Genomic DNA, 144,179 nt, shown 5'->3' with positions numbered 1-144,179 from the left:
CCATCCGTGATTGGCCCGATTTGAAGAATGTCCATGAAGTTAGAATTTTCTTGGAATTGTGTTCGTACTACAAGCGGTTCATTAGAAAGTTTGCAGAGGTTGCTTCCTCTTTGCATATTTTGACACAGAAAGGAGTCCCTCTCTTGTGGGGACCCACAGAGGTGACTGCCTTTCAGACTTTGAAAGAGAAATTGACTACGGGACCAATTTTGACTTTACCGGACTTCCAGAAGTCATTTGAAGTATATTGTGATACTTGTGGACGTAGTCTGGGTGCGGTCTTAATGCAAGAAGGCCATGTCATTGCTTACGAGAGCCAATTGTTCTCAAGGCCAGAATTGACATCATAGATTTATGAGAAAGAGCTTTTGGCCGTTATCCATGCTCTTACTCAATGACGGCACTACCTACTCGGAGCGGATTTTACTGTCTTTACAGACCATCAGAGTTTACGCTCCTTGTCACAGAAGCAGCTATCGGAAAAGCAGATGCGGTGGGCAAACATCTTGTCACAGTTTCACTTTTAGACGGCAACCCCGAAACGGGAAAATGCTTATAAATGTGCCAAGTGGCACATTCTGGTGCAGTTTCTAATGCAAAAGAGAGTTGGCGCTGAATTTTAAGCTGGGAGAGGCTCATTTGCAGCTTTTGTCACATGTTAAGAGCTATGGAGTGCTTGTTTTCCCTCTTATGCACAGTGCGGTGCCAGGAGTGATGCCCTGCACGCTACGCACTGCCCTCTCTCTCCCCTTTGGCAGTATGTTATGCCCCTCTAGTGGGCTCTTCATTTGACCAATGTACAGTTGTGTGGGTTCATGCGCGATTGCCGAGGCAAGAGCCTCTTGCACAGGTACTAGATTAGCTAGCGGCTAATCCCCCCGCAGGTACAGGTGAATTCGGAGAGGTTTCACGCCAGAAATCTCGTCCGATTCAAAGGGCAAGTAGCCCTACAGGTGCGGGAGCTCGAGGACTTGCTACGGATGCGACCGGCACGCGAAATGGAGCCCGAAACAGTAAATTACAGCCTGCTGTGTATTTTTGCAGGTTTAGGGTTTTGGCCCTAAACGGACCCTAATACCCCCAGGAGGTTTGGGGACGCAAGGGGACCGCTGTACAGGTGATCTTGCGCATTTTCAAGGCTGAAAACAGAGAATTCAGCGTGCTGCAGATTCTCGCCAGGTTTTGCAAAGTGCCCATATGCATCGGGAAAGTCAGCCAATGCGTGGGAATACTCACTGTGAAGGGTTCTAGTACAGTTATGCTGCCGAAATCGGGCTGGAATAGTGGAAATTCAGCCGAGTTTGTGCGGGGCAGCTTGTAGGGAACCACAACGTTTATTCCCTCTTTTGAACAATAAAGAAATACCGAAAGGGGCGCCTAAGTTAGGGGCCAATCTGGTGTCCGTCTACTCATACAGGTGCAATCTAGCAGCCTGTATCCCTCTCCCCTTTGTTGTGTCTTGAAAGTACAGGTAAAATAGACGACTAATAATGGGTGAAAGCTAAATCAATGTTTAAAGTAAAGTCTACCGCCCTTTTTGGATTGAACAGGCCGGTTTCACTTACATACCTACCCACTTTGGCACCCTCATTTATTTTTATTTTTATGTTCCCCAGACATTGTACTAGAGTCACACATGGATGTAACCTTTTGGTCTCATAGGTCATTTTGAATATAACATTTCATTTCATCTCATCTCATCTCATCTCATCTCATCTCATCTCTCTCTCTCTCTCTCTCTCTCTCTCTCTCTCTCTCTCTCTCTCTCTCTCTCAAAAAATACATGCTACAAGAGAAGGTAACGTGTTGTGCCCACCCCCCCCCTCGCCCTGTTGTGCTGCTCGCGCTGTGCTGCTGCTCGCCTCGCGCCCCGCCCCTGCTCGCTGCCCTGGTCTTGCTCGCTGCCCTCCCGCTCCCGCTCTCTCTTCTCCTGCGTTGCCGCCTCCCCTTGCGTTGCCTCTGCAACCCCGCCCCCCCTCGCTCCGCCTGCAGCCCCGCCACGTGCCGCTCCCCCGCTCCCCGCGTAAGGTGTCCCCCCCCCCCCCCCCCCCCCCCCCCCCCCCCTTGTTTTACACATAGGATGTCCCCCCCCTTCTCCTACGCGCAGGAAGTCAATTTTTTTTTCTTTTTTTTCCGAGACATTGTATTAGATTCGCTATGTTGTAGCAGCTTGGTCTCGTAGGTCAATTTGGCCTTTTGTAAACGTTAATATATCATTTTATTTCTATTATTTATTTATTTATTTCTTTTTGATACTCCCCCCCCCCCCCCCTCTCTCTCTCTCTCTCTCTCTCTCTCTCTCTCTCTCTCTCTCTCTCTCTCTCTCGTCTGCACTCTATCGCTCCCCCTCCGTCGCCATACCGCCCCATGCTCCCCCATTCGCCCAGCTACCGCGCCCGCTGCTAGTGTGGGTACACACATACGTTTAGTGACTCCTTGGCGGACGGCGATCAAGCGTGAGGAAGCTGAACGATAAAGCCGACCCCCTAGAGGATGCCATTCAAAAGTGCAAAGAGGAAATGACGGAGATCATTACCAAGATGAACCGCAATCTCTTGGGCACAATAAACATGCTCGAAGGACGCGTGCTGATCCAAGAGAGCAAGATAGGTACGCTGGAAGACCCAGTGATGACTCAAGAGGAAGAGATTGCGTCGCTCAAGAAAGATCTTGCCGAAGCACGATCAAGAAACACACTCGAAGAGGGCGAACTGCAACCCTCAGTAATTGATGAAATCAACACAATCAAGGAGCAAGTACGGGCCATCAAAGAGGGAGAAGAGCAACACAGAAATGATGACTTCTTGGGTGGATGTTCTTACCAAAACTCAACAGAAGGCAGATGAAGCCGAGAAATGGATCAAGGTGGCCAAGAAAGGAAAAGGCAAGGAGATAACGCCCACGTCCACACCCACTATCATTAATCAGACAATAGAGGAGGAGCAAAGGAGACGGGTGCGCGCTTTACATGTGAGAATTTGCGGTCTTAAAGACAAAGGCAATGTGGACGAAGAAGTAAAAGAACTCACAGCCTTGGTGGGGGTTCATGAGCCGACGCACACAAGGGCATGGAGAGTGGGCAACATAAAGAAAAATGGAAGCAGTGGAGAAACCTCAAAAGAAAGAGCACTCATCCTCTGTTTTCCCTCCATGGAAGTGAAGAAGTCCTTGAAGAAGAAAAGACCAACTCTTAAAGAGACTGGCATCTATCTCGGGGATGATCTCACCCTCTCGCAGATCGCTCATATGCAGGAAGTAATGCTAGAGATTAGAGCGGCAAGGGGAAAAGGCAAGATTGCCTTTTACCGCCTTTTACCGAGATGGAAAAGTGGTAATACTAGAGCGACGCTCCACATGGCGGTGCGAGACCTATGGGACCACACTCAAAGTAGCTGCCTGGAACTGTAATGGATCTATGCGTCTTGATGTAGGTGCTTTTGAGGATAGCTTTACTGGAAGAGACATCATCTTTTGCTCTGAGACACACCAAGCCCCTGGGCAATCCATGCCTCACATCAGTGGATATAGGTGAGAGAGAGCTTACAGACATGAGACACGCTCAGAGCACAGAGGGCGGGGCTCGGGGGGAGTGGCAGTATTATTTAGAGAGGATCTGCAACCACTGATACATATAGCCCGCAGGGATGAGCAGGCTAGGTACATGTGGGTGAGATTGAAAGCAGAGACAGGCAGATATCTCTACCTAGCTATTTGCTACTTTTCCCCGAGTACATCAGTTTATGCATCACCCAGAGGACAGTCCCCTTTCTCTATTTTGGATGATGACATATGGGAGTTCTCTAGGGATGGTGACATTATCATCCTAGGGGACTTCAATGCTAGGACTGCCCATCACCAGGCAGTGTTTTATGATACTTCAAAGGAGATGCTAAGAGAGCTAGATGTGGTGGAGATGGGCCTGTCCAGACTATCACACGATGTGGAATATACTGAGTATGGGCGACACCTGATAGACATGGGCACTGCCCATGGATTGGCCATCTTGAACGGCCTACAGAGATTTCCTGCTGCGGGAGGTTTTACATGCTTCCCACACAGGCATGGAGCCAGCACAGTGGACTATGTCATGGCACAGCCGAATCTCGTCTCTAGTATCCACGATCTCACAATTGGGCCCAGACTGGTCGGGGTAGCAGTAGATCATGCTCTGGTGTCGATGACCATCTCTTTCCAGTTCAGCGTAGCACATAGGCCACGGGTAGCAGCCCCTACTCGCTACACATTCACACGGGAGACGGATTCTGTATACATGGACGGGATCTACAGACGCCTATGCACTGAGGACCCGGGGCGACCTCTGGAGGAGCTAACTACTATACTGACACAGACATTACATGAGGCAGCAGCAGAAGCATACCCACACACCCAACCTGAGCAGAGCCGCCGATCAGGAATCATGCCTCAGAACAGCTGGTACGATGAGGAGTGCCGCCAGACTAGAGCCAGACTTCAGAGGGAGGTGCTTTTGGGGGACGTCACTCACAGACAGTCACAGATTGACTTCCGACGCCTGGTACGACGGAAGAAGAGGGCTTTTTTGGCTCGACTCGAGCAGGATCTATATCAGCTATTCTTGGCGGCTCTTTCATGAGCAGTCCCCCCCCCCCCCCCCTGCTATTTCCTCCACAGAGACTTGGGGTCAGTACGCATCATCTTTGTACACGGTACCTGGACAGCCGCCCCTCCCCAACCCCCCCGACCCATGCCCACATACATGTGCTTTTTTCACCGCAGAGATGGTGAAGAAAGCTATTGACAGGATGAGGACTGGGAGAGCATATGATCATGATGGCTTAGTCGCTGAGCATTTCATGCATGCCAAAGACCTACTAGCAAAGCTTCTAGCAGTTATGTTTAACCGTGCCATGTGTGAGGGCCTACCGGACACTTGGAGCCTATCTACGATCGTACCTATATTCAAGTCAAGAGACCCCATGGAGCATGGGAATTATCGCACTATTATGATTGGGCACAAACTGGCACGGTTGTATGCATCCATTCTTGAGCAACAGCTGAGTAGATGGGCAAAGAGGGAAGGAAAAAGGAATGCGTGCAACTGGGCAGGCAGGGTTAAGGAGATGCTTCTCTACTCTTGACCATATCTTGACACTCAGGGCCATCATCGAGGAAGGCAGATCTCATGGGAGACGGATCTATTGTAGCTTTGTAGACTTCCGCAAAGCTTTTCACACAGTACCCAGAGCTAGATTGATGCGCAGATTACAAGAAATGGGAGTACCCACAGAGCTCATTCGGGGGATCATGGCATTGTACAGATCAGTAGTAGGGCATGTACGTACTACGCACTGTCACAAAGTGATGACGTGGCGGACAGCAAAAACCCTAATTTCTGCCAGAAACCCTAAAATTCCTGCAAACCCTAATTTTTGCCAAAAACCCTAAATTCCGGAAATCGCGGAGGTGGATTATTAAAAAAAATGATGAGCGACGCGAATTTTGCTTTTGCTTTTTTTTTAAAAAGAAAAGAGAAAAGACTCTCTAAGAGAGAGAGAGAACTGATGCTTTTGATTTTAAAAGCTTTTGGGGCTCTGCTTTTGGGCATCCCTTGTAACCTTTAAATTAGTGGTGAGGGCCTCACTTCTTAGAGCATCTGGACGCAGAGTCTGAGAGTGAAACCCTAACCGCTCTCTTGTACTTTGATGATTGATTAGTATAAAAAGAAATACCGAAAGGGGCGCCAGTCTTTGGGGCCAATATCTCTAGGCACGGAACTCCGCCGGGCCAGTGCAAATCTATTGTGATCTGTGAATTGTTTTGAAGTGGTTATTTGGTGCTGTCGCGGTTGATTCTTGACTTGGAGTGTCCAAGTTTGTTACAGTGGAGGATTCACAATGCATTGCATGTGAGTCTCTTGAAACCTTTTAAAGGTGATGTGCCTGATGATGGGGAGCCTGATGAGCAACCCGGAGTGGAAGAAAACGAGGAGATCCTTGTTCCTGAACAGATTTTGGCACATAAGGATACGAAGAATAAGGGTAAAGTCCGAAGGCGGTTCTTGGTTAAGTTCAAGAATTATCCTGCACTTGATGCGAAGTGGATGGAGGAGGAGGACCTAGCAGATACTCCTCATATTGTGAAACTTTACCTCGATGTTTTGTTTTAGCATAGTCTACTCCAAATGGAACCCAGAAACTCAGCTTGGCCGAAGATCTGGTGCAGTGGGATGCACAAGAGGGGAGTCACTCCACTCCTTTGTCAACAGATGCCTCGATTTTGATACTAAAGTCACTGATGTCTCTTTGAGCTTCAGGGATACTGAGAGCTGACAGTATTCTGCTGGATGACTTTATGAAATGGAATTCCTGATTATGATACTAATTTGTTCTTGACTTCTTGTGAGTGCAGGAACTGATAGCCAAAATGACTGCAGCATTTTGGTCTGATTGATCTCGAATAGACATGGTTGCAATAGGGGTTAGTCAATCGGACATCGATGAGGTCCCGATTGGACCTAGATGTGATTGCTAGCTACATTGCCGATAAATCATGGTCTAAGATCCGAATGAATGTTGAATGTCATGTGATGTCTTGTGATGTCTGGTGATGTCCTGTGATGTCGTGTGATGTGACTGTCGATTTTGTACATGTGCTAGATGTGCGTTCCTAGTACGTAGGTACTAACAGTCAGTGTCTGCTAAGATGGTTTATGGCTTTTGTCGGTTTTGCAGGCGTAATCGCGGTCAATTACAATGCTTTCAAGAGGGGGGTATGTCACAAAGTGATGACGTGGCGGACAACAAAAACAATAATTTCTGCCAGAAACCTTAAAATTCCTGCAAACCCTAATTTTTGCCAAAAATCCTAAATTCCGGAAATCGCGGAGGCGGATTATTAAAAAAAATTTATTTTTTATTTTTTATTTTTTTTTGGAAAATGATGAGCGACGCGAATTTTGCTTTTGCTTTTTTTTTTAAAAGAAAAGAGAAAAGACTCTCTAAGAGAGAGAGAGAACTGATGCTTTTGATTTTAAAAGCTTTTGGGGCTCTGCTTTTGGGCATCCCTTGTAACCTTTAAATTAGTGGTGAGGGCCTCACTTCTCAGAGCATCTAGACGAAGAGTCTGAGAGTGAAACCCTAACCGCTCTCTTGTACTTTGATGATTGATTAGTATAAAAAGAAATACCGAAAGGGGCGCCAGTCTTTGGGGCCAATATCTCTAGGCACGGAACTCCGCCGGGCCAGTGCAAATCTATTGTGATCAGTGAATTGTTTTGAAGTGGTTATTTGGTGCTGTCGCGGTTGATTCTTGACTTGGAGTGTCCAAGTTTGTTACACGCACCCCGGAGGGACTCTCTACACCGGTTCACTCCACTATTGGGGTGAAGCAGGACTGCCCGCTCTCTCCTTCTCTTTTCGGTATGTATGTGGATGAGGTTTCTGACTACATTGACAGCGATGGGGATAAAGGTGCACAGCTGGCAGGGACATGGATTCCACTTTTGTTATATGCTGATGATATTGTGTTGATCTCTGAATCCCCGGAGGGAATGCAACGTCAATTGGATGCTTTGCATACGTTTGCCCACGAAAGTGGTTTGTCTGTCAACCTTGGTAAAACCAAGGTTATGGTGTTTAATACCACCCCACAATGGATCAGGAGGTCAGCACCTACATTCACATACGGCCAGGAGACTGTGGAGTACACAGACGCTTACACTTACCTTGGAGTGGTTTTTAGCGGACCTACATGCTCACTCAGAAGAGCAGCAGAGACCAGACTGACTAGAGCCCACGCAGCATTGGGCAAATTGGAGAGGATGTGTTCGCAGGTTCAGTTTCAGGAGCCCCGGACGAAGCTCTGGCTCTTTGACACCTTGGTGGCTTCAGCATTGCTCTATGGGGCTGAGATATGGGGACCTTCATTGGATCACCACGGGAGGCCGGGTCACACAGACGGATGGGGCAACATGGAGAAACCTCTCGTCTCTATGATCTCGCGGCTCATTAGAGCCAAGGCATCAGTACCACGGGCCATTATCCGAGCAGAGCTAGCGGCCCCCCACTAGTGGTGGAGGCGCTCACCAGATCAGTCTCCTTCATAAACCGCACATGGGAACTTCCCAGAGACAGATATGCTCGCATAGCACTTGAGTCCTCTTGACAGTTAGCCATACAAGGAGATACAACATGCTGGTATGGGGAGATGACATCATGGTTTCAGACGCATGGGTTCAGCATAGACAGGCTGCCACCATTCCAGTACTCATTGGATGCACCATCTCTCATTCTTACACAGTCGGAGATCACTAAGCTCATCCGCCAAGACCTGACCCAGCTAGACACCAGGAGGACATGGATACAACCAGCACAAGAATTGGGCACGAAGATGGCTTTCTACAGAGACCACCTTCTTCAGCTCACGGAAGATGGTTTTGTGACGAGACCAAGATACATGGATACCCACTTGTCTCATGGGATACGATGTGCTATTGGCCAGTTACGCACATCGTCTCACCAGCTACGGATTGAAACTGGGAGATACAGCGGAGTACCGGCAGAGGCCAGGACATGCCCCTTGTGTGACATGGAACCTCAGACAGAGCTGCATTATACATGCTGCTACCCCGTCTACTACGAGATACGAGGCTGCTTCCATTGCTTGTTCAGAGAGGGTTTTGGACCACTCTCAAGAGTAATGGGATACGAAAATCAGAGATGCTTGGGTTTGTTCTTGCTCGAGCTGCGCAGACACAGAGAGAGCCTGATGAATGGCGAGGCTAGCCAATCTCAAAGACGGATCACAGACTTCTTCAGAGCAGACACGGGACAGCCGCAAGAGCCACTCCCACAGCAGAGCTCCCCCTCGTCTCACACCAGAGGCACACTGATCGACCGAGCGATTGAACTGGGGAAATCCAAGCGCCCACAACTGCGAAGGACTACACAGCATCGACGGAGGCTACGACAAAAGATTCGGAGCACGCTGGCCATGCATGCACGACGCCCGATCAGACTACTAACCATGGAGGAAATTGATGAGATTCGCCAACAACCGATGTTAGATCTTTTGTGATTCAGCTATCCCAACAAGCCGCCCATTTTTGCTTGATTTTTTGCTTAGCTCACATCGACCAATCTAGGATCCCATAGTGTATATCTTTGTTTTGTACTGTTGTTAGGTTATTTTGTTACTCTTGACTTTTTATCAGATCCACCACCTTGTAACTTTCTGGTCTCATAGGTCACTATGGCCTTTTGAAGATGTTAATATAACATTTCATTTCATTTCTCTCTCTCTCTCTCTCTCTCTCTCTCTCTCTCTCTCTCTCTCTCTCTCTCTCTCTCTCTCTCTCTCTCTCTCTCTCTCTCTCTCTCTCTCTCTCTCTCTCTCTCTCTCTCTCTCTCTCTCTGTGTGTGTGTGTGTGTGTGTGTGCGCGCGCGCGCGCACGTGCACACACACGCCAAAACACAACACAACACAAGAAATTCATGACACGAATGTAATAGAACCTCTTTGTTACTTTGTACAGCAATGAATCAAGTGAAATTTATGGGTTTCCTCCATTTGTTCCCCAAATCAATCAAATGGCTATGTAATAATCAAAGATCTCTATTTATAAAGCAAAATGAGAATGATGAGTGCTTGAACAAAAGATGTACAGTATGCCCGCTCATTGCAGGAGCAGAGCAACACAAGCAATCAACGCAAGTAGAGGGATGAAAGCCAAAGAGATACCATCACAAATTCATTGGCAACCACAGCAGGTGATCCAATACCCAAGACAGGCACTAGGTCCACTCGCAACCAGGATTCAACGGCCCCACCAACGACTGACCCCGTTATCAGGCCAATGACTGTTAGCACAACTGCTTTCCCTGAAAAACCAAATAACAATGACCTGCTGAACATGAAGTAAGTAGAGTGAACTTCCATGTGTGTAGGAAAGTCGTGTGTTTGCAAAACGTTCCAGTTGAAAGACTTTCCTTCGAACACTTTGGTCTCATCCCCTTTACCTAATCACAAGCTAACATTGAAGTGCCCAACTATTGTAGAAGCACCTCTTCTAATAAGCAGCACATAATTTTTCTCGTATATCTTCTTCACATGCAGACTTACCTGTCAAGAACGCCCCACCTTCCTCTGTCTAAAGCCATGACAAGAGCCATCAGCAAGTTTGGGCAATCAACAAGTTTTCATTAAAAGGCAATGTAGGCCACAATTGTGCATTGCTTCGTCATTCAAGACGCTACCGGCGGCAGTAACACCCTGAGTTAGGGCATTTCAGCATTTTATTCCAAAACATTAAGAACACAACATTTTTGTTTTATAAGCAGATACTAAACAAAAGCCAATGGCATGGAAAAATAACACAGTATCTCTTCTAAGCATGCAAGCTAAAACTCTCCCACCAAGCAGGTTGGATTCCAGGCAACCTAAAACTAGTCAGCAGGCAGTAGAGGATATTAAACGAAGTAACAAAATGCATGAATTGCAAAACACTACAACCACCAGATCAGTAAAAAGCCAGAATTCTTACCTAAATTTACATTTTGCTTTCTTAGAAAATAGATAGAGGCACCAACTCCAACTGCCAAAATCACACCAGGGACATCTGATTTTGCATGCAATGATGGCTGAGATGAAACCTCACTCGCAAAGGTCCAAACAGCTAATCCAGCAAACACTGCAGTCTGGGTTGCGAAATCAGAGGAACTTGGAGTCTTTATGCCAATAGGAACTTTGCTCAAAGCTTCACTAAACCGCTGCAGTTCCCCTACATGAGAAAAGGCCTTTGCCTTCTTCACATCCGCATAACGAACACTGTTGTCCGCCACCTTTCCCAACCTTCGCTGCATCAAGCTTTGCATAAGTAGCACATCATATGCAGCTTCTACCTGAAATCCGGAGAATCAATTATATGTGCTCTCTTCACAAAATGCAAGGATTAAATATGATTCCATGTTTGCCTTACAATACATTTGACAAACAAAGCCAGCTCAATGGGACAAATGAACCAACTGCTGTGTGAAAGCCTTTCTCAACCAGATATGACTAAGAACAGGGGGCAGTGCCACATAATATTAGCAGGCGAACGGAGTACATTCCTAACCCTTAATGATAAATAGAAGCATTCAACTAGAAATTGGGAAATGAGCAATACATGCAACTAAGAGGGGAAAAAACTCAATCCAAGTGATCATGGGCCCTCTTGGAACAGGAGCCTCATTACATCACACTACTGGAAAGGCCCAGAGAACTGTACAAGCAGCTCCTTCAACCACACATGATAACAACAAACAAGGAATCACACAATGCAACAAAATGAGTTATTAATAAACCCTTATTGATCAAGGTTGGAAACATTAAAATATGCACGCATATGAAAACAAGTGAAGTAAAAAGTTAAAACTCAGCCAAAATGAGCATGAGTCAAGCTTAATGACTTGACGAGTGCCTCTGCCAAGCATAAACATACTTTATTCCTTTTCACAAATAAAGGTTGCATAAAGAGTTGCATTATTACTGTCAAAATTGTACCACCTTTAGGCACGCTGACAACAATCCTGGGCAATCCTTGTTCTGAATAGTTCAAAAACACAGAAAAGAGTCCAATGTTCTCAAGTGAATGAAAACCTATCAAACTTAGGTAAAGGGGAATAAACGCAACCCAACTCAAGAAGACCTACATGAATCATACCAACCTATCATCACAGAAGGAAACTAAACATGCTTCAGCCACCGAACTGGGCTATCTGCAGCCAGATGCTTGCGTGACTAACTTTATCACCAAGTAGATACGCTTGATTTTGACAAGTTTATATGATTGATTGAAGTATCGTCTTCAGCCACCAGGAAGCAGTTCTCTCTTACTAATCCACTCACGTCTGCAAAAACACTCAATGTGTCCTGCACTTCAAAACTATAAGTTTGTGGCCTTTTGACTCTTCCAGGAAATTGGAGTTTCATGTTCTCTCCTTCAACAATCGACTGGACTAAAACAAGCAAGCTCGCTTTATGCAAATCAGAACTACTTTTCAGCCAATGAGAAACTTCTTAGCATCCAGATGTCATCTCCTTCTAAAGTCCTATACTACCCACATCTCCTTGCTCCCCTTTGCCGTTTCTTTTACCTGCTTGAAAAGGAAATCATATTTGAATGTACCGGGAGTGCAAAATCACCATCTCCACCATGCTTGCTGAGCCAGCTGCTCTATGCAATGAGAACTACTTATCAGCCAACAAGAAACTCCTTAGCATCCAGATCAGGTCTCCTTCTAAAGTCCTATACTCCCCACATCCCCTTGCTCCCCTTTGCTGTTTCTTTACCTGATTGAAAAGCAAAGAAAGTTTTAATGTACCTGTAGTGCAAAATCAGCATCTCCACCATGCTTGCTGAGCAAGCTGCTCTTCGCTCTTATGACATCCTCAAAAGCAGCTCCCTCAGCAACTCCTAATATTTGCAAAGCGCTTTCCATAGACATCTCTGGAGGACGTGGTTCTTCTGCTTTAAAATTCGCTGAGACTCGTACAAGACCTGGCTCTCTGCGTACGACAGGTCCCCGCCAAGACAACCATTTTATGCTTGTTAGAAATTCCACATATTCGTGCGGCAGCCTTTTGGTCCCAAGAGCTCCGAAACTCATGTGTGTGGAGGAAGAGAAAGGCAGCCCACTTACACGAAGTTTTGCACCCACCAAAGCAGACGAAGAACTGTGTGGCAGTATTTGAGCCATTCACAGATACCCTTAATCTCGTAGGCGTAGTGGTGGTGGTGGTGGTGAGCTTCACTGGAAATCTGCTGCTTCATGAATGCACTGGCGAACGACGGGTAGATTTCAGAGGAATTTTAAAAGAAGAGCTCCTTAAGCACCTTTAGGCTTTCACACTTGCGCAGCACGATTCGCAAATTTGGACCCCCCTCGGCTGGCCTCAGGAATATGTGGCACGGGCATGGGAGGGTGGGATCTACGACGGGGACATTGTGGGCTGTAGATCCTAGTGGCGACACCGAAAGCAATCTAAGGTACCATAGATTACAAAATGTAATGTAGAGTAACGTAGATTACTTTCGGCGCTCGCCGCTTTGCATAGATGTTTTAAGTAAATTAAGGCCCTCACATTTCAGAACGCGCGCATGACGAAGTGGTTAGGGCATACGCCTCTCAGTGTGAGGTCACGGGTTCAAACCCCACACCCGCAAAATGGGGTACCTTATATTACTTTTGAAATGCGGGTACCCTAGATTACTTTTTACCCTATATTATAAAAGTAATCTAGGGTACCCGCATTCCATATCTACGGCTCACAATGCCCCCATCATAGATCCCACCCTCCCATGCCCATGCCACTTAGTGATGAGGGCTGGCCAAGTGGCCAATAATGTAGGAGTACAACACTAAGTGGCTCAGGGTATTTAATGAAGCCCAATCCATGGGATCGATGACGGGTAGAGATTTGCATGGATCTCGAGGGGCGTGGACAGTCCACACAAATCATGCATGTTGACTTTTTTATCTCACGGTTGGGGTTTGGACCCGTGACCTCCCCTTTGGCAGACTCATGAGCTAACTATACGCCCGTGTGGGTTTGGTTGTCAAACCCTCCACTTCTTAGCCTCATAAAGTGAACGGGCATAGGCGAAAGTAAACTCGGCCGTAAAAAATAAACTTGACCACCATCCAATGGACGCCCATTGCCATGAAATTTGTCACCATGTTGCGTGTTGTCGATCCCATGGCTTGGGCTTCATTCAAGACCCCGTGGTCTTTAGTGTTGAGGGTGTGTGATACACTCCTAGAGGACAAAAACCACATTTCCAAAAGTACTCCCATTTTGGGCAACTCCCCTCCCCCACAAAAGGAAACTGCTGCTCGCTTTTTAATCAAATTTGCAAGCTGTTGAGATTGAGCACGGATCTGCGATGTAGAGTCACCACTAGGCTACTAACCATTGGGTGTTAGTACAGTGCAAAAAAGTCATGTCGGCTCTCATGAACAAGAGTGATGGAGGCACCTTGAAAAGCAAAGAATAGTTATCGGGCTCTTCTGAACCCCCAGCCAAAGAAGTAGTGCATCGTGACCAATGGCCTCATACACCTGATACCAGATGGTTGTGCTATTATAGAGGTGCTTTTATGCGAGTAATGCAACACCATGCCATATCTCCAATGTAAGGGGTAGATGTAGTTTGTCGTGCTTTAGAAGGGCCCTCCTTTTCACGAAGACCCTCTAAAAAGGTTCGATACCCAACGTCATTTCTTAAGTTTCGATTGCACCTCAAAAAAATCATAGGAGACTCAAGCTATTGGGTATTAGAAAATGAAGCTAGAAAGAGGGGCATTCACTCTTTAAAGGTCCTGCAAGTCTAGGATGTACGGCTCTCTCTCTCTCTCTCTCTCTCTGTGTGTGTGTGTGTGTGTGTGTGTGTGTGTGTGTGTGTGTGTGTCTCTCTCTCTCTGCCTGCGTACACGTGTGCTTATCTGCACCACATGCCCATTTACAGGACAGATCATCCTCTTCTCTTGAGTTGCCTCGGTTCCTCTCCTAATGCTTGTTTCCTTATAACATGTCTCTATGTGAATTTGACCCGCCCATTCTTTTTCCTTTCTAGAGACTCACGATGCTTAGAAGGAGCCCACTTATATTGCTTTCAACTTCTCTCTTGCGCCTAACCTTTTGGTTTAAGGATTCTTGATTCGTTGCAATTGTGAAATTGATAGGTCTAAGCGGGTGAAACCCATTAGGCTTCGTGTGTCAAAGGATGAAGAAGATCTAGGGGGCAAGGGTGGGTCGAAGCAAGAGGAGAAGAGGATTGCATGGATTTGCACAAGGGAATTGGAGGGAGGGGGGGGGGGGGGAGTAATGGAGCGAGCTTTTTTTTTCCATACCCCACCACTACCTCCCATTGCTGCCCCTTAACATCCATGGCCACTACCACCTTAGTCCATGTGGTTGGTGGTGCTAGTTTACCACCACCATGTGTCGTCCCTTCTCCTACCACCACCGCCCATTGTTGCCCCTCCCTCTAGTGGAATAGCCAAGGACCTCTCTCTCTCTCTCTCTCTCTCTCTCTCTCTATATATATATATATATATATATATATATATATATATATATATATATATATATATATATATATATATATATATATATATATATAATATATATATATATATATATATATATATATATATATATCATATTTGACCTCTAAGGACGATCATAAAATCTCTTAATATCTCTCTCTCTCTCTCTCTCTCTCTCTCTCTGTCTCTATATATATATATATATATATATATATATATATATATATATATATATATTACACCACCTATATTGCCCCCAACTACAAAACCATGTTCTTCGCTGAGAGAGGAAACCGTACTCACACTTACATGCTTGAGCCTATTCCCTTGTCTGCGATACGCACTATCGCAGCAATTCGGCTTAGCTCCCATTTCCTTCGATGCGAGATAGGGCGTTGGGGCAATGGAGAAGAGTCAAATCGATTGTGCACATTATGCTCACTGCAAGTTCGAGAGTCTGAGTACCACACACTACTAGAGTGCTCAGCTTTTGATCACATCCGAACTTGCTTCTCTCACATTTTCAGCCATAACTTAGACCTACACACTTTCCTCTCCCAGCCAAAGTGTGGGCTCTCCATTGCGACTCTCATCACTACAATTTTGGAGCATCGAGAGTCACTCATCAGCCATACACATACTACATCACATGTAACTTTGGTCCCATAGGTCATATTTGACCTCCGAGGACGATAATAAAATCTATCTATCTATCTATCTCTCTCTCTCTCTCTTCCTTTCCTTTTTTTTTACAACTTGTTTATACCTATTGAAGAACATTCCGATGTTGGCTCAAGGAGAACCACACAAGACATACGACACAACATTAAAAAACCACTAGGGATAGGAGGCTTCATTTTTTGCCTTTTTGTTTTGAAAACCATGCCGGAGCAGTGCATCGACTATCACTTTAGAAGTACTAGTACGTGACCCGTCGTTGCAAAGGCCTAAGAAACATCACCTATATTTTCATTGTGATATCTTCTCTTCCAAGGAGAACACTTTCAATTCTCACTTCCTACATGTATAGTCTATTGCATTTCTAAATGTGATGCATGACACAACCTGTAATATGCTATACATAATTCTTTGATGCCAAGCTTGAGAGATTCTCATAGACATTTATTTTCAAGAGGTTCTAGCCCTCCTTCAACAAACTTAGGAGTGCTCTACTTCTATTGTGTGTGTGTGTGTGTGTGTGTGTGTGAGAGAGAGAGAGAGAGAGAGAGAGTCCTCCTTTTGGTCTATCTTGGTCTAGCAATGCTACCAAGCTTGATTGTACGGATTAGATAAGTTAACATGGTGTGAAGAGATGAAAGCTAAGAGAAGTCAATGTAATATAAAGTTTGTTTTGAAAATGGAGTGGGTTCTAAAATTGGTTTTAACAATAGGAATATAATTGGATTCAATGTCTTTGCTCCACTATGTTACTTGCTTCTATCCTTAGTCTTTCTTATGAGCAAGACATAGTAAAGGTGTGCATCATAACCTCCTATATAGCAAGAAGGACATCTTTCCCTTGGTCTACCTAGGGTTGACAAAAGTGCTACCAACTTGAGAAGTACAAACTGGGTAAGCGAGAAAGTTTTTAAAGATGAAGACCCATAATTGCTACACTGTGTAATTATAAAGCTTTTCATGTCTAAGAGTAGTGTTGTGAAAAGATTAGGGTTCATTTATATACATGTGTGTGTGTGTGTATACACACACACACACACACACACACACATATACATATACATACATACATACATATGTATAGAAGATAGCAGCGGCACGTGGAAGAAAGAGAAAGAGAAGGGAGTTTCATACTGTAAAGTTGGCTTGGCACGAGTCAACATATGGGAGCCCCATGCTCGGAGAGCATGAGAATTAAACTGCATGCAGGAGACTAAGGCGATGGTGTAGGGGAGAGAGAAAGAGAGGGAATTGAAGATTCTACTAAGCAATAGGCAAGGACGAGTCCATCGGTTCACCACCCAACACACTCGGGAGGAGGACCAACAATAAAGGATGTGTACGCGACCGTGGCAGGGTTATCAACCCTTTGAAGAAATGCCTTAAAGATTTGTTCACACACCATTCCTGGGGGAGAATAGCCTAGGTGTGATTAGAGGTGGGCTTCACTAGTAGTTGTGCCAAAGCAAGGGTGGTACCAGCTGAGGTTCTAAGAAACTACCAGGGGAGTTATAGGCATACATGCCATGTCTCTAAAATTCTTTTTAAAGAAAAAACTTAATGTTAGGGTGTTTAAGGGTGAGATCAACCCCAAAGTATAAACAAAGGTTTAAAAGTCCACAAAGGAATGTTTGACAACCTCATTACTATATTCAAGCCTAAATGGTATAGAAAGAGAGTTACCCCCAAAGGGGGGCTATAGTGTTCCAGCCATTATTGGGAGGTCTTTCAATGAATAGGTTTATGTCTAATTTATTATAGTACTTAACCAAAGTTTCAAAATGTGGGATAAGCCAAAATAGTAAATCAACTAATAGCTAGTGATATATGTGTCAAATTTCCTAGATCATTTAGGGTTGAGTTACACCAAAGACTTGTCCAAAGGTTTATGCCAAAGCCACCAGGGTTTTATAGTCATTAAGTGAAGGAAGATTCTAAGATATTTCAAGAAGAAAGTTAGGTTAAAACATGAGTGTTAAGGGGTGAGCTCAACCCCAATAATATTTATGTCACATAGTAGTGTTTGATGGTTAATACCACCCAAAGTAAGCTAAACTCATCATTCCATTTAGCCAAGATTAGGCCCTACGGGGGTTATAGTTTTAAAGCCTCCAATGGAGGGCTTTTTGATTGACTAGGGTCAGGCCTGATAAGTTACCTTTTACTTGGAATCAGGCCTGACCCTGGTCATTCAAAAAGCCCTCCATCGAAGGCTTTAAAACTATAACCCCTGTAGGGCCTAATCTTGGCTTAAATGGAATGATGAGGTTAGCTTACTTTGGGTGGTACTAACCAATAGAAACTACACCACCACCACTACTGCCATTGCCACCCCTTAACACCCATGGCCACCACCACCTTATTCCACGTGGTTGATGGTGTTAGCTTACCACCACCATGTGTCGTCCCTTCTCCTACCATCACCGCTATTGTCGCCCCTCCCTCTAGTGGAATAGCCAAGGACTCTCTCTCTCTCTCTCTCTCTCTCTCTCTCTCTCTCTCTCTCTCTCTCTATATATATATATATATATATATATATATATATATATATATATCATATTTGACCTCTAAGGACGATCATAAAATCTCTTAATCTCTCTCTCTCTCTCTCTCTCTCTCTCTCTCTCTCTCCCTTTCCTTTTTTTTAAACAACTTGTTTATACCTATTGAAGAACATTCCGATGTTGGTTTGAGGAGAACCACACAAGACATACAACACAATATTAAAAAACCACTAGGGATAGGAGGCTTCATGTTTTGCCTTTTTGTTTTGAAAACCATGCCGGACCAGTGCATCGACTATCACTTTAGAAGTAGTAGTACGTGACCCGTCGTTGCAAAGGCCTAAGAAACATCACGTATATTCTCATTGTGATATCTTCTCTTCCAAGGGAAACACTTTCAATTCTCACTTCCTACATGTATAGTCTATTGCATTTCTAAATGTGATGCATGACACAACCTGTAATATCCTATACATAATTCTTTGATACCAAGCTTGAGAGATTCTCATAGACATTTATTTTCAGGAGGTTCTAGCCCTCCTTCAATAAACTTAGGAGTGCTCTACTTCTATTGTGTGTGTGTTGGCGGATACGCCGCGACAGACGTCAGCACAGTGAGAACTTACCTAACAAGATTTTTCAGCTAAGGACGAAGCTCGACTCGTAGGCGCGTGGAAGCAAGCATAGGGTGTCAACCTACACTCGACCGACTATTGACTACTTCCTACAGAGGTCTCTACCCAATGTCTAAGTTACAGCCTTCAAGAGTACACAAGAGGAGATTTCCTACAACGCTTTCAAGAGCCAAATACCCATCAAACGTTCTCGAAACGCTACGGAACTTGAGGAAAATCCTATTAACACCAATAGGTCACTCTCCCTGAGGTCCATGAACCAAAACTCCAACCCTAAACACACGGTACAAAATCACGTAGGATGTCTAGTCGAAATTTACAGGTCGACGTTTCTGAAAACTCATTGCGAACGCATGGATATGCTAAAATGCAAAAACGGACAACGTATGCTCACCGAATCACCAGATATAGCTCGTGGGTCGATATCGCAAAGCCAGGTCATACACTTGCAATGTAGGTGTTAGCGTGTAGCTCTCTTCGGGGGCAACACGCTGCACTTCTCCGCGCTTGATTCTGACCAGCAGTGCGCACGTAGCGTCAAGATAAAACTCTCACTCTCTCTCGTACACAGAGTACGCTCAACTCACACAAACAAAAACTTATAGAAATGACAAAGGTCCTTTGCATTAAGGTCAAAAGTGGTATAAATACCTTACAATCTCAAACCCTAATGTTCCAATTTAACCATTTACTCAGTCTAAATGTCAAAAATGGGATATAATTTGGAAGCTTCTGCAAGCCTCACTATTTACAAAGGTGAAATGATGGTTTCTTCTCAATTAAGGAATAATTACAAAAGGAAATTAGTATCCCGCCGGGCAATCATCCTCCGTTGGGTGTATCCAGCCGCTAACACTCCCCCCCCTCCTAGATCATGTCGTCCCCGACATGACAGTAGAGTTGCTTCAGCAGTGGAGGCTTTCTCGCATCTTCAAAAGAGACTCATACCGTGCATGCTGGGCCAGTAATGTAGGGCCGAATATATCTGTATCAATGGTGAAGAAACCGGTGTAGAAGGCTTCTTCAAAGGCCTGGAGATGGTACGAGGGCAAAAACATTATTCGTTGATAGAGGGCATGTATCACCTCATGGGAAGGTTGAGCAGACAGTTCATACGCACATCTATATGTGTCTTGGAAGAAGAATATGCTGTCTGTTGCCTATCCCGGTTTAAAGATCTCAAAAACTGCTAGAAGGGTTTTACATATTTTCCTGAGCATGATGCAAGAGAGTTCAAGTGAGCCAGTGAACAATTTCATGGCGCTCGTTAGGGTTTTCACCATGTATTGCTCACTCATTCTCTCGCCTGCCTTCAAGCCTGGCAGCTTTGGGTAGTTGAGCCACGTGGGGTGGCTTTTCTTCAGCAGCTCTTGTTCTTTCCAGGTCCGCATCCTTAGTAGAGGGCAAAAACTAAGGTTGTCTCTGATTATTTTAGGCGCCTCTACCAGATGTACTAAATATTGTGGGTATTTAGTTAGCCATGCCTTTCTCGATTTTGGCTGAGAGTCCACAATAAGCTTGACACCTTCTGGTTTGGTAATATCTTCTTCGTATAGTGGCACTATCGGCTCCTCTTTAATCCTCTTGTTTATTGTAGCAGCTTCATACTTTAGAAGAGGATATGGGAGAGAGGGTTCTAGCCATTCATGTCGAACAACATTTACATCTAGCTTCTGAATGGTCATAGACTTCAATACCCTCTGCTCCCACTCCATTGCTTCTTTGGCGGTGTCTTTTATGGCTGCTTCTATCGCCTTTTGTAGATTGTCTTCTTCTTCTTGTGTCAGATCCCGGGGCTCTTGGGATGGTCCCACAAGGATGTCCTCTTGCAATATTGTGTCCACTGGATCTGACACATTGTTTATGGCAATTCCTTCCATTGCTGCTGGCCCTATACTCAAGTGTGGCTCTTCAGTCTGTTGTTGGCCTTTTAGCTCATGAATCTGCTTTTGATATGCTTTCTTTTCTTGTTCAGCTTGATCCCCCATGGTCACTAACAGGTCGTTCAATTCAGCATTGGATTTCTCAGCCTCTTCTAGCTTCGTCTTGGTGTCTTCATTTTCAACTTGCATCTTCTTGAGAGATCCTCGTCCATCTTCTTTTTCAAGGCTGCTAGCTCATCTTTCATGGCCTTGTTCTCATCCTCCAAACGGCTTTGCATCACTAGGGAGCCCTCGGCCAACATCAATCTTTGTCTCTTCTCTAGTGTCAACTCCTTTCGGAGTTCCTTCATCTGTTCTTCATACATATCCGTCTCTGAAGCAGTGCTAGTTGAGGTAGCAGCTCTGACTCTGCCCGGAGATGCCCTTAGCCTCTGGATTGTCTGATCTTTCACTTTTATTTGATCTTTCAGCTCTATAACTTCATCCTGGCCGGCCTCATGTTCTAGCTCAGCTTTTTCCTTATCATTCCTCAAAGTCTCCACTTCTTTGGACTCATCAGCAAGCTAGAGTGTCAAGTTGTCCCTTTCTTTCTCCGCATCCGTCACTGATTTGCTAATTTTCTTGTACTCCTCCTCTGCTCTTTGAAGCTCTTGGTCTGCTGCCTGACTCTGACTTTCCAGCTCTTGGCATCTTTTTAATGCCACGTCCAGATCAACTTGCAGTTTGGCTTGCTTTTGTGTGTTCTCTTGGTTGTGCTTTTGTAGCGGTTCCACCTCGGCTTTGATTTGAACTTCATTTGCTTTGAGATTATCAATTTCAATCTCAGTGGCCATAGACCTTGCTCTGAGCCTAGTGAGTCTTTGCATCACTTCATCCCAATCATTGGCTTGTGGTTGTAAATCCACTGTATCTGTGGCCGTTTCCTTCAACTCTACCAATCGAGGGCTCAACATATGTTCTTTGGGTCTAGTGCTCGACAACTCAAAAGCTGCATTAGCTGCCTCTTCTCGAGAGTATCCAGCAGCTAGTAGATCAAGAAATATTCTATAGTTTTTTTCTTCTGGATCTGGCTTCTCATCTTTTGGTTCAACTTCTGCCTTCTGCTCTTCCTCTCTGTTCTTCTCTTCCTTGGAGTCTTGTTGCCCATCAGATTTGTTCAACTCCTTAGTTTGTCGGGTTTGAGGAGGACTATGAGGAGGTGGTGATGGTGGAGGGCTGGATTCTCGGCTTGATGGTGGGGTCGGTTGCTTCTTCTTTAAGTCCCTATCGGCCATTGTTTTCCTCTCTCTTTCTTGGCCTTCCTGCTCTTCTAGCAGCTGCCGTCTCACATCATCAACTTCTTCTTTGGTAAAAGGTATGTTTAGGATATTCTCAGTTGTAGCATCTAAGATCTTGAAATTCTTTGTATAATCTTCAAAGCGATCTCTTTGAGTTCTTTGGGAAGATCCAGACATAGCCTCAAATGAGGGCTTCCATAATTCACTCAGATCCCCTTTTAGCATCCTCTCAGCTCTGAAACTTTCCATTAGTTTTTCCAGCCTTGCTGCTTTCTGTGACTTTGTTTTTTTACGGGCACCTACAGAGTTTCTTTCTTTCCTTTCTTGGGCTGAAGCGGCTCTTCTAGCACTGTCTCTAAACGGCACTTCAACCTTGTGGCTACCCTTGGAGCCTTAGGAGGCTCTTCTTCTTTGTCTTCCTTCAGCTTGAGCCAATCATTTTGGGAGGGAGGTAGAGGCCAATTTCCCTTGGCATGCAATGCTCCATAGATGACTTTGGTTATCAACTCATTAGGTACAATATAAGTGGGATTGTTGGTCCCCATTTTCACAAGGTTGTCGTGAATGTAAGCAGCATAGTTTATCTCCCTCGGGCGGCTCTTCTGCATCGCCCAAGTGAAAGTGGTGGCAATAGCTCCAGGTGGCATCTTGTATTTCTGTGGCCGCTTGGTACACATGTGGAAGTACTCATTGTATAATTGGCTCATGATGGCCACCTTCGGGTTTGCAATATCTTCAAATGTATAGTTATTTTTCTTCTCTGAGTAGACCTTAATGTCATCCCGCCTCTTAGTCACACTGTCTCCTTTGTTAGAGAGGTCAAGTGCTACTGCCACCACCTTCTCTGTGATGACAATCATTGTATTAGGCTTGCCTTGCAGATTTGTAACTCTGGCTATGCCGTCCTCTTTGATTGTGGTGACAAATTCCCACACTCTTTTAACATCAATCCTTGTTGGCAAGGCTTCAAAGTAATTGTGGAGATCCAGTTTCTCCAAGTAGTCCCCCATCTTGATCCTGACAAATTCATTGAACTCTTGAGGGATCATGGGTACCTCCACTGCATTTCCCTCCGGATCTTTAAACACTCCTTGGTAGATTCTCAGATCATTGGTTTCTAGTAGGTCATCTTGAATCCATGTGCTTGTGGGTTTCAGGGTTCCCTCTGGGATAACAAAAGGCTCCACTTCTTCTAAGTAGTCCTTGATAGTCATCCTCTTCTTCTTTGCAGGTGACTTTGTGGTGGCTGCCATGGATCCTATTGCACTCAGTAGTCCAAAGTTAGCATTTTTCAGATTAGCTGATAAACTGAGTTCTGACTACCCAAATAACTTGAAAATTGAAATAAGAACTCAAAAGGGACTAGGGAAGCCATGCATGTGCCCACAATAGATTTTTGGCTGAAAAATAAGCATGTAGACATCCTACGCATAGGATGTCTACCTTCTCTGATTTTGATGAAACTTGACATGCTTGTGGTCCTTGACCTGTGCAACATGGCTATGCACTTGGAATTTGGTTTGGACATCAAAAAGTGCAATTTTGAGCAGATTTAGGCTTTTGGCTCACAAAATGGGTTGGATGTCCTATATGGATGGGCAAATGATATCCAATTGGTTTGAAATTTGATATATAGGCTTTTTATATCATGTAAAAGACTCCCATGATGTCAATTCCTGCACAGAAGGTCAATATGACCCTAGAGACATCTTACACGTAGGATGTCTCTTTTCTTAGAATGACTTGATTTTGGTTCTGTGGGTAGCCCTTAGCATGTAAAACATGGCCCTGTTCTTAGATTTTGATTTGGATAAGCATTGGTGTTGTTAGGAGCATGTGTAGTGTTTTTAGGCTCACAAAGGTGTATCTTTGATGTTTTGGGGGCCAAATATGATGGTTCTGGCTTGAAATTTGATATATGAGCTTGTGAAGATGTTATAAAGATATGTGGAACTCAAAGACAGCAGCTGGAGGTCAAATAGGTCATTTAGACATCCTATGCGTAGGATGTTTATTTCACTATTTTTCATATCTGACTCCACAATTAGCTTGGCAATGTGATTATGAGTATATTGTGCAAGTTTTATGTGATTTGGACTAGTTTTGGTAGGTCTATGACCCTTTATTGCCTCTTTGCTCTGACTTTCTGTTTTTTGATGCATATGAGGTCAACTCTTGTCCAAATGTGATGAAACTTGATGGCTAGCATGTATAAGCTATGTAGAAGCTGTGTATGAGGTGAGATATTGAGTTCGGTGCCCAAACATGGCCTTGAGACATCCTACGCGTAGGATGTCTCTTGATGATTTATTTTGGAGAAGTGCTACTAGTATATGCCCTTAGCCCCCCTGAGTCCCCTTCAAGCCTTATTTCAATAGAAAAGTCAAAAAGATAGATATAAACTCTCTGTTTGGCTTTCAAAGCTTCTGAGTTGTTTTCTCATTTTTGGAGTGCTTTTAGGCAATGAAATTTCTTGATGTTAGTCTCCATAGCTTCATAGTTCCTTGGGGAACCTTGCCATATGGTTTTTGTTGGCTTTGGCTTCACCGGAGCTCTGTTTGGCGATTTGTCGCTCTGGAAGCGCCCATGGTTGCATTTGCATGCCATCGATGACTTGTGGTGGTCTACCACCATAGGACTTGGTTGTTGATGGTCTAGCAAAGCCGCTCGTGAAGTTTGGTGGCAAACGGCCATCCGGTTTGGCCGTGAGAGCCAGTTGACGCTTTGTGTGTCCGATGCCGTTTCTGAAGCTTAGTCCTGCTTCGGGTCGCCTTATGGCCATGTGGGCTATATAGCTTTGTAGAGCATGTCAAGATGCTCCTACCCATGAGTTTTGGTAGCATTTGGGCGACTTTCCACCGATTTACCACTTGGTGGCCTCTGTAGGGCTCTAGAAGTTAGGGTTTTTCCCAATGGTTTTTTGCCGCCTTTGTGTATTCAAGAGTGGTCTCCTATGCTAGGGTAAATCCCCTATGAAGCCTTATTGCTTTTGGGTTAGCCGTTAGGTGGCTACCTCTACATGTAGGTATCTACTGCTCGTTCCCCGTGTGAACCCTACACTAGATTTCGCGATAAAACATCAAACATACGCGAAAAGCTCAAGGTGTTGAACCTACCTCTCATATCTGGAGCCTATCGGGTGGTCGTGTGCGTCGTAGAAGCAGCTGGAAGTCCGGTTCGTTCTAGGTGGCAAGAGCTCTCTCTCAAGAAGGAAATAGTAGAAATGAGCTCTAAGTGAAGTGAAAAAATCTTATAATGGGGGTCCCGGGACCACTTTCTATGAAATTTGACACGTGCTCCCAACTTCTTGTGAGATGCGGTATAGGCTTGAAAAGTTCTTGATTTGGACTCAGTTTGCCCAGTTTCTGAGAAATTTGACGTTTCGATCAAAATCTGGCCAAAACACGCCTTCCGCTCCATTCACATAATTGCACCCCCATTGTACCATAGGTTGTCCTATAGTCACTGATTATCCCCATATTTTTTGTTTTTCATTACGATTGTATTTCACCTGCTTTTTGTATTTTTGAAGTTTTTATGCCGATAATTAGTAAAATTAAAAAGAAAATAGCAAAATAAACCAAGAAAATCTCCAAAAATCAGAATAACTCAAAACCATCACCACAAAACATTATGTTCACTCACATGCAATTTTTATGGCCGGATTTCTCCGTTTTATCAATATTTCGCCAGAAAAATGGTTGTTTTTATATATATACACACACCTAGAGGCCTAATTTGGCGTTTGGTCCCATATACTTGTAGATTTGTGTTGTAAGGGCATATGTACTTAGGTTCGTCCAGAAAATTTCGCAATCAAACGAAAACCCTTCAAAATAGTCAAAAAACATGCCCTTTTTTTTGCTCTTTTCATCTTCATTGGGTCCACATTGAGAATGCCTCCCCCCCTCCTAATCGGAGTCCTCCCGGACGACAAGGTATCGCCTCAGGGTATGTGTAGTGCATGGGTTAAAAAATATGCTAATGTGCGGCCTTGTAATGTGGCCCTATTTTATGCATACTCAGTCAATGCATGGAAAAATTAATGATGTGCGAGAAGAGGGAATAAGCAAGATGTTTATTAGCATTCGACGTCGAGGTTTCCTGTTTGTTGTTGATTTGGTTGGTAGTTTTTCTTTGCAAGTCAAATTTGTAACTCTACAGCTCTTTGTTTGATCGTCTTTTTTGTTGCCGCTACTGTCGATATGGCCGTGGTTGTCTCCGTGGAGAGAATTGTCGTGGCTGAAAGTGCCATAATCTTTCTCTCTTTTGCTTGCCATTTGTAACTTTGTTTTGTATGCATTTGTAGGTTTATTGCCTTTTTTTTGGTCTTGGTGGCTTTTCTGTTGATCGGCATTTGCACAGATTGATTTGCCGATGTCGTTTGTCCTACTACTGGTTTTGCTTGTACTGAAGGGAGTTCCTGTAGCATCGCCTTGGGGATCCAAATGCGTGTCGCATTTAAGTGGTTACTGAGCTTTCTCTTCGTGATCCATATCTTTTCTATTCCCTTGGTTGTTGGTTTAACTATGTTCTTCTATTGACTTCTGCTGTTGTATTGTGGTTTGTGTGCCAGGTTGCCTCTATCCTTCCGTACCCATACTTGTTTCTCGCGTGTTGCTAACCTTGATCTATTCACTGTGGTCTGTGTTGTCATATTTTTGTAGTGAACATGGTTGGCAGTTCCCTGGTTGTTCTCCATGGGTATCTTGTTGTGCTTTATTGGCACCCATCCTTTTTGTTCTTTATCCAGTGATGGTGATGCTAGCATCTGGTTCTGTCAAGTTGGCTGAGCAAAGGCTACCACCTGTTGTTCTTGTGCATGCTGAATTATGATTGTATCCGAATTCCAATCTATTTGCACATTATACTCTTTCTGCCAAGGTTGTCCCAACAACATGGGGTGTAGGGTGCTCACATCCTCAACCACATAAAACTTGTGTGGGTAAACATATTGATGTATTTGTACATGCAATATCGTCCAGCCCAATGTTTCTAGCGAATGTGATGTACTACTTTCTAGCACTTGTTGAGTAGTATGTAGTCGATCTTCGAGCTTGAGCTGTTTATGTAATTTGTAAGAGATCAGATTTGCTTGAGCTCCGGAATCAAGCGATGCCGTCGATTCAACTTGATTGCTACCCACTTTGACTGCAATTATTGGTTCCTCTGTGTTTTTATCAACATTCGTTAATCGAATAGCATTTATTCGCAACAGTGATCCATTTTGTTGTTGTTGTTGGAGAAGCCTACTCTTTGCAATGCATTCTTTTGCTTTTGCTTGTGCTTCTTCTCGTACCCTCTATTTCTCCTTCATCCGTTGTTTTTCTTTATGGATTTGTTGAAGCATATCCTGTGTTAGTGGTAAATGATACTTTTTTAACCGACACCCACTAATCCAATTTGGCATTTCTTCTCCTGCCAATGTAGCAAGTTTGACAGCTCCACTTTGTGATAAGTCACTAATCACAAAGGGTCCCATCCCTCACTTTTTAAGTTTCTTGGCATGTTGCTTCAAAGTATAAATAAGTACATAATCACCTGTTTTGAACTCTTTCATACGCACATGCTTGTCAAAAAACTCTTTTTGTCTTCTCTTTTTAGCAGAGATCGAAGCTACAGCCCTCAGTCAAAGTCCATCTAGCTTTTCAAGATCATCTATTCTTGAAGAGAGCTCATGGCCTGTCCATTCTAAGCGTTTCGCTACATGTAGAGTTGGAACTAAAAACTCTATGGGTAATATAGCGTTTAGACTAAACACCATGTTGTACGGTGTTGTTCCGATTGATGTTTTGTAAGCTACCTTGTATGCCCATAGTGTTGAGTGTAATTGCTGATCCCAGTCTGTCCTTGACTCTGATACAATTTTAGTCAAAATAGTACATAGTGTTTTATTTGTGGCCTCAGCTTGTCCATTCTAAGCGTTTCGCTACTCGTAGAGTTGGAACTAAAAACTCTATGGGTAATATAGCGTTTAGACCAAACACCATGTTGTACGGTGTTGTTCCGATTGATGTTTTGTAAGCTACCCTGTATGCCCATAGTGTTGAGTGTAATTGTTGATCCCAGTCTGTCCTTGACTCTGATACAATTTTAGTCAAAACAGTGCATAGTGTTTTATTTGTGGCCTCAGCTTATCCATTTTTCTGTGGATGATATGGAGCAGATTTTCTATGTATGACCATGAATTCCTCTTAACAGATATTCAATGACTTCATTAAGATAATGTGTTCCTCGATCACTGAAAATTTCTCTTGGTAATCCGTATCGTACAAAGATATTCTCATACAAAAATTGTGCAGTGGTTCTTGCGTCTGCTTTTTGTGTTGCTTTGGCTTCCGCCCATTTTGTGAGATAGTCCGTAGCCACAATGATATATTGGGTTTGGGTGCGATATGCAGGGGTGAAATAGGCCCCACAAAATCAATTCCCCATTTTGCAAATGCTCGTGCTCCCATCATTGACCGTAATGGCATCTCATCTCTCTTTATCGGCACCTTAGTGCGCTAACATGCGTCACAACGCTTTACAAACTTCTCGGCATCCATGTGCAATGTAGGCCACCATATTCCTGCTGTTAAGACAATTTTTGCCGTCTTATCGCCTGAAAAATGGCCTCCACTTATTCCTCCATGTGCGTGTTCTAGAATCAGTAGGTATTCACTTTCACTTGCATAGATTCTAAGTTGATTGTCCTTTCCTCTCTTATAGAGTTGATTTCCAATTAAATTAAAGTCTCGAGCCTCCAACTCTATAGCCCTTTTTCGCGCTTTTGTTATGTTTTCAAGAAATGTCCTTGTTGTTAAGAAATCAATGATATATTGACTCCATGCAGGTGCAATGGTTACCTGAAACAATGTCGTATGATCCACTGGTCGTTTGGCATCACATATAGTACAATTGTTAACATAAGCATGTGTGGCAGCATACATAGTTGGCCAATAAACTCCTAAGTGTTTCAATCTTTGGTGCGTTTTCATTGTTGAACAATGAAATGCACAATCCTGGATGTGTGCTTCTTCAAGATAACACTCGAATTCCTCTGGATTTATACATAATCATAGAATTTTGTCCGAGCCTAGATGGTACAGTCGTCCTGCAATCAACTAATTTTTTTTTGCTTATCGAAATGTTTGTTGTTTGGATCTGTCCTCCTTATTATCAAATCTAGCTCCAAAGGAAAGAATGCTAACAATTTCCTGAGACCATTTGGGTATCATTTTAATATTGAAAAGATAAGCATCAGGTATGTCATCATCTACTCCTTTAGGAGCTCTCCCAATATTGCATGGTTTATTTACTAGATACAAAAGAGCTTGATGATCTGTGAAGAACACAAATTTGTTTGCAAGCAAGTAATGCCGAAATTTTTTTACAGCATAAATCATTCCTAATCCCTCTCTTTCAGTGGTGGTGTAGTTCTTCTGCACTATTTAGCTGTCGGCTCGCATAACAAACTGGGAAATCCATTGTTCCTTCTCCCGATTGCCAGAATACTCCCAATTGCATATGCAGATGCATCAATGTGAACATGGAATATCTTTTTCCAATCTGGTGCTTTAAGTACAGGTGCTGATACAAGGTTTTCCTTAAGCTTTTGGAATGAAGTTTCACACTCCTCAATCCAGTCGAAACTGACTAATAAGCGATATAGAGGTTGTGCAATGACCGCATACATATATATGAATCTTTGATAGTATCCACAGTGTCCCATGAAGGATTGTACTTGTTTGGCATTAGTAGGAATGGGCAAGTCTACTATGACTCTAATTTTGTCTAGGTCAGTGGTTATGCCATTTCTTGAGACAACATGTCCTAAGATGCGGCCTTGCCTTACCATAAAAATGCACTTTTTCGGGTTGAGACAGATTCAATATGTTATGCACTTCTCAAATACCTTTTGTAAATGGTCAATATGTTCTTCTCGTATAAGAGAGTGGACACAGAGATCATCCATATATATTTCAAAGAATATTCTCAGGTATTCTTTGAACGCATGAGTCATTAGCCTTTGGAAGGTAGCTGGGGCATTGGTTAGGCCAAAAGGCATAACTCTATACGCATATATTCTCCATTCCATGGCAAATGTTGTTTTGTGTTGATTCTCTATTGCAATTGCCAATTGGTTATACCCCGAGAACCCATCTAAAAAGGAATAAGCCTGTTTTCCAACCACCCTCTCAAGCACATGTTCTATGATCGGCAAGGGATAATTGTCCCTTATTGTAGCTGCGTTCACTTTTTTGAGGTTCACACACACACACACACACACACACACACAACTTTCCGTTCTTTTTGGGGACAACCACAATGGGTGACACCCAATCTGTACGCTCGATTTCATAGATGAATTCAACATCCATCAGCTTGTCAATCTCCTCTTTGATTCGTTTAGCAAATGTGTCATTATATGTGTAAGGACGCTGTTTGCTAGGTTTGGCATCTGATTTCAAAGGAATTGTATGTTGGCATATCAATGGATCAACTCCTTTAAGGTCTTTGTAGGACCATGCAAACACATCTTTATACTTCTTGAGAAGTTGTGTTAGCCGTTCTTCTTCTTCAGGCTCTAAATCAATTGCTATATAGACAGGCTGAGGCTCTTCGCCTGGCGCAGCGAGGTCTATCCGTTTTGCATTTTTCGGCCCATCGTAAGATTCTTGGTTTATTCTTTCCCTTATTGGTGGTGTCATTATGATTTTTTTGTCTTGGATGGTGAATTTTCGATAGTGGGATGGTACATTTATGTTTCCTTTTTCTGAATCCTTCTTACCATCACTTACTCCCTCAGTAGTCCATACCTCTCGTAACGGCCGTTTTAGCTCTTGGTATTTCTTTTTACGCTCCATTTTAGTCCACGTTGGATCTTTTATCGTTTCCTGTTTTGATTGTTGAGATTTTCTTGATTTTCTTTCTATTTTAGTCTTCCGTGCTTGTTTTATTTCCTCATGTGTCCTTTCTCTTCGAACTCTTGAGAATCTTCCTGATATTTGGTCTTTTACACAATCCTCTGCCTTGACAAGCATTAGATAGTGAGTTTTATCTTTTATCTTGGGCATCAGGTTCTCTCTAATTTTGTTTTTTGCTCTTTTTTTCTATAGTGTTCCTGGCGTCCAGGGTGTTGATTTGCAAAATCATAAAATCTGATATCTGCAATTGTTTCCCCATGCTTGCTTGAGCTGTCTGAACACTCGTTATCTGCATCGTTACTTAACACTCGTTCATGAACACTCGTTATCTCAGAGGAGTCATAAAACTCTTCTTGTTCTGGTGAGTCTACATTCTCATCTCCTGCTGGTATAAGGCTTACCATGTAATAGGATAGCACATCATAGCCATCCTTATCGCAAAATTTTGTTGTTGGGCTATCTGTAATGGTACAAACATCCAATGTTGCTAGTATGTGTTCCCATTCTAGAGGTTCTAAGGCATCTTCAAAAAAAGGTTCCGGAATGTAATCCTTGTCCTCAATAGCCCTTTCTAAGACGCATTCCTCTCTTTTTAAGCTCCCACAATGTGAAGCTCCGCACATCCATAGCTCTTTTTTCTGCCCTAACCATGCTGGGAGTTCGGACCCGGCCAATGTAGCTGAATCAAACTCTTCCACTGGTGTTTGGTTCACATCCTTGTAACTATGGTCTTTGAGGTATATTTTGGTTGTAGTCTCCCCACGTCTGAGGTATATGTGGTCATAACCCCAATCCTGGACCATCTTCAATTGTCTCATGAATGGTCTTCCCAAGATGATCTCGTAATTGTTCTTTTTGTCGAAATCAACTATTGCAAATGTATGCTCATACTTGATTGAGCTCCTCTCTGCTGGTACGCATGCCTTTGCCCGTCCATGCCTCCGTTGGCTATGAACAACAATGTTCGTTCATCCAAGCTGTATCTTCCTTCTCCTGCTACCTGTGCAGCTGTTGGTGGTCCTATACTTCCAATCATGCTCCAAGGTTCTGGCGTTGGGGTTTCTTCCGGTGGATAATAGATAGGATTTGCTGCATATCCCATTGGAATCTTCGTAATATGCATGCATAGGTACCAAAGCCTTCTCTTCTGGTTCGTTTACCGTTGGTGTGTATCTTATGTCGACAGGTCGTAATCCTAGTAGGGGTAGTTGTTGCCCAATATTGGTTGTGGTCTCTCAACACCTACAGGTCCTGGTAGGTTGCCTGCTTGATACCTAGCATCGGTGGAAGCTGAGGAGATGCTACCTGAGCTTGGGGAGCATAAGGTCGCTCTCTCACATATCCCTTGTTATAATAACATTCCTCCTTCACATGGTTTGTCCATTTTTGTTCAATAGCACACCACTTTGGTTGCTTAGCCTGAGGCTTGGCATATATATTAATTTTTTTTAGCACTTCTTCCACAAGCTGCTCCTGGCTTACAACTACTTCTTCTTTCAGTGTTGTCTTAGCGGACTTGCTTCCACTTTGTTGTGAGGATGAATCGTCATCAAGATCCTTGAATTCACCCTCCTTGTAGACCGCACAATTGTCTACAAGGTAAAGAGCCTCCTTAGTTAACTCATTTAATGTCGTGCTCCTCTTCATATGTAAATCCTTCTGGAGATCTGCGTTCCTTAGTCCTTGAATAAATATAAGCATAAGTCTGGACTGAGTTGGCAGTTCTTTCACAGGGTAGAACTTCACATATCTTTTTAGTCATAGGGCTGTCTTTCACACAGATTCCCTTCTTTCTGTTTTAATGGCTTTGTGAGACTGTATTATGAGCTATCCCCCTTTGTAAGAATTCCTCAATAAACTCGTCAAACACCTCCTCCATAGACTCAAAATCTCTCCGCTCCACAGAGTCAAACCAAGTATCGGCATCCTCTTCTAGGGTAAGTCCAAACCCTGCAAATTGAGTAGGGAAGTCCAACACTTCTTCAGCTCTAATTACACGTACAAAGGTTGCTACATGATCCCTAGGATCTCTGTTTCCCGTGTATTTCTTGTTTACCCATTTTTGCACCTGAGAATGTCTAATTCTACGATGGTCTACAAATCTCGTCATTGGTTCTCCTCGTCCTACTCGATATACCTCCTCTGGCCTTTGGTAGTGGGAGGGTTCCTCTCCCAGAGGTGTCTCTAAGCCATAATTTCTAATGGTTCTTGCAAGAGGTGGTTCATCTCTTCGAACTCGTTCTATGGGTTATCTTCCAGGCTCTGTCGACTCTTGAGTTTTTGGCTTACTCTCACCTTGATATCGTGAATAGAGTGGTGGTTCTTGTAAATCTCTTAGCCCTTGTGCGGTTGGATAGCCATCTCTGTTTCGATCTTGTTCTAACATCACACTTTGTTGAAGCCATGCCTGCAATGATGGTTGGGTTGCTTGTTGGTTCTGGTAGTTGAACGTCTGTTGTCGGCGGTTAGAATGTGATGTTGCGTCGTACTCTTCTGAAAATGGATTTGTTGACTTGCTAGGGGTATAGGTGGACCTTGGTACTTCTTCGGGGGCATATTTTGATGTTTCTGGAACTGTTGCCTTTTCTACCTCCTCTGGGAGAATTCGTTTGTATTCTCGTCCGTACCTGTCAACAAAAATGATATCCTTCCCCATAGCAATTTCATAAGAGAATAAGTAAAGAACCTCGTCTTTGCTTAATTCATTTGGGTAGGGTTCTTTACATCGAAAATAAGAGACTACTCCCTCGCTCTCATGCTTGTAAATTCCCACATTCTCATTATAGGTAGATACCCTAGTTGTTTTTTTATCATACATAAAAAGAGCTCCGGGTTGATCAATTTTTGGACGCGGCTCTTGAGCCTCTGAGACCATTTTTCCTTTTGCCACATTATCTCCATATCTGTTGTAATCCCTAACTATCAGATAGTGGTCCCCTTTTTCGTCTTGGAATCTACTCCATCATCATAGACTTGAATTATCTCCAGTCTCTGAGAAGGTCTTTCTTCTATACAAATACACTTGCATCCTCGATAGTCAGAATAAACTAGGGCTCCCCTAGAGTTTGTTCCTTCTAAGAAGATTATAGTGAACTTGGCATCGTTCAAAGGGTTTTGGGAGGTACTTCCTCCTAGCATTGGTCCTTCACAGGAGAAACCTCCTAGTTGTTGACTACCCATCATGAAGAAGGACTTATCTGATGAAGTGTCAATATCACTACTCTCCTCAATGATCGGTGCTAATGGATCTAGCCTTGCCTGAGTTACACTTTCTTCAGTGGACACTGAGCTACCTTGATCACCTGCCACTTTTTGGTCTCTAGAAATGTGTCTTCCTGATCTTAAATTCATCAAACTTAGCAATGCAATTTATCACAAATCCAACCACTCACTTGGCAAGGGATCAATTTCCACACAACTTCTTGCCTTGCCACTGAATATACCTGTATACAAGCGTTTAATTTTGACAATCGAATCAAAGCATTTAACTGCTAGAGCTGGTCTTAGTAATGATTGGTATAACTGGAGGGTTAACCTCAACCACTACTGTACTCAATACACTTTGGATGTTCTTGATTAGGTCTGCTAATCTGGAACTGTACTTTACCCGAGTGTTTGTCAATGTAGAGTTAAAGTCTTAATTCCATCTTTGCTCCGTCAAAAGGTCAAACAAGGTCCAATTTCACTTCTGAAAGAAGTTATGGAACTCTTAAGTCAATTGGAACATCACTTTATATCCACAATCAGATTTTGACTTCAATAAGTCCCTGTAGACATGCTACGCGTAGTATGTCTAAGTGCTCTATTTTGAATAAAATTTGCACTATAGATTCTCCTTGATGTGCTGAGTCCACAGCTGTTCTCACTTTTTGATTTGGACACCTATAAGCTGGTGAACTGATCAGAAATCTGTTCCAGCAGCCTGATGTTGATCTGGCCACTCAAATCAACTCCAATTTGGACCAAAATTGACTAGGAGGCTTGCCTAAGGCTATACAACACCTTGCTATGCCTACATTCAGATTTTGACTTCAATATCATGCTTTAGACATCCTACGCGTAGGATGTCTAGCTGCTCAAAATTGCTCCAAATTCAAACCACAGACTTCCCTTAAGGTGCTGATCACTCTGGTATGCTCACAATTGGATTTGGAGTGCTAAATCACTGTGAACACATCTTATACGTAGGATGTCTAAGTGCTCTGTTTGACCCCAAACTTGAGCCACAACTTCTCCTTGATGTCAGCAACCCAATGCTATGCTTAGATTTTAGTTTGGATTTCAAAAGACCCCAAATTTAGCTATTTTAGCCTTTTTCAGTCAAAAATGCTAAAGTCTGCTTAAAACCCAATTTTCTCACCCAATTGAGATGAAACCTTTTTCATGCACTCAATAAATCATGTAGATTATGCTCATGAAGACATCCTATGGTTTTGGTCTTATAATAAAGCCTTGGGTCCAATTTGGGTAAGATGTCTGGTAATTTCCTTTCTTTTGGCCTTATTCTGTCAAGATATAGTCAAGTTTCCCCTTCCAAGTGAAAATAGGGCAATTGCTACCTTCTAAACACACTGGTCAACTCAGATTTTCAAAATTCTCACCAAAACACCCTGGAGACATACTACGTGTAGGATGTCTACTGCTCCTTTTCTCAGACTAAATTGCTACTTTGCCTTCCCTATGCTCTCAGAAAGTGCCAATATGCCTTACAAGTGCAAAAATATGAAAATTTCTCTCAATTTAAACCTCCTTTGAACTTTTGCGTTTTCTGAGTCCGCCTTTTAGCTTTTGGGCAATCCAATAAGAGAAAAACACTCAAGTCTATATGTTACTAGGGTGAAACCCACCCTTTGAACACACCGGTGACCTTAGTTTCCCCAAATTCCCTGCTAAAATCCCCCTGGAGACATGCTACACGTAGGATGTCTACTGTCTTAAAATTTAAATTTTTTCTGACAGAAGTACTTCCTATGCTCTGCAGCTCTCTTAGAAATACTCAGAAACTTTTGAACTTCAATTCAGCTTCTAAACACTCCTTTCTGTCTTTTACAGCTCTTTGATGAGACTAACAGCAAATATAACATGCATAAAGTGCTCCAGATCATAAATCATGATGTCCTACTTACCCTACTCCTACTCATCATGTGAGATGGTGATTTTGGTGTTTCGTGCTTTCTGGCCTCTCCGGACTCTCAAGCTATCCTTTCACCGTTTTTACCACTCCAACTCCTACTCTCCTATCTAATACTACCTAAGTCGAAGGATCTAGGCCAGACACACGCTCCCTAGACTCCTCCTAAGACATAGAGAGTCCCCCACCCTCTGATCCTATCTAAATGTAAAATAAGACTCTGGCAAGCCAGAGAATCCCTATCCTCAAGGACTAGTCTCGGTCACCTACCTAGGGTTTTCGTCCCCGGCATTGGCGTCGATGTTGGCGGATACGTCGCGACGGACGTCAGCACAACGAGAACTCACCTAACAAGATTTGTCAGCTAGGACGAAGCTCGACCTGCAGGCGCGTGGAAGCAAGCATAGGGTGTCAACCTACACTTGATCGACTATTGACTACTTCCTACAAAGGTCTCTACCCAATGTCTAAGTTACAACCTTCAAGAGTACACAAGAGGAGATTTCCTACAACGCTTTCAAGAGCCAAATACCCATCAAACATTCTCGAAATGCTACTGAACTTGAGGGAATATCCTATTAACACCGATAGGTCGCTCTCCCTAAGGTCCATGAACTAAAACTCCAACCCTAAAGACATGGTGAAAAATCACATAGGATGTCTAGTCGAAATGTACAGGTCGACGTTTCTGAAAACTAAAGTGCCTAATGTGTAGCTCTACTCATTGCGAATGCGTGGATATGATGAAATGCAAAAACGGACAACGTATGCTCACCGACTCATCAAATATAGCTCGTGGGTCGATCTCGCAAAGCCGGGTCATACACCTGCAATGTAGGTGTTGGCGCGTAGCTCTCTTCGGGGGCAACACGCTGCACTTCTCCGCACTTGATTCCGACCACCAGTGCACGCGTAGCGTCAAGATAAAACTCTCACTCTCTCTCGTACACAGAGTACGCTCAACTCACACAAACAAAAACTTATAGAAATGACAAAGGTCCTTTGCATTAAGGTAAAAAGTGGTTTAAATACCTTACAATCTCAAACCCTAATGTTCCAATTTAACCATTTACTCAGTCTGAATGTCAAAAATGGGATACAATTTGGAAGCTTCTGCAAGCCCCACTATTTACAAAGGTGAAATGATGGTTTCTTCTCAATTAAGGAATAATTACAAAAGAAATTAGTATCCCGCCGGGCAATCATCCTCCGTTGGGTATGTCTAGCCGCTAACAGTGTGTGTGTGTGTGTGTGTTCACGCAAGAGAGAGAGAGAGAGAGAGAGAGAGAGAGAGAGAGAGAGAGAGAGTCCTCCTTTTGGTCTATCTTGGTCTAGCAATGCTACCAAGCTTGATTATACGGATTAAATAAGTTATCATGGTGTGAAGAGATGAAAGCTAAGAGAAGTCAATGTAATATAAAGGTTGTTTTGAAAATGGAATGGGTTCTAAAATTGGTTTTAACAATAGGAATATAATTGGAATTAATGTCTTTGCTCCACTCTGTTACTTGCTTCTATCCTTGAGTCTTTATTATGAGCAAGACATAGTAAAGGTGTGCATCATAACCTCCTATATAGCAAGAAGGACATCTTTCCCTTGGTCTACCTAGGGTTGAGAAAAGCGCTACCAACTTGAGAAGTACAAACTGGGTAAGCGAGAAAGTTTTTAAAGATGAAGACCCATAATTGCTACACTGTGTAATTATAAAACTTTTCATGTCTAAGAGTAGTGTTGTGAAAAGATTAGGGTTCATTTATATACATGTATATGTATATATATGTGTGTGTGTGTGTATATATATATATATATATATATATATATATATATATATATATATATACACACACACACACACACACACACACACACACACACACACACACACATATATACATATACATACATACATATGTATAGAAGATAGCAGAGGCACGTGGAAGAAAGAGAAAGAGAAGGGAATTTTATACTGTAAAGTTGGCTTGGCACGAGTCAGCATATGGGAGCCCCATGCTCGGAGAGCATGAGAATTAAACTGCATGGAGGAGACTAAGGCGATGGTGTAGGGGAGAGAGAAAGAGAGGGAATTGGAGATTGTGCTGAGCAGTAGGCAAGGACGAGTCCATCGGTTCACCACCCAACACGCTCGGGAGGAGGACCACAATAAAGGATGTGTACGCGACCGTGGCAGGGTTATCAACCCTTTGAAGAAATGCCTTAAAGTTTTGTTCACACACCATTCCTGGGGGAGAATAGCCTAGGTGTGATTAGAGGTGGGTTTCACTAGTAGTTGTGCCAAAGCAAGGGAGGTACCAGTTGAGGTTCTAAGAAACTACCAAGGGAGTTATAGGCATAAATGCCATGTCCCTAAAATTATTTTTAAAGAAAAAACTTAATGTTAGGGTGTTTAAGGGTGGGGTCAACCCCAAAGTATAAACCAAGGTTTAAAAGTCCACAAAGGAATGTTTGACAACCTCATTACTATATTCAAGCCTAAATGGTGTAGAAAGAGAGTTACCCCCCAGAGGGGGGCTATAGTGTTCCAGCCACTATTGGGAGGTATTTCAATGAATAGGTTTATGTCTAATTTATTATAGTACTTAACCAAAGTTTCAAAATGTGGGATAAGCCAAAATAGTCAATCAACTAATAGCTAGTGATATATGTGTCAAATTTCCTAGATCATTTAGGGTTGAGTTACACCAAGGACTTGTCCAAAGGTTTATGCCAAAGCCACGAGGGTTTCATAGTCATTAAGTGAAGGAAGATTCTAAGATATTTCAAGAAGAAAGTTAGGTTAAAACATGAGTGTTAAGGGGTGAGCTCAACCCCAATAATATTTATGTCACATAGTAATGTTTGCTGGTTAATACCACCCAAAGTAAGCTAAACTCATCATTCCATTTAGCCAAGATTAGGCCCTACGGGGGTTATAGTTTTAAAGCCTCCAATGGAGGGCTTTTTGAATGACTAGGGTCAGGCCTGATTCCAAGTAAAGGGCAAACCATAAAAGAAAGTTACCTTTTACTTGGAATCAGGCCTGTCCTTGGTCATTCAAAAAGCCCTCCATTGGAGGCTTTAAAACTATAACCCTTGAAGTGCCTATTCTTGGGTTAAATGGAATGATGAGGTTAGCTTACTTTGGTTGGTACTAGCCAGTAGAAACTACACACAGACACACACTTACATACATATACATATAGGTACATGTATATGGGTGTGTGTGTATATGTGTGTGTGTGTAGAACATATATACATATATATGTACACACACATATGTGTATGTATGTACGTATATATATGTATATGTATATTTGTATGTGTATAAATAAATAAAGAAATAAATATGTATTCTTGAATGGAAGATTTGTCACATACGTCTTAAGGCCTCTTGATGTTGTTACAGTACACTAACTATGACATTAAAATTTTTTATGCTCTCCTCGTGCATGCCCTTTCCTCCCTCCCTCCCCAAAACCTCTCTCTCTCTCTCTCTCTCTCTCTCTCACACACACACACACACACACACACACACACGCACGCACGCACACACACACACAAGCACACACACACACACATGTTGGGTGGATAGGAGTTTGTGTGGAGCTCATGTTTGCCTACACATATGACTTGTCATGGTGGTGTAGTAGTTGACAAATTGGCGTTGTGGTTGAAGTGACGACCCCAAGTCGACACGTCAAAAGGATGAGCAAACTCCTTGTTCTCAATCTCTTTAAAGGAAAATATAAATGGCTATGATTGGTCTCTCTCTCTCTCTCTCTCTCTCTCTCTCTCTCTCTCTCTCTCTCTCTCTCTCTCGCTGACCTTGAGCTTGAGACCATCGCATAGATCTTTGAGATCTTATCTGATCGTTCTTACAACATTTTCAGTTTTTCTTTTATCAAGAGATGTGTGTGTGTGTGTGTGTGTGTGTGAGAGAGAGAGAGAGAGAGAGAGAGAGAGAGAGAGAGAGAGAGAGAGAGAGAGAGAGAGAGAGAGAGAATCAAAGATGAAACAAAAATAACTTTATTCACACCCAAGTTGAAAGTTGTCGGATATATCTTTTGGGATTATTCCTATGTAATTAATTTATTTTTTTTCTTCTTCTTCTTCTTCTTCTCTCTCTCTCTCTCGCTCTTTCTCTCTCTCCTCCTTCCCATAGATATTCAATTGTTGAAGATTCGTTGTGTAACTTTAACATCTCTTTATATGTATCTGTATATGTATACGTGTGTGCGTGTGTGTGTGTGTCTGTGTGTATATGTATATATATATATTCTTGAGTCAAAGATTTGTCACATAGGTTTTGAGGCCTCTTGCTATTGTTGCAGTACAATTACTATGACATAAAACATTTTTATGCTCCTCTTGTGCCTGCCCTCCCCCTCCCCCCCCAAAAAATAAAATAAAATCTCTTTATCTCTCTCTCTCTCTCTCTCTCTCTCTCTCTCTCTCTCACACACACACACACACACACACACACACACACACACACATGTGTTGGGTGGATAGCAATTTGCGTGGAGCTCATGTGTGCATACACATATGACTTTTCATCGTGGTTGGTGATACGGTTGACGTGACGACCCCAAGTCAACGCATGAAAAGGATGAGAAAACTCCTTTCTCTCAATCTCTTTAAAGGAAAGTATAAATGGCTATGATTGGTCTCTCTCTCTCTCTCTCTCTCTGTCTCTCTCTCTCTCTCTCTGGTCTTGAGCTTGAGACCATCGCATAAATCTTTCAGATCTTATCAGATCGTTCCTTCAACATTTTAAATTCTTTTTTTATCAAGACATGTGTGTGTGTGTGTGTGTGTGAGAGAGAGAGAGAGAGAGAGAGAGAGAGAGAGAGAGAGAGAGAGAGAGAATCAGAAGATGAAACAAAAACAACTTTATTCACACCCAAGTTGTTGGATACATCTTTTGTAATTATTCCTATGGGATTAAAAGTTTTCTTCTTCTTCTCCTTCTTCTTTTCTCTCTCTCTCTCCTCCTCCTCCTCCTTCCCATAGATATTCACTTGTTGAAGATTTGTTGTGTAACTTCAACATCTCTTTAGATTGTTTTTTTTTGGGCAAAAATCACAATTCTTCATATTGTAGTATACCCTTAAACATTTTGTTCTCTTTTTCTCTCTCCCCCTTCTCTTTGCCATATCATTTGTTGGGTGCCAAAAAAAATCCTCTCTCTCTCTTTCTCTCTCTCATTCTCATTTTTCATAGCACCTTTGTCTATCAAAATTTAGAGAATTGACACATTTTTAAGCATGCAATACAAGAGGTGCTTAAGCTTAGCGATGCTCATTGTGCGAAGCTCAAAACTAACGATGCCGCTATATATGCGTTGCTATATAGCAACATTGATAGTGTGGGTAAAATTTATCCGACAATTTCAAAACTCAAATCTAGATCTGGTTTTTGGTGCTCTCCGGAAAGCGACGATGATGAAGGTAATGCCTCACCTTCCTCTCTCTCTCTCCCTCTCTCTCTCTCTCTCACACACACACACACACACACACAGCCAAAGGGTGAACAAACAGAGATACAACATTAAGATATCAATTTATAATGATCAAAGATCAAATTTTTGATCTAAAAGATTGTATTATCCATTAGATACCAAATGTTGTATTGGTGTATATGAAATTTAATTGAGTTTATGACATCTTGTTTTAAAATTTTGTTATTTAATATATTATTTAATACAATTGTCTAAGTATGGTTCAAGGTGATTTTCATACTTAAACACACACTCTCTTTCCCTATTAGTCTTTGGTCGGACTAGTGCCATACTTAACAATTGGAATTAGATAATATATTAAATAACAATGTAACTACTCCAATTTATCCTGACTTCAATTAAACGGTTTTTGTCAGGATATGGATATTCATACTCTAAGAATTGGATTGCTTACTCTCTGATTCAATTATTCCTAATTAGATACTCCGATTTATCCAAACTTTTATCAAACAATTTTTGTAAGGATATGGGTTTTAGAACCCTAAAATGGGAGTATAATTTAGGGTTACTTATCCCTTGATTGATAAGAGACCTAAAATAGTGAGCTATTCCCCTTTTGTACAAGAAAAAGGAATGATAATCATGCCGAGATATTCTAACCATACGGATGGGGGTGGTCGTGCAGTTGATCTTTGTCTTGCAGGCTGTTTGACTAGAATGATAATCATTAGATATTGCACCATATGGATGGGGGTGGCTGTGCAGTTGATCTTTATCTTGCAGGATCAGAATATAATACAATATGATTACATATGGTGAACACATCAAGCTGATATATCGGCAAGAAACATGGAAGTCCAGGTATGTATATTTCATGTTACCATATTTTCCTCTAGGCGGTTCTGGTTTTTCGGACAACAATTTGATATTCACATATCAAACCCCTTTCAACACAACACATATGAGTGATGTACAAACATTGAATCTTTACAAGAAGCATTTAGTGCAATTGGTGGGGGATAGGTCCACTCGGTGGACTATCCTCCACCAAATGGATATTTTCTCAAGGATGGGGGAGGGCCACACACGCACACACACACACATTTAAACATGAAAATCCTTCAAAATTTGCCCCACACTACATAAAAATATCTTCTAGGCTGAGGATTTGCTCAACTGCTTGGCAATATACCTTTTTAGATTATTTGGCCTTATCTCAAGCTTAAGGAGATTCCTTTTGTCTATCTCTCTTTACCTTTTTCTGTGCTCATGCCTCGGAGCTAGCTTTTTATCTACTCGTTCGCGCGGTACAATCCCTACCAACCCACCTGGATTTTCCATCTGAGCTCCTCGGATGATCGGGTGCATACGAAGATACTCCCCAGGTGTTTTCACAATCTCTGACTATTGCAAGACAAAAGGTTTTTTTTCCTTAAAGTTGGCTTTGAAAGTCAAGGTCCGAAACATTATCAAAGGGTCACATTTTTTATGGATTGCCAATTCTAAGTGGGTGTAGCTGTGCCCCATGTGATACATTTAAAGTAGACGGGAACATAGATTCACCATAAATGCACCTAACTTGCAGTGGGTGTATCATTGAACTTGGAGCACATGAGTGATGTATAGAGCAGTGGTTAGATAGGAATAACCCAAGCTTCAATAAAATTAGGCAACTAAGAATGGGGTGCTACATGGATCCCTCTGGCTTTTTGTTGCATACTTTGTTGTGGTCATTCTTCTGTCAGGTCAGCCCATCTTCTGCTCATCCTTTCTTTGCCAGCCACCATGGCATCGGTTGGTACACATACCCCTTTGGAACACATCTATGCTTGGTGGCCCATCTAGACCGCCCCTGTACCCGCTCGTCATAAATTCACACACACCCTTGCTATTGCAGTCGGATCTTCTCTGCAGGATATGCTGATGGTCAACCATACTTGGTAGCACATTTGGTGTAGTTTCTTCTCGCTATCTCTATTCATCGGGCATGATATGGTATGCAATACTCTCACACACACACAAACCGATATTGCAGATTGAAGGGATATGCTCCTCTCTCTTCTCTCTTTGCTCGCAGGTCCCTATTGAGGTTTGTCTGTGTGGGTTAATCCCATGCTCATCGGTTTTCGCTACCAAGCTTCCTCAATTGCTCTCTTTCTTTGTGTATTTTGCTTTATGCGTGTGCATGCTCTCTCTCTCTCTCTCTCTCTCTATCACACACACACACACTCCTAGGATGGTAACCACTTCAGAGCAATTTGTTTATGCATCTTGTTCACCTAGTACTTCATTCACAAAATCAAAATGTTGGAGGTTGGGATGACATAATCTTTGCCCTATGAATTCATCATGCAGACACTGGATACTCTACCTACCTTGGCCTATGGTAATGTGGTACACACTAGATATGGGTGAGCATAGCTGAACAACGAGCAGTAACCTCCTCAATCATCTTTGGAATGATGATTCTCAGATGCGTACTCTTCAATACTAATATGATGCAAGTGATATGGATGGCATGGTGACGTACACACTATGACAAAGCTATGGAACAACAGGTAGGTGCTTTAGCACCTACTTAGAAATGGTTGAAAGGAGTATAAAATATCACTTGTTGCTATTGGATGCATAACATCTACTTGATTGTCTTCTCTTGGATAGATATCCCACATGTGGTAGGCCATAAACACACTCTTAAATGATACCCCCCCCTTTTTTGGCATACGAACACATACATAGCTACCTACAAAGAATTTGATCAATTTTTGTATCATGTATGGTAGTAGATACTAGCACTATTTTGAGTATACTTGGTGAATATTGGGATACACACGACTCTACACTCAGAGGTTATATTACTTAAATTCTCAACTTAATAGTCAATCCTAAGGATAAGTTGTAAACTAGGTCTACATATGTGACATGGATGACAACTGGATCCAGTGTTGACACTTGCAAAACGCACAAACATAGCCAGTTCTAACTGAATGCTTTTGTATGGATGCAGGTAACAACTAAATCCTTCTTCATATAGATGTAGTGGAAGCTCATCCCAAACAGTGGACACATAGAGATACAGCATTAAGATAGCAATTTGTAATGGTCAAAGATCAAATTTTTTGATCTAAAAGACTGTATTATCCATTAGATACAAAATGTTGTATTGGTGTATATGAAATGTTAATTGAGTTTTATGACATCTTGTTTAAATTTGTTATTAAATATATTATTTATTACATTCATAAGGGGATCTAAGTATGGTTCAATTATGAGGAGATTTTCATACTTAAACACACATTCATACACACACGCATTATCCTGGCACATATTCACACATATATCACCCAATCGATTACAAGGGATACTATACAGACTCATATTTTTCTCTCAAAAAGTCGTTATTCTCACCACACAATAATTCCCACTTTGTGCGACAAGGATATTGCCCAAGAGTTGGATATTTCAAAGAGGCCATATTGAGGACGCTTATCTGTATCCCTCTCTAGCTCTAGATTTAATAGATCATGAATAGTAATTTAGAGCTCAAAATTTATATGCTATAGCCTCTTTTGCCACAAAAGATGCTCATTATCTTTGTGCCCTTTGAGGATTCTTGAGGCCTACGGGTCTTATCATTTTATCTTCTCAAGAGGCCCAAATTTATGAACTGCCCAGTTGGCTATAATTATCTTTGTACACATTCTACATCGCTACAACAAATCCTATAATCCTCATCCCTACCCCCCCCCCCCCCCCCCCCCCCCACACACACACACAGAGTTTTTCTCTTGTGCACCTCTCTTACATTACCCACACACATATACACGTAGATATCTGCTCATGCGCTCCATCTTTCTCAAGCCCCCCCCCCCCCCCCAACACACACACACACACATAAAGGCTCTCTTGGTGCCTTTTTACCTCACCCACCACACACACACACACACACACACACACACACACACACACATCTGGGCTCATGCGCTACATATTTCTCAACCCCCCCTCCCCCCCCAAAAAACACACACACACACACACACACACACACACACACACACACACAAAAGAAGATGTGAAACACAATAGGTTTGATTCAACACATCCTACGGAGACAAGCAAGAGAAAGGTGCTTTTGTATACTAATATGTCACACCAACAAGAGTTACGTCCTATCCTCACAAAATAAATCTCCGCAATCAAGTTGTATTTACTTTGTTCAAATTAAAACAGGTTTTTGGTAGTTCCTTTTAATCATCAAATTTGATGGTAGGATGTGGAAATAGCTGTATGATTTCAGACAAAAGGATCTTCATCTAACACAATTATACACACACACTTAGTCGCATGGTCAATTCATGAGATTATTCGTATTTATTAGTGCATACATCCCCATTGACATAGTCATATGGCCTTTGGTTTCTTGCTTTTTGCTTATATACTCTCCCTTAAAAGACATACAAAGCTCTTCTACATAATGTGTATCTTGGCATTGACCAATAAAGACGAGATTATAACCCGGTGGTCCTGATCACCATGCACCTCTATACCAAGGTGTGCGGGGGGATTGGGCATGGCTAGAGAATGTGAGGTAGTTTTACAATGTTATTTATGGTTGCTTGATTGCTATATGAGAGAGAGAGAGAGAGAGAGAGAGAGAGAGAGAGAGAGAGAAGAGAAGAAAGAGTAAATTTATGTTTAATTTAGGGTTTAGAGTATTCACAGTCATTATGAGTACTGACAATGATGTGGGGCCATCCAACCGAGACGCCTATCTCGCAACAAGGATCTTATGTCGTTGTAATCAATGCAAACATGCCCTTGCATGATGAAGCACAAGTGTCTAGATTGAAGGCGTTCTTGGTTCTCCTCAACATGCAGGCAAAGTTTGGATGGAGTGAACTAGCGTCACAGAACCATTTAAGTCATCTCTGGCAATGTGTTGACTTCAATAAAAAACTATACATGTAATATATACCAAATTACAAGATATGTTATTGTTTTTCTCTTTGTAGACTGCTAAAGTGAAGAATATGGATGTGTATCTTTGTCCACAGACATAGAAGTGGTTGATAGGAGTTGACATGCAGGTCGACGCAATGCTTTGATCAAAGGCATTCTAATGTGTACGATGCATGACTCTCCTAGGGTAACAGAATGCTCAGGTGAGACTCAAACTCCTGTGTCCAGGTTTTGAGTCATGTGTATGGGTGCAAAGCTTCAATGGGTTTATTGTCATGTGTATGGGTGCAGGGCTTCAGATAAGCGGTTACAACACATGCGTCACATGTGTCCCTAGAATTAATGCACGTCGGGCGCCCTCACTCAAGAAGCATATCTACAAAGGTCATCGAGCACATCTTCTAGAGAATCACAAGTTACAAGAGGGTTTCTTGGGAAGAGAATCGCCAAGGATGTCTGCTCTAGCATGGTTAGTGCAAAAGGAGATGTGTGAAGACAGTTTATCCTCAGGGATGAAGAGATTCTCTCTATGGTGAGTTGCCATACTAGCAAAGACTCAAGATCAATCACTTCCTGGGTCCAATGCACATATTCAAGAATGTGAGTAATTATTTGTGGGACCATCACATTGGCAAGAAAGATAGGTTGGGAGCTAGAAGCAACCTTAGGGATGCTGGTCGTATGGAGCAATACTGGTCATAGATAGTATACGATGGATCAATAAAGCTACATTAAGAACCACGGATCTTGACAGGACAACAAGAACGCAAAGTGAAAGGGATAATTGATCTGTGCATATGCCCACAAGCGTAATGCACTCGTTCCGGACAATATTCACAAAGGAAGGTAAGCTTACTTGTTTAAAGTCACACGACTGGCATAAAATATTTAAGGTATGTTTGAAGTGAGCTAGAATATAGTAGGATGTGCATAGTATTACCTGTGTGTGGACTTTGATCCCAATGCTAAATCTATTTTGCAGTTTATTTTGCCAATGGCCATTGAGGGTCGTTTGTCCCCCAAGCGTCCGCCAAACAATCTACAAACTTGCAAAATTGGTACGATGATCTCCTGGAAGGAGATCGATGCAGTTTCTATACCATCTGCCAAACCATACATTGTGGAGGTTGTTTGCATGTTTGAGACACACTTTCCAACTATCGTATTGACCATTCAAGTGTATCTTCTTGTTCACGTAGTTGACGAGGTGGAAATACGGGCACAATGCATTCCAGGTGGATGTTCTTTTTAGAACATTTCATGAAAACGCTCAAGGGATATGTGCGTCATAAGGCACGTCTAGAGGGTAGCATGGTAGAGGGTTTGCTTGTTTCAGAGTCCCTTGTGTACATTGGAGAGTGGGTCTCCGACAGGAGATACGCTTTGGCGCACCATTGATGATGAGCACATTTTTGGGAATGTGATGTGCAATCTTGGTGTGGAAAAGAACATGATGGAGGATCTAGAGGCTAAGATAAATCAATTTTGCATGCCTCACAACCTAGTGATGCAAAAGTGGATTTCACAGTACGAGGATGCAAAGAAAGAGCGAAAAAGGGCACGACTTGAGTGGAGACGGGGAAGACAATCACCGGTGCATTATCCGACGGGTCTTGAGAGTCTACCAACATTCATGAGCTTAAGATGGTTGCACAATGCCTTGAAAAGTACACAGCAGTGTAGCAAACGGGTGACTTAGGATGAGTGGGAGTACTCACAAGGATGCAGCCCCAAAGTATGCTTCTAATCTTAGACTTGTGGCATGTTTTTTGTATTAACGGCCACACATTATCGTTGTTGGTTGTAGTATAAGTCACACATGGCATCATGGTGCAAAGGTCGGCATTTCAGGGCACAATAGATCGACAAAAAGCATTTTACACAAGATTGTGGAGTCATGGAAAAATTCAAACAATCAAGTCAACGACGGTCCTCCAATGTAGACCTTGTGGTAGCGGAACTCACATACTTTGGCACGCTACAAGAAATTTTGAGGGTAGACTATAAAGGACTTTTTGTGAACTTGCTCGACGTGCAATGGTTCAAGATAAACATGGAGGGCCACGATGCTACTGTGCACCGGGTTTCCTTGCGATGGACTCAACCAAAAAGTGGACCAACCTTCGAGACACTTTCATATTACTTGAGCATCGTGAACAAGTAAGTCGGTAAATTTTCCCTCATCGATCCAACTTTAGAGGACTTGTGTGCCTTGATTACTCATGTAAGATACGTTGCTCTTGCAAGTGATATTCCATCCTACAAAGTTGCAGCCAAATTGGTGGTATGTTATAGAGGTTGGCCCACGCAGTGCACGGGTGTACAAGGGCTACAATTTTTCAGTTACATTGGCATCCATGGAGGAGACCATAGAGGAAAACGTACAAGAAGTCACATATGTGGTACCAGACAAGCCCGAAATTGCTTTTGAAAGAGGGATGCATGCGGAGGACCTCTTGGATGAAACTTCGAACATTTTCCTAGATGGAGAGCTCTATATAGACATAGGGGGTTATGTTGAGTTATGCAAGGATGAGAGAGAGACCTCTTAAAGTCTGGACATTGTATCCGAGCAATTTTGCTCCCTCGTGTCATACACATTGTATTTGAATAGTTTTGCCCCCTTTTGTCTCTGTACTAAACTTGTGAAAGTTCAAATTGTGAATCAAATTGTTTTAACTTTAAATCGTGAATCAAATTGTTATCATTAACATGTTTTAACTCAAAATGTGTTTTTTTAACTGTAGGTATGGATCCAGATGTGTTTTACGCTTCCTTGGACCCTGAGCAGAGGAGGTGGTACGACGTTCAGCACGATGCCGACACACATGCGCGTCATTCCACTCCTTCAGAGCCTTTGTCTACTTTGGAGCGATCAGCACGCTCCGAGAGCTTGGTGTCTACTAGATGGACTACACACTCCTCTAGGCACCAACGCTCTAGTGATGGAGGTGGCGGCTATTGTGGAGGAGACACCAGTGATGCTTCCACACCCCCTCGTAGTCGTCGACGCTCCTTACCTCCCCCTTCTTTGCTCACCCCCACACCAACTATGACATCACCCTATGCTATGGCTTTTGCGTGACTATCAGGCACTCCTGGCTACAAATCACTAGCTACTCCTCCGAGACTCACTCTACTCGACACTCCTCGCTTCAGAGCCTGGAATCCTGTGGAGACACCTACAACTGCGACCCCTCTTGAGACACCACTTGAGACCCCTTCCAAGGTGCCTACAGTGACACCTAGGTTCAGCCGCCCCAGTCAAGAGGGCTTGCCATACTTGATCGATGTCAACGATGGATTGATCTTGGATAAGGATGATAAGAAGATGATTATGTGCGTGCGCGGCCTATGCTCTCATGTTTTTCGGCACTACAAAAGTGCCCAATGAATTGAGAGACAGAGTCATTTGCATGCTGCATGATGAGTTTCTCGTGGAAAATTGGGATGAGCGCTTCAATGAAGATTTAATGAGGATGCAGATGCGCAAGTACTACAAACACAAGAGCTCCAAAGTGCAGAAAGTAATAAAGCATGGGTGGAGTAGGCCAACTTGGATGAGTAAAGAAGATTGGAAGATTGCAAAGCGAGAAGCGTGCGAGAATCCTGACACATGGAAGCAACAAAAGGAGGCAGCCAGAGCGCAAGTAGAGGCAGGAGTTTGCACCACTTGGGGGCGATGGATGGACGTCATTTGAGGCCGACTTTGTAAGTGTTATTGCATTGTTCTTTAGATTTGATAGTTTCAGATTTTTGTAATCTTAAATTTTAACATAACGTTTTCTTTGTATGTCTTGGACAATGGTCGATGACTGGACGTGACCCCACACGGTACGAGCGCGAGTATGCGGGTAGAAAGGGCTTAAACATCCTTATGGACATTATGAGCTCTTGACCCGGCTTGATGATTACTTAATTTTAAGCTCTAAAATTTATTGTATTTTAATAATAAGTTGTTAGATTGTTTTATGTTTGAATGTTTAAACTTATAGAAAATTTTGTTGTTTTTTTGCAGAATCCGATAGATACGTCGTTGGGTCGCGATGAGACGTCAGATTAGCCGCTGTCAAACTAGCCCTAGCTAGGACTAGCTAGTCTTACTTCTATATAGCATATTAGGAGATGACGTGTATACGTCAATATTGTAGATTGTGAACAACAATGTAATTAATTCTACAAATTTTCATTATGAATTTTGGTTTTACAGTTTTTGTAGATTGTGACCAACAATGTAATTTGGTTATGTAATACCTTTTTTGTAGATCGTGAACAATAATGTGATTTAATCTGGTTCTACACTGCTTTTGTCAATTCAATATGTTTTTGTCAAGTCTATGTTTGATCAATTCACACTGCTTTTGTCAATTATATGCTTCTGTATTGTGTACAATATATGTGGTTGATTGGGTAGCAGGGCATTGTGTGCCCTGTCACCAAATTTTTTAATGCTTTGATGTTGCTATCAACATTGCTGTTTAGGGCCCTACAACGTCGCTATTTTGGACATGTAGCATCATTATATGCTCGCTATATAGCAATGCTAATAGCGATGCATATAGCAATGCCTATAGCGCCAGTCTCTTTTTGACGCTAATAGCGACGTTTTTAGCGATGTCGGGGATAAAACTGTCCCCATACATTACCGTCGCTAAGGCCGTCACAAGCCTTAAGCACCTCTTGTAGTGATGGCCCACAATTTAACTCTTAAAAATAAAAAAGACAAAATATCCTAGAACTAGTAAAAGGTCTGTCTGTTCCCATTTTAGGGTGCCAATGTGAGGGTTGGCTTTTGTTGGGAATTTTATCCAATTTCTACAAGTGAAAATGTTAACTACCCTTTGAAAAATACTATATAACTCCAAGAAAACCATAATATCTTGGAAATTTGAAGGGCTTGAAGGGTGCCCTTGGTGACATGGAACCCTATAAGCTCGATGTAATCTCTCTCTCTCTCTCTCTCTCTCTCTCTCTCTCTCTCTCATTATCAATAATGTGGATAATTTATCCCTTCACTCGCATGCATTTTCTCAAATCGAGACAACCCCAAGTCGAGGCCACACAAGATTTTTTGTTTTTTTCAATCTCTTTAAAGAAATACAAACTTCTAGGAGTTTGTTTATTTTTATCAATATTGGTCTTGAGAAAAACCCCTTGAAAAGGTAAAACCAAATATATCTTGAAAAATTAAATTTTCAGTAAATAATAAAATATCCACTAAATTTATTTCTTTTTGTTTTGTGCATTTAAAATGGTACATTTATTCTATGTAGAGTAGAAAGTCAAAAGACTTTCTATTGCTAAACAAGGTGAAAGATCACGGTGGCCTGCTAGTAAGGTATGTTCTGGAGGCAAGTATGATGAAGGGTTTGGGATGGTCACGCATATGAGAAGAGAAGGTATAAGCTAGAATGGTCAAACCAAAATGTGTAGTTAGTCCGTGTGGTTGTGGAAGGTAAATGATGATAGTAGTTCGTGTAGTTTTGTGTAGTTTCGGCTCCTTAAATTGGTGTCGACATTGAAATCACCTAGGATCATTGATTTTTTTTGCTAAAAGGGACAAAACATTAGATAATGTTTGAAGAAAGGAGGGCAATGAGGTAGATGGCTTTTGCTACAATGTCATTATGGTGAGAGGGTGCATTATGGGTACATTGATGGTTGATGTTATTATTTTTGTGTCGAAGGTAAAGGGTCCACTTTGCTGTCAACTAGCGGACCCAAATGAGGAATGCTTTGGCTATGTCCGTCTTGTGATCCCCTCTAAAAGCTCTCTCACTCATTTAAGGACTAGAATGGGACTCCCACTTTGCATCACCCTCTGCTATTTCCTTCTCGAGGTGTCAAAAAAAATCATAGGGCTTTGCGTGATACTGGTACAAGTGAATAAGGTGCTGCATTGGAGGGATCTATCTGAGAAAACTGCTAGAATGCAACAATTGACCATCTGGTTCTATATGTGCAAGACCTGAGCTGCCTTTCTGCATCAAAAAGGATTTTCAAAGCTTGCCGATATTGATCATCTTCTACTTTTCTAACATGCTTAAGTGTGTAAGTTGCGGATCGATTATTGCCTGCAAGGATGTTGGCTATCAGAGTGGCTGGTTGAGAGATTAGAGCTAAGCATCTACTCTAGATTCCATGAAGTCTCTAATTTCCTTCACAGTGTTGGATGTATTTGGTGACAACGCCACCTCAAGAAACTCTATGAGCTTCTTCTCAGGCATCAGCCCATCTAGCTCCTACACAACTGAGAGAGTAGCTCTCTTGCCGAGAAGACTGATCTAATCTAGTGTCATCTCAGCTCCCGCAAAGAACCATCTGATCTGTTAGTAATAAGATGCAAAGAAGCACTCTCTATGTCAATCCTTTCCAACAAAGCAATCTTCAAAAGCCTTGAAACTATGTCAGAGTCTTTGATCTTTGAAAATAGGAACTACTGATTTTGAGGAGGAGCCATGAGAGGCAATTTCTCTACATTTGTTGTAATGAGTATGAAAACCACATGTCTAGGGGGTTCTTCTAAGCTCTTCAAGAAGGAATTCCATGCATCCACAATCAGAGCATGGCACTCATGTATGATGAAGACTTTATACTGGGACAAGGGTGGCAGAGATATGTGCTTGACAAGAAGCTTCATACTCTCTATCCCCCTTTTTTTTGGTAGCATCAACTTCCCTGATGTCAAAATTTTTGCTGTTAGCAAAAGAGGAGCATCCCTTTCATGTTTTGCAAGGCCAGAGCTCTTCTAAAGACATGCAATTCATGCTACAATAAAAATCCTCACTGCCTGCATATGTTTTCCATGTTCCCCTTGGACCTTGGAATAGGTAGATTGGAGCAATTTTACCTCTCAATACAACATTAGAGATTGGGCTACCATGCCTGACAAGGTCCTTAAACATTTTGGGTCGATGTTTCTAGCTCATGCTGCAATGTCAACTAGCACTTGATTGTCACATAGACAACTTGACCTCTTTGACCTTGTTCTCAAAATCACTCTTCATGTAACTATGCTCATTAATGTATCTTTCAAGCTCCTAAAACTTGCTAGGCTTCTTGTGCTTGAGCCCTCTATGGAGGTGCCTATCAAGCTCCACTCAAGAGCCTGCAACATCATCCATTGTATAGTCATGAAAGGGTTCAGCCTTAGCCCATCAAAGAGACGATTTCAAAATCGGAGTCGAATGAGATAAAAGGACCCTCCAAATTATACTTGTCCCATCTCCGAGTAATTAGATAGTAAAAGTATCATAATTATACCTCCAAATTATGATAGTGACACCAATAGCTGTTACCCTTTCCTACGTTTTGATACCGCTAGAAAGCACCCATCACTTGCATAAGAAAACATGGAAGACTCATCCTTGTTGACATGATGAGCATTCAACCACAACCACGATATGCCAAAACTAGGTCTCTGTGCTTTTGACTCTTCATCTCGTCCATCCTTAGAAGGGTAGATAGAGATTGGCTGTTGTGTGCATCATTTTCCAAAGATGTTTCATTGATAGGCTTGATCAACACCCCTTTATGCACCGACCATCGTAGCCTTTTGGTATGCTTCCAGGAGCTGACATAGCTACCAATTGAAAAGTAGACACCATATCCATGGACCATGTATTGTCCTCATCCTGAAGCCTCCTACTAGAAGCTCTTTCTTTCAAGTACTCCTCTAATTTGTGTAGAGAGAAAGATTTGGACGAACATATCGATTCTCCAAGGAGCTGCAAAGTGCTCACTATCTCTCCTTCAGCTTTGCTTCAACGCATATTGGTATCCCTTCTTAGCTGGAATTCTCTCATGAGCTTCCTTCTGTTATACAGATCTAAGACATGGTGGCTTGCTCTTCTCCTACCCCTTGGCCCACTAACCTTCTCCCTCTTTATTCTGGCTAGAGTCTCCACATCATAACCATGTCTCCTCCTCCTCTTTGAGATGCCCTCAAATTCACTTACCGAGCCAGAAGAATGTTGGGAAGTTCATCGTGCAACAAACTTGCATTCATTCACCAGACGGATTGCATCTTGTTGAGGTCAAGAAATTTTTCCAGTTGTGGAATCATTAGCAGAGTTCTCTTGCCGTGCAGGATGAGGAAGCAAATGAAAGCAGGGGTAGTGGCGCACAAGTCCAACGTTGAGCTGAGGAGGAAGAAAAGAGAGAAAAGATCCTCATTCCATCTTGCAAAAGATCCCTGCTGATTAATTGCTGACGAAGGTAAGCGCAAGCCGCCCCATGGGCCTTAGTACTATTCGATATAGTGGAATCAGAATGCAACACATGCGCCAATAGCTGACTCGGCCCATCTGCAGCGTCGTGCAAGACTACCAAAGGAAGCAAAAGCATGGCTTAGAATTTTAGAAAGCAGGCCGAACACGGGCTGAGGGTGTTGCAAGTTGCAACAAACATCGTTGGTGGCGATTCATCATGAATCTAAGCACACGTCACCCAAGTCATCTAACTGCCTCCAACACGATATACATGCTGAGATCACATTTAATGGAAATGACGATAGCACCATAGCAATAACGTTTGTGCTCGTGTGTAGCAGCATCACATGCCCATAAGGAATAAAGCAAAAGCATTCAATCCTCCCTTGATTGCGAGAAAGTGCTTTGGCAGTATTATTTTTGTTCTTTTCCAAGCTTTGTATGCATTCTAGAGAGAGAGAGAGAGAGAGAGAGAGAGAGAGAAGAGGGGTGAATGGGCCATGCCATGATGTCCACCAAAGAGGATGAAGAACCATGGGATGGAAAAGCGAGTACCAAGCATGAACACTGTGATTACCAATTCGCTCTTGGTTACTCATGATAAAGATGTGGAGCTCAAATACACCCCATGACCTAAATCTTATTGCAAAGAAAGTACATAGAGTGTTTATTTAGAAGGTAGATTTTCTCTTGGCAATGTGAATATGGAGAGTAGCTTCCTATGGTTAAACATGATGGGCTATGCATTGCAAGAGCTACTTCTGGATCCATACTCTTCAAGCGAAAGAAGTCGTGTAGCTGGGCAATGGCGTGCGCCTCTTGATCTAGAATCTGGAGCGTTGAGTCATCAAAACTATCATTCTCAAAGCACCTAAACATGACACTGCAAATATAGGACTCCAGTGCATAGCTTGCATGCACTTCACGAGAAAAATGTAATAGGATCCATATCCATGATTCTTTTAACTAGAGTGTATCCAGAAAGAATCTTTTGATGCATTATAATAGACTCTACAAAATGTTGTGACTTTAGATCGGCAAAGGACTCAAAGAGGAGGAGAGCAACAAAAATAAATTTGGGGTCATTGAGATGTTGACACAGTTCATCTCTCTCTCTCTCTCTCTACATATCTATCGTTCTCTCTTTCTCTCCCTCTCTCTCTACCTTTCTCTCTCTAAGAAAAGAGGGCACTAGCGATATCCCTCCTTTTTTTTCCCTTTCTTCATTAGCCCCTCTCCCCCCCCCCCCCCCCCCCCCCCCCCCCCTCTCTCTCTCTCACACACACACACACACACACACACACACACACACACACACACACACACACGTGTATACACGCACATACAATCATGTCGAGACAACACAACCAGGCAATGCACACTGCGCACTCATAGGCAGCCTTGTCAACATAGCCACACTTGGCCCCACACCAAACAATCAATGATACTCAAGCAACATGTGCACCTTCTTCTTCCCCTGTATTTCCACACAAAACTTGAAACTAAGGGCTCATAAATCGTAAACTCTTTCAGCCAGCATAAATTGATACAAACAAACCCCATTTAAAAGCAACCTCCTCCACGTGACTAGCACCCTCCTCCACTTGTCAACAAAACTAAACACTTGCAACTCACAAAGATGACAGATATGGCACATTTCCTTCAAGAGAATTCCAAAAAAGTAGATAATCTCATGTGTTTGTGCACAATACAATGCCACAAGCAATACTCAAGATTTGAGATTAAGCCCACACGACACAAGTAGGGGGGAGGGGCCATGTTTCAAAGGGGACAAGCGAGAGGTAAATACACCTTATTGCCAACCATCACAAAAAGATTTGCAAAGGCATGTGAGAATGCATCCCAAGAGCTGTTGTGGACATCCACATCGGGGTCGTCTTTGGTTAGATTTAGCAGCATCCTTGTCTGTGCTTGCATAGAAGAGCTCATAACGTTGGTCTCCTTTGGGGGGGGGGGGCGAGGGGGAGACAAATGTGACAAGCATATGCCATGCAAATGTTTAGCTAGTCCGTGTCCTTGAACGTCTTGCACCCGATTGGGGGATTTGCGTACATGTAGAAATCTGATCTAGCTTTAATTACTTTGCGTGCAAAAAGATTCTCTGATAGAAGCAAAAGCTTCCATGGTAGAGGGATGCTTAGACTTTATAGCTACTCAAGAGCTCTCTTGCTCTAGGGAATGTCCCAATTATCTCCTAAAAGGGATGAAGGGGCAGGCGGGGGGCATCATAGCAGTCGAGTTGGCCAGAAACCATTTGGTGTGGAGATAAAAAATGGTGGGCCAACCAATCTCTTTTTGGTTGATGGCCTCCCAAAAATACACATATGCCAACCCTAGGGGGGAGAGAGAGAGAGAGAGGTTAGAGAGTGAGAGGGAATCTTTTCACTTTCTCCTCCTCTTCCCCCCTCCCTTCCCCCTTTTTTTTCTCTCTCCCTCTTCTCTTCCATTGTGTTGCCGAAGCAAAGTTCGCTCGCTAAGTTTTTTCTTTTTAAACTTCTCATCATGCAAGCTAAACAGAAACGAATCTATTCGTGAAATTGTATTCCTGGAGATCTTCCCAAGTAAGCTTGTACTGGATCTTCTGTGGGTGCTACTATTTCTTAGTACATACAATGTCATTGGAGAGACATGAGAGGGGCAAGTTGATTTGATGCAGGCTTGCACATATAATGTTGGTACACCTTCGCCTTGAAAACCGTTTTGGGCACTATGAAGCCAGACATAATGATGAACTCCACTTTAGGCATAGGGCATTTAAGAAAACTTGAGGATGGAGGGGGAATCGCCGCCACCTCCATATAAATAGGATGTATCTCCATGCCCCACCCCACTCTTAAAATAATTTGCATAGGTGGTTAGTTGCATTTGCAAGTCTATGCAACATCCAAACCCACTTTGCTGCCCTTAAAAAAGCCTCCATGAACCTATCTCGTTCCCCTGCATTCCTATATACCATTGTCCATCTAAACATGGACAATGGTGTATAGGAATTTCCTATCTCGTTCCCCTGCATTCCTATACACCATTGTCCATCTAAACATGGTCGCAATTTCCTAGCTCTCATTAGCACAAAATTGTTGAAAATTGCAGGATGGGTTATGCATTGCAGGAGCTTCTTCTGGATCCAGACTCTTCAAGCGAAAGAAGTCATGTAGCTGGGCAATGGCATGCACCTCTTCATCTAGAATCTGGAGCGTTGAGTCATCAAAACTATCATTCTCAAAGCCCCTAAATATGACACTGCAAATATAGGACTCTAGTGTGTAGCTTGCATGCACTTCACGAAAAAAATGGTATTAGGCTCCATATCCATGAATCTTTTACTAGAGTGTATCCAGAAAGAATCTTTTGCTGCATATAGACTCTACAAAATGTTGTGACTTCAAATCGGCAAAGGAGAGTCTTGCAAGATGGTGAGCGAGTTTTATCGAGCAAGGAAAAGAACGAGCGAGTTCCTCAATAAAGACTTTTTTGAGTTCTTGTGTCGTCCTAAAGGGTTGTGTCTCGAGTTTGGATGTGGGTCAACTCCCATTTTGTCAGGATGTTTGGCCATTGGCCGTGTGTGTGCCTCTTTGGATGATGCAATTATTTCTACTTACTTGTAGACCTTGCTTTGGTAAAGAACCTTTGGGGGTGACAAGGTGGGATACTGTTACTTGACTGGGAGAGCTAGAAGCACTAGGGGTAGGGGCACTCTTAAAGCAATCTTTGAAATGATTGCAATTGCAGAAGCCGGTACAAATTTCAATCCTCAATGCAATATCTTATTTGATTACAAACATCTTGAAAACTGGCTCAATTTACAGTGCAAGTTTTTAAATTTGGCCCTAGCTTAAAGGAGAGTCCTCGGAGGGTTGCTCTCTTCTCTCTCTAGATGATCTTACTAGAGTTTAGACTAGTGTAGGGTTTGTGAAGGCCTAGGCGCTCACTGCAAGTTCGGGAGTCTAAGTACCACACACTACTAGAGTGCTCAGCTTTTGGTCACATCCAAACTTGCTTCACTCACATATTTAGCCATGACTTAGACTTGCACAATTTCCTCTCTTAGCCACAATGTGGGCTCTCCATTGTGACTCTTATCACCACAACTTTGGAGAATCGAGCGTCACTCATCAGTCACACACATACAACATCACCTGTAACTTCGGTCCCATAGGTCATATTTGACCTCCAAGGACGATATTAAAATCTCTCTCTCTCTCTCTCCCCCCCCCAAGATCATAGGAGTATCCCCCCATTTCCCCATATAGCTTTATGTAATTACAACATCAAGGTTCTCCCAAGGAATTGATAATTGTAGAAAAGAATACTTTATGTATCAACCAATGTAAACATTTGTAGAGAAATTATTATTTTTTCTAATGTTAGCCAGAAAAAGAGAACGCAACTCTAAAATCTTTCCCTTTAAGCAGCAAACCCGTTTTGATAGTTTTTCAGCTTCTCTAACATGCTCTGGAGCTTTTTTTTTTTTTCATAGAAAGGTGATTTTATAAAAAAACAAAAAATTTTCCATGGCACGCCCAAATCCGTCACCAACGGCGGCGATGTTGCCACGTGCTAGAATCGGTCCGCGCCGACGTAGACTGGTTTAGAGTAGTAACCACTGCTCAAAGAAAACCTACCTACAATTTTTTGAGATTCACCTCTAAAATTTCGATTTGAAGGTGAGGAAGCCTACAAATTTTAGTGCAAAAACTTTCAAATTTATTCCATTTACCTGTACTATGTAGGTTTGCCAAGTTAAAAGTTTATTTTGGAGCAATGGACTGGTTGCCATATGGGTGTCGATTTTATTAAACAACAAAAACCAAAAACATGCTAGAACTGTCCGTGCCGGCGTGGACTGGTTTCGACCGGTTTCAACAGGGGAGGTTGGAGTAGTAGACAGCCAGTTTGAAGTCCGATAGGGAGTAGGTAGGAGGGTTAGAATCCACCATCCCGTGCACGGAGTGGCAGCCAAGGATGCCGCCCGAGAGACCAAGGCCTCGCAGCAACAACGACTTCTTCTTGCTCGCTTGAAGACACTTCAAGGCAATGTCGTCGAGGCCTCTGCAGACGATATCTTTTCTGATGCAGAAGCGGAAGACGAGGAGGATGACAACGACGATGCAGGATCTCCTCTTCCGTCTTGACAAAGCCTCGCAACAACATCGGCTTCTTCTTGCTCGCTTGAAGACACTCCAAGGCAATGTCGTCGAGGCCTCTGCAGACGATCTCTTTTTTGATGCAGAAGCGAAAGACGAGGAGGATGATAACAACGATGTAGATGAAGCTTTGAAGAGGTCCCTTATATGTAATTCCTACGAAAAGCACTTGCCTGAATTGAAGACTCTACTGAAGGAAACCTTTGCAAAGGCCAACTTGGTCGCAGAAAAGACCAAGAAGCGTTGTGCAATCTACCCAACACTATAGTGGGATGTAAAGCTCTTCTTGGCTAGCTTATGGAAAGACCTTGAAGAAGAAGAGGATATAGAAACACAGGGGCTATTTGAGTCTATCAAAGAAGTCCAAGCGTTGTGCAATCTACCCAACACTATAGTGGGATGTAAAGCTCTTCTTGGCTAGCTTATGGAAAGACCTTGAAGAAGAAGAGGATATAGAAACACAGGGGCTATTTGAGTCTATCAAAGAAGTCCTACGAGTGCATGGCACATCGACCTCTCACAGCGACTTTCTCATATAGAGACACACACTTCATCATTTAACCTCGAGGCTGCCAGCAACCATTTTGTTGTGTGGTCTCCAATCCTCCTTGTTGAGGCCATGGACAGGAGAATGGACTTGCATGAACAATTGTTAACATCTCTATGCGCAGTTCATGCACGATTGGAGCTAATGAGGCCTATTGATATTCAAAGGTGAGGCAATGGGCTACCTAGAGGCTAAGGGAGTGTAAAAATTGTTTTCTGAGCTCAACAACAAAGAGATTAGAACTCGAGGGTCCATGGATACATCGCCACTCCTAAGGCCATGAAAATCATTGATCCTGAGAGGAAATTGGTGAAGTGGATAGAGAGAAAAGCTACTATTTAAAAGTCCAACTAGCCCAAAACACGTCTCTGTTACTACACTTTTCATTTTTCATGAAGGCTTTCGTGGAGCTTCAGTGCAGCTTTCCTCAAATCAGCACCTGCATGTTATTTGATAAATTGCCAAGGCTTTAATGAGATGCAAACATTGAGCATATAACTTCAAAAAAATGAAAACATTCAAATCATGCCAACATATGCAAAATGCAGCCATATGTGTATTTTTCAGTCACCTAATTTTTGTGCATGAGTTTCTATAGAGTCTCCTCGTATTGAGCTTTCATGTGCTTTGCTCTATGGGTAGGGGAAATGAAGAAGCTTGTGGAGCAAGGAAAGGTGAAATATCTACGGCTATTCGAGGCTTTAACATCAACCATACAACATGCCCACACGGTCCATCTAGAGTGGTCTTTGTGGTTGTGTGATGTGGGGAATGCCAACCATTTCCATACATGCATGTTGCATTTACTATGGTAGTCAACGGGAAAAATGGGCGAACATGAAAGAATAAGAATGTCATTTCACATTGCTCCTTTTCTCTTATTAATTGCAGTGAACTCGGGATTGGCATAGTTGTGTATAGCCCTCTTGGTCAAGGGTTCTCTTACTGGCGTGAAAATTATAAAAAGCCCAACAGAATTTTTTTTTTGCAACGCATGCTGTGTTATTGGATAAGCTTGTCGAATGTTGATAAAATGCTGAATAGACCTTGCAGAATTTATTTCTCAAAATTTATCACAATCACAATTTCTTGCATTGATTGGCATGTATATGGTACTAGAAGTGTAAATTGTGTAGCTAAGGGTGTAAGAGGGAAATCTTGAAATCTTGCCAAGGGTGCTGCTCATATTTCCTCGGAATTTGGCTTCGCTTGGTTTTCTTTGCTCGTTGATTGGAAACCCTCGGCAAAGGAGAAGGTGGACTCAAAGAGGAGGAGAGCAACAAAAATAAATTTAGGGTCATTGAGCTATTGACAGAGTTCATCTCTCTCACTCTCTCTTTCTCTCTCTCTCTCTCTATATATATATATATATACATATATATATATATGTATATATATATATATATATATATATATATATATATATATATATATATGTATACATATATATATATATACATATATATATATATATATATATATATATATATATATATATATATATATATATATATATATATATATATATATATATATATATATATATACCTATCTATCTACATATCTATCGTTCTCTCTTTCTCTCCCTCTCTCTACCTTTCTCTCTCTAAAAAAAGAGGGCACTAGTGATATCCCTCCTTTTTTTCCCTTTCTTCATTAGCCTCCTCTCTCCTTCCCTCCCTCCCTCCCTCTCTTTCACACACACACATGCACGTGCACATACACATATACAATCATGTCGAGACAACACAACCAAGCAATGCACACTGCGCACTCATAGGCAGCCTTATCAACATAGGCACACTTGGCCCCACACCAAACAATCAATGATACTCAAGCAACATTTGCACCTTCGCCCTCCCTTGTATTTCCACACAAAACTTGAAACTAATGGCTCGTAAATTGTAAACTCTTTCAGCCCATTTAAAAGCACCCTCCTCCACTTGTCAACAAAACTAAACGCTTGCAACTCACAAAGATGACAGATATGGCACATTTCCTTCAAGAGAATTCCAAAAAAAAAGATAATCTCATGTGTTTGCGCACAATACAATGCCACAAGCAATGTTAAAGATTTGAGATTAAGCCCACACGACACAATAGGGGGGACGGGCCATGTTTCAAAGGGGACAAGAGAGAGAGAGGTAAATAACACCTTATTGCTAACCATCACAAAAAGATTTGCAAAGGCATGTGAGAATGCATCCCAAGAGCTGCGGTGGGCACCCACATCAGGGTCGTGCATGGTAAGATTTAGCAACATCCTTGTCTGCGCTTGCATAGAAGAGCTCATAACTTTGGTCTCCTTTGGGGGGGGTGGGGGAGACAAATGTGACAAGCAGATGCCATGCAAATGTTTAGCTAGTTCGTGCCTTGAACGTCTTGCACTGTTACCATATACATGTGGTAGTGATGTGTGTGAACACACTAGGACCGCCGGGGCATTTTTTCCCTCTATAGGAGGTTTTTTCCCCCGTGCATTGATATATACGCCCATCACTCTAGGGCTATCTATCTTTCCATTGCACACTAAGTAACACACTCTCTATTGTGTGCCTTGAGCTTCCTTCGTCTTCTCCAAGCTGTGTGTGTTTCTCTGCAACCCTAATTCCAACAATTGGTATCAGAGCAGGTCACGTCCTCCCGGGCTTAGTCGCCAGCTGCTCCAGCACACGCCTGCTCACTTTCTCCGATTTCAGTGAGCTTTGGCAAGCGTTCGCAGGTCGACAAATATTTTGGGTAAGCTCGAAGAGCTTGGTCTGCTCAGAATTTTGATTTGGGCTCATTTCGGCCTCCGTTTCCACTACGGGCAGTACTGCACAGGCTATTTCGTCATTTTGTGCAGATTTTCTGTCAGTGCCGTTTTCTGCATAACAGGTGCCTTATAGTCTTCTACGGTTTGTGCTATATAGCACAAGTTGTTCCCGCTCCATTTCTCCTATTTTCGGGCAGTTTTCACATCAGGTGCAGCATTTACCATGGCTGACAACAACAACACAGATGTGTTCAAGATGTTTGCTGCTGAGGACAGGTTGGATGGGGACAACTACCCTATGTGGGCTTATATGATGCAACACGTTCTTGTGTCAAAAGGTGTCTGGAACATTGTGCAGGGCATTGATGTACGTCCTGGTTCTGAAGATGTAGGCGATATTGAGGATGTTGCAGGTCTTGCTGCAAGGATTGCAGCTGTTAGAGTTGTTTTGCCTACAGCAGAACAAGCTCGTTGGGATGTTAAGGATGCGCAGGCTCATGCATTGATTGCGTTGTCTGTGAAGCGCACCATTATTCCTCACATCCGTTCAGCAAAATCTGCAAAACAGGCTTGGGATATTCTAGCAGGTCTTTATGCAAGCCGCAATGAGGCTAAAATTGCTTTGCTGCGTAAAGAGCTAGAGTCGAAGATTATGCATGAGGAAGATGATATGGACACTTTCCTTGCTAGTGTCAAGGATATCAATGAGCAACTCATTTCTGCAGGTGAAGTCATTTCTGACAGTTCCCTTGTGCAGACTGTTCTTGATGCCTTACCAGATTCCTACCAGACTTTTGCTAGTACTTGGAGACTGATGACCCAAGGAAATCCTGAAGTTGTCAAGTTTGATGCATTATGCACATTGCTGTTGCAAGAGTCACTTTCTAGAAAAAACAGGACTAGGCAGCGTGCAGTTGAACAGGCTTTTATTGCTTCTCAAAGAAAGGGTGGTAACAGTAATGCAGCCACTTCTTATGGTTCTGTTGCGAGTGGCAAAAATTCTGTTCCTAATGCTTCTGCTGGCAGCACTTCGTCTGGCAATTCTGGTGATAAGGGCAAAAAGAAGATGCGTTGCCATTATTGTAAAGCCAATGATCACTTGATCAAGTCGTGTCCTAAGTTGAAGGCCAAAGAGGCTAAGAAGAAAGAGGGTGGTTCCACTGCAAATGCTGGTTCCACTACAAATGCAGCCATTGTTGAGTCTTCTGTGAAAGGAGATTGTGATGCTGATGTTGATGCAGAATGGGCTTTTAGCGCAGAGTGCACTTACAATCCTGCTGTCCATGATGCATGCTTGTCAGTTGCTGCAGATTCACATGTGTGGTATTTCGACAGTGGTGCTACAAAGCACATTACCTCACATCGTGAATTGTTTACCTCTCTCGAGTCTGTCCCTCATGGGAATTCAGTCACTTGTGCCAACAACGCCTCTTATCCAGTTCAGGGAGTTGGAAAGATTGTGCTCACTGCTGCTAATGGCAGTTCCTTCACACTTGTTGATGCACTTTATGTACCTGGGATCAAGAAAAATCTATTGTCTGTATCCGCACTTGCTAGACTTGGACTTGTAGTCAAATTTGTGGATGACAGATGTACAGTTCATGATCTCAGTTTTGGTGATGAAATTGTTGCATCTGGCCTTTTGTGCCGTGGGCTGTATAAGCTCACTTTGTATGACAAGTGTGGACAAAATTTTGCAAATGCTGTTGCAGATTCAAGGGCTATTTCAGATGCAAAACTTTGGCATGCACGTTTTGGTCATCTGAATTTTGCCAGTTTGCTGCGTTTGCAGAAATCTGATATGGTTGCTTCTTTGCCGCCTCTTGAAGCACCTATCAAACATGTTTGTGAAGGCTGTATTCTGGGTAAAATGCAGCGTTCTAAGTTTCCAAAGGATGGTTCAGTTAGGGCCACATGCAGGTTGCAGCTTGTGCATAGTGACGTTTGTGGGCCCATGCAAACTCCGTCCTTGGGCAATTACCTGTACTTCGTGACTTTCATTGATGATTACTCCAGGCATGCGTGGGTATTTCCGCTTAAAGCGAAGTCCGAAGTTTTTATGTGCTTCAAACAATTTTTGGCTATGGCTGAAAATGTCTCAAAATGTACTATGGGCACCCTCCGTTCCGATCGAGGGGGGGAGTATATGTCTCATGAATTTAATGCATTTCTGGCTAGTCGTGGGATAAAACACCAATGTACAGTGCCTTATACACCTCAGCAAAATGGTGTTGCTGAGAGGAAAAACAGGTCACTAACGGAAATGGCACGATGTATGGTCAAAAGTCAAGCTTTGCCGCATTCTTTTTGGCTTGAGGCCATCATGTGTGCCACTTATGTACTTAACAGGTGTCCTACGAAAGCTTTGCAGTCTATTACTCCATATGAAGCATGGCATGATAGAAAACCTTCTATTGAGCACATGCGTGTTTTTGGCTGTTTGGCATATGCTTTGGTGCCACAAGTGCAGCGCAGAAAATTGGATGATAAGGCTGTCAAATGTATTTTTGTTGGTTATAGTGCTGAAAGCAAAGGTTACAGGTTGTATCATCCGCAAACAAAACGTATTTTGGTTTCACGGGATGTAGTGTTTGTGGAAGATTCTGTTCAGCCCTTGCTGTCATGTACTAGAGACAGTAATGTAAGCTCACAGGACATTTATGACACTTTGTTGCCTCTTTTCAGTGGTGGAAATACGAATGTAAGTTCCAATGAGGCAAATGTACAGCCTATGGGGGTTTCTGAAAATGTTTTAGAACAGCCTATTACTGATGTAGATGTACATGATGTACTTGATGAGGAAAGGGCTGAAAATGAGCAGGCTAGAGGTATGCCAAAATGGCTGGTGCACACTTTGCGTGACAGTAAATTGGATGCACCTTTATCTAGTCGTACTCGTTCAGGCTCTCGCCATGCATCTTATGCATCAGATTGTTATGCTTTGGCTGTGTCTAGTTTACATGATGTTGAGGAGCCTCTGTCTTTTGATGAAGCACAGAATTCAGAAAATTGGATTGCTGCCATGAAATCAGAATATGATGCACTTATAGAGAATGACACATGGACTTTATGTGATTTGCCTCCTGGCAAAAAGGCCATTGGTACGAAGTGGGTTTACAAGTTGAAACGCAAGCCGGATGGTGAGATCGATCGCCATAAGGCTCGACTTGTTGCAAAGGGTTATGCACAACAAAAAGGCATAGATTATGAAGAGACTTTTGCTCCCACTTGTCGTATGACTACTGTGCGTTTTCTATGTGCATTGGCAGCTCATTTTGGTTGGGCTGTACATCAATCAGACATTGTTACTGCTTTCTTGAATGGTGACATATTTGAGGAAGTTTATGTAACGCAGCCTCGCGGTTTTGTCATAAAAGGACAAGAGGACAAAGTGTGCAAATGTAAGAAGGCCTTGTATGGGTTGAAGCAATCTCCTCGTGCTTGGTATGAGAAAGCTGACACTCATTTGGTTAAACGAGGCTTTCGTAACAGTCCAACAGAAAGCACATTGTATGTAAAGCGTGAGGATGATGTATTTCTCATTGTGGTTCTTTATGTTGATGATTTGCTGATCACTGGACCAAATGAGAGACATATTGCTGAATTTAAGGCTGATTTGAATGCTACTTTCAAGATGAAAGATTTGGGGCTGTTGCATCATTACTTGGGTATACAGTTTAAGCAGTGTGATGGTGGTATTGCCTTGTGTCAGAAAAGTTACATAGAGACATTGCTATGTAAGTTTGGACTTGAGGATTGCAAACCTATTGCCACTCCCATGGAAACAGGTTTGAAGTTGAGTCTACATGATGCTGGCGATCTTGCTGATGTCACTCTTTACCAAACTGCTGTTGGCTGCCTCATTTATGTATGCAACACGAGGCCAGATATTCAGTTTGCAGTCTCGCAGGTTAGCAGATTTATGCATAGCCCAGGGTCTAAGCATTGGCAGGCTGTCAAGAGGATTTTCCGCTACCTTAGTGGCACTTTACATCTTGGCTTGTTTTATCCCAAGGGGGGATCATTGCCGCCAGACTTACATGCTTTTTCGGACTCAGATTGGGCTGGTTGTTTTGACACGCGAGTGTCCACAAGTGGTTTTTGTTTCATGCTTGGCAGTTCATGTATATCATGGTTGAGCAAGAAGCAACCTACTGTGGCCACTTCGAGTTGTGAGGCTGAGTACAGGGCAGTCTTCACAGCTACGGTTGAGTGTGTATGGCTCAGACGCCTTATGGCTGACTTGGGTGTTGGACAGGACACTGCCAACACTATCTACACTGACAGTCAGAGCGCATTGGCAGTTGCGAGGAACCCAGTTTTTCATGCTCGCACAAAGCACATTGAGGTGCATTACCACTATGTCAGGGAGAGGCTCTCAGCAGGAGAGATCAGCTTGGCTTATGTGCCAACACAGGACAACCTTGCAGATCTTTTCACAAAGGCATTGTCTCGTGAGAAGCTTGAAGCTTTCCGCAAAGCTTTGGGCTTACTCCCCTTTGTGGACTGATCCTGTCCTCAGGGCATGGCACTTCCCTTTACTCATGTGCCAGCTCTCGTTCACCGCATCACTCCAGGGGGGATTTGTTACCATATACATGTGGTAGTGATGTGTGTGAACACACTAGGACCGCCGGGGCATTTTTTCCCTCTATAGGAGGTTTTTTCCCCCGTGCATTGATATATACGCCCATCACTCTAGGGCTATCTATCTTTCCATTGCACACTAAGTAACACACTCTCTATTGTGTGCCTTGAGCTTCCTTCGTCTTCTCCAAGCTGTGTGTGTTTCTCTGCAACCCTAATTCCAACATGCACCTGATTGGAGGATTTGCGTACATGTAGAAAGCTGATCTAGCTTTGATCACTTTGCGTGCAAAAAGATTCTCTGACAGAAGCGAAGGCTTCCATGGCAGAGGGACGCTTAGACTTTATAGCTACTTAGGAGCTCTCTCGCTCAAGCGAATGCCCCAATTCTTTCTTGAACGGGATGAAGGGGGCGGTGTGAAGATAAAAAATGGTGAGCCAACCAATCTCTTTTTGGTCGATGGCCTCCCAAACAAACGCATATGCTAACCCTAGGGGAGGGAGAGAGAGAGAGGGAGAGAGGGAGAAGGGATAGGGGTTAGAGAGTGAGAGGGAATCTTGTCACTTTCTCATCCTCTTCCCCCTCTCCCTTCCCCCTTTTTTTTCTCTCTCCCTCTTCTCTTCCATCGTGTTGCCGAAGCAAAGTTAGCTCGCTAAGTTTTTTTCTTTGTAAACTTCTCATCATGCAAGCTAAACACAAACGAATCTCTTCGTGAAATTGCATTCGTGGGGATCTCCCCAAGTAAGCTTGAACTGGATCTTCTATGGGTGCTACTTTTTCTTAGTACACACTTTGTCATTGGAGAGACATGAGAGGGGCAAGTTGATTTGATGCAAGCTTGCACATATAATGCTGGTACACCTTTGCCTTGAAAACCATTTTGGGCACTATGAAGCCACACATAATGATGAACTCCACCTTAGGCATAGGGCATTTCGGGAAAGTTGAGGATGAAGGGGGAATTGCCACCACCTCCACATAAATAGGATGTATCTCCATGCCCCACCCCATTCTTATAATAATTTGCATAGGTGGGTTAGTTGCATTTGCAAGTCTATGCAACATCCAAACCCAATTTGCAGCCCTTAAAAAAACCTCCATGAACCTATCTCGTTCCCTTGCATTCCTACACACCATTGTCCATCTAAACATGGCCTCAATTTCCTAGCTCTCATTGGCACAAAATTGTTGAAAATTGTAGGATGGGCTATGCATTGCAGGAACTTCTTCTGGATCTAGACTCTTCAAGCGAAAGAAGTCGTGTCGTTGGGCAATGGCATGCGCCTCTTCATCTAGAATCTGTAGCGTTGAGTCATCAAAACTATCATTCTCAAAGCACCTAAACATGACAATGCAAATATAGGATTCCAGTGCGTAGCTTCCATGCACTTCACGAAAAAATGGTATTAGGCTCCATATCCATGAGTATTTTAACCAGAGTGTATCCAGAAAGAAGCTTTTGTTGCATATAGACTCTACAAAATGTTGTGACTTCAGATCGGCAAAGGAGAAGGTGGACTCAAAGAGGAGGACAACAAAAATAAATTCGGGATCATTGAGCTGTTGACAGAGTTCATCTCTCCTCTCTCTCTCTCTCTATCTCTCTCTCTCTATCTACATATCTATCGTTCTCTCTTTCTCTCCCTCTCTCTACCTTTCTCTCTAAAAAAAGAGGGCACTAGCGATATCCCTCCTTTTTTCCCTTTCTTCTGTAGCCTCGTCTCTCCCTCTCTCTCCCTCCCACTAACGGCTCACAAATTGTAAACTCTTTCAGCCAACATAAACTGATACAAACAAACCTCATTTAAAAGCACCCTTCTCCACTTGACTAGCACTCTCCTCCACTTGTCAACAACATTAAACACTTGCAACTCACAAAGATGACAGATATGACACATTTCCTTAACACTAGTTTGGTACCAAAAGGACACTTTCGTGTCCTTTTTTTACAAATTTAAATAAAATAGTACATGAAATCTAGAATACATCTCAAGAAATGCGTTTGCAAACTTATAAAATGTTCTTCAAAGTACTCATAGAAATTATAATCCTTCACTTTTGATCATAACCTCAATAGTAACTACATTCATGAAAAGAACCTACGCAAAACAACATCCAATGTCATAATCAAAACTCGTACTCTATCCTAAGAAAAAAATGAGCAGGGTGCATGCAATAATCCGTGGTAACTACTTATATATGTATTTGATATTTTTACAATTTTCATGTGAGAAAAAAATCCTCTGTGGCTAGAATTAAATATAAAAAGTCATGTGGGTCAAATATGCAACGTCCACAAATTCAATTAATGATCACAAAAAACATTTAGTTCATCTAAATTTACAATGTCATATGATGCATATATACTAGATCTATGACTCCATTACATAAGGTGATAATTTGTAATGGTTATGCAATCCACATTTGGTGATTTATGGCGTATCCAAAAAATTGCGCATGTTGTAATTATGATTTTTTATTTATCAAAGAAAGCCTTAAAATAAAGTTCACTTTTTAATTTTTCCATTCGTCTCACTTATTTGTATACAAATACCTCATATGCACACAATTGGGAGATTTATATACACATTTTCATTAGTTTTTCATAGCAATGTTTTTTTTGCAAGAAATTATGCACTATAATTTTTTTAAAATGGGCTTAAATTACAAGATGCCTATGGGTTTGAACCCTTGAAAAATGCTTAGTTGATGGGTATTGACCTATAGATACATTACACCTTAGGTTTTGTCCCATAACCTCATCATGTTAATGAAAGAGGCCTTGAAAGACCAAAATTTTTCTCTTTGTCAGCATTTTCAAGATTTTGGTCTTCTGATTATAACAAAAATCTAGTCCGATAACTAAGTTATGAAGCTCAATTTCTTGCTATAATAAGTTTTTTCATATCCATACACCTTGAAATCTATGCAGAATCTTATTTTGATGAGAAGTTATATTCAATTTATGAAATTTTTGTTAAAACTGCACTAAATTTCTATGATTTTTCATCTTAAACCTTATCATTATATTTTTTATTTTGGTATTGATTTTGGCAAAAGTAAAATTTAGCTATGTTCTTCACCTCATAGTTGACCTAAGATATGAACGTGACCTCTTAATGTTTTTTCTAGTTTCACCAAATAATTATGACAAGTTGCTAGAAAAACATAACACTTTAGTGTCTCAGGACATTTGAGTGTCCGATTATAGAACTAGTGTTAAGCGAATTCCAGAAAAAAAAAAAATAATCTCACGTGTTTGTGCACAATACAATGCCACAAGCAATGTTCAAGATTTGAGATTAAGCCCACACTGCACAAGTAGGAGGGAGGGGGGGCCATGTTTCAAAGGGGACAAGAGAGAGGTAATGTAACATTTAATGGCCTAAAAACTTGCGTGTAGCGGAAATTAGCATGAACATAGTGGGCATTCCATTAGAATAGATTCCTGATGAGAATTACAAGACTGCTTGGGTGGAGAGAGCAACAAAAAGCATAACACCTAGTTAGATAGCATGAACAATACTTTCAAAAGAGAGAGAAATTAAGCTATTGACAACAGTTGAGGACCGGATTTACATGGAGCCGGTCCCCCCTCCAAAAAGCTTTGTATTATGGTTTCTCCTATCAAGAGAGACATTGTAGAATACAATTCTTTGTGTTCCTTCAAGTCTAGCTAGTGCAATGAAGATGAAAGATTCATGCACTAAGCAAAACACTTATCAAACACAACATCAATTCTCTCCGGTCTCAGACCCAAGACCTCACATACCTTCGAAGATGGTGAGAGCTAGCAGGGCATGAGAGTAGATTGAGAGGAAGAAGGAGTATTCTTACGAGAAAAATGTACATCTCCTCATATAATCACTCATATTAGCATAGCTTAGCTTAGTAATTAGCATGGTAGAGGAGATGAGCATGCATTGAAGCTTGGCTCTTGGTTGGATTTGCATCACAAAGCCAAGAGTTGTTGGTGTAGGCCTCCCTTTTCACAAGCTTGGAGTAGATGGTAAGCTTTCCATTAAAGCTTGAGAAGGAGAGAGAGTCTTCTTTACTTCACACATGAGATTGTGTGAGTGTGTGTGTGATAATGCCTTGCAAAAATCAGCCCCCCCTCTCTCTCTTGGTCGACCCCTCTTGCTATTTGCTCATGCTCCACTCTCATTGGACCTCCCTAGGGCTAGCCAATGATAATTAAGCAGTATAAGTGATAGCCTTCTGACATGTGTCCCCCTTTCCCCTTTTGTGAGAGATTTATGTAATTAATAAATGCAACTAAACTCTCATTGGACCCCTTTGCCTCCTGGCCACTAGGAATCAGGCAAGCCATTGGGCTGCTGAATGCTCATTGGACCCCTTGGGAGATTGTCCAATAGTCTTCTAGAGAGCTTAATTCTCATTGGTTCTTTTATTAAGTGTTTTTAAATTAATTAAACTAGATTTACTCTAGCCTAATTCTCATTGGTCTACCTCCAAGGCCATCCAAGAGGAATTGGGTACACCTTGTGGGCATCTGGGCTAGGGAGCTGACATGTGTCCCTCATTCCCTTTGTGTAAAGGGAGCTTGTGTGTGTGTGTGTGTGTGTGTGTGTGTGTGTGTGTGTGTGAGTTTCTCTCTCATCCCCTACTCCCAAGGCTCGCCCCCTCCTATGTAGGGATTGATAAATACTTTTGGGGACACACACAAAGCATCCAATTCCCCCCATGCTTGACCTTTGGACACAACCTTTGAATTTTGGAACCTTAGCATTTTGGAAGTCTTAATGGGCTGAACCTTAGGGTCTTTTAAGCCCATTGTTGCACATGGCTCTTTTGCAGATGGTCCCACCTTTGGATCCCTATTTTCCCTCCTTTGGATCCCTACTGTGGTCGGTCTGCTAGTTTAACCAATATTCTAGCTTTTTCTCCCCTGGCACTTCCCCATATTAAATGATCAGTTTAACACGAGAAAATCATTTAGGAGAATTAGATATTGATTATTATGACAGGTAAATACACCTTATTACTAACAATCACAAAAAGATTTGCAAAGGCATGTGAGAATGCATCCCAAGGGCTGTCGTGGGCACCCACATCGGGGTCATGCATGGTAAGATTTAGCAGCATCCTTGTCTATGCTTGCATAGAACAGCTCATAACTTTGGTCTCCTTGGGGGGGGGGGGGGGGGGGGGGGGGGGGTGGTGGGGGAGACAAATGTGACAAGCAGATGCCATGCAGATGTTTAGCTAGTCCGTGCCTTGAACATCTTGCACCCGATTGGGGGATTTGCGTACATGTAGAAAGCTGATCTAGGTTTGATCACTTTGCGTGCAAAAAGATTCTCTGAGAGAAGCAAAAGCTTCCATGATAGAGGGACGCTTAGACTTTATAGCTACTCAAGAGCTCTCTCGCTCAAGCGAATGCTGCAATTCTCTCCTGAATGGGATGTAGAGGGGGCTTCATATCAGTCGAGACGGCCACATACCATTTGGTGTGGAGATAAAAAATGGTGGGCCAACCAATCTCTTTTTGGTCTATGGCCTCCCAAGCATATGCCAACCCTAGGGGAGAGAGAGAGAGAGAGAGAGAGAGAGAGAGAGAGAGAGAGAGAGAGAGAGAGAGAGAGAGAGAGAGAGAGAGAGAGAGAGAGAGAGAGAGAGAGAGAGAGAGAGAGAGAGAGGAAAAGAGAGAGGGTGGGAGGAGAAGAGAGGAGTGAGAGAAGAGGAGGACCTTGAGGAAGGTATGGTTGCTAAAGGAGGAGATGGAGGAAGGGAGGGTGGCTAGAGGAGGAGGTGGAGGAGAGGGAGGATGTTGGAGCAAGAGCAAGGGAAGAGGAGGAAGCACATGAGCAATGAGAGGAGGAAGGAGGAGGTAGGGAGGGTCCCCGCTCCCCCTCCCCCCCAAAAAAAAAGCCTCGCTCCAAAGTTCGCTCTGTTCAGATCTCTTGAAGACCTAACTCAATCATGGGTAGTTGAGCAAGAGAACACAAGACCTTAGATCATAGCATTTTGGATTGATTTGTAAAAAGTTGCGTGTGGGTCCATTCTACAAGTTACTCATTAGTTAAACACAAAGATTCCCTTTCATTGCATTTCCAAAAGTATAAACTCTCCTTTTTCCCATGTTCCCGTGCACACAACACCCGTTACCCTATGGCCATATCTTCATCTTCACCCCAAAAAACCTCCCACCCTGCTGTGCACAAGAAAACAGTTTTCACCCTCAAGCTCTGCAGCAAAGATTGGATATAGCCTTGACCCCCTCTCAGCTCAGGCACTCACAGTCTAGCTCCCACTTCTCTTAGCAACTTGGTGGTGAACAAGCAGGGCTCCAAAAGCAACTGCATAAACACAACTTCCCAAGATTTTGGACGCTCCACCAAAAGCTAGTCGCTTGTGTTATGAATGCATGGAGAGCACATCTTCATTTTCCCTTTACAGAACGCACAGGAGGGGAGCAAGGAAGATGACATGGGTGGTGCATGATGCAAAGGACATGGGAGGGCCCTGCTCGATCGCAATCCACAGAGAGAGAGAGAGAGAGAGAGAGAGAGAGAGAGAGAGAGAGAGAGAGAGAGAGAGAGAGAGAGAGAGAGAGAGAGAGAGAGAGAGAGAGAGAGAGAGAGAGAGAGAGAGAGATGGCATTCGTTTGAACCGTTGCCCTGCCTACAACTCTCTCGTCTAGAGATGGCATCCTTGACATCTCTCTTTCTCTCGGCATCTCCCTCTCTCTCTCTCTCTCTCTCTGCCCATGCAGCTGTTGTGACCATCATTGATACCGGTTGCACAACACTGTGCACATGCATCATGACCGTCCCATGCAGAGCAATGATAGAGAGATCGTGACCCTAAACAGAGGGCCTCTCATACAACATCGCAACGCACCTTGGGGTAGTGCACACGCTGCCTATAGCTTAGTTCTCTTTGTCTCAATCATTGAGGCCTACAAGAGGGTGTTCCCACAGCTGTATTCAAAAGCCCTCGAGTCTTGAGGTCCCACCATTTAAAGTGCTTTTCTTTTGGAAAGTAAGCTTAAAGATAGTAAAGAGTGTCTTCACCACGCGGTGAAGAGGAGCTTCACTTTGACGAGTAATTTATTTTTTCTTCCTTTTCTCAAGGTCATCTAACACCCCCAAAATTATCCCAACCAAGTGCAAGTATTTTGATATCTATGAATAATTCTCAAAAAGGGTGAAGTTGAGTCGCACATTATTGTAATCGGAGACTAGACACCGTCCCTTTCAACACAAAAGCCAGTAAGACCTTCTCCTCACACATGAAGGTGTGCACCATGGGAAAAGACGATCTAAGCAAGTTCAATGTCACAATATTTCACTCTTGGCAGGTAAAACTCAAGGGATACCTCATGAAAAGGGGGTTGTGGATTTTGGTGAAGCCAATGAGTGCTAGAGAGACCATTCAAACTAGAGTTAGCACATCACAATTCTAGAGCCATGATGAACAAGCACTTGGCATAATCCTTACAACACTTCATGATAATTATGTGCATTATTTAGATAAAGCCACCACTGCTCTTAATGCATGGCAAACTCTAGAGAGGCTATTTGGAGCAAAAGAAAAGCACTCAAAGATCTCACTAAAAATGCAATTGTACGGGCTCATGATGGGGAGTGATGAAGACCTCTTCAGTCTCATCAATAGGCTTAAAATCATTTGCACACAATTGGTGCACATACAATCGTGAGCTGAAGAATACAACCAAGTAGCTGTGCTATTAAAGGTCCTTCTTGTAGAGTATGACCAAATTGTAACTGTGCTTAAGGAAAAGGAACTAATACCCTCACTTGAAAGCATCATCAATTCTCTACAAGAAGAAGAAAATATGATCAATAAAGGAAACAAGGAATCAACTTCAAATGGAGCGTATGATGTAACATCTTCAAAGAAGAAATGCACACATTGTGGCAGAAACAACCGTCTTTCCAAAGATTGTTATGAAGTAAACCCTTGTAAAACCTGTGGTCAAAAGAATCATGCTACCAGATACTGTAGGCTCAATGACAGACAAGTGAAGTTTCCAGCAACAACACTAGAAGCAACTACAAAGAGCGGCACAAAGATAAAGCCAAAATTAATCTTATTGCTCAAAATTTGAATGAAAAAGATACCGACAATCAAGTTGGCATTGTCTACGATGATATATTGTGAAGCACTATGATTTGTACTTCCCTCATTTGTGTTGTAGGGGAGGATTTGTGTATTGGGCCCAACATGTGCTTGGGGGATTTTGTGTTCCATACCCTACATTGTTCTAGGGGAGGTTTGTGTGCCTACACCCTATGCATCAAGGGGAGGCAAAATTGTGAACCTACTCCCTATTGTGTTTTCAGGGGAGGAGTGTGTGTGATCAGTGCAACAAAACCCACAAGGGGAGGCTTGTTTAGTTGTGGGATTTGTTGCACCACATGAACTCACCCTATCCATGTAGGCTGCCATGTGTATAGCATCATGTGATAGCCCGTGTACCCATGTGTGGGCATGTCCCAAGAGTCATGCCTAGAGCCAAATAGAAGAGTCAAGGGTCAAGACGTATATTGCCCTTTTAAGAAGAGTCAAGTGACCTTTGGGGGAATATGTGTAAGCACTGAGTGCTATGCCTATATAATAATCTTTGTAATCACTTTCTCCAGTTGAATAATCAAGTGTGTGTGTCTACATTCTAATCTCTTGTGCATTGGTTTAACCCTTAACTAATCTCTCTCTCTCTCTCTCTCTCTCTCTCTCTCTCTCTCTCTCTATTCATTATGATTACATAATGAATGCACTATGCTACCCACAATAACCTATCAATACTATGGAATCTTGAAGAACACCATCTTCTTGGTTCAAGGAACTCTCTGCAAGAGCACCAATTGTGTTATAATCAAAGCTCTCTTCGAGAGAGAATTATTATACAAAGACCTTTGGGAGGGGGGACCGGCTCCGAGAAAATCCGGTCCTCATCAAATTATCAATCTTAATTGTGATATTCTATTTGAATTATGTGCATGATTTTAGTATTTTAATGTGTAATTATGTGAAGAAACCAGTTTGACACAACCTATAGTCTCCTCTTTAGTTTCTCTTAAGGAACACTCTTTCTTTTCTTGAGTAAAAATTCCATTGAATCTAAAATTAGCATTAGATTATCTAACATTGGTATTAGAGCTGATGTTTCTCTTTTCTTGCTTAAGAAGAGAGGTCCTTGGGTAATCTTTGAAAGGTAGAGTTGTTAATTGCAATAGGGTAAGTGGGACTAGGATTTATTATCTAGGTTGGCATGCCTGTTTACAAGGTACAGGGAACACCATCAAGAACTATGGTCTTAATAATGGAGCCTTTTGGGACTTGCTTATGAATTAACCATTATTGACCTATTAGTAATCTTGATAGGAACCGATGCCAACTTAGCACTGTTAAACCCACTCCACTGTATGGAAAGCACAGTTCTATGCAGCTTCTTGGTTACAGCGATTCAGATTGGGCTGGTGATTTTGACACACAATTATTATTCCAATACAGAGAGAGAGACTACAGAGATCTCGTACACAAGCTCTGTGTCTTCTCCTTCTCCATCTTCTTTCTACTCTGAGTTGCTGTCTTCCTTCTGTTTCCTGTTTCATCATCTTCAACAATTGGTATCAGAGCGAGGTGATTTCCAGAGCCTCTACTTGCGTTTTCGCGTCCGCGCGCGCAATCGCAGTTTTCAGGCAGTTTTCGGAAAATTTGTTCGTGGGAGCATCCTCGACGTTCCGGGAGTATTCTGAACAGGCGACCTGGAGTTTTACCCCCCTTTCGAAGCCATTCGAGCCCTCAGAATTTCGTTCTGAGCAGCGTAGCAGAAGTTACTTTTCCGAGGCGTTTAGATCAAGAGGGTGTGCTTTTTGACAGATTTTCTTCAGGTAAACAGTTCTTTTGGGAAGCAGCTTGTCTTAGCTTTGTGCTGAGATTTTGTGTAGAGTTTTGCTTGGATTGGAGAGGAGATTTGTGAATCTCTTGGAGGTTCTTTTGCTCTCTTGTGTGCATCTACAGTATGGCTCAATCTACGGAGAAAGAGATTTTTGGTGCGTTTACATCCGAAGACAAATTGGATGGTACCAACTATTCTCTTTGGTCTTTTATGGCCAAAAATGTTTTGGTTGGTAAAGGATTGTGGGATTATGTATCTGGAGATGAAGTTCGTCCAGGTAGCATTGCACCTGCCACGCCTGGTCGTGGTGCAGCTGTTGGTGCAGGACCCTCACAAGTCACTCCAGAGCAAAAGAGATGGGATACTAAAGATGCACAGGCTATGGCTGTGATTGCCTTAACCATAAAGAGGACAATCACACCACATATCAGATCTTGCAGAACTTCTGAGGATGCTTGGAACACTCTGCAAGCTATGTTTGGAGGAAGAAACGCTGCCAGAATAGAGTTTTTGAAGAAACAACTTGACAAAATACAGATGGACGAAGGTGACGATATTGTCGAGCATCTTACAAAAATCAGGGATCTTAAAGAGCAATTGCTTAGCATTGATGAAGTGATTCCAGAGAAGGACTTGGTTTCCAAAACACTCAATTCACTACCACCATCTTATTTGACTTTTCAGACTTCTTTGACTCTATCTTTGCGAGCTAATCCTGACCCTCTTCATTTTGAAGAGTTAGTGGCTTTGCTATTGCAGGAGGATCAATCACGTAAGAACAAGTCTTTACAGGTGGATGGTATGGATCATGCTCTTGTTGTACAGAACAAAAACAGGGGTAAAGAGAGTGCTCATCACTCCAAGTCTGGTGCAGAACAGTCTTCAGAGAAGTCTAAAGGTGATTCCGACAAGTCCAAGAAGAAAGGTAAATGTCACTACTGCAAGAAACCTGGTCACTACATTAGTGAGTGTAAAAAGCGAATTGCTAAAGAAAAGAAGAAAGAGTCAAGTTTGGTTGTTTCAGCTTCTGGTGATTCTTCTACAGCTAAAGAAGAGTCTGCAAACTTTGTGCAGGATTCTTATGCTTTTGTAGTATGTTCAAATTTTTCTGCTTACAGTGTGGACAAGACACAAATGATTTGGTACTTTGATAGTGGTGCATCCAGGCATATTACTTCAAGGAAGGATTTGTTTTGTTCATTGGATGCAGCTCCAGCAGGAAAGAAGGTGACATGTGCAAATAATGCTTCTTATCCAATCAAAGGCGTTGGTAAGATTTTGATTACCATTTCAGATGGTTCAGATTTATGCTTGCCAGATGTCTTATATGTTCCAGGGATCAAGAAGAATTTGTTGTCTGTATCCTCTCTTGCAAAAAATGGTCTTCGGGTCATTTTTGAGGATGACAGATGTGTTGTACGAGATCGAGAGAATGGTTATTCTCTTATCACTACAGGTACGCTGGACAATGGACTATTTGTGCTAGATCGTTATGAAAAGCAGATTCAGGTATGTATTGCAGAAACAAAGACTCAGGCCATGCAGGATGCTGAGTTGTGGCATGCTAGATTTGGGCATGTTGGTTATGGCAGTTTGATGACTTTACAACGTCATAATATGGTGCATGATTTGTCTTTATTGGAGATGCCACCAAGACATGTATGTGAAGGTTGCGTTCTTGGAAAGATGCATAGATTTGCATTTTCGCAGGATGGTTCAGTTAGAGCGACACGAAAGTTGCAGCTTGTACACAGTGATGTATGTGGTCCTATGAGGACGCCATCTATAGGAAACAGCCTTTATTTTGTGACCTTCATTGATGACTTTTCCAGGTTTTGTTGGGTGTATCCACTCAAAGCAAAGTCAGATGTGTTTGCAGTTTTTCAACATTATGTCGCCATGGTTGAAAATGAAACAGGTTGCAAAGTACAGACTCTTCGTACCGATCGAGGAGGTGAATACATGTCAGGTGCATTTAAGGATTTTTTGGGAAAGAAAGGCATTAAACACCAATGCACTATGCCATACACACCACAACAGAATGGTGTTGCAGAAAGGAAGAACAGGTCTTTAATGGAGACAGCTAGATGTATGCTCAAGGCTAAGAGTTTGCCTCATAAGCTATGGATGGAGGCAGTTGCTTGTGCAGCACATGTTTTGAACAGGTGTCCTACTCGTGCCTTGAAGACCATTACTGCATATGAAGCTTGGTATGACAAAAAACCTTCAGTCAGTTATCTTCGTGTTTTTGGTTGTCTTGCTTATGCTCACATCCCTCAGCAGTTACGTGGGAAGATTGATGATAAGGCAATCAAATGTATATTTGTGGGGTACAGTAGTGGAAGTAAAGGTTATAGACTTTACAATCCTGCTACAAACAAGATTTTTGAAAGTCGTGATGTAATTTTTGCAGAAACTACTGCTCAACCTATGGTTGCTTTTGATGTACCTCATATGCAGACACATGATGTATTTGAAGGTTTGCTTCCTTCTTTTGTGGAGAATCAAGAATCACAACAGGTTGATAATCTTGATCAATCTTTTGATCAGCATGTGACACCTCATGATGTAGAGGAAATTGTGCGTGAAGAGCAAGAAGTTCTCGGGGAAGAAAAAACCTTGCCTAAATGGGTTCAGAAAACTTTGCAGGATAGCAAGTTGGATGCACCGTTGCCACGAAAAACACGTGCTGGTACTACTTTTGGCAGAGAGCAAGTAGATTTGGCTTGCTTTAGCACTCTTTGTGATGCAGATGAGCCTGATTCATTTGAACAAGCTTTAGAGTGTGTTCAGTGGAAAGATGCTATGCAGCAAGAAATTGATTCTATTCATAAGAATCATACATGGGATCTAGTGGACTTGCCTACAGGTAAAAAGCCTATTGGTACAAAGTGGGTTTTTAAGGTAAAAAGGAAACAAGATGGTACTGTTGACAGGTACAAAGCAAGGCTTGTGGCAAAAGGCTATGCGCAACAGAAAGGCATAGATTATGATGAAACCTTTGCTCCTACTTCTCGTGCGTCCACAGTTAGATCACTAGTTGCAATTGCTGCTCATCATGGTTGGAAAGTGCATCAGTTGGATATCAAAACTGCTTTTTTGAATGGTGATTTGCAGGAAGAAGTTTATGTAATTCAACCAAGTGGTTTTGTTGTAAAAGGTCAAGAGCAAAAGGTATGTAGATTGCGTAAAGCTTTGTATGGTCTCAAACAGGCTCCAAGAGCATGGTATGAGAAGATACATACTTATTTGATTGGCCAGGGATTTCAGAATAGTCCAACAGAAAGTACTTTGTATGTCAAAAAGAGAGATGGAGTTCTCATTATGCTAACACTTTATGTGGATGATATGCTTCTTACAGGCAATACTGCAGATGAAATTGAAGCGTTTAAAGATGCTTTGAGAAAAACCTTTGAGATGTCTGATCTTGGTTTGCTACATTATTACTTGGGTATTCAGTTTGTGCAATCAGAGGATGGCATATACATGTTGCAGGCAAAATATTTGCATAAAATTTTGGACAAGTTTGGTATGCAAAATTGTAAGCCAATCTCTACACCCGTAGAAACTGGATCAAAGTTGAGCATGCACGATGCTGGAGAACCTTTTGATGTACATACTTATGCAGCAGCCGTTGGTTGCTTGATATATTTGGCAGGCAACACTCGTCCAGACATTCAATTTGGGGTTTCACAAGCAAGCAGATTTATGCACAGCCCAGGTATGCATCATTGGCAGGCTGTGAAGCGCATACTTCGTTACCTTTCAGGTTCCCCTAATCTTGCCATGTTCTTTCCAAGGGGGGATATGTATGGAAAGCACAGTTCTATGCAGCTTCTTGGTTACAGCGATTCAGATTGGGCTGGTGATTTTGACACACAATTATTATTCCAATACAGAGAGAGAGACTACAGAGATCTCGTACACAAGCTCTGTGTCTTCTCCTTCTCCATCTTCTTTCTACTCTGAGTTGCTGTCTTCCTTCTGTTTCCTGTTTCATCATCTTCAACATCCACTACTCTTTGCTATTAGCAATATTCTAAACCACAGGTGTAGTTACTCGAGTGCTAATTTTTGAGGGATAAGAGAAGTAGCAGCCAAAGTTTTGGAAGTACCAAGGAAAGAGCTAGCATACACATACAAGGAAATTTAATCATGACACAACAATCAAGATAATGTAATTAATATTGACAACTTAGATTTGGCTCATGGTATAGCATTTGATGATGGTTGTAGAATTGTCAACTATCTTGTTGAAAATTTACACAAAGCAATGTTAGGAAATACGACGTAGCCCACATTGGGTGAACCACGTATATCGTGTGTACCCTCTCTCTCTCTCTCTCTCTCTCTCTCTCTCTCTCTCTCTCTCTACTCTATAATCTCGTGTATGTAAATCTGTCTCTCTCCATTATATAATCTACTCAATTAACGTCCACGTGAAAGCAGCCACTCAATGGCTTTAGTACTTCAAAACAAGAAGTAGTTTACAAAGGGATTATACCCTTAATGGAGCTCCCGCCTTGCTTCACTCTCACCACCTCAAACTCACCTTGTTGCATCAACTTCACACTATGAAATGTGTGTAGAAATAGCCTCCTTTTATAGGCCAAAAGGGCTGCCCTCTCTCATGAGAGGCAGCCATGTGTAACTGCCTTTGTGTAGATAAAGTCTAAATCGGACCCTTCAATCCGCCCATGTGTGGCCGCCCTTGAGAAGACAAGTCCGCTTTTGAATTCGGCCACCGGTCATTGACTTCCGACCACCGGCCACCGGCCAACCGACGGTTGTTTTCCGACCACTTTCCGGTCGGCGTCCGGCCATAATATTCCGGCGAAAATGAATATTCCGACGAGGGGAAAAAAAAGTATCGGGGGCTTCCGCCCCTGAGGCCCCTAAAGTTGCCCCTGATTTTTGGCCGTGAAAATTTTGGTTTCCCGGTGAGTGATTTTCCTTCATGCACGATGGCTTCTCCTCATAATGGGGGCCTTACAAATGTGCGCTTTTACCACATAAAATTACAAGGGTAAATCAAGCTCCATACTTAACAATCTCCCGCTTGGAGTCTGATCTCCAAACCGAACCTGTGACTGCTTTTCATTCTGGCTTCTTATCCTTGAATGCCGATTGAAGATGAGCAAAAGCTCAACTTCTCCTTGTTGACCACCTTTGTAAACATGTCTGCAGGATTTTCACTTGTAAGCACCTTTCCTAGCTTTAGCTGTCCCTCTTCGAAAAGAGTGCGTATGAAGTGATATCTCACATCAATGTGCTTTGTCCTTGAATGAAAGGCTGAGTTCTTTGCAAGATGGATAGCGCTTTGGCTATCACTGTACACGAAACAATTGTCTTGCTTGAATCCAAGCTCTTCTAAGAATTTGTGAAGCCACATAATTTCTTTGCTTGCCTCCGTCATTGCTACATACTCTGCTTCCGTGGTATATTTAGATCATGAGCAGCCACAAGGCTTCAGACAAGCCTAATTGAGTTCATTTTTGCAACAGGAGAAAATATTTCATTGAAGTCAATACCTTTCCTTTTACCACAAGCCTAGACTTGTACCTTTTCTTCCCACCTTCTTCTTCCTTCATCTTGTACACCCATTTGTTTTGAAGTGCCCACTTACCTTTAGGCAACTCAACCAACTCCCATGTTTGGTTGCGATGTAGTGAGCCCATCTCCACTTGCATGCTCTTCGTCCATTCTTCTTTGGATTCATGTTGCATAGCTTCTTCGTATGATTCCGGCTCTCCAGAATCTGAGATCAAGAGATGGTTGAAGGAAGGAACAAACCTTTCTGGAGGTCTACTTGGTCTTGTAGATCTTCGGGGAATAGGTTGAGGCTCCTCATTTGGTTGACGTTGTTGCACATTGTCACCGTTTGCAGTCCTTGAGTCTTCATCGTCCTCAAGCTCCATGTACTCATCACCTGTTTCTTTTGTTTGTTTTCTTTCCAAGTAATCTTTGTACATATTTTGTTCGTTAAAAATTACATCCCTACTCCTTAAGATTTTACCATCTTCATGATTCCATAGGCGATACCCAAAGTCACCTTCTCCATAGCCAATGAAGAAACACTTCTTGGACTTTGCATCTAGCTTTGATCTTAGGCTTCTATCTATGTGCATGAAAGCCTCACACCCAAGCACTTTGAGAAATACATAATTCACCGGTTTACCTGTCCATGCCTCTTCTAGAACTCCCCCATCTAATGCCGTTGAGGGTGACTGATTGATTAAGTACACAAACGTACTTACAGCCTCCGCCCAAAGCTCAAGCAGTAGGCCTGCATGTAGCCGCATGCTTCGTGCTCGCTCCATGATTGTCCTGTTCATCCTTTCCGAAATCCCATTTTGTTGAGGTGTCCTTGGGGTTGTCCTTTGCCTCCAAATGCCATTGCTAGCACAAAAGCTTTCAAAAGCTTGGCTGCAATATTCGCCTCCATTGTCGGATCTGAGGCATTTAACCTTGGTACCTGTTTCATTCTCCACAAAGGCTTTCCACCTTTGAAATATGGAAAATACATCGGATTTATTCTTCATGACATAAACCCATGTTTTTCTAGTCGCATCGTCTATGAATGTTACATAGTGTAACAATGAGCCACCAAGTGATGGTGTACTTGCAGGACCCCAAACATTAGAATGAACCAACTCAAGTTTTTTATTTTTTCTTTCATTTCCTGATTTTTGAAATTTTACCCTCTTTTGTTTACCATAAACACAATCTTCACAGAACTCTAAGTCCACTTCTTTCAAACCTGGTAGAAGCTTCTTTGTTTGAAGGATTTGCATTCCTTTGGCACTCATATGCCGAAGTCGGTAGTGCCACACCGCACTGTCAACTTCTGTAGTTGCTGCACAAGCTGAAGGTTGCGTGCTAACAGTACACAAATAAAGTGTACCGACCTTTTCTTCCTTGGCAACCACAAAAGATCCCTTTGAGATCTTCCACTGTTTGTTTCCGAATGCAATATTGTGACCTTCATCGTCCAATTGTCCTGTAGAGATCAAATTTTTGCGAAGAGAAGGAACATGCCTAACATCTTTAAGCTTCCATTCATTTCCGTTAGCAGTTTTGACAAAAACTGTACCTTTGCCGACAATCTCACAAGCTTCATCATCTCCCAAGTATACATACCCAAAATTACCTTTGGTGTAGTCTTGGAAATGTTGCTTGTGTGGTGTCGTATGGAATGAAGCCCCGGAATCTCCTATCCAGGAATTAGACACATTGTCTAATGAGAGAATTAGAGCATCTTGCTCTACTTTACCTGCCACATTGGCCTTCGATGTTGGCTTGTTGTCTTGAGACTCTGTCTCCTTCTTCTTCTTGGACCAGCAATCCGTCTTGACGTGGCCCTTCTTGCCGTAGTTCCAACATTCAAGAACTGACTTTGTGCGTGACTTGCTCCACCTTCAGCGATCACGAACCTTTTGGTTTTTGAACCTCTCCTTAGGCCTTCCTCTTGTTTCTACTGACAGTGCATCACTTGATGATTCTCCTGTGCTTCTCCTTCATATTTCCTCGCTTAGGATAACACCCACAACATCATCAAACTTAAGAGTATTTGTGCCAGAAATAGAATTACTTACAACCATCACAAGGCTGTCCCAATTATCCGGTAGAGATGATATCATAAGGAGAGCTCGCACTTCGTCATCGAAATTGATTTTCACCGATCGAAGTTGACTTATGTTTGTGTTAAAGTCATTTAGGTGTTCTGCAACTGAACCATTCTCTGCCATCTTTAGATTGAACAAGCGCTTCATAAGAAATACCTTATTGGATGCCGATGGTTTCTCGTAGAAGTCGTCAAGTGACTTCATCAAGTCCTCCATGGTCTTCATCTCCGAAACATTGAAGGCTACCGTTGACGCCAAGCTTAACCGGATTGTTCCCAGCGCCTTTCGATCAAGGACAATCCATGCTTCATCTGCCATTGTTGCGGGCTTCTTCACAAGACCGCCTAGTGGCAAATAGAGGTCCTTCTGGTAGAGATAGTCTTCAATCTGCATCTTCCAATGTTGGTAGTTTTTGCCGTTGAACTTCTAAATCTTGAGCTTCCCTTCCTCCGCCATAACTCCCACTCAATTCAAGGAATCCTTTCCTTGAGATAATTTAGCTACGAGCAAACCTTGCTCTGATACCAGTTGTTAGGAAATACGACGTAGCTAAATAGATAATTGAGTAGATTATTTACTGGAGAGAGACAGATTTACATACATGAGATTATAGAGTAGAGAGAGAGAGAGAGAGAGAGAGAGAGAGAGAGAGAGAGAGAGAGAGAGAGAGAGAGAGAGAGAGAGAGTACACACGATATACGTGGTTCACCCAATGTGGGCTACGTCCACGGGAAAGCAGCCACTCAATGGCTTTAGTACTTCAAAACAAGAAGTAGTTTACAGAGGGATTATAAGCTTAATGGAGCTCCCGCTTTGCTTCACTCTCACCACCTCACACTCACCTTGTTGCATCAACTTCACACTATGAAATGTGTGTAGAAATGGCCTCCTTTTATAGGCCAAAAGGGCTGCCCTCTCTCATGAGAGGCAGCCATGTGTAACCGCCTTTGTGTAGATATGTCCAAATCGGACCCTTCAATCCGCCCATGTGTGGCTGCCCTTGAGAAGACAAGTCCGCTTTTGAATTCGGCCACCGGCCACCGGCCATTGATTTCCAACCACCGGCCACCGGCCAACCGACGGTTGTTTTCCGACCAGTTTTCGACCACCGTCCGGCCATAATATTCCGGTGAGGGGAAAAAGAAGTATCAGGGGCTTCCGCCCCCGAGGCCCCTAAAGTTGCCCCTGATTTTTGGCCGTGAAAATTTTGGTTTCCCGGTGAGTGATTTTCCTTCACACATGATGGCTTCTCCTCATAATGGGGGCCTTACAAATGTGGGCTTTTACCACAGAAAATTACAAGGGTAAATCAGGCTCCATACTTAACAAGCAATGTAAAACCCTATTTTGCAAGTAGAGGTTCAAAGCCAGATTGAAGCCCTTCAAGTTTCCCCAAGTTACCCTAGAAGAGAGAATTCCCGTGAGGCCTCCTAGTGAGACCTCCTAAAGAGGACTCTTTTTGGGTAATGAAGAGAAGATACGGAAGGACCTATAAGGAAATCTATTCGAGAAGAAGAAGTGTGTCCTGAACTTTCAAGGGAGAGGTATGAAAGTGACACCCCTCCTACCTTTGAAAGTGATGGCAGCTGCCCCAAGAAGACGTTGGGCATGACAGTCAAGCCCTCCCAAAAAGAAGAGGAAATAATCAAGCACTCCCTCCCTCAAAGAAGGGAAAAAGAAATCCAAGTAAGAGAAAGTGAAGAAAGTGGTCACCATCCTCGCCTTCTTCTTCCTCCCCTTCTCATCATCACCGTCTTGGAAGGGGTCACAAAAGTTGAAAAAGTTCAAAGAGAAGGAAAGAACATCACTTTCCTTACCTATGATGGAACCTTTGGAGCAACCAATAAAGTGTTGGCTTTTATTCAACAATTTGATGTGGCTTTTGGAGATGAAGATTTCTCAAAATATTAAAAGCTCCAAAATGTTTCCTTGCATTTCCAAAAGTCCTGTCAAGGTGAAGCTCCAAAAACATGGAAAGCTATGAGGATTACTATGAAGCAATTTCTTGCAAGTGATGCCAAAGACAAAGCCCTCATAGAATGGAAAAGCTTGAAGATGGCCCCATATGAGTCTATCCAAAAGCATGTGGATAAGTTTTGGGAGTTACATGCCAAATCCATCATCTACAAGAAAGTATACTTTGTAGAACAAAAGCAACAATTTTGTGTTGACCTATCTGAGGAGATGAGAAAATATGTAAAATCACAAAGACCTAAAGCTATCTTGACAGTCATACATCACACCATCCAATAGAAGCTAAGAAACCAGCTGAGCCAAAGGGAAAGAACAATGTGACACATTATTCTCCCAAGGTTAACAACAACAACAACAACAACAACAACAACAACAACAACAACAACAACAACAACAACAACATCAACAACATCATCATCATCATCATCATCATCTTCAACAACAACAACAACAACAACAACAACAACAACAACAACAACAACAACAACAACAACAACAATAAAGCAAAGGCGACAAAAAAGGTTACAAAGGTAAAAACAAACTTTTGCCTGAAGAGGTTGAACGTTATCATAAAGATAACAAATGTTTCAAGCGTGGGGAGAAAGGTCATGTTTCTTGGGCATGTCCCAAGAGAAATGAAAGTAATGACCCTCCTAGAGCGACTATGGCGGAAGATCTAAAAGAGGAAGGCCATTGAAAAGGAGCACCACTCTCTTATGCTTGGGGAAAAGTAAGAGAGCATGATGCTTTCATCTATTTGATCCTCGCTCCACCCACAAATTTATTTTGCTTGAGCTAGCTACTAAGCTAGGAATTCATAACTTTGAGGTACAAGCAGATGGAGCTTTCAAAGGGCAAGAAGCCTTAGTCACTCCATTCATTGGGAAGCTAAGGCTCCATGTACAAAGCTATGTTGATAGAGAAGATGTATTCATCTATCCTCTCAAGCAGGAAGATGTTATCCTAGGGGCACCATGGTTTGACCACATGGCTACCACCATGAAGTTTCTTGAGAGAAAAGTCCTCTTTTCTTTTTTATAGAGGCAAGGATATTGCACTGGATGAAAATAGTGCAGGCAACACTATACTACTTGTACAAACTCAAATTTTAGACAACGTAATGAAAACCTCTCTTTCTTGCTACATGGTTTTTGTCATGGAGTCTAAGCTAGAGATGCATGTGTTCCTAATGAGGCTAAAAATTAAACTAAAGAGGAGTTAGAACTATCTAGTTTCCTAAATGAGTTTCAAGATGTGTTTACGAATGACATTTCCAGGGAGCTACCTTCCAAAAAGCGACAAGATGATCATTTCATAGAAATTTTACATGGTAGTTAACATCCTAATAAGCCTCCTTATTGTGGCAAGGCCTAGTTCATCTTCATTCTATTTCACCAATTCTACTGGTACAAAAGAAAGATGGTACTTATAGAATAAGTGTGGACTATCTGGCGCTTAATTGGATAACCATAAAGAATAGATTTCTTGTTTTCAAAATATAAGATCTATTTGAATCGATAAGCTATAAGGGTCTACCTACTTTAATAAAATAGATCTCACAAGTGGTTCTCATCAAATAAAGATAGTGCCTGAAGACATTCATAAGACAACCTTTCAAACAACCTTTAGCCTATATGAATTCTTGGTACTCCCTTTTGTGATTACCATTGTGTTGGCTACCTTTAACCAAATGATGGAGAGGTTATTTAGACCTCATCAAAGCTTTATGAAAGTGTTCTTTGACGACCTTATCATCTATACTCAAAGTCTATTGAGAAACATAAGCAACATCTCTAGGTAATATTTCAAGTTTTGAGAAACATTAAGCTGTAGAAGAAAAGTGAGTATTTCTTAAAGGAGATTTAATATTTAGGTTATATGATCTCCCAAGCAAGGATCCGAATGGACCCTAAAAAGTTGGAGGATTGCTCACATAGCTGGTAAGCACAACCAAATGGCCGATGCACTTTCACAAAGACCAAGGGTAAATGATGTATCAATAACTACTCATAATGATCTATCCTCTATGACAGATGAGTATGCTACGGATCTAGAATTCAAAGATGTAATGTTAGCCATTGCACTAGGGAATAAAGCGGAACCATACAGTGTGGAAGATGGTTATCTTCTCTATGGCAATAGGTTATGCACCACACATAGTTTATGTGAGAAGGTTATAGACGAATCTCATGTTCCACCTTATGTGGGACATAGAGGGATTCAAGCTACTCTCAAGGGAGTAGAGATGTCCTTTTACTGGCCAACAATGAAGGTAGACATACCGAACTATGTTGCCAAATGCATTGCATGTCAAAAGACAAAGTATGATAAAGGGATGCAGCCTAGCTTGCTTCAGCCACCACCATTGCATATACCTGATTTCCCATGGGAAAGTATATCCATGGATTTCATCTTTGGATTGCCAAAATCCATTTATAAGAATACACAATAGTAGACTGGTTTAACAAGCAAGTGCATTTTATATCGATCAGAAAGGCTAATAAAGCACACCATATGGAAACCCTCTTTATCTCACAGGTCTTTAGGTACCATGGTTTACCAACATCTATAGTATTCAGTGGAGATCCAAGAATGACCATCAATTTTTGGAAGGGTTTCTTTGAGAATCTGGGTACTAAGTTGAATTTCTCCTTGGCTTATGACCCACAAATGTATGGCCAAAGTGAGATAGAAAATTCAATGATCATTGATCTACTTAAAACCAATGTTATGGAGTTAGATCAATGGGAAAATTACTTACCCTTAGTAGAGTATGCATACAATAACATTGTCCTTACTTCTACTAAAAAGGCACCCTTTGAGGTAATTGAAGGAATATCTAGGCTCCTCTTGATAGTCAAGACACTTGGGAAGATATTTACTGTTGATGAGTATAGTAGCGACCTTAAAGAACCTTTTCAAAAGCTTAAGGAAACTATATCCATCACCCACATTAGAAAAAATATGAACTTTGTATGGGCCTTGTAAGGATCTCTAATTTTACGGGATTAAGGCTAATTTTGTGTAGACTTTGAGAAGGATTCTCTAGCCTTTTTTTTAGGGCCATCTAGGCTGTGGTCCTCCTAAAGGTCCCTTTCTCTCTCTAGCTCTTGAAACATGAAGGAAAAAAGGTGTCGTGGCATTTACTACCTCCTTCCATCCCTTTCCCATGCCACATCAGAAAAAAGGTGCATAACCCTAAGCTAATTTTTTTTTTCAAAAATCCATTTTCACCTATTTTTTCCTTAAAAGTTCATCTTAACTGTTAGAAGCTGGACACACCCTACGGAAAATGACGGCTCAACAGATTATTATTTTTTATGATTATTCATTCATTGAGAAAATCCGACATTTCACCTTGTAAATATTGGGGCTTACAGAAGTTTCCACATTATATCCCAGTTTTGACATTTAGATTGAGAGATGGTTAATTTGGAACATTAGGGTTTGAGAATTGTAAGGTATATATACCACTTTTTGACCTTAATGAAAAAACCTTTTGTCATTTTTAAAAAAAGTTTTGAAGTCTGTGAGTGAGCGTACTGTGTACGAGAGAGAGTGAGAGCTTCATCTTGACGCTACGCGCGTACCGGTGGTCAGAATCGAGTGCGGAGAAGTGCAGCATGTTGCCCCCGACAAGAGCTACACGCCAATACCTACATTGCGCGCGTACGGTCCGGTTTTGCGAGCTCCACCTACGAGCTTCATCTGGTGATTTGGTGAGCATACATTGTCCGATTTTGCATTGCAGCATATCCACACGTTTGCATTGAGTAGAGCTACACATTAGGCACTTTAGATTTTGAAAACGAAGACCTGCAAATTTTGGCCAGACATCCTACGTGATTCTGCACCAGGTGTTTTGGGTTGGAGTTTTGGTTCATAGACCTTAGGGAGAGCGACCTATTGGTGTTAGTAGGGTCTCCTTCAAGTTCTGTGGTGGTTCGAGATTTTTTGATGGGTGTTCGGCTCTAGAAAGCGTTGTAGGAAGTTCCCTCTTATGCACTCTTGAAGGCTGTGACTTAGACATTGGACAGAGACCTCTGTAGGAATTAGTTAAGAGTCGATCGAGTGTAGGTTGACACCCTATGCTTGCTTCCATGCGCCTGCGGGTCGAGCTTCATCCTTAGCTGACAAATCTTGTTAGGTGAGTCCTCGCTGTGCTGACGTCCGTCGCGGCGTATCTGTCCAACATTGGCGCCGCTACCGAGGATGAAAACCTTAGGTAGGTGACCGAGACTAGTCCTTGAGGATAGGGATTCTTTGGCTTGCCAAGAGTCTCGTTTTGCATTTCGATAGGATCAGAGGGTGGAGGACTCTCTAGGTCTTAGAGGGAGTCTAAGGAGTGTGTGTCTGGCCTAGATCCTTCGACTTAGGTAGATTTAGGTAGACTTAGGTAGTTTTTAGTTGAGTTGTGTTGTAAAGAGTTGGAGTTTGAGTGGTAGAAGCGGTGAGAGGAAAGCTTGAGAGTCCGGAGAGGTCAGAAAGCAACCAAAACACCATTATCACCATTTCACATAATGAGTAGGAGTAGAGTAAGTAGGTTCAGGATCTAGAGCATTTCATGCATGTATACTTGCTTGTTGGATTCATCACAAGGTTGTAAAAGACGCAAAAGTGTGTTTGAAAGCTGAAGTAAAGTCTAAAAGTTACTGTGAGTGTTTCTGATAGAGCTGCAGAGCATCAGGAGCATTTCTGTCAGGAAAAAAATTTATTTTAAGCCAGGAGACATCCTACACGTAGGATGTCTACAAGCTAATTTGGTGGGAATTTTGGAATTTTGAGTAGAACAATGTGTTCAGAAGGTGGGGTTTACCCTATTTTCACATGGAAAGTGGAAATTTGACTATATCTTGACAGGATAAGGCCAGAAAGACTGAAATTGCTAGATATCCTACCCAAATTGTGCCAAGGCATTATTTTAAGACCAAAACCATAGGATGGCTGCATGAACATGATCTGCATCATATATTGAGTGACTGAGAGAGGTTTCATCTCATTTGGGTGAGAAAATTGGGTTCTAAGCAGACTTTAGCACTTTTGACTGAAAAAGGCTAGAACAGCTAAAATTGGGGACTTTTGAAATCCAAACCAAAATCTAAGAATACCACTGGGTTGCTGACATCAAAGGGAAGCTGTGGGTCAAGTATGGGGTCAAACAGACCAAAAAGACATCCTACGCGTAGGATGTCATCTGTGTGATTTTGCACCTCAAACCTAATATTGAGCATACCAAAGTGATCAGCACCTCAAGAAGAGTCTATGCTTTGCATTTGAAGCCATTCTGAGCAAAAAGACATCCTACACGTAGGATGTCTAAAGCAAGAAATTGAAGCCAGATAATGACTGTGGGCATAACAAGGTGTTGTATAGCGTGAGGCAAGCCTCCTAGTCAATTTTGGTCCAAATTGGAGTTGATTAGGCTGATCAAGACCAGTAGTAGCAGGCTGTCGAAACTGATTTTTGATCCATTGACCAGCTTATAGGTGTCCAAATCAAAAAGTAAAAACATCCGTGGACTCAGCACATGAAGAGGAATCCATAGTGCAAAAATCCAGGCAAAACAGAGCAGGAGATTTCTGATCCATTGACCAGCTTATAGGTGTCCAAATCAAAAAGTAAAAATAGCTGTGGACTTAGCACATGAAGGGGAATCCATAGTGCAAAAATCCAGGCAAAACAGAGCAGGAGACATCCTACGCGTAGGATGTCTACTGGGGCTTAGTGAAGAGAAAATTTGACTGAGCTTATACAGTGAGGTTCCATTTGGCTTAAGGGTTCCAAAACTTCTTTCAGAAGTGAATTTGGACCTTGTTTGACCATTTGACGGAGCAAAGACAGAATTTAGACTTTTCACGTAAATTGACTAACATCCGAGGGAAATACAGTTCCAGAAAAGCAGACCTAATCCAGAACATCAGCAGTGTATAAAATATAGTAGTGGTTGAGGTTAACTCTCCAGTTATACCTATCATTACTAAGATCACCTCTAGTGGTTAAATGCTTTGATTCGATTGTCGAAATTAAACGCTTGTGTACAGGTATATTCAACAGCAAAGCAAGAAGTTGTGCGGAGACTGATCCTGTGCCAGGTGAGTGGTTGGATTTGTAATAAGTTGCATTGATAAGTTTGATGAATTTAAGATCAGGAAGATACATTTTTAGAGACCAAAAGGTGGCAGGTGACCAAGGTAGCCTAGTGTCCACCAAGGAGAGTGTAACTCAGGCAAGGCTAGATCCACTAGCACCGATTATTGAGGAGGGTAGTGATACTGACACTTCATCAGACAAATACTTCTTCATGATGGGTAGTCAATAGCAAGGAGGTTTCACCTATGATGGACCAATGCCAGGAGGAAGCACCTCCCTAAATCCTTTGAATGATCCCAAGTTCACTGTAATCTTCTTAGAAGGAACAAACTCGAGGGGAGCCCTAGTTTATTCTGACTATAGGGGACGCAAGTGTATTTGTATTGAAGAAAGGCCGGCTCAGAGACTGGAGATAATTTGAATCTCTGATGATGGAGATAGATTCTGAGACGAAAAGGGGAACTGCTATCTGATAGTTAGTAACCCTGAGGATTACAACAGATATGGAGATAACGTGGTGAAGGGGAAAATGATTTCAGAGACTCAAGAACCGCCTCCAAACATTGATCGACCTGGAGCAATTTTTATGTACGATAAGAAAACAACCAAGGTCTCAACTTATAATGAGAATGTGGGAATTTACAAGCATGAGAGCGAGGGAATAGTCTCTTACTTTCGCTGCAAAGAACCCTATCCAAACGAGTTAAGCAAAGACAAGGTTCTTTACTTATTCTCTTATGAAATTGCTATGGGGAAGAATATAGTTTTTGTTAATAGGTACGGGCAAGAATACCAACGTATTCTCCCAGAGGAGGTAGAAAAGGCAACAGTTCCAGGAGCATCAACATATGCCCCCGATGAAGTGCCAAGAGCCACCTACACTCCTAACAAATCGACAAATCCATTTTCGGAGGAGTATGACGCGATCTCACATTCTACCCGACCGCAGACATTCAACAACCAAAACCAACTAGCAACTCAACCATCATTGCAGGCATGGCTTCAACAGAGTGCAACATTGGAACAAGACCAAAATCGAGATGGTTATCAAGCCGCACGAGGGCTAAGGGATTTACAAGAACCACCACTCTATTCAAGGTATCAAGGGGAGAGTAAGCCAAAGACTCACGGGCCAATAGAGCCTGGGAGACCACCCATAGAACAAGTTCGGAGAGATGAACCATGTCTGGCAAGAACTGTTAGAAATTATGGCTTAGGAGCACCACTGGGAGAGGAACCAGCCTACTACAGAAGGCCAGAGGAGGTATATAGATTGGCCCGTGGAGATCCAATGATGAGATTTGTAGACCATCATAGAATTAGACCTTCTCAAGTGCAAAAATGGGTAAACAAGAAATACACGAGAAACAAAGATCCGAGAGATCATGTAGCAGCCTTTGTGCGTGTAATTAGAGCTGAAGAGGTGTTAGACTTTCCTACCCAATTTGCAGGGTTTGGACTAATCTTAGAGGATGATACAGCTACTTGGTTTGACTCTGTGGAGCGTAGAGACTTTGAGTCTATGGAGGAGGTGTTTGATGAGTTTATCGAGGAATTCTCACAAAGGGAGATAGCTCATAATACCGTCTCACAAATCCATAAATTCAAACAAAAAGAAGAAGAATCAGTGCGAAAGGCAGCCCTACAACTAAAAAGATATGTTAAGTTCTGTCCTGTGGAAGAACTGCCAACTCAGTCCAGACTTATGCTTATATTTATCCAAGGACTAAGGAATGCAAATTTGTAGAAGGACTTATATATGAAGAGGAGCACGACATTGAATGAGTTAACTAAGGAGGCTCTTTACCTTGTGGACAATTGTGCGGTCTACAAAGAGGGTGAGTTCAAGGATCTTGACGACGATTCAGCGGAAGCAAGTCTTCTAAGACAGCACCGCAAGGAGAAGTAGCTGTAAACCAGGAGCAGCTTGTAGAGGAAGTGCTAAAAAAGATTAATTTGTACGCCAAACCCCAGGCTAAACAGCCCAAGTGGTGTGCTCTTGAGCAAAAATGGACAAACCATGGGACGGAGGAATGTTATTATATCAAGGGATATGTGAGAGAGAGACCTTATGCTCCCCAAGCTCAGGTAGCTTCTCCTCAAGTTCCACCGATGCCTAGGTATCAAGCAAGCAACCTACCAGGACCTGTAGGTGTAGAAAGGCCACAACTAGTATTGGGGCAACAACCACCCCTACCAGGATTACGACCAATGGGCATAAGATACACACGAACCGTAACCAAATCAGAAGAGAAGGCTTTGGTGCCTATGCATGCATATTATGAAGATCCCAATGGATATGCGGAAAATCCTGTCTATTATCCACCGGAAGAACCCTCAACACCAGAAACATGGAGCATGATGGGAGGCGCAGGACCACCAACCGCTGCACAGGCAGCAGGAGAAGGAAGATATAGCTTAGATGAACGAACATTGTTGTTCATAGCCAACAGAGGCATGGGCGGACAGAGACAGGCATAGCTCAAGGAGCACCTCAACAACCTAAAGGACCCTGCTGCAAGTGTGGTGGAGACCATTAGCTAAGAGACTGTCCTCATGATGAAATCATTAGAGTCAACTCATATTGCACCGAGTGTGGAGTTACTCATTTGATTCCTGATTGCCCTAAAAACCTGAGCAAAGGAGCAAAAACCACCTTGAACATACTGGAAGCAGTGCCTTCCAGTGGAGGGTCAAAAAACGAGACCATTATACCTATTCAGGCAGTGACACGAGCCCAAGCTCAAAGAATGACGAACGAACCCATAATTGAAGAGCCAAAAACCGATGCCCCAAGTTCAGAAACGAAAAATCAGAGAAGCACTTGGAAAGCTAGAAAGGCGTGTATGAAAGCCAAGAAAGAACGAGAGCAAACGGCTCTATCTGAAGAGTTAAAACACACGAAGGATAGATTAGAGCGGTTAGAGGATCTAGCTAGCCTAAGCTCACACACTATGGCAACCATAGCACCCAAGGAAATAGCAGAACCCAAAAGTGCAGGATCAGTACTGGCAGACAAGGTAAATGAGCAGTTAGATGCACTTCTAAAAGCTTACGAAGCCAGACTAAAAAAGAACCAAACCCAAGAGCAAAGATGGATGAATTATCCATATGCGGAAATAGAAAAATAAAGGTGGCACCTGTACTTAAAGCATCGGATTGGGAAAAGATATTCCATGTTCACATTGATGCTTCTGCTTATGCAATCGAGAGTATTCTGGCTCAACCTGGAGACAGAACAATGGATTTTCCAGTTTGTTACGCAAGCCGACAATTAAATAGTGCGCAAAAGAACTACACAACCACTGAAAGAGAGGGGTTAGCAATGATATATGCTATCAAGAAATTTTGGCATTATTTGCTCGCAAACAAATTTGTGTTCTTCACAGATCATCAAGCTCTTTTGTCTGGTAAATAAACCATGCAATACAGGGAGGATTGTATGCTGGTTTATTATATTGCTAGAGTTTGATTTCACAGCGGTAGTAAAAAAGGGTAAAATCCATCTACGGACGGATCATCTTTCAAGGCTACACAACGGGGAAGCTCCTAAAGGAGTAGATGATGATATACCAGATGCTTATCTTTTCAATATTGAAATGATACCCAAATGGTCTCAGGAAATTGTTAGCATTCTTTCCTTTGGAGGTAGATTTGATAACATGGAAGACAGATCCAAACAACAAACAATTCGACAAAAAAAAAACTTCCAGTTGATTGCAGGACGACTGTATCATCTAGGATTGGACCAGATTCTACGATTATACATAAATCCGGAGGAATTTGAGTGTTATCTTGAAGAAGCGCATGTCCAGGATTGTGCATTTCATTGTTCAACAGTGAAAACACACCAAAGACTGAAACAGTTAGGGGTTTATTGGCCAACTATGTACGCGGACAGACATGCTTATGTTACCAATTGTACTATATGTAGTGTCAAATGACCAGTGGATCACGCGACATTGTTTCAGGTAAACATTGCACCTGCATGGAGTCAATATATCATTGATTTCTTAACCAAAAGGACATTTCTTGAAAACATAACAAGAGTATGGAAAAGGGCTATAGAGATGGAGGCTCGTGACTTTCAGTTAATTGGGAACCAACTCTATAAGCGAGGCAAGGACAATCAACTTAGAATCTGTGCAAATGAAAGTGAATACTTGCTCATTCTAGAACACGCACATGGAGGTATAAGTGGAGGCCATTTTTCAGGCGCGATAAGACGGCAAAAATTGTCTTAACCGCAGGAATATGGTGGCCTACATTGCATATGGATGCTGAAGAGTTTGTAAAGTGTTGTGATGCTTGTCAGCGCACCAAGGTGCCGATAACGAGAGATGAGATGGCACTACGGCCAATGATGGGAGCAAGGGCATTTGCAAAATGGGGCATTGATGTTGTGGGGCCTATTTCAACCCCTGCATATCGCACCCATACCCAATATATCATTGTGGCTACGGACTATCTCACGAAATGGGCGGAAGCCAAGGCAACACAAAAAGCAGATGCATGAACCACTGCACAATTTTTGTATGAGAATGTCTTTGTACGATACGGGTTACCAATAGAAATAGTCAGTGATAGAGGAAGGCATTTTCTTAATGAAGTCATTGAATATTTGCTAGAGGAGTTCATGGTCATACACAGAAAATCTGCTCCATATCATCCACAGGCAAATGGACAAGCTGAGGCCACAAATAAAACAGTATGCACGGTTCTCACTAAAATTGTATCAGAGTCAAGAACAGACTCGGATCAACAGCTACACCCAAGAATATGGGCATACAGGGTAGCTTACAAAACATCGATAGGAACGACACCGTACAACATGGTGTTTGGCCTAAATGCTATATTACCCATAGAGTTTTTAATTCCAACTCTACAAGTAGCGAAACACTTAGAATGGACAGGGCATGAGCTCTCTTCAAGAATAGATGATCTTGAAAAGCTAGATGAACTTTGCTTGAAAGCTGTAGCTTCAATCTATGCTAAAAAGAGAAGGAAAAAGGAGTTTTTTGACAAGCATGTGCGCACGAAAAAGTTCAAAACAGGTGATTATGTACTTGTTTATACCTTGAAGCAACATGCCAAGAAAATTAAAAAGCGAGGGATGGGACCCTTTGTGATTCGTGAGCTATCACAAAGCGGAGCTATCAAGCTTGCTACATTAGCAGGTGAAGAAATGCCAAATTGGATTAGTGGGTGTCGATTAAAGAAATATCATTTACCACTAACACAGGATATGCTTCAACAAATCCATCAAGAAAAACAACGAATGAAGGAGAAACAAAGGGTACGAGACGAAGCTCAAACAGAAGCAAAAGAACGCATTGCAAAAAGAAAGCTTCTACGACAACAACAACAATGGGAATCACCGTTGCGAATCAATGCCATTCGACTAACGAATTTTGATGAGAAGACACAGTGGAGCCAATAATTGCAATCAAAGTGGGTAGCAATCAAGTTGAATCGACGACATTGCTTGATTCGGGAGCCCAAGCAAATTTGATCTCTTACGGATTATACTAACAGCTCAAGCCCACAGATCAACTTCATCCTACTCCACAAATGCTGGAAAGTAGTACATCACATTCGCTAAAAACATTCGGCTGGACTATATTACATGTACAAGTACATCAATATATTTACCCACACAAATTTTATGTGGTCGAGGATGAAAGCACACAACACTCCATGTTGTTGGGACAACCTTGGCAAAAAGAGTACAATGTGCAGATAGATTGGAGTACGAATGTAGTCAAAATTCAGCATGCATAAGAACAATAGGTGGTAGCCTTTGCTCAGCAACCCCGGAATAATCAGCTGCCAGCAATGCAATCACTGGATAAACAGCCAAAAGGAAGGGTTCCACTAAAAAGCAAACAGGGAACTACCAACCATGCTCACTACATGCATAAGAAGTCACCTACCACAGTGAACAGATTAGAGTTAGCAACACGAGAAAAACAAGTATGGGTGCGGAAGGATAGACATGACATGGCAAACAAACAACAATACGAAAGAAGAAGTCAACAGAAGCAGATAGTTCAACCAAAAACCATGGGAATAAAACAGATCTGGATCCCAAAGAAAATGCTCAGCAACAACTCAAATATGACTAGTATTTGGAGCCCGAAACCGAAGCAATAGGAACTCCCTTCAGTACAAGCAACATCGACAGGCAGACAGCTGCATAAGAAATCGGCAAACCGATTGATGTGGGTGCCAATCAACAACAAAACAATGGCAACCAAGGAAGTAGCCATCAACCTACAAAAACCGGCAAAGACAAGCTACCAATGGAAAGCAAAAGAGATAAGGTCTACGGCCAATTCCACCAAGCAAATTCTAGCCAAGGAAACAACTACGGCTATATCCACAGTAGCGGCAAAGCAAGCGACATTTGCAAGAAAGACAATCAAACAAAGAGCAATAGAGTTACAGCTCTTACTTGCAAAGAAAACAGGAAACCTCGACGGCAAATGTCGATAAGCATCTTGCTTATACCCTTCTCTTGCACAACATTAATTTTTCCATGCATTGACCGAGTATGCATAAAATAGGGCCACATTACACGGCCAAGCATTAGCACAATTTTTTCAACCCATGCACGGTACATACACCAAGGTGATAACTTGTCGTCCGGGAGGACTCCAACTAGGAGGGGGGGAGGCATTCTCAAATGCGGACCCAATGGCAGAAAGAGCAAAAAAGGGCATATTTTTTGACTATTTTTAAGGGTTGTCATTTGATTGAGAAATTTTCTGGAGTAACCCAAGTACATATGCCCTTATATAGCATGAATCTATAGGTATATGGGTCCAAACGCCAAATCAAGCCCCTAGGTGTGTGTATATAAGTAAAAATAGCCATTTTTTGGGCAAAATATTGGTAGAACGGAGAAATCCGGCCATAAAAATTGCATGTGAGTGTATATACTGTTTTGCGGTGATGTTTTTGATTTATTATGATTTTTGGTGATTTTCGGGGTTTGATTTGCTATTTTTCTTTTAATTTTGCTAATTTTTGGCAGAAAAATTTCAAAAAAACAAAATTAGGTGAAAAATAATCGTAATGAAAAACAAAAAATATGGGGATGATCAGTGATTATAGGACAACCTATGGTACAGTGGGAGTGCAAGTATGAGACTGGAGCGGAAAGCGTGATTTGGCCAGATTTTGACCGAAACGTCAAATTTCTTGCAAACTGGGCAAATGGAGTCCAAATCAAGAAATTTTTGAGCCTAAACCGCATCTCGCAAGAAGTTGGGAGCACATGTCAAATTTCATGAAAAGTGGTTCGGGGACCTCCATTATAAGAAATTCTCACTTCATTTTTAGCTCATTTCCACTATTGACCTTTGAGAGAGAGCTTCTGCCACCTAGAGCGAACGGAACTTCTAGCAGCTTCTACGATGCACACGACTACCTGATGGGCTTCAGACATGAGAGGTAGGCTCACCACCTTAAGCTTTTCGCGCATGTTTGTCGTTTTGTCGCGAAAACTAGCGTAGGGTTCACACAGAAAGCGGGCAGTAGAGACCTACAACTAGAAGTGGCCACCTAATGGCTAACCCAAAAGCAATGAGACTTTATCGGCAGCTTACCCTAACATAGGAGACTCGTCTTGGATGTCCAAAGGCAGTAGAAAACCATTGGGAAAAACCCTAATTCCTAGAACCCCGAAAGAGGCCACCAAATGGGAAATCGGCGGAGAGGCGCCCAAATGGTACCAAAATTCATGGGTAGGAGCATCTCGATATGCTCAACAACTCTATGTATCCCACATGACCAAAAGGTGACCCGAAGCAGCACTAAACTTCAGAAACGGCATAGGACACACAAAGCGTCAAATAGCTCTCGCGGCCAACCGCATGTCCGTTTGCCACCAAACTTCACGAGCGGCTTTCCTAGACCATCAAAAACCAAGTCCTCTGGTGGTAGACCACCACAAGTCATCGAAGACATGTAAACGCAACCACGGGTGCTTCTAAGAGCGACAAATTACCAAATGGAGCTCCGGTGAAGCCAAAGTCGACAAAAAACCATACGGCAAGGATCCCCAAGAGATCGGGAAGCTATGGAGACCAACATCAAGAAATTTCACCGCCGCCGGAAAGCACTCCAAAAGTCAAAAAATGGCTCGAAGGCTCTGAAATCCACACAGAGAGTTACTTTCTATTCATTTGACTTTTTTGTTGAAATTAGGCTTACAAGGGACTCAGGGGGACTAAGGGCAGGCACCAGTGGGCAGTTTCCATAAAAAAAATCATTTCTGGGCACAAAACCCAACATTTCTCATCACACACATTTTCTGAATAGCCTTTACATGGTAGCCACCAAGTTTCATCACATTTGGACCAAAATTGACCTCATATGCATGAAAAAACGCAAAGTCAGAGCATAGAGGCAATAATGGGCCATAGACCTACCAAAACTTGTCCAAATCACATGAAACTTGCACAATAAATTCATGAGCACATTGCCAACCAATCTGTGTGGCCACCTTCAAAAAATGATGAAGTAGACATCCTACGTGTAGGATGTCTATTTGACATTTTTGGCCTACAGAGGGTATTTTTACATTCCAGATCTTTTCATATCATCTTCAAGAGTTCATATATCAAGTTTGAAGCCATTCTAATCATTTTTGACCCCCAACACCTTCAAGATACACTTTTTGAGCCCAAAAACACTACACATGGTCTTACCAACATCAATTGTTGTCCAAATCAAAATCCAAGAGCATGGCCATGTTCCACATGCCAAGGACTACCCATAGAACAAATCCCAAGCCATTTTGATGAAATAGACATCCTACGCGTAGGATGTCTCAAGCATGTTTTTGACCTTCTGTGCAAAGAATGACATCATGGGAGCCATTACTATGGTGCAAGGAGCCCATATGTCAATTTTCAACCCATCTGGATATCATTTGCTACCTCTTGTGGACTTTCTACCCAATTTGTGAGCCTAAAGCCTGAATCTGCCCAAAAATGCACTTTTTGATGCCCAAACCCAATTCCAATCATATAGTCATGTTACACAGACCAAAGAACACCAGCATGCCAAGTATCACCAAAATCTGATGAAAAAGACATCCTACGCGTAGCATGTCTAAATGATAAAATTTTGCCAGAATTGTACTATGAGCACATGCACAGTTGCCCAAGTTCCTTTTAAGTTTTATTTTCAATTTTCAAGTCATTCGGATAGTTAAAACTCAGTTTCTCACCGATAAACGCTAACTATGGACTACTGAGTGCAACAGGATCTATGGTAGCCGCAAAGTCACCAGCAAAGAAGAAGAGGATGACCATAAAGGACTATTTGGAAGAAGTGGAGCCCTTCGTCATACCAGAAGGAACTCTAAAGGCAACTAGCACATGGATCCAAGAGGACCTGCTAGAGTCCAATGATCTAAAGATCTACCAAGGCGCGTTCAAAGACACCGAAGGAAATGTAATAGAGCTACCCATGCTACCTCGGGAGCTCAATGAGTTCGTCAGAAGCAAGATGGCAGAGTATCTGGAGAAAATAGATCTCCACAATTATTTTGAAGCAGTGCTGGCAGGAATCGACATAAAAAGAGCATGGGAATTTGTGACGACAATCAAAGAAGATGGAGTGGCCAGAGTTATGGATCTGTAGGGAAAATCAGGCACGGAGATTGTAATCACAGAAAGAGTAGTGGCAGCTGCACTAGACCTCTCAAACAAAGAGGATAGTGTAACCAAAAGAAGAGACGAAGTGAAGGTGTACACAGAAAAGAAAGGCAACTACACCTTTGAAGACATTGCCAACCCTAAAGTGGCAATCATGAGCCATCTTTACAATCAGTACTTCCATATGTGTACAAAGCAGCCACAAAAGTACAGAATGCCGCCTGGAGCAATCGGCACAACCTTCACTTGGGCAATGCAGAAGAGCAAGCCAAAAGTAATCAACTATGTAGCTTATATATACGATAATCTGGTGAAGATGGGCAACAAGAACCCCACATACATTGTGCCGGGTGAGCTAATCACGAAAGTGATTTATGGGGCATTGCACACCAAGGGAAGATGGCCCGACCCTCCATCACAGAATGACTGGCTAAGGCTCAAGGAAGATAAGGAAGAGGAACAGCCCAAAGCACCAAGGGTGGCAACACGTTTGAAACGCCGGCTAGAGACTATGAAAGAAGAGCAGCCAGAGCTGAAGAAGGGAAATAAGGAATCTGTCCAAGTGCTTGTAAAAGAGACAAAATCACAGAAGGCGGCACGGCTAGAGCGGCTGATGGAAAGTTTCAAGAGCCCTCAAAGGAGATTTGAGTGAGCTTTGGAAGCCGTCTCTAGAAGCAACGTCGGGATCATCCCGAAGGGTGCACAGAGACAAATTTGATGACTATATTAAGAATTTTGAGATTCTGGATGCCACAGCGGAAAATATCCCACATGTACCATTTACAGAAGTAGAAGTGGAGCAAGTCCGACGGCAACTGCTAGAGGAGCAGGAAGGCCAAGAGAGAGAGAGGAAGACAAATACGGACAGGGATTTCAAGAAAAACCCGACAACTCCACCGTCCAGCCCTGAGTCCATCCCACCGCCCTCACCACCTCCTTGTAGCCCTCCACAAACTCAACAGAAAGAGGAGCAAGACAAACCTGAAGATCAAGAGGAGTCAAGGCAAGAACAAAGCCAAGAACAAGAGCAAAAAGAAGAAGCTAAGCCCAAAAGTGAGCAGCCAGAGCCAAATGAAGCAAGGTATAACACATTTCTAGACCTACTAGCTGCTGGATATTCAAAAGAGGAGGCTGCCACAGTCGCATTTGACTTGGCAAGCACGGGGCCCAAAGAGCAAATGCAGAGCCTACGGTTAGTGGAGCTAAAGGAGATAGCCACTGATACAGTGGACCTGCACCCACCCACCAATGATTGGGATGTGGTGATGACCAAGCTAACCAGGCTAAGGGCACAGTCCATGGCCACAGAAAGTGAAATGGCAACTCTCAAATCCACTGAAGTGCAGATAAAGCTTGAAGTCAACACTTTACAAAAACAAAGCCAAAGGCAGATAGAGAGAGAAGCAAAGCTGCAAGCAAGTCTGGTAGAGGCATTGCAAAGATGCCATGAGATGGAAAGAGAAAATTAAGCAGCAGCTCAAAGGCTACAAGGAGCCGAAGAAGAGTACAGAAAACTCAGCAAGACATTGACAGATGTAGAGAGGGAAAGGGATAACCTAACCCTACAACTTGTTGAGGAGTCCAAGGAAGTGGAGGCCATGCGGAATGCCAAAGAGAAGGCAGAAATAGAGTAGGAGGCTAGCCAGGATGAGGTCCTTGAGCTCAAGGACTAGCTTAAAGTTAAAGATCAAACCATCCAGCGGCTACGGGCATCTCCTGCCAGAGTTAGAGCTACTAGCTCGACTCACACCACTTCAGAGAGCAAGATTTATGAAGAACAAATGAAAGAGCTCCAGAAAGAGTTGATCTTAGAGAAGAAGCAAAGGTTGATGATGGCAGAAGGGTCAGTGGTCATGCAAACCCGCATGGAAGAAGAGTAGCAGGCAATGCAAGATGAGCTAGAAAATATTAAGAGAAAGGTTGAGGAGGTGGAGAAGATAAAGAAACGCCGATTTGAACGACCTCCTCGTGAATATGGGAGAAGAAGCTGAAGCAGAGAAACAAACATTCCAAAAGCAGATAGAAGAGCTGAGAGGCCAGCAGGCAGAAGAGCAGGTAAGCACATCATCCATGGAAGGAATAGACCTAGAAAATGTGGCAGATCCTGTGGACACACCCATGCAAGAGGAAATCCTTGTAGGACCCTCTCAAGAGCCACAAGATCTGACACAAGAAGAAGAAGAGAAGTTGCGAAAGGCAATAGAAGCGGAAATCAGAGAAACGGCCAAAGAAGCCTTGGAATGGGAGCATAGGGTTTTTAAATCCATGACCATTCAGAAGATAGATGCCAGCAACCTTTGGCGTGAATGGCTACATCCCTCTCTCCCATATCCTTTGCTAAAGTACGAAGCCGCTACAATCAACAAAAGAATTAGAGAAGAGCCAACAGTGCCACTCTACACAACAGACATCTCCAAGCCTGAAGGGGTAAAGTTGATAGTCGACTCCCAGCCTAGGTGGAGAAAGGCATGGCTAACAAAGTATCCACAGTACCTAATCCATTTGGTAGGGGCACCCAAAGTCATCAGAGATAACCTAAGCTTCTGCCCTCTACCAAGGATGCGGACATGGAAGGCCTAGGAGCTACTACAAAGAAGCTAACCTACTTGGCTAAACTATCCAAAGCTGCCAGGCTTGAAGGCAGGCGAGAGAATAAGTGTTCAATACATGGTGAAAACCCTAACGGACGCCATCAAATTGTTCACTGGCTCGCCTGACCTATCTTGCATTATGATGAGGAAGATTTGCAAAACCCTTGTGGCAGTCTTCGAGACGTTCAAACCGGGCCAAGCGACAGACATTATCTTCTTCTTTCAAGATACTTACAGATGTGCATACGATCTGTCTGGTTAGCCTTCCAAGGAGGTGATACATGCATTGTATCAAAGGATCATGTTTTTGCCATCCTATCACCTCCAGGCCTTTGAAGAAGCTTTCTACACCGGCTTCTTCACCATCAGCACTGACATGTTCGGCCCAACACTACTGGCTCAACATGCAAGATACGAGTCGCCACTCAAGATGCGAGAAACCATAAGATGAAGAACAACTCGACAGCCATGTCAGGGATGACATGAGCAAGGAGGGGGGGAGTGTTAGAAGCTGGACACACCCTACGGAAAATGACGGCTCAACAGATTAGTATTTTTTGTAATTATTTGTAAATATTGGGGCTTACAGAAGTTTCCAGATTATATGACATTTAGATTGAGTAGATGGTTAATTTGGAACATTAGGGTTTGAGAATTGTAAGGTATATATACCACTTTTTGACCTTAATGAAAAAACCTTTTGTCATTTTAAAAGAGTTTTGAAGTCTGAGTGAGCGTACTGTGTACGAGAGAGAGTGAGAGCTTCATCTTGACGCTACGCGTGTACCGGTGGTCAGAATCGAGTGCGGAGAAGTGCAACGTGTTGCCCCCGACGAGAGCTACGCACCAATACCTACATTGCGCACGTATGGTCCGGTTTGCGAGCTCCATCTACGAGCTTCATCTGGTGATTCGGTGAGCATACGTTGTCCGATTTTGCATTGCAGCATATCCATGCGTTCGCATTGAGTAGAGCTACACATTAGGCACTTTAGATTTTGGAAACAAAGACCTGCAAATTTTGGCCAGACATCCTACGTGATTCTGCACCAGGTGTTTTGGGTTGGGGTTTTGGTTCATAGACCTTAGGAAGAGCGACCTATTGGTGTTAGTAGGGTCTCCTTCAAGTTCTGTGGTGTTTCGAGATTGTTTGATGGGTGTTCGGCTCTAGAAAGCGTTGTAGGAAGTTTCCTCTTATGCACTCTTGAAGGCTGTGACTTAAACATTGGGCAAAGACTTATGTAGGAATAAGTTAGGAGTCGGTCGAGTGTAGGTTGACACCCTATGCTTGCTTCCACGCGCCTGCGGGTCGAGCTTCGTCCTTAGCTAACAAATCTTGTTAGGTGAGTTCTCGCTGTGCTGACGTCCGTCGCGGCGTATCCGTCCAACATCAACGTATGTACATATTAAAAAATAGATTTTTTTGACCTTCTTTTGGACTTACACTCACCAAAAGGTCAATTTTTGAATTTCTATTTTCCTTGCAAAAAAGTAACTTCTTTCCTCTCCTCTCTTCCTCCCTCTTCGTTGCATCTCTCCTACCTCTCCCCCCATATTCTCCCTTCCATTGCCTTCCCCCTTGGCATCCTTAGTTTTAGCAACCATATTGCTCAACAATATCACAAACCATGCATTTGGCACACCATAAGTATGTATATTTTCTTGCCCATAGAGTTTGCATCTTAAAATGTACAATTCAAATTTAGAACCATTATTCACCAAAATCTCCTATGTGTATATGTATGTGTATACCCGGCACACACACATGCACTCACTCATCTCCTTCCCTTTTATTGTAGAGCTTGCATAACCTTATAATCTTTGACATAATAGATCTTAAACACCACTTTTACTCTAAAAAACCCTTCTTTGTTACATCTTGCAGGTAGGTGCTTCAAATCCATGCTTAGTAGAGGTGGGTAATCTCATCATACTGTATATTTTAGGATTGTTTAGTCCCAGTTGGATGGAAATACTTGCAAATTTGTACAACATATACTTAACAAGTGTCTTTATTATACAGCTTGAAAATGTTGAATTCATCCATGTTTTTGTTTGAAGAACATGTCTCTAACGTGTCATGGTACAAGGTGACCTCTTACTATGCTAGTTGAGTGGTGGTGTTCGCAACAATGGCTCAAGGAACTGGCATAACATGAATCTTTTATGGTGGCACAAAGCTTTCCGCAAGCAATGTGGCTCCCACTACACCAATAACCATTATGCTAACATGGAGAGATCCCTATTAGGACAATACAACAACTTTCCATTAGTAACACACCCTTTCCTAACATGAGGGCACCCCCACGAAAGATATTTTTATGGGATCGGTCACCCCATGAGCATACCATGTCATGGAATGGATGCAAAAACTATGCCGACACTATCCCTTGTAAGTATTCATGAATGTATGTTTAGCTATGAATGAGAACAAATTTGGACTTTTTTGTTTGTTGGATGTGTAAGAGAACTCTAGGTCTACCATATTTTGAGATTGTTTGATAAGTTTGTCGTCATTTAAAGTGCAAATTCCTTTTGTTTGATAATATTGTACATGAGAAGATATGATAAAGTAAAAGAGATCTTTAAGGAATAGACCTCGGTGAGATTCCTACCATGCACTTGTGACACCATATCTCTCCTTGAACCCTTTGATTTCTATCGTTGTGGGGGGTCCAAGGCGGGCCTATTTTCAAATTTTAGCAATAACTTTTGTTGAAGGAAATTTTGATTGTTTAAAAGTTTGTACACTCTAGTTCATTAGGATTGTTTTCCTTGAACTTCAAATTTTGACCCTGGGCACTCCTTGGAAGCCATTTTTGAAGGTTTTAGGATGAGACTTTGGGAAAGTTTTGTATGTAGGAAATATAGCCCTTAACACAAGGAAAAAAATTAGTTCTTTGAGTATGATTAGATTCCATGGTTTCGATGCTCGTTGGAGCTTATATATTAAGGAAAAAGTAAGAAATGTTTGTTTTACATCAATTTTTCAGAAATTGCCAACTTGCGGTTCAATTTTTGCAAAATTCGAGAAAGATATGATTTTTTTGCATCACACAACGATCGAAGAGCATGACAAGATGAACAAATTCATGTGAGACAAGCCTCGACAGATTTGAAGCCGATTGGGAGCTACAAGCTATTGAAAACAACCTAAAAGTTCAACACTTAAAAAAAAAAACCTAAACTTGTATCATGATCAAGCATCTAAATTTTGTAACTACTTGCCATTCAAAGGCCCCAAGACCCCTCAACAAGGGGGGCCACAAGGGTGGGTAAAATGCCCATAGGCTCGAGTGGTACATATCTTCTATGTTAACAATATATGCATACGTAATTTATGTTTACACTTGTCCAAATAAGCTACATAGTAAAAGTCAAATATACAATTTAACAATTAAGTTCACAACGGTGATAGATATTGGTATAATCTTTAGAAATACCAAAGAAATAGCTAGCAAGAGCCAATGAATAGGGATATTTAAGAAGATTTGATACCAAAAACTTGTCAACACTACTCAAAAAAGGTGGAAACTCAAAGGGTTTACAGTATATGTATGCTGAAACATGAATCCAAAATAAGTTAATTGTTCACCTATACATCAACACCTCCACCTCAAGTTGTCCTTTCTCTAAGTCAAGCTTGGCATATGCATACTAGTATGGAAACAATAACATGTGGAAAGCAAGAATTTAAATTTCTCAACTTGTGAAATGTTGCTAATGAAGCAGGATATATATTCAACATCCTCAAATGAGAACATCTTGACAAAGGGTATGATCCACTTTAATAAGAATAACCATTAATGATTAAGCTGAAATTAAAATATTGCTTAAATTTCTTCCTTGTGGAGTGATTAAAACTTGAGACTTGAAACATCTTAGAAGCAAATCAATCCATAAAGGTCAACAATGTTTCTCAAATTTGTATGAAACTCCAGTAATCTAAATTAAATACTCTCACTCAATACAACACCATTTGAAAAAAAAAAACATGTTTATATTGCACCAAAACGAGTATAAATACAAAAGCATTTATAGATTCATAAAAAAAATTACAAAGGGAGACAATGTTGTTGTTGTCAGGCTTCTCTTACAAGTATTTTTCTTCCTCATCTAGAGATTCATATACACTTGAGTATTTGTGTGTCTATGACACTAGAGAAGATGGTAGTACTTTATGGGGGGCTTTTCTAAGAGCTCATAGAGAGTTCCTATTGGTTCAAGATTCTACACAAATCCTTCTATTCTCATCAAAATCTTTTAACATGGTAGTGAAAGGATCCTCATGAACCAAGAATAGAGTGTTATCTATTTTTGCACATAATTGCTTGCTCGTGTCCTCTCAAAACAAGTTGACTCTGTAAGTAAATATCGGATTCTGTTAGCACAAAGTTATAAAGTGCAAAATGATAATATTCTAATATTCTAGTGTGACAAGTATATAAAGAAGAAAGTAGAAGGAGAATCTTTGATAGACTAGTTCCTCATAGATAACATAACTTACTTGCATTGTGAGACCCAATCACATGCCTAGATGGCGCGCCAAAGCCATCAACAAAATAGCAGATCCCAATGTTATGAGGTGTGAAGCCCTAGACATTGAAAGACATAAATAGGTTGATTGTCTCCAACATAATAAACTTAAAGATGGAGATGATGTTAAGCTTTGAATGTAATCTACAAGGGTGGATTTCTTATCATTGTATCTTTATGTTGGAGGTGAACCCTTGCAATTCCCACTCACTATTCACACCTCCTGTTGTTGTGGTATGCAAGTCATGTGAGTACCTTCAGGAGTAGAGGTTTCCATAAAGTGTGAGTGAATGAAAGCAGAAGGAGGAGAATCTTGTTTCATGCTGTAATGGAGGTGAGAGAAGGGAGAGGAGCTAGCTTGGTGTGAATATACGTGGTGGAGCTTGCTTGGTGCTACAATGGAGGTGGGAGAAAGCTAGAAGAGAGAAAATGCTAGACTATAGGGGGGTGCATGTGGTTGTTGCAACAATGGAGAGCTTGGAAAAGGGTATGTAGAGAGAGAACATTACTTTTTAGCTATAGAACATGTTTAGAAATATTTTGGAGGGTGGAAAATGATGTTTTGAATATTTTTTGTTAAAAAATATTTTTTTGGGATTTTTAGTGCACGTTTTTTACTTTTAAAGGTCAAAAATGTTTTTTTTGACCGTGAAATAGATCTGTGGATCTTTTAAGAAGGAAAATTTTGAAATTTGTTTTTTTTAAAAATTTCAAATCTTTAGTGTATTTCTAAATCTGAGCCAAAGCCCCCCCCCCTCCAATCCCTTTCTCTTAGCCACCTCTCTTACCTTCTCACTAGGTAAGAGGTCATTAAGAGGTGTAAGGCTACCTTGTCCCCCTACTTTTTTGAGGGTATAGAGTGTGCCCACCACCCTCTTCCTATTGACTGGCCTCTAGTTAACCTTAATCCCAAAGGGCCCTTAGAGGGTTCATACTTTTCCTAATGAACAAAAGCAAAAGGTTACTTCTGATAAGAATAAATAACCTTTGACATTCAAAGAAAATAATTGGGTATTGCTCAAGTTTTCAAAAGCATGCCTAAGTCATACAACGAGCAAGGGAACACAAGGATCCCCCACGGGTCATTAAACATATTATGCTAAGTTAGCAAAAATATATTATGACCCATTTCAAGTTCTTAAGCCTATCAATGAAACAACTTACAAATTAAGGTTACCAAGTACCTAGCTCATTCATAATACATTTCATGTGAGCTTCTTGAATCCTTATAAGGGCGAGCCACCCAAAGAACCAAATTGAAGAACCACCCAAGTTTGAAGGTCAAGAAGAGATCTTGCACCCAAAGAGCATCGTACAACATGAAGACAAGATTTATAAAGAATTTTGTCTTGTTTTGACTCTAAGATTTCTTTTAGATGTTCATAATTTTTAAGTGTATGCATACCATGAATCAAGCTTGCGATAGCTTAGTCTCTCAAGCATCTAGTAGACCTTGCCAATGTATTATGAAAGTGATTAGGGCTAAGTAAAGACATTCTTGCAACAACTAAGCCTTCCAAGCAACAAGTGGAGTTAGTCACCATTGTGGAAGAATGTCCACGGAAAAAGGGACCCTCTATCCAAAGCAACAGAACTAGCTATGACTTTATTTTCCTTATCCCATAGTCGAGGATGACTATGATTTCAAGGGAGAGGTAATCATGAAAATTAATTTCTAACCTTCTTAAAGTATTTTCCATCTTAATTTTATCACTTAGGTCTAGGGAAAATAAAAGAGAACAAGTAAAGTTGATTAAGTGACCAACCTGCTGGCCAAAGGCTTGGGACCAAAAGGGAAGAAGTCCATAAAAACAGGGGTAATTGCTATTTAGTTATCTTAATCATATGTACAAGTTAAGGAAGGATACAAATATCCGAAGAATCCTTGATGAAAGGTACGTGACAAAGGAGATGGCCTAGATCAAATATAGGAATCTAAAAGTAGAAAGTAGTTGTGCTAAGTTTAAGTAATTAGAATGACTATTTAGACTCTAAGTATGAAGTTTGGGAAGCCTTAGGGTAAATTTTCAACTTGCCATAAATTGTCTAATTAGCAGGTTTTTGGAGCAACTTGGTTGCACCTCCAAAGTATTGTGCTAAGGTTGCGCACATGAGGTGAAGTTTTAAAGCCCAAGGGCAAGTTTCATTTTTACCAAAGCTTATCCTATAGCAGATCCTTAATTAGCAAGTAGGTTGTAGCCAGGGTGAGCTTCATAAAGCCTCCAAGGTTTGTGCAAGGGTCTTGCACCCGAGATAATTAAATAAAAGGTTAACTTTATGGTTTTAAATAAATAAGAGGGAAAAACTAAAGTCTAAGGTTAGATCAACCCTTCCTCATTTGGAAAGTTGACTCTAGTCCTTCTTTACAAAGCTTGGCGGAACCACTTGGCTGAACCACATGTCCAAAGTAGCACCAACTTGCTTTATTTGAAGTTAGCAAGTGTGTGTGCGTGTGTGTGTGTCTGTGTGTGTGTGTGTGTGTACAGTTGCCAAGACAAGTTCTAGAGAAGGGGGGGTGAGTTTTTTCATGCATAGAAGGCTTGGACAAGCGTGTGATCATGCATTAGTTTCACATTGAGTGTTCACTTCTCATTGGCCAAGTGGTATGCATTCCAATTGAAAACTAGTTACAAATTTTCATGAGCATAAAAGAAAGAACTCGTTGGAATTTTTCACGCTTGCTTCTCTCTCACACACTCTCAAGCACTCAAGTTGGCATAGAAATCTGTGTGTGTGTGTGTGTGTGTGTGTGTGTGATGGAAGCTCAAGAGGAGACCATCATGCTCAAGCACTTGGCTATGGATGCAAATCCAAGCAAGTGAAAGCTTCTTCTTCTCATCTCTACTACTCTAGTATGGTAAGCTATGATTAGATCTTTCCCTTGAGTAGGCGTATATGGAATACAAATTCTCTTTCTTGAAAAATACTTCTTTCACCCTCATCTACCTCTTACCCCGTAGTTCTTTCTCCCCACTACGGTGTTTAGGGCTTGGGAAGGAGGGTTATACCATGGAACCTTGAAGAACACCAACTTCTTGGTTCAAGGAAAGGTTAACAAGAGCACGAGTTGTATTGTAATCAAATCTCTCTTCGAGAGAGAATTATGATACAAAGGCCTTTTGGAGGGGGGATTGGCTCCAAGAAAATCCGGTCCTCATCAAGTTATCAATTTTAATTGTGGTATTCTCTTTGATTTATGTGCATGATTTTAGTGTTATAATGTGATAATTGTGTAAAGAAATCAACCCGACACAACCTATAGTCTCCTCTTCAATTTCTCTTAATGAAAACTCTCTCCTTTCATAAGTAAAAATTACATCGAATCTAACATAAGTATTAGATTCTTTGACATGAGGCATATAATTTTTAATGTTCTACTAAGCCATGACAATGTCCATGCATTTAGTAGTACCCATGTGTTGAGTGGGTAAATCAATATGGTCTTAGATAGTCATTGCCAAATTGTGCAACGTACCTAAATGCGGTAAGTAGCATGAAATTGAATGCACTAATTTTTCCCAGTAGGTGTTTAATGAAGCAAGTGCCCCAGTTAATTAAATGCCAACATTGTGGTGATTAATGTATGCAATTACAACATGTGAGAGATTATCAAGATGGAGTAAGTGCAACTGCCATTGGTATAGGCATGTAAAATATGATGAGGGATAAACCAAGAGCAAGCCCCAAAACTTAACTCCATTGTAAAAGCCACCCTTCAACAGACTTGATGCACGCAAATCCGCACTAAGAGAGAGAGAATCAATGACTTTATTGTACATGTAGTTGTGTGTGTGGGGCCCTCTCTTAGCCGTAGGAGAAGATCCACATGGTGGGAATGAGTGGCAAAAATTACCAAGTAAACAATATTACGTGTTCAAAGAGGTATTTATTACCATTGTTCACCATAGTTGAAGTGATCTATATTCAAGAATATAGTTTCCTGTGTTTGTATATCGAAATTGTCCAAAATCCTAAAAAAAAACTACATATTCAGTTGATATCTTCAAAGGTAATCAATGACACAACTTCTAGATACCTATATAGTTTTACAAAATTGTATATGCATATTAAGTAGTTAAAAAGGTTAGGTTTTACATCCTCTTAATTGTACATACTGTTGACCATATTATAAACCTAAAGGTCTCAATCCATCTTTTTGAACTAGGTAGGATAAAATATGTAACAATAGACAGTCTTTGAGCAACTTCTAGACTATGGTGAGAAACTATATGCTATATGTGCTTGAACGGATTGGGAGCTGTGGCCCCTACCCATCCTCTTGGATTATGTAGATCAAGTTAAGATATATAGCTGGTCTAAGCCCATTGTATGGTGCTAGCCCACCAAAAGATTAGCTAGAAACAAGTATAGATGGTTTAAGATTGATTATCTAGCAATAGTTAGATATCAAAAACTATTGAACCACACAATGGGACTAGAGACCAAAAATTGTGTACATAATAAAACTAAAAAAAATGTCTATATAGTAGACAAATATAAACTCTAAAATTTCACAGGGATAAGACTACAATTGACATTTAGACTTGATAGTTTGACACAAATTGTATCACTTGTGAGTATATACATTTGTCAAAGTAGTGTACATACAAGGGTTATCTATCAATCATAAAAAATAATAGAAAGATGGGTTATTGCTGTAGTTGTAGTTGTAATCCCAAGGAACCTCTTACCTGCCACCATCCAAGAAACACAAGCACGTCAGTACTAGCATTACTTGGAAAGACATGTGTCAAATGACCATGTCCCCTTGTTATCCGTGTTAAAATTACAATAGAACTATCAACTACGTAGAGATCAAGAAAACATATAACCAATTGTGCAAACTTACATTGAAAAAATTGGGTAGCATCTCGTTAAATTTGACCAATATTTCAAAAGATTCCAATAACTACCAGGAATAGCTATAAAAAAGCCTCATATATTTCCAAATTTTTTTATTTATCTGTGAGAGATTTTAAACTCTATGTACCAAATTGAGATCAAATATCCTAAGCGTGTCCATCATCACCTCCACAAGGTGGTGTTGTCCATTATAGATTAACCCAATATGTCAAAGCTCAAAACTACATGATAACCATCAACCCACCAAAACCCTTAAATATGAGATATGTATTGAGCCAAAAACCATACAAGGCTTTCAAGGATTAAGTAAAATTGGAGCTTTATAAGTGGTTTCCCATTAAGAGTGACTATGAGTGCAAAAAAAAAAAAGGTTGTGAGCTCCATATGTATGACCGTGAAAATATATCGAGAGCCATATATCAACACTAGTTTGTAGGTGTAGCTCCCATGTAAATGGATAAAAAAACCAACGGCTTTGACGACAATGAATTTAGGCCATCATTATTTGGATTGCCAATATCTATTCATGCGAATATGGGAATATGAACAATAGTAGACAGGTTTAGTAAACAAAGCATTTTATATAGGTCAAAAAGTCCATTAACACACACCATATGGAAACCTTCTTCATATCAAAGATCCTTGAGTATCATTGTTTACCGACATACATAGTATTTGAAAGACATCCAAGAATGACCATTAATTTTTGGAAAGGTCTCTTTGAGAATTTGGGTACTGGGTTGAATTTATTTTCAGCCTATCACCCACAAATGGATGGCCAAAGTGAAATAAAAAATTTAACTATTTTTGATCAACTATTAAGTATCATGAATTACCAACATACATAGTATTTGACAAATATCCAAAAATAAATGGCTCTCGAGATCAATGGAAACCGTATTTACCCTTAGTGGAGTATGCATACAATAACACTATCCATACTACTAGAAGAAAGGCACCCTTCAAAGTTATTAAAGGAAGACCTAAGCTCCTATTGATATTCAAGACACTTGGGAAGATCTTTGTTGCCAATGAGTATAGAAAAGACGTTAAAGAATGTTTTGATAAGATTAAGGAAGCTATATACATCACGCAACATATGCAAAAAATTGATGCTGCTACTGATAAGCATAGACGAGCCTTGACCTTCAAAGAGAATGATTGGGTATTATCTAAGTTTTCAGTTGCATGCCTAAGCCATACAACATGCAAGGGGACACAAGGATGTCCAATGGATCATCAAAAAAATTATGCTAAGCTAGAAAAAACATATTATGTCCCATTTTAGATCCTCAAGCCAATCAATGAATTGGCTTACAAGTTAAGGCTACCTAGCACTTGGCTCATTCATAGTTTTTCATGTAAGCCGTTCGAAGAATTATAAGGCCAAGCATAGGAGCAAAAGGCTATCGCCAATAAGCATAGAGGAGCCTTGACCTTCAAAGAGAATGATTGGGTATTTCCTAAGTTTCCAGTTGCATGCCTAAGCCATACAACATGCAAGGGGATACAAGGATGCCCAACGGATCATCAACAATATTATGCTAAGTTAGAAAAAAGATATTATGTCCCATTTCAAATCCTCAAGACAATCAATGAATCAGCTTACAAGTTAAGGCTACCTAACACTTGGCTCATTCATAGATTTTCATGTAAGCCCTTTGAAGCCTTATAAGGGCAAGCATAGAAGCAAAAGGCTATCGCTGATAGGCATAGACAAGCCTTGACCTTCAAAGAGAATGATTGGGTATTGCCTAAGTTTACAGTTGCATGCCTAAGCCATACAACATGCAAGGGGATACAACGATGCCCAACGGATCATCAACAATATTATGCTAAGTTAGAAAAAAGATATTATGTCCCATTTCAAATCCTCAAGCCAATTAATGAATCAACTTACAAGTTAAGGTTACCTAGCACTTGGCTCATTCATAGCTTTTTATCTAAGCCCTTTGAAGACTTATAAGGGAAAGCCACCCAAAGACCCAGTGGCCAAAAATCTACCCAAGTTTGAAGGTATGGAAGAGATCTTACTGTTTAAGAGCATCCTATGACATGAAGACAAGGTTTTAAGAAGTGGTAAGACTATCCGGCAATACCTTATTAAATTTAAGAATTATCCTTTTCAAGATGCAAGGTGGATGCAATGCACCCAACTAAAGGATAATGTAAACCTTGTAAATGCTTACAATGGCTCATGTCAAAGTTAAGAACTAGGTATGAACAAACATATTATATAAATAGTTTTATCTTGTTTTGACTCTAAAGTCCCAAGGGTAAGTTTAATTTTACCAAAGTCTATCCTAATTTAATAGGTACGAAATTAGCAAGTAGACTCTAGTTCGAGTTAGCTTCCTAGAGCCTGTAGAGGACAATGCAAAGGTCTTGCACAAGAGCTAGCTAAATTAAGTCAATGGTTTTTAATCAATGCAAGGAAAAAAGAAAAAGACAAAGGTTAGATCAACCCTACAATATTTAGAAAGGTGACTCTGGTTCTTCTCTTCTAAGTTTGGCTAGGCCACATGTACAAAGTAGCTCACACTTGCTTTATGGGAAGTTGGACAAGTGTATGTGTGTCTCATGTGTGTGTGTGTTCAATTGCCAAAGATAACTCAAAAGGAAGAGGTGATGAGTTGTTTAAGAATAGCAAGGTGAGGAAGGGACATGTGTCAGCATATGCACTTAGCTGCATTTTTTGTCCATGCAATAGCATTCTATAAGTCACTTATGGAGATGGTGCAATGTATGGTCAAAAGCCATGCTTTGCTTCATGTGTTTTGGCTTGACACTGCTATGTTTGCTTCTCACTTAAGCATTATTCTATTCACCAATACTTTTAGTGCAAAAGAAAGACGACACACATCACATGTGGCCTAATCCAAGGAATCTATAGGAGCTATGAAGCTTTATAGGTATGTGTGCATAATATAAACACTTTATAGAAAAATTCTTGCTAATAGTAGGCCCATTACATGACTTAACAAAAAAAAAACGTTAAGTATTCATGGACTGCAAAAGAGCAAGAAGCTTTTGAGAAGCTTATCTCTCAACTTGTGCTCACACTACTAGATCTCTCAAAGCCATTTGAGGTCCAATGTGATGCTTGTGGTGATTGCCTTGGGGATATTTTGCTTCAAGAAGGGCATGCTATGCATAGCATATGAGAATCGGAGACTCAACTTCGATAAGCGAGTATTGGGCAAATACAAAAAAGAGCTACTAGCCGTTCTATATGCCCTAGACATGTGGAAACACTATCTCTTGGGAACTCCATTCATCCTACAAGCGGATCACAAAGCCTCAAGAACTCCAACAAACAAATGAGGTGGGCAAATTTTCTTTTGCAATTTAATTTTAATATTACTCATATTGCCTGGCAAGCACAATCAAGTGGCCGATGCACTTTCATGATGGCCAAGGGTAAATGTGATGTCAATAGTAACTCACAATCATCTATCTTTTATGATAAAAGAGTATGATACCGATCGACTTTAGTATGTAATTACAGCCTTTGCATTAGGGAAGAAAGAAGAACCATTCACCTTGAAGTATGGTTATCTTCTAAATGGAAATAAGCTATGTGTTACTCACCCATACAATAAGAAAGTCATGTATGAATCCCATGCTCCTCCCAATGTGGGCCATAGAGGGATTCAACCTACTCTTCCAAGAGTAGAGACATATTTCTATTGACCTACCATCAAAAGAAGAGGTATTGAATCTCTTGTAGAAAATTTTTCCTACAAGAGATTCAATATTTAGGTCACATTATCTCTAAGATGGCACCCGTATGGATCCAACAAAGATAGAGGTAATAAAAGGATGGCCTAATCCAAGGAATCTATAGGAGCTACGAAGCTTTATAGGTATGTGTGCATACTATAAACGCTTCATAGAAAAATTCTCGCTAATAGCAAGTCCATTACATGAGTCAGATCCTTAATCTATGAGTTCCGAGGAAGCTATGGTTCAATTTTGTAAAAATCTACTTTTCGAGCGCTTTTCACGTAATTTTTAGCTTTCCATGACTTTTAGTGCTTTTTAGTGAAAAGCGAGTCCGCTTTCTTATTCCAGTGGGACGAAGGAAACTTGTGGTTTAATTTCAAAAAAACGTTTTTTTTAAACTCTATTTTTAGCTTTTCGTGCTTTTCAATATTTTTTAAAAGCAACATGCTTTTTAGGATGACCTAAACATAAAAATATTATTTTTAGTCTCCGTCGGATTTAAAAATGACCACGCGAAGAAAATATGGGATTAAACAAATTTTTTACGAGAATTATTTTTTATAAAAAGCAATATCGTAAATACGTCAGGGCAGTACGGGAAAGTCATAATTATGTCGGGGCATCACAGTGCGGCATAGTCTAGTCTCGGTTTCATTAGTTGCTCGGATACTGTCCAATTGGTCAATTTTTAGTGCAAAAATTGAATGGTAAGTGGGAAAGTTGACCACCAAAAGCCAAGCCATGATTTTAGCAAAGTTTGAAAAAGTAGGAAGCTAATCCAGACTGAGAAGGGGGGCGCTAGCTACTAGCTTGGGCTCACTCCAGCCTTTTGCAGTGCCTATAAAATCACCTGCAAGCCTCAGTTTTCAGTGTCGTCGGTTGAGTCTACTACCGCAAGGCAATACGTACCTCTTATACAGAGTGGTGCAAGCTCTTCGTCACCATCTCGATAAGATCTTTTCTCTTGTTTACGAGAAGAAGAAGAACAAGAATACTCTCTCTCTACTTGCTTTCTATCTCCTCTCTCCTTTCACGCGGTGTACGCGCTCTCCAAAGGCTCTCATGGTGAAAACCTCTACGTATCTCTCATCACCGCTCTCTTGCGGCAAATGAAGAAGCCTTTAGATAGCCCCTAATCAATTCTAAAGCACGGTGAGAATCTCTAAACTCCATAGCCATCATCTCTCTCTCTCTCTCTCTCTCTCTCTCTCTCTCTCTCTCTCTCTCTCACTCTCTCTCGTTTTTCTGAGAAAATATCCTCTAGGTGGTTGCTTTTCCGTATATGAGTGCATGTATGGACTTGCCGAGTGCGTATGAAGTTGCCCCATGATTATTTCATCATGTTTAGTACGTTGATTTATGCACGCAATGTGTTTCTGGTCACATGTGTACATAAGAAGTGCTTTTCGTTTCACGTCATGTAAGTGGTAGGAGCACTGTTTTGGTCATAAATCACAAACCGTTATGAATCAGCCCAAACCTTTAAACCAAAGATAAAAGAAATCATTTAGAACATTTTCTCTCTTGGGCGTCATGTGAAAATTATGCACAAGCTAAGAGTTATGGTCAAAAAACAGCTTGGTGTCCACTGCACACTAAAATTTCTGGACCCGAGGCTCCTTAGAGGACCGCTATATAGATTCACCGGATGAGCAAATCCACTTAACCAATAATCTTGATTAAAATTGATGATAAATGTATCTAGGTCTCCGTTATCACATCGAGAATGCGAGTTAATAACTATTCCATAACCAGGTTTACCTACGTATGTAGGGGTTCTACCTAGGGGGAGTACCATATGACATCGTGAGTTGACTGAGATGTTTATATATAATTTATGGTTTATTTTGGTGAGTTGATTTAAAGTATTAGATGTCCATAAACTTATGTGAGGATATATGGTTAGTAAACCCGAATCATATAGACAGATATGAATAAAGTGGCTTTCTTTTTGTGCTACCGTTTGTTGCATCAGTATCATATGGGTAAAGTGATGTGATAAGGTGTTAGTCTATATTATGAAGCTGAGATTGATGCATTGGTTTGAGGTCATACACTTTCATTTGCATGTTATGTATGCACCCAAAAATGGCAAAAAGTTGTTTTTCACATATACGTGAAGTTATGGTTTATGGTTAAATGTCAGAGCTTTTTTTCATCATGTTTATGTTGATGTCATGATATCATATGATGTATGAAACCTGACGGATAGATGTGGATGCCTTGTGTGCATGTGTATGATTGCTTTCCACCTTTCTAGGTCAAAACTAGCTCTATGTGCGGTGAAGTGCAAATATGATGCATCAATTATGCATGATTGGATGTTGTCAAAATTGGATTTTGATATCATGTTTAGTTGTTGGTTGGAATTATTTTATGCATAAAAGGTTCATGTCTTAAGGGCCATGTGTGGGCTCATTTTTATTGGATATCTCAAACTCCAGGTGTGAGAGTTGTTTCAGTGTGAATATGGTTTATGGTTAAGGGCTGAGATCCCTCATTGATTATGGTCGTGATCTTGATTGTGGAAGATGGTGTGGCTCTTTGATTTTTTTTTTTGAATATGTTTATGCTGCCAAAAATTTTGCAGCCATGTGTTATGTTCTAACGTGGTTATGCAGGATTGGTTATGCCTCACCCTGAGTTGGGTAGAGTGCTCATCCATGTGATGTGATTGGATCATAATTTATGGTTTTGGGATTCGATCATGAAGTGAATTGGATGGTTTATGGTTAACATGTAAGGGTAGAGATCCTGTACAGTCTGACTGCTTTGAAAATATTGTTTGTGCATATGGAAGATGCTACCATGATTGGAATCATGTGTTATGTTTCTCATGGCAGCGTCGCTAAAAGACTAGGATCACCTACATCGCTTAGCGTTAGATAAAAGGGTCGTTGACCTAGGGCTTTGCTGGATCGAGGTGTTGCCTAGGTCTTGTTTTTTTTCTTTAATGCTCATCTGTAAGGAAATATGACCTAGCTAAGTAGATAGTTGAGTAGATTACTTAATGGAGAGAGATAATTTTTACACAAAAGATATTAGAGAGAGAGAGAGAGAGAGAGAGAGAGAGAGAGAGAGAGAGAGAGAGAGAGAGAGAGAGAGAGAGAGAGAGAGAGAGCATGATATACGTGGTTCACCTAATGTGGGCTACGTCCATGGGAAAGCAGCCTCTCAATGGCTTTAGTACTTCAAACAAGAAGTAAGTTACAAAGGGATTATACCCTTTTGGAGATCCCACCTTGCTTCACTCTCACCACCTCACAAAAACTTCACAATGCATCAAAAATCCATTTTTGTGTGCAGAAGAGGCTTCCTTTGATAGGCCAAAAGGGCTTCCCTCTCTCATGAAAGGCAGCCATGTGTAGCTGCCCTTCTGTAAACAAGTCCAAATCGGACCCTCCAATCTACCCATGTGTGGCCACCCTTGAGAAGACAAGTTTGCCCTTGAAATCGGCCACCGGCCATTGACTTTTGATCATCGGCCATTGACTACCGGCCAACGGCCAACTCGCCAAAGGACCCGCTGTTTTCCGACCACTTTTCGACCGCCATCCAACCATAAAATTACGACGAAAAGGAATATTGCGGACTGGCCGTGAAAATTTTGGCTTTCGATGAGTGATTTTTTGTCACGTGCACGATGGCTTCTCCTCATAACGGGGGCCTTACAAATGTGCATTTTTAATAGAAAAAATTACAAGGGATAAATCAGGCTCCATAAATAACAATCTCCCACTTTGGAGACTAATCTCCAAACCAAACCTGTGACTGCTTTCTATCTTGGCTTCTTATCCTTGAATGGCAATCGAAGATGAGCAGAAGCTCAACTTCTCCTTGTTGACCACCTTTGTAAACATGTCCTACAGGATTTTCACTTGTATGCACCTTTCCTAGCTTTAGTTGTCCCTCTTCCAAAAGTGTGCATATGAAGTGATATCTCACCTCAATATGCTTTGTCCTTGAATGAAAAGCTGAGTTCTTCACAAGATGGACAACACTTTGGCTATCACTGTGCAAGACACAATTTTCTTGTTTGAATCCAAGCTCTACTAAGAATATGTGAAGCCACATAATTTCTTTGCTTGCCTCCCTCATTGGTACATACTCTACTTCCGTGGTAGAAAGCGAGATCACTTTCTGCATCTTTGAAGCCCAACTTATTGATGTGCCTCCAACAGTGAAGACATAGCCAATAGTGCTCCTTTGAGTATCTTTGTCACCTGCCATATCTGCATCAACATACCCTTGAAGAAAAATATCATTTCCTCCAAAATACAAAGCATTTTTTCTTGTCTCTTTCAGATACCTAAGTATCCATTTCATAGCTTGCCAATGCTCTTTACCTAGGTTGTCCATGAACCTACTTACAACTCCCACTGCATGTGCAATGTCTGGCCTTGTCCAAACCATAGCATACATAAGAGAAGCTACCGTTGTAAGCATATGAAACTTTAGACATATCGGCTATCTCCTCTTGTGTCTTTGGACACATATCTTTGGTTAGTTTAAAGTGACCAGCCAAAGGTGTAGAAACTATTTTTGCATTTTGCTTTGCAAACCTTTCTAGTACCTTCTTGAGATAGCTTTATTGTCTTCTTTTTCCTATCCCTTGATATCTTCATACCAAGTATCCTCTTTGTAGTACCTAAATATTTCATTGAAAAAGATTTAGATAGCTCCTCTTTTAGGTCTTTGATGTCTTGCATGTTAGCACTTGCAATTAGCATGCCATCAACATACAACATTAGGATGATGAACTTCGCATCTCCCAAATTCTTTGTGTAGACGCAATGATCTGGGTTGCATCTTTTGAATCCATGATCCATGATCCATGATCCATCGATCAAACTTCAAGTACCATTGTCTTGATGCTTGATTTAAACCATTCAAGCTCTTCTTTAATTTGCAAACCACTTTCTCCTTACCTTTTACTTCATACCCCTTTGGTTGAAGCATGTAAATTTCCTCCTCTAAGTCACCATGAGGGAATGCCATATTTACATCCATTTTATCAAGATCTAAATCATGAGCAGCCAAGCCAGAAGGCTTAAGACAAGCTTTGCTGGATCGGGGTGTTGCCTAGGTCTTCTTTTTTGTTACACTCATCTGTAAGGAAATATGACGTAGCTAAGTAGATAATTGGATAGATTACTTAATGGAGAGAGATAATTTTTACACACGAGAGATTAGAGATTAGAGAGAGAGAGAGAGAGAGAGAGAGAGAGAGAGAGAGAGAGAGAGAGAGAGAGAGAACACACAATATACGTGGTTCACCCAATGTGGGCTACGTCCACAAAAAAGCATCCACTCAATGGCTTTAGTACTTCAAACAAGAAGTAAGTTACAAAGGGAATATACCCTTTTGGAGATCCCGCCTTGCTTCACCCTCACCACTTGACAGAAACTTCACAATGCACCACAATGCTTCACAAATCCATTTTTGTGTGCAAAAGAGGCCTCCTTTTATAGGCCAAAAGGGATTTCCTCTCTCATGAGAGGCACCCGTGTGTAGCCGCCCTCGTGTAGACAAGTCCAAATCGAACCCTCCAATCTGCCCATGTGTGGCCACCCTTGAGAAGACAAGTCCGCCTCTGAAATTGGACATCGGCCAAATGACCGGCCATTTTCTGACCACTTTTCGATCGTCGTCCGGCCATAAAATTCCGGCAAAAAGGAATATTCATGAAAACTTTGGTTTTCGGCGAGTGATTTTTCTTCACGCACAATGGCTTCTATTCATAAGAGAGGCCTTACAAATGTGCGTTTTTAATACAAAAAATTACAAGGGGTAAATCAGGCTCCATACTTAACATCATTCACACGGTTAGTGCATTGGGGGTTGAACGACCTACATAGATAATGCATCAAGGATCCTACCTTGGCTTTTCCTAAACACTCGATGCTATGCATGGAAGAGCCATGGTGCCTAAACTGGTATGATTGGTGTTGATACTCTACCACCTGCTGGTATTTGGGATCCTTTCAAAGTTCGGGTTCATGGCAGGAGACGAAGTGGCCTTAGTCTATGTTTGGCTTAGGTAGATTGGAGGTGTTCTGGATCACTCCCGACGAAGTGAAATTCTCTCTGTTCGTAGTAGAGCGAAAGTGGATGGGTGGACCAGTTGATCCCTACACGGGTCCGGTGCTCTGCTAGTTATTTTGTTATACTTCTTTTTTATGTTATGGTATACCCAAATTTTGTTATTGCATTAATACGTGGTTGCATGTTTCATTTAGATGGGGCATTTAAAGATTCTCTGTTGTCATTCTCTTGTGTCTTTAAGCACTTTATTTCACCCTCCACTATATTCTCTCTCTCTCTCTCTCTCTCTCTCTCTCTCTCTCTCTCTTTCTCTCTTTATTCCCGCAATGCGTATACACATATATTCACCCTCCACAATGTTCTCTTTTCTTGAGTATGCTTTCATTCATAACACCCATTCAGAGGTAGTACTGGTCTCTAGGTGCCTTTGGATGCAGTCCGACTCATGGCCTAAACTCCATGCTAGGTCAGGTGCTAAGAACTCCTCCCCTATGCAAATGTTTTGGAAACTCTGATGTATATTGGAAATTGTATATGCAAAATTGGATAAAGGTGTAAATTGTGTATTTTGTGCATAGACCCTTGGGGAGGGGTATCTCTCACCTGGTATCATACCCTATGCTTAAGTTTATGGGGATATCCTAAGACCTGGTACTAGTTGGGTTAGTTATGCATCATGCACGCAATCATGCATGCTGTTTGGGAAAGGATATTGTATTGATGATGCATCTATGAGTGACATTGATTGGTAGGATCTACTATTTGACTTGTCTTTTTGTATGAAATTATGTGGTCTGAGTTATGGTGAAGTGGTTGAAGTGTTCAACAACGGTATTGGGACTTCTTTGAATTTTTGTTGTAACAAATGGCTCTTAAAGTGACGTCTAAATGCTTTAGCAAGGGAAACGAGGTTTTGACCATAGTGTTCACAATATGGCAAAACGTTTATCAAGCGATGCAAGGGAACTCTTTTACTTATAAATCGGGACCAAAGTCTTTTTAACACCAAGAAACACTTGTTGGAAGAGTGTTGACCGTAGTTACCTTATCCGTCACCAAGAACCCTTCCGTCAGTTCTTTATTTACGTTGATGATAGTCCAAGAGACTGGTTTGCCAATCTCAAGCTACTTCAACTCAGAATGTGGTTAGGTATAGAAGATATGTTCTACTACTTGGCAATGTGCTCCCAAATGCTAAGACTTGCCAAAGTTACCAAGAAGTTTGAAGCTCTTGTAGTTGTCACAGGGAAAGAAAAGCTAGAAGATAACTATAGACCATGTTGTCACGTGGGGGTTTGAGAGAAAACCCAGCCATGAGAGTTAAAAGAATATTTAGAGAGTTGGCTCCAAAACATCAGTAATATTGTAATAAGATCATAAAAATCAAATTTTGATAAATAAAGAGCATAGACTCAATTTTGGTCCATATGTGTACTAAGTCTTCTCTCTCCTTGTCTTGTTTTTAGATGGATCTTCTTAATTGTCTAGATGAACTCCCAAGCGATTTTGCACAAAAAGTATATTTCAACTATGTGGTTGGATTCAATATTCATTGGGGAGTTGAAGTAGTTCGAGCTTCAAAGGGGCTAGAGATTATCTTGCTCCAAACACTTACGTAGCATGGGAGTTGTATGTTGAAGCCCAACCTGAACATCAAACTCAAGTGCCTAATATGCATATGACCGACCCACGGCTTTGGGTCAAGAAAAAGATCCATGAAGGTGACATCAAAGTACAAGGATATGTTCTTTACCTTAACATGTGCTCGCATCGGGACATACCAAGCTGAGGGATCATTCTTCATAAGAAGGCCCTCATAATAAATCAAAGATACGGCTTCTGTGAACATGTCATAATCAGAGCTTGAGAGAAGTCAAATGGCGCCAATCAGTTTTATTATGTACCTCAGGATTGGTTCAATAGAGTCACATACCTATTCTTAAATACAATCCTCACAATGTCACTACCATTACCTTTGATGACTATGAGAAGCCTATATGCATTAGTGACTTTGCTCAGGCACATCCAATGACAGTGAACTCGAGTAGATATTTCTATAAAAATGACGTAAATGAAAGACACGCTCATGTAAATTGCTTGAATGCAATACCGTCCACGGACGTATCTTGAGGGGAAGGATGGTAAGAGAAGGAGGATGTGAATCTTAGTGCACAAGTTAAAGTTCTAAACTTTGAAACTCAAGACGTAAACAAATATAAGGGTAGAACCTTGGTTATAGGAACCAAGAATTGGTTCATAGGACCCTTTTGTATTTATGTATCTTACTAAAAGTACCATATGTCTTTTTGGCTCTTATTGCTATAAAATCTGATTTTGATCTGATTTATATTGTTTTAAGGCCATAATATTTGAGCTTTGATCTTTTGTTTTGCCATTTTAACTAACTTGAGTGATGGGGTGTGTGTGTAGATGACTTACATCTTACCTCTAAGGCTATGGGCGAAAATACTCTCACCCCTCATGGTGGAAGAGCATCTTCAGATCGCAGTGGAAGTGCAACAACTTGTCACTACCACACATGATGGGATAGAGAAGAAAAGGTTATTACCCATGGATTGTATTGTGCCTAATACATTCCGAGCTTGGTACCATTACATTGTAAGAAACCCCGAGTTTAGACCACCCGTACATAAACCCTCACTCGTTGGGAGTATTGAATGGATTCAATCCAAGTTGGGAAAGGAGACCATTGTCACTAACCAAATGTTTTATATAAATGTTTATAAACGTACCCAAAGGAAACCTGGATAGCTAGGAACATACTTCCCTTAGTAATGGCTATGGGATGTTTCAACATTGTCATGTTCAATGAATGGGACCATCAATGCCAGACCAATGACCAATATTCCCTTAGTCCCGTACCTTGGAAGTTGTTGTTTGAATTGTTTGGAAAGCCCATAATCCAATATCCTCACCATTAATTTTTTTTTACAATGCTTATAACAGATCCCAGTGCCTTGCAGATTGTGCCAGAACATACACAGCTCTGATGGATAGGCCCAACACACTGGATGTGTTTACTAAAGACTCTGCTTACTTTGACAACTACTTCAATTACATAAAGGAAATAGTTCAACTAAACAATTACTTACTCAGTAGTGGTATGATTCACATGCTAATGAGGAAATGCTCCAACCAAAGATCAAGAAAGATTTTTGGGATCAATTGTTTGCTGATGTACTCAAAGAATGGGATAGCTATGATCCATTGGTGGGAGAATGTCACAATGTCAACTACCAGGTGCATTATGTCAGAGCCATTAGGATTTATTAGAAACTTTTGAGATACTTTGTAGCTTTTTGAACCCTAAAGTTTTTGAAATGTATTAATTGATTTAATTTATTCATTATTCCTTCTCCTACTCTTTTGTCTTATCCTCAACTGTCTATTTTATTTTGCTAAAAGAACTTTGAGCTGACAAGAATATTGTACTAAGAATGACCTTGGTTGATATGGTGCAGTAAGTTACCATGCCTCCTAGAGGAAATGTGATTGTTGCTAACGCCAATGTACCTATTTCTCCTTAACAAACCATCATTGATAGGGACATAGATGCTATGATTCACAAGTTTCAACCTGCAAATTAGCGAGGAAGGCAACTATGTAGACAAAGTTCTTGAAGATTGGATTGAGTGCATGGATGATTACTTTGATTTGGCTCATTCATCTACAGAGAAAAAAGCTATTATTGCTAAGTTAAAATTAGAAAAGAAATTCAAGTGTTGGTGGAGAGACCATTGCACAAAGAAGGATGTTGACCCGAATGTAGAAACTTGGGATTATCACAAGACTCAGTTCAAGAAAAACTAGTAGAACAAAGTTTATTATTCAAATCGTATGAATGAGTTTCTTGATTGTACTCAAAGAACCAAAGATCTGAAATCATACTATCAACATTTTTCAAGTATGCTCCAACTGGGATGCCTCAAGAGGTCAAGGTATCTTGATTCGTGTTAGTGTTACACAATCCTATAAAGACTAGATTCTAGAGACTTTGTCTTACCTACTCAAATTAGAATTTCAAAAATTTTAGAACTAGATCGCCTACAGCTCAGCGGAACTTCAAGCAGTAGAACTTTAATCATAATCAGAGACAACCTCAAAACCAAGGAAACTTTAGACCAAGAAATCCACCTTTTGTCCAAAACAGACTGCCCGCCAATAACAACAACAAAAACAATGGAAATAAATTTAACCATCAACCTCGTACAGGAGGAGTACATCAAAGGCCTCAAGGAAGAACTCAAGTTAACAGAGTTCAAGGTGCTCGAGATGAAGGGAATCAAGAAAATGCGTATGTTCATGTTGCAATTCAACATCTGGGAGTGAATGAATAATTTTTAATGATTCAAACCCCAACAAAGTATCATAGTTATCATTTTTACCTTATCGATTGATTTTGGGAGTACACATTCTTTCATATCTCATAGGCATATTAGAAACCTCTTTTCTTACAATGGAATTAGCTATGGGTAGGAAGGTTAAATCTTCTACTTTAGTGGGTAACTTGAATTTTGTTTTGGATGGTCACAATACTTCTGCAAAATTCAGAGTCTTACCCATAGGAGTCTATGATGGAATCCTAAAAATTAGTATGGGTAGGAAGGTTAAATCTTTTACTTCATTGGGGGTAACTTGAATTTTGTTTTGGATGGTCACAATACTTCTACAAATGTCAGTGTCTTACCCATAGGAGTCTATCATGGAATCCTAGAAATGGATTGGCTTAAGGTTAATGATGCTCACATACATTGGAAAGATGCTTCATTGACTTTTGTAAATAACCAAAACTCCAAAGTTACAAATATTGAGAAACGGGGGAAACCTAAACTCAAACTAGTGAACTTTACCAAACTTATGAAGAGTCATTAGGAAGAATGAAATGATTTATGTAGTAAAGCTTAACCCTAAGGATAAAAAGCTATATTCACCTGAAACCCAAATGGATAACGGAATTTGATGATGTATTTTCCGAAGAACTTTCACAGTTTACCGCCTAAGCGTGAATTTGATCATGCAATAGAGCTTATTCTAGGAGCTCAACCAATTGCTTGTATGTCATACAAAATGTCAGTACCTGAATCTGCAGAACTCAAAGAGAAAGTTACTCAACTTCTTGAACAAGGCTTCATTTGACCTAGTGTTTCTCCATGGAGTAATCCTCTTCTCTTTAATGGAATGAAGGATGGTACTCTACGTCTTTATATTGATAATCATGGATTGAATCAGGTAACGATCAAGAATAAGTATGCAATACCAAGGATTGATGAGTTACTTGACCGATTATATGGAGATTCTATCTTCACAAAAATTGATATTAAGTCAGGGTATTACTAAATCTGAGTCAAGAAAGAGGATATACCAAAGGCAGGATTCAACACTCGTTTTAAAAATTATAAATTTACGGTTACGCCTTTTGGACTTACCAATGATTTTGCAACTTCTAATCTTTTCATGACCGATTTGTTTCAAGATCTTGATGATTTTATTCTTGTCTTCTTTGATGATATCCTGGTTTACTCAAGAAACAGAGAAGAACATGAACAACACGGACGACGAGTACTTGAACTTCTGCGTCAAAATCAACTTTATGCTAAGTGTAGTAAATGCACCTTCTTCACTGACAAGGTGGATGATTTGGGATTTGTTGTATCCAAGGATGGTGTTTCTACTGATCCAAGTAAGATCGTGTTGGGAGAAAGGGGGGAGACCAGTTGCTTAAAATAACTCAACACTTGTTCGCAAACATCACCATCAACCTGTCAACCTCTTTCCCCCAATTTCCAAGCGTGCGTGCGCGTGCACACACACACACACACACACACACACACCTAGACTATGATCCACACACACACACACACACTAAAGCATAGAATTGACAGAGACAATCTGTAAGAACGTGTAAGAACATGGAAGAGAAGATGTATACTTAATTAAAGAGTACACAAGAAACACAAAATAGCTTAAGAGAGGAGAGATGGAAAATTGAGAGCATCTACACAAGAAAGGCTTAAAATCATAGCCCCAAACTCCACGTCACCTCTCTTGTGGAGTTGGTATTTGGTATTTGATATTTGATATATTATTGGTGCCAAAATTGAAGGCCCCTCCTTTACACTTTAGTTCCACTTTAGTTATGAGTGGTACACACTAGTTATTGCATGACCCTCTTAAGGTGGGTTCTCACTGTCCTATTTACAAAGGAGCCATAGTGGCTTATTTCTAAAATACCATGCTAGAATAAAATGACAGAGAATTATTATTTGTCGGCGCCTCCTCGTCAACTCCGAGAGTTCCAATCAACAAACCAACATGCACTCACTGTTAGTAAAATTCAAATAGACAGCACATAATTAGCCATTAAGCCATCTATCCCAATTGCAGTTAATCACATGCAACAGGAGGGTGCCCAGTCTTGTAACATCCGTCCCACCAGGGATAGCAACTGTCCTCAATTGTTCACTAAAGAATCAAATGGACCGTGAGTGATGGAAAGTGTGGAGAAGGTCTGGGAAGTTGCAGATTTTTTTTTCAAGCATCCATTTGGCATTCTCTCGAGGGTGGCCTTTAAGGGTCAAAAGATAGCGGTTATAAACCATGCTAGTGTGTGTGGTGGTGGTCTTGTGATCAACTGTTTGTACAGGGATGAGTTGTTCTTCTTGGTCCACAAGTGAAGGTGGATCCTCATAAATGTGATGTGTAGTGAGGGTCCTTTGAAAGGTCTTAAAAGACTAATGTGGAAATCATTGTGAATGTGCCAATGTGAAGGTAGGTCTAAACAAAATGAAACATCGTTGAACACATTAAAATTTTTGAAAGGGCCATAAAAATAAGGAGCAAGTTTAGCAAAAACATTAGTATCAACACTTTTGATCCTTCGTTTTTCAATGCAAAGCATAACATAATCACCTTCTTTGAGTTGGTGTGCCTTGCGGTGCTTGTTAGCATGCTTAGTGTAAAGTTGTTGTGAGTGTTTAATGAAAAATGCACACTTGCATAAATATCACAAAAATTACTAGTAAAATCATCAGCGGCGGCAGACACAATATTGGAAAGACAAGAATTAGGAGTAGACAGAGAATGACCATAAACAATTTCAAATGGAGATTTACCTGTGGAAGTGTGAGTGGTGTAGTTATATGAAAACTGTAGAATATGTAGGTAATCATCCCATTTCTTGGGTTGAGAAGAAACATAAGTTTTTAACAATTCAATGATGGTACGATTAGTGACTTTGGTTTGACCATAAGACTCAAGATGGAATGCAGAAGTAAAATCAAGTGTTGTTCCAAGATTTTCAAAAACAGTAGTCCAAAAAGCACTACAAAATTTGGAATCTCGATCCGATATTATAACTTTAGGCAAACCATGATGTGGAACAACGGCTTTAAGAAATAGAAGTGTAACTTGATGTGCTGTGAGTGTTTTCTTACAAGGAATGAAATATGCTTGTTTGGAGAAAGGGTCAATGATAGTCCAAATCATATCGTGCTTGTGAGCAATTGTGGAAATCCAGTGACAAAATCCATTGAAATATGTTTCCAAGGTTTTTCAAGAATAGGGAGAGGGTGTAAAAGTCCCAATCTCTTGCATGTTGCTGCTTTGTCCTTTTGACAAATTAAACAAGTTGAAATATATTGTTTAACATCAATTTTCATAGTAGGCCAAAAGAAATCATGACATAAATTTTGAAAAGTAACAGCAAATCCTTTATGTCCAGCATAGGGTGGTTTGTGTAACACTTCAATGATCAATGTATGAAAAGGTTTAGTTACACATAGTTTTTGTTTGAAATAAAGAAAGTTGTCTTGAATAGTGTATTTCACAAATGTGTGCACAGAGTTCTAAGTCATATGCAACCATGTGGTCTTGAAATCATCATCTTGTGCATGATTGTCAGGCACTGAATCAAATGAAGTACTCGTAATAGTTGATAGATTATTAAGAGAGGGTATTTGACTCAAATCATCAGCTACAACATTCTCCTTACCAGGTTGGTAATGAATGTTGGGTTGAAATTTTTTAATGAAGGCAGCTCACTTAATATGTCTATCATCTATGAGACAGTAAATACTTGATACTTTGTTGATCAATTTTGATGATTAAATCAACACCCATTAAATAGCCCTTCCAAATTTTCAAAGCATGCACAACAACAGTTAACTTTTTGTCATACGTACTAAATTTTTCTTCAGATGGTTTAAACTTACGACTTTCAAATGTGAGTGGATGATTATCTTGCATAAGGACTGCATCGATAACTTTTCCACTAGCATCAGTGACAACGACAAAGAATCGTCTATCAAAATCAGGCAATTGCAGTACTGGTGCATTTATCAAAGCATTTTGAGTGCATTAAAGGAACTTTCTTGCAAATGAGTCCATACATAAGGAGAATTTTTCTTTAACAAGAGATTGAGGTAATGAGATTTGTAAGCAAAGTTACGTACAAACTTCCTGTAATAACTGCATAGACCAATAAAAGAACGAAGTTCATGCAAATTTTTGGGTCTAGGCCATGCTTGAATAGCTTCAATTTTCTTAGGGTCTACATGGATTCCCTTGCCCGATACAATGTATCCCAAATATTTGATTTTAGATTGGAAAAAAGAACTCTTTTCAGGATTCAGATACAAGTGGGTGTGTGCAAGTAGTTCAAATACACGTGTTAAATGCTCTTTGTGTTCTTATTCTAATTTACTAAATACAAGAATGTCATCAAAGAATACAATCACAAAATCTTGATGGTGAATGAAAATTCTGTTCATCATGCGTGTGAATGTGGCTGGTTTGTTAAACCAAATGGCATGACAAGAAATTCATAGTGTCCAGTTTGTGTTCTGTAAGTAGTTTTGTATACATCTTGATCAAACATTTTGACTTGGTGATACCTTGATTTGAGGTCACTTTTGCTAAAGATGGTTGCCCCTTTCAGTTTGTCTAATAGATCATCCACTCTAGGAATAGGAAACCTATTCTTGATGGTGATCTTGTTTAAATCCCTGTAGTCAATACACATACAAAAAGTCCCATTTTTCTTCTTAACAAGAAGTATTGGAGCTCCATAAGGTGAACTACTAGGTCCTATACGTCCTCGATCAAGAAAGTCAATGATTTGAGTTTGTATCTCCCTATGTGCAGTTGGATTTACACGATAAGAAGATTACAAGGAGGTTCACTACCCGATATACTATCTACTTTGTGGCCTTCTGGGCATGAAGGTGGTATTCCAGGTGGTAGATCATGCATGAAACAATTCTAAAATTGTGAGAGAAAATCATCATGTGATGAGTTACGCGAGGTTTCGATTTCAACGCAAGTTTGATTTACCAACACTAGATATGTTTTCCCTTGTTTTTGAATGGCTCTTTTGGCTTGAGTGTGAGAAAGGAGTGGAAATGTTTGGTGTGCTAGTGTTGCTTAGATGGAAAACGTTTTATTATTATGAGTGAGAGACATGGTACGTGTTTTATAATTAATCAACGGATCAAATTCATGACAAAATGGCATTCCCAAAATCATATCAAGACCATGCAATGGTGCTACCAAAATTGTATGTGCTTGTGTAAATTCACCAATGAAAACTTCAATAGTGACTTGCGTTTTGAAATTAAAATGTTGATTATTAAAAATAGTTTTGAGTTTGTGAGGTGAAGAAATTTTAGAGAGAGATAGCCGTTGTGCCAACCATGCAGAAATAAAATCATGGCTACATCCATCGTCTAAAAGAATGGTGACACTTTCACCCTTGACTGTGGCTTGCAATTTAAACAAAGTATGAGGAGATATAGGAGTACCTGAAGATGGGTTTTCATCACGATCATACTGAGGATCATATCCCTCATTGTAATTAGCTTCCATTTCATTGTCGTCGAGATTAGCATCTTCGATGAGGTTAACAGTAGCACTATTGGGGAAAGTGTTGTTGAAGGGTTTTTGACTTGGATTTTGGTTGACTCCATTGGGTTGGTCATCATTGGATTGGCCATTGCTCTTAGCAAGACTTTTTGGACACTTATCTGCATAGTGACCATATTGAAAACATTTGAAACACTTTATCTTTTTATTACCATTAGAGTTTTGAGCAGGACGTTGGTTGAAAGAATTTTGGTTGCCTCGTTGCTGCGTGTTGTTGTTATTGCTGCTATGAGGTTGAGAAATTATAGCAAAATTGTCAAATCTGCATCTCTTGAAAAAGGTATGGCTTTGATGTTTGTTCGTGTCAAAGTTAGGAGAGAAAGAAGCTCTCTTGTTCGGTTAGTGTTAGCAGTTTTTTCGGTGTGAGAGGGTTGTCCACCTTTCTTCTTCTCCGCATTAAGGGCCAAATTAATAGGCTTTGATACTGGATCTGGTTCAAACATATCTACCTCAACACCAATTTGTAGTGCTAAGCCAGATATATATTTACGCTTTAATTTCCTGCAATTGACATGTCAAGAATTTGCAATTGAATTAAACAGTTCCAAAAACTATCAATATAACCTTGGACATCTTGATTTCGACCCTGTCAAATTAAATCCCAATGGTGTCGTGCTTTAGCTTATACTGTGTGGGCAAAAATTGAGGTAGAAACAACTTTTTGAATGCATGCCAGGTACGTGGTCTTTTCCCGTGCTGTTTGGTGGTGTTCCACCACATTGTAGCCCTACTGGTGAGATGATTTGATGCACATTTTACCATTTCACATTTGGGAAAGTCTTCATCATGAAAATAGTCATCTAATTGACTAACCCATGCTAGAACCGTGCTAGCATCTTTAGTGCCATCAAAATCCTTGAAAGTGAAGGCTTTTCTGCTAATTTTGTTTTGCTTGGGTACCATTGCAGATTCTATGCGTGCAGAATGCAATAATTTATCTTCAAGCTCTTACCTTTGCATGTGTTCATACGTGAGAGATTGCTGTAGATTGGGAAGCTGCTCAACAACTACGGGTGCTTGTGGAAGGTGTGGCATGATTGCTTGCTTTTCTTAAAATTTTTCCCTTTTTTTTCTTTTTAATATGTGTTTTGAAATTTAAAATGGCTATATGGATATTTTTACAGATGCAGTATGCAAAATAAGTGAGAGAGAGAGTAAAAGAATTAGCAAAAATAAAATGTGCTTAGCTTAAGATTGCATTAACGTCCAGTCCAGAATGGCAATGTGCAAGGAAATTTCCAAAAAGGTGAGCAGAGAGACGGTTGGTCTGTGAGTCGCTCAAGTTCGTGGCATCCAATCTCTCGTGTCCCCAAAAATAATGGCAATACAATGGCAATTTATGCTACTGTTCATCGTAAAATTAAATTGGTAGAGTCTGTGATAGTTGCAAACGGCGTAGCTTGAGCAGGCTTTGAATTTTTAACCATGGAATTTTTTTTTTTTGAAGAGTATGCAGCTAAAGATAACCTCTAACGACTGCGGTTGATAAACGGCCAAATTTCTCTTTGAACCAACAAAAAGAAAAATATTGATGTTGGGCAGCGGAAAAGTTTGTAATTAGCAATTGTCCACTGTGTCGTCAGCCGTCCAAAGGCTTGGGATAGGGTGAATTCCCTCTAAAGAGGAGATATATATATATTTTGTTTTTGTAACTCTTGGGCAGCCAAACAGTTAAGTAACACTTTAACTCAAGTGTAAATTGCATGAGTTTTTTTTTTTTGAAGGCCAAAATAAGCCTGGCAGCGTGCAGTGGATGATGTCATCAACGCAAGAGGGAGAGAAGGGACAAGGCCACTTTTGCAGGCCATTTTAGGCTTTGTGAAAGAAGGATGAAGTAACCGGCAGACCTGGGCACCCCTATTGGGGTTGATTGTGACACCTTTGGTGAAGGTCGACAGAGAGTCTTTTTATTTCGGCCAAGCTTGGTTCCCATACCCACTTGGACAAAGACTATACAATTTTCAAGGGCTTTGTGTGTGTGTAGATGGGTCTTCTCACGATCGTGGAGACTTGGAAATCTTAGTTTTGATTAGCTCTTGGGTCGATTTTGCTTCTTGTCGGCTTGATTTCTTCTTCCACTTTTCCTTCTCTTCCTTTACGCCTCCTGATGCCGAGTTTCTTGTCTTGACTTCTTCTCAAACTACTTCTAAGCCTTCTCACTGTCAAGCCCAAATCACCGACTTGATTCCAACTCCTTGAAATTCAAAGTTTTCTCAACTCCTTCTTTGAAAGCCCTTGCAAATTCGTCTTAGTTTACAGGATTGATGTCGTTGATTCATAAATCTCTTTTAAAATCAACTTCGATTGCCAATTTTGTTGAACCCAAGGCTCTTCCAAATCTTCAAATTCCTCTGCTTTCTTTGACCTCTTGCTCTCTCTCGCCTTCACGATAGGAATTATCCATCAATTAAAATTTAAATTGAGCATACCGAATCTCGATGTCGATAATCAAATTAATTTGTTGATTCATTGATTCATCGCCGATTAGCTTCAATTTGCAAATTTGATATTTCCAGTTGGAAAATTCCTCTTTGGATTTGAAATTTTGATTGCCAATTTTCTCAAACCTGAGGCTCTGATACCACTCTTGGGAGAAAGGGGGAGACCGGTTGCTTAAAACAATTCAACATAATCATCAACCTGTCAACCTCTTTCCCCCAATTTCCAAGCGCGCACACACACACACACCTAGACTATCTCACACACACACACACACACACACACACACACACACACACACACACACACACACACACACACACACACACACACACACACACACAAGCATAGAATTGACAGAGACAAGGTGTAAGAACGTGGAAGAGAAGATGTAGACTTAATTAAGGAGTACAAAGTTAACACAGGATAGCTTAAGAGAGGAGAGATGGAAATTGAGAGCATCTACAAAAGAAAGGCCTAAAATCATTGCCCCAAACTCCATTGCACCTGTCTTGTGGAGTTGGTATTTGATACTTCAATTTATTATTGGTGCCAAAAATAGAGGCCCCTCTTTTACACTTTAGTTACACTTTTGTTATGAGTGGTACACACTAGTTGTTGCATGGCCCTCTTAGGGTGGGTTCTTCACTGTCCTATTTACAAAGGAGCCATTGTGGCTTAGTTCTAAGATACTGTGCTAGGATAAAATGACAAAGAATTATTATTTGCCCACGCCTCCTCGTCGTCAACTCCCAAAGTTCCAATCTAAAAACCATAATGCACTCACTATCAGTAAAATTCAAATAGAAAGCACATAATTTAACCATTAAGCTAGCTATTCCAACCGCAATTAACCACATGCAACAGGAGGGTGCTCAGTCTCATAACAGATTGAAGCTGTTGTAGCTTGGCCTTCATTGAAATCAATAAATTTCTTGGTTTAACAGGATGGTATCGTACTTTTACTGAAGGCTATGCTAAGATTGCATCTTGATCGACTAATACACTTAAGAAGGCTAAAATGTTTACTTGGAATGAAGGTGCTCAAGCTAGTTTTGAGAAACTCAAAGAAGCTTTGGTGAATGCTCCAACATTATAGCTTTCGGACTTCTCAAAGACATTCACTGTGCTCTTACTGATGTAAGTGGACAAGCAATCGGTGGTGTTCTATCTCAAGAAGGAATGCCAATATCTTATGAATCTTGTAAGCATGAGTTGAATTATCCTACACATGCCTATATGGAGATTTTTATAGATGCAATATGCAAAATAAGTGAGAGGGAGTAAAAGAAATAGCAAAAATAAAACGTGCCTAGCTTAAGATTGCATTAACGTCCAGTCCAGAATAGCGATGTGCGAGGAAATTGCCAAAAAGGTGAGCGGCGAAACGATTGGTCTGTGAGTCGCCCGAGTTCGCGGCGTCCAATCTCTCGTGTCCCCAAAAATAATGGCAATACAATCGGCAATTTATGTTACTGTTCATCATAAAATTAAATTGGGAGAGTCGGTGATAGTTGCAAATGGCGTAGCTTGAGCAGGCTTTGAATTTTTAACCATGGAAAAAAAAATAAAAATGAAGAGTATGCAACTAAAGATAACCTCTAACAATTGCGGTTGATAAACAGCCAAATTTCTCTTTGAACCAGCAAAACAAAAAATATTGATGCTGGGCGACGTAAAAGTTTGTAATTAGCAATTGTCAACTGTGTCGTCGGTCGTCCAGAGGCTTGGATATGGTGCATTCCCTCTAAAGAGGAGATATATATATATTTTGTTTTTGTAACTCTTGGGCGGCGAGACAGTTAACTAACACTTTAACTCAAGTGTAAATTGCATGACTTTTTTTTTTTTGAAGCCCAAAATAAGCTTGGCAACATGTAGTGGACGATGCCATCAATGCGAGAGGGAGAGAAGGGATAGGTCCGCTTTTGCATGCCATTTTAGGCTTTGTGGAAGAAGGATGAAGTAACCGGCAGACGTGGGTACCACTATTGGGGTTGATTGCTGCGACACCTTTGGTGAAGGTCGACATACAGGCTTTTTATTTCGGCCAAAATTGGTTCCTACGTCCACTTGGACAGAGACTATACAATTTTCAAGGGCTTTGTGTGTGTGTAGAAGGGTCTTCTTCCAACCGTGGAGACTTGGAAATCTCATTTTGATTAGCTCTTGGGTCGTTTTTGCTTCTTGTCGGCTTGATTTCTTCTTCCACTTTTCCTTCTCTTCCTTTACGCCTCCTGATGCCGAGTTTCTTGTCTTGACTTCCTCTCAAACTAATTCTAAGGCTTCTCAACGTCAAGCCCGAATCACCGACTTGATTCAAACTCCTTGAAATTCAAAGTTTTCTCAATCGCTTCTTTGAAAGCCCTCGCAAATTCGTCTTAGTTTACAGAATTGGTCGTTAATTCATAAATCTCTTTCAAAATAAACTTCGATTGCCAATTTTGTTGAACCCAAGGCTCTTCCAAATCTTCAAATTCCTCTGCTTTCTTTGACTCTTGCTCTCTCTCGCCTTCACACAATCAAAAGGAATTATCCATCAATTAAAATTTGAATTGAGCATACCAAATCTCAATGTCGATAATCAAATTAATTTGTTGATTGATCATCGATTAGCTTCAATTTGCAAATTTGATATTGCCATTGGAAAATTTGTCTTTGGATTTGAAATTTGATTGCCAATTTCCTCAAACCTGAGGCTCTAATACCACTATTGGGAGAAAGGGGGAGACCGGTTGCTTAAAACAATTCAACACTTGCTCACAAACATCACCATCAAACTGTCAACCTCTTTCCTCCAATTTCCAAGTGTGCACACACACACACCTAGACTATGACACACACACACACACACACACACACACACACACACACACACACACACACACACACACACACACACACACACACACACACACACAAGCATAGAATTGACATAAGGTGTAAGAACATGGAAGAGAGGATCTAGACTTAGCTCAAAGCAAACACAAAATACCTTAAGAGAGGAGAGATGGAAAATTGAGAGCATCTACACCAGAAAGGCCTAAAATCATAGCCTCAAACTCCACTGCACCTCTCTTGTGCAGTTGGTATTTGATACTTTGATTTACTATTGGTGCCAAAATTTGAGGCCCCTCTTTTACACTTTTGCTACACTTTAGTTATGAGTGGTACATGTTAAGTTGGAGACTGATTTACCCTTGTAATTTTATGTGCTAAAAGCGCACATTTGTAAGGCCCCCATTATGAGGAGAAGCTATCGTGTGTGAAGGAAAATCACTCGCCGGAAACCAAAATTTTAACCGCCAAAAATCTGGGGCAACTTTAGGGGCCTCGGGGGCGTTAGCCCCCGAGACTTTTTTTTCCCTCACCGGAATATTCCTTTTCGCGGGAATATTATGGCCGGACGGCGGTGGTCGGAAAGTGGTCGGGAAACAACCGTCGGTTGGCCGGTGGCCGGTGGTCGGAAGTCAATGGCCGGTAGCCGGTGGCCGAATTCAAAAGCGGACTTGTCTTCTCAAGGGCGGCCACACATGGGTGGATTGAAGGGTCCGATTTGGACTTATCTACACAAGGGCGACTACACATGGCTCCCTCTCATGAGAGTGGGCAACCCTTTTGGTCTATAAAAGGAGGCCATTTCTACACACATTTCATAGTGTGTGAAGTTGATGCAACAAGGTGAGTGTGAGGTGGTGAGAGTGAAGCAAGGCGGGAGCTCCATTAAGGATATAATCCCTTTGTAAACTACTTCTTGTTTTGAAGTACTAAAGCCATTGAGTGGCTACTTTCCCGTGGACGTAGCCCACAATGTGTGAACCACGTATATCATGTGTACTCTCTCTCTCTCTCTCTCTCTCTCTACTCTATAATCTCGTGTATGTAAATCTGTCTCTCTCCATTAAGTAATCTACTCAATTATCTATTTAGCTACGTCTTATTTTCTAACAACTGGTATCAGAGCAAGGTTTGCTCGTAGCTAAATTATATCAAGGAAAGGATTCCTTGAATTGAGTGGGAGTTATGGCGGAGGAAGGGAAGCTCAAGATTGAGAAGTTCAATGGAAAAAACTACCAACATTGGAAGATGCAGATTGAAGACTATCTCTACCAGAAGGACCTCTATTTGCCACTAGGTGGTCTTGCAAAGAAGCCCGCAACGATGGCAGATGAAGCATGGATTGTCCTTGATCGAAAGGCCCTGGGAACAATCCGGTTAAGCTTGGCGTCAACGGTGGCCTTCAATGTTTTGGAGATAAAGACCACGGAGGACTTGATGAAGTCACTTGACGACTTTTACGAGAAACCATCGGCATCCAATAAGGTATTTCTTATGAAGCGCTTGTTCAATCTAAAGATGACAGAGAATGGTTCAGTTGCAGAACACCTAAATGACTTTAACACAAACATAAGTCAACTTCGATCGGTGAAAATCAATTTCGATGACGAAGTGAGAGCTCTCCTTATACTATCATCTCTACTGGATAGTTGGGATAGCCTTTAGATGGCTGTAAGTAATTCTATCTCTGGTACAAATACTCTTAAGTTTGATGATGTTGTGGGTGTTCTCCTAAGCGAGGAAATACGAAGGAGAAGCATAGGAGAATCATCAAGTGCTGCATTGTCAGTGGAAACAAGAGGAAGGCCTAAGGAGAGGTTCAAAAGCCAAAAGGGTCGTGATCGCTCAAGACGGAGCAAGTCACGCACTAAGTCAGTTCTTGAATGTTGGAACTGCGACAAGAAGGGCCACGTCAAGAAGGATTGCTGGTCCAAGAAGAAGAAGAAGGAGACTGAGTCTCAAGACAACAAGCCAACATCGGAGGCCAATGTGGCAGGTAAAGTAGAGCAAGATGCTCTAATTCTCTCGTTAGACAATGTGTCTAATTCCTGGATTGTAGATTCCGGGGCTTCACTCCATGCGACACCACACAAGCAACATTTCCAAGATTACACCAAAGGTAATTTTGGGTATGTATACTTGGGAGATGATGGAGCTTGTGAGATTGTTGGCAAAGGTACAGTTTCTTTCAAAACTGCTAACGGAAATGAATGGAAGATTAAAGATGTTAGGCATGTTCCTTCTCTTCGCAAAAATTTGATCTCTACAGGACAATTAGACGATGAAGGTCAAAACATTGCATTCGGAAACAAACGGTGGAAGATCTCTAAGGGATCTTTGGTGGTTGCCAAAGGAGAAAAGGTCGGTACACTTTACTTGTGTACTGCTAGCACACAACCTTCAGCTTGTGCAACAACTACAGAAGTTGACAGTGCGGTGTGGCACTATCGACTTGGGCATATGACTGCCAAAGGAATGCAAATCCTTCAAACAAAGAAGCTTCTAAAAGGTTTGAAAGAAGTGGACTTAGAGTTCTGTGAAGATTGTGTTTATGGTAAACAAAAAAGGGTAAAATTTCAAAAATCAGGAAATGAAAGAAAAAATAAAAAACTTGAGTTGGTTCATTCTGATGTTTGGGGTCTTGCAAGTACACCATCACTTGGTGGCTCATTGTACTATGTAACATTCATAGACGATGCGACTAGAAAAACATGGGTTTATGTCATGAAGAATAAATCCGATGTATTTTCCATATTTCAAAGGTGGAAAGCCTTTGTGGAGAATGAAACAGGTACCAAGGTTAAATGCCTCAGATCCGACAATGGAGGCGAATATTGCAGCCAAGCTTTTGAAAGCTTTTGTGCTAGCAATGGCATTCGGAGGCAAAGGACAACCCCAAGGACACCTCAACAAAATGGGATTTCGGAAAGGATGAACAGGACAATGATGGAGCGAGCACGAAGCATGCGGCTACATGCAGGCTTACCGCTTGAGCTTTGGGCGGAAGCTGTAAGTACGTCTGTGTACTTAATCAATCGGTCACCCTCAACGGCATTGGATGGGGGAGTTCCAGAAGAGGCATGGATAGGTAAACCGGTGAATTATGCATTTCTCAAAGTGTTTGGTTGTGAGGCTTTCATGCACATAGATAGAAGCCTAAGATCAAAGATAGATGCAAAGTCCAAAAAGTGTTTCTTCATTGGCTATGGAGAAGGTGACTTTGGGTATCGCCTATGGAATCCTGAAGATGGTAAAATCTTAAGGAGTAGGGATGTAATTTTTAACGAACAAAATATGTACAAAGATTACTTGGAAAGAAAACAAACAAAAGAAACAGGTGATGAGTACATGGAGCTTGAGGACGGTGAAGACTCAAGGACTGCAAACGGTGACAATGTGCAACAACGTCAACCAAATGAGGAGCCTCAACCTATTCCCCGAAGATCTACAAGAGCAAGTAGACCTCCAGAAAGGTTTGTTCCTTCCTTCAACCATCTCTTGATCTCAGATTTTGGAGAGCCAAAATCATACGAAGAAGCTATGCAACATGAATCCAAAGAAGAATGGATGAAGAGCATGCAAGTGGAGATGGACTCACTCCATCGCAACTAAACATGGGAGTTGGTTGAGTTGCCTAAAGATAAGCGGGCACTTCAAAACAAATGGGTGTACAAGCTGAAGGAAGAAGAAGGTGGGAACAAAAGGTACAAGTCTAGGCTTGTGGTAAAAGGGTTTTCTCAAAAGAAAGGTATTGACTTCAATGAAATATTTTCTCCTGTTGTAAAATGAACTCAATTACACTTGTCTTAAGCATTGTGGCTGCTCATGATCTAAATCTCGAGCAAATGGATGTAAATACGGCATTCCCTCACGGTGACTTAGAGGAGGAAATCTACATGCTTCAACCAAAGGGGTATGAAGTAAAAGGTAAGGAGAAAATGGTTTGCATATTAAAGAAGATCTTGTATGTTTAAAGCAAGCATCAAGACAATGGTACTTGAAGTTTGATCGATGGATGTTGGATCATGGATTCACAAGATGCAACTCGGATCACTGCGTCTACACGAAGAATTTGGGAGATGGGAAATTCATCATCCTAATGTTGTATGTTGATGACATGTTGATTGCAACTGCTAACATGCAGGACATCAAAGACCTAAAAGAGGAGCTGTCTAAATCTTTTTCAAT

The 144,179-nt window shown here is 41.4% G+C and overlaps 1 protein-coding gene and 3 pseudogenes across 3 annotated transcripts in view; all 4 read right to left on the bottom strand.

Moving 5' to 3' along the window:
- Positions 1–12,838, bottom strand: part of LOC147433567 (E3 ubiquitin-protein ligase RGLG3-like) — a 252,302-nt gene extending 239,464 nt beyond the window's left edge. The window contains exons 1-4 of one of the 3 annotated variants that reach the window (XM_086490240.1): positions 12,660–12,838; positions 12,342–12,525; positions 10,520–10,877; positions 9,718–9,857 (exon numbers count right to left, since the gene is read on the bottom strand). In XM_086490240.1, coding sequence (XP_086346366.1) covers positions 9,718–9,857; positions 10,520–10,877; positions 12,342–12,525; positions 12,660–12,790 — 813 coding nt within the window. In that variant the 5' untranslated portion in view covers positions 12,791–12,838. Of the gene's footprint in view, positions 1–9,717; positions 9,858–10,519; positions 10,878–12,341 lie in introns of all 3 variants that reach the window. The other 2 variants (XM_086490241.1, XM_086490239.1) reach the window with 2 other exon arrangements.
- A 39,517-nt stretch (positions 12,839–52,355) lies between these two features.
- LOC147433566 (protein STICHEL-like 4) lies at positions 52,356–56,662 on the bottom strand (annotated as a pseudogene).
- A 686-nt stretch (positions 56,663–57,348) lies between these two features.
- Positions 57,349–58,751, bottom strand: LOC147433565 (protein GRAVITROPIC IN THE LIGHT 1-like; annotated as a pseudogene).
- A 9,811-nt stretch (positions 58,752–68,562) lies between these two features.
- LOC147433564 (uncharacterized) lies at positions 68,563–135,749 on the bottom strand (annotated as a pseudogene).
- Between the last annotated feature and the right edge of the window lie 8,430 nt (positions 135,750–144,179).

This window comes from Adiantum capillus-veneris, chromosome 19, assembly GCF_014529385.1.
Source record: "Adiantum capillus-veneris isolate H3 chromosome 19, ASM1452938v2, whole genome shotgun sequence".
Taxonomy (NCBI): Eukaryota; Viridiplantae; Streptophyta; class Polypodiopsida; order Polypodiales; family Pteridaceae; genus Adiantum; species Adiantum capillus-veneris.
The sequence above is the reverse complement of the archived record's forward strand: the minus strand, read 5'-3'. Positions and strand labels throughout refer to the sequence as shown.